The sequence below is a fragment of the Cavia porcellus genome, unplaced genomic scaffold, assembly GCF_034190915.1.
Source record: "Cavia porcellus strain 051 isolate PalLab524CR breed Dunkin Hartley unplaced genomic scaffold, mCavPor4.1 scaffold_1, whole genome shotgun sequence".
Taxonomy (NCBI): Eukaryota; Metazoa; Chordata; class Mammalia; order Rodentia; family Caviidae; genus Cavia; species Cavia porcellus.
In genome coordinates, this window is record NW_026947484.1 from 107,317,991 (window position 1) to 107,440,364 (window position 122,374).

The 122,374-nt window shown below is 41.8% G+C and overlaps 3 protein-coding genes and 1 non-coding gene across 16 annotated transcripts; 3 read left to right on the plus strand and 1 right to left on the minus strand.

Moving 5' to 3' along the window:
* The first annotated feature begins 1,634 nt into the window (after positions 1-1,634).
* On the plus strand, positions 1,635-74,559 carry Rprd2 (regulation of nuclear pre-mRNA domain containing 2). 6 transcript variants are annotated; one of them, XM_063252569.1, is made up of 12 exons: positions 1,635-2,420; positions 38,950-39,079; positions 49,807-49,907; positions 50,657-50,734; positions 51,974-52,026; positions 52,736-52,862; positions 55,060-55,235; positions 58,820-59,102; positions 62,704-62,964; positions 65,839-66,039; positions 68,127-69,308; positions 69,446-69,719. In XM_063252569.1, exons 1-12 carry the CDS (start codon positions 2,216-2,218, stop codon positions 69,532-69,534), a joined length of 2,886 nt encoding a protein of 961 aa, XP_063108639.1. In that variant the 5' UTR covers positions 1,635-2,215; the 3' UTR covers positions 69,535-69,719. The 6 variants fall into 6 exon arrangements, with proteins under 6 accessions (XP_063108639.1, XP_063108646.1, XP_063108634.1 ...); XM_063252564.1 differs by having other exon boundaries at positions 1,636-2,420; positions 68,127-69,190; positions 69,446-74,559; XM_063252576.1 differs by lacking the exon at positions 50,657-50,734.
* Positions 74,560-80,666: 6,107 nt separating this feature from the next.
* Tars2 (threonyl-tRNA synthetase 2, mitochondrial) lies at positions 80,667-95,366 on the plus strand. Of its 7 annotated transcripts, none has more exons than XM_063252637.1 (18): positions 80,682-80,908; positions 81,192-81,388; positions 81,661-81,784; positions 82,733-82,857; positions 83,542-83,659; positions 83,905-83,969; positions 84,414-84,492; positions 87,212-87,358; positions 87,535-87,633; positions 87,913-88,130; positions 88,655-88,817; positions 89,052-89,189; positions 89,362-89,439; positions 92,168-92,268; positions 92,569-92,670; positions 92,838-92,910; positions 93,862-93,976; positions 95,019-95,366. In XM_063252637.1, exons 1-18 carry the CDS (start codon positions 80,774-80,776, stop codon positions 95,165-95,167), a joined length of 2,226 nt encoding a protein of 741 aa, XP_063108707.1. In that variant the 5' UTR covers positions 80,682-80,773; the 3' UTR covers positions 95,168-95,366. The 7 variants fall into 7 exon arrangements, 6 of the variants coding, with proteins under 6 accessions (XP_063108736.1, XP_063108725.1, XP_063108715.1 ...); XM_003478919.5 differs by having other exon boundaries at positions 80,683-80,860; XM_063252645.1 differs by lacking the exon at positions 89,052-89,189 and having other exon boundaries at positions 80,678-80,908.
* A 479-nt stretch (positions 95,367-95,845) lies between these two features.
* Ecm1 (extracellular matrix protein 1) lies at positions 95,846-101,482 on the plus strand. Of its 2 annotated transcripts, XM_003478885.5 has the most exons (11): positions 95,846-96,048; positions 97,233-97,295; positions 97,701-97,808; positions 98,027-98,107; positions 98,199-98,279; positions 98,581-98,634; positions 98,945-99,267; positions 99,470-99,844; positions 100,313-100,533; positions 100,677-100,764; positions 101,167-101,482. In XM_003478885.5, exons 1-11 carry the CDS (start codon positions 95,979-95,981, stop codon positions 101,389-101,391), a joined length of 1,689 nt encoding a protein of 562 aa, XP_003478933.1. In that variant the 5' UTR covers positions 95,846-95,978; the 3' UTR covers positions 101,392-101,482. The 2 variants fall into 2 exon arrangements, with proteins under 2 accessions (XP_003478933.1, XP_012998407.1); XM_013142953.3 differs by lacking the exon at positions 99,470-99,844.
* A 9,842-nt stretch (positions 101,483-111,324) lies between these two features.
* On the minus strand, positions 111,325-111,456 carry LOC111754356 (small nucleolar RNA SNORA51). Its single transcript, XR_002789056.1, has one exon. It is a non-coding gene; the product is annotated as a small nucleolar RNA SNORA51 (small nucleolar RNA).
* Between the last annotated feature and the right edge of the window lie 10,918 nt (positions 111,457-122,374).

Here is a 122,374-nt window from a genome sequence, read left to right on the forward strand (position 1 = left end):
ACCTGCCTTGCAAGCAGGTGGTCGTGAGTTCGATCTCCGGTACCGGTAAAAATGAAAAAGACAAAGTAAATAAATAAATAAATAAAACTCTGCCTTAGCCTATCCAGTGTTAGGATTAGAGGGATGTACCACCATGCCTGGCCAAAGATCAGGTTGTAGGGCTTCATTCATACCCATGTTTATAACAGCACAATTAATAATCGTTATGTCTTGGAAGCAGTCTATATGCCCATCAACATATGAATGGACAAAGTGTGGTATTTATACACTGTGGAATATTACTGTCCCATAAAGGCTCAATTTGTAGGTAAATGGATGCACTTGGAGAACATAATGTTAAGTGAAATAAGTGAGACGTAAGTTTAAATATCACATGGCCTACCCCAAAACATAAAAAACAAAATAAAAGATAACAGAATGAGATCTTTTTTAATTGGGAAGTGGAACAAAAGATGAAAGGTGGTCTGTATGGTGGCTCATACTTGTAATCCCAGCATTTGGCAGAGCAGTCGAGGCAGGAAGATTGCCACAAATTGGAGGCCAGCCTATACTACATAACAAGTTAATGGACAGCCCAAACTACATGGCAAAAAACAAAGAAACAACACCAAATAAACTGTATGGCGAGACCTTGTGTCAAAAATGAATGTATGAATAAATAAAGGCAAACAAATGGAAGAAAAGGGGGATTAAACAGACAAATAAAAACCTGAGATAGAATTTTTGGAAATGGGAAGGGAATCGAGATGAAAGGAGCAGTGATGGAGGGAAAAGGAGAGTGGCAGAAAAAAAAATTCAAGGGTATGTACCTGTACCAACCATCCATGATATTATCACTATATACTGCAAACATGCACTAATAAAATTTTTTTTAAAATTCTATGTCTTTTAGTGGGAACACAGAAACCACCAACTTTGCCCAAAGGATTACATAAGCAGATGTGATGTAATGGCTATTCTGGGGTTATGCTAATCAACGTAATAGATATCTATGTATGGCTTTTATTAACTATGTGTTACATCTTTGTGAGATTTCATTATAACTTGCGAAAGTGAGGTCATGTTTTGCCAATTACTTTCCTCTCGCCTCGAAAATTTTACGTGAAAACTTTTTTTCCTTCTCCTATAATCCAACTGGTTGGCTAGCTGCCAAAGTGAGCGCGCAGTCGTGTGACGGGGAAACCTGTGTAGTAAACAGCTACCGGACCAGGCGCACGCGCACTTTTTGTGGCGCTGTAAAATGGCTGTCAGCCATTTTGTCGTGCGTCCGTACTCGTTACCCGTGGCAGCGGCTTTAGCCGCCGGAAACATTGGCCCATGAATGGTGGGAATTTCCACCATCTTGTTTTGTGAGTTTAACAACTCTAAGAGATGCCTCACTGCCAGCAAAACATGACGCGGGGCACAGCGCCGGAGGAACCTTGATCCCCTCCCTTCAACTCTTTCGCCTTCACAGATCCTGCCTCTCAGCCCTCCTCTCGCTAAATAGCTGCGCAGGCGCACAAAGAATCGCAAGGCCTGCTTGGCCCTCTGGGTTTGCCGGCTCCTGCGCGCGCTTCTCGGATACAGCTCTTGATTGGTCAGATTGCCCCGCCATCACTCCTCCCTTAATACTGCAAGGTTGAGAAGGAAGTGGGCAGGCGGGGCCAAACCGCGCATGCGCGATGCTGTTGCAGTTCTCTTACTGCTGTTGCGTTGCAAAAAAAAAGAAAAAAAAGCCTTGAGTAGGTCGCCTTGGACCTTTTCTGTGGTAGACTCTAAAGGACAGAGAAAGATCTCTGCAACTGAAGGGGCAGTCGGGTAGTATTAAATTTAAGATATTAACACCCGCCGTGGCTTACAGGAATGTGGGTATTGGGTTGATGGGCTTTAGCGCTGATAGCTTAAGAGTATAAAAACCATTCGTTTCGGCGGCAGGCATTTGCAGGTCCTACTTTGTGCGTAATTCTACCCTTACTACTGACTGGTTTAAACACGACCCCTGAACAGTATTGATAAACCCGCAGCCCCTCCTCGCAGCGCGTAGGAGCCGCCAGCACGCCTAGCAGCGGGTCTTCCCCGCGCCTTCGGGAGAGCCCAGCGCGTGGCGCGCCCCACCCGCGCCCTCCCGCCCGGCGCCCCGCACTCGCAGGGATTGTTTTGTCCGCGCCGCCGCCGCCGCCGCCGCCGCCGCCGCCGCCGCCGAGGAGCAGCAGCGCTTGTGCAAACCGGGAAGATGGCGGCCGGCGGCGGCGGAGGCAGCAGCAAGGCCTCCTCCTCGTCGGCCTCTTCGGCAGGGGCTCTGGAGTCCTCGCTGGATCGAAAGTTCCAGTCTGTAACCAACACGATGGAATCCATTCAAGGCCTGTCGTCCTGGTGTATAGAGAACAAGAAACACCACAGCACCATCGTGTACCACTGGATGAAGTGGCTGCGGAGATGTGAGTGTTGGGCGTCCAGGTCGGGGAAGGCTGGGGACGCGGGAGGACAGTCGGGCCCTACGCGCGGGGGCCAGCTCTCGGCGCGGGTGGTTCCCGCTGGAGCTGGGCCCGAGGCCCCCAGCCAGACTTCATTCCCAGCCCGGTGGTCCCAGATTGCTCGGTTCTTGGGGTTTTAGCCGGTGCCTGGCGCTGACCTTGGGCCGTTGGGCCCGAGTCCGTCTGGATTTCCGTGTTTCACTTCACAGCCCTCTAAGGTGTGTTCCTGATCGTACTGACCCTTCACGGCGATTGCGGCGTCCGTTGATTTCCTACAGGCCTGGACGTGTTAATGATCCTGCTTTACCTGATGGTGGACAAGCTGTGGGTAAAGCAGTGGTTAAGTCCGCCTGCCTCATTGGCAAAGGTTGGGCTGTTGTAGTTTTCACTGACCTGAAACTTGCGGTGTGGTATTAGGAGACCCAGGTCTGGAGAAATGTTTCTAAAACTTGTGATGTGTTGTGAAGCAGGATTTGCCAGGATTAGCCATATAAAGCAGCATGAACACTACATAGATCTTAGTTTCCCTTTTCTTATGCTTGCTGCAGTAAAGTGCAGACTTTTGATCCTGACCAGAAACATCATTAATACCTGAAATGTTGTACTCTGATCATCATTAATACCTTAGCACATAAAACATATCTGGCTACTTTTTAATCGACAGAGGTACGTTTTTACAGAATTAAGTTGGATTTCATAGGTAGCCAAAACAGAAAATGTGCTTTTTAAAGCTATGTAATACTTTTTTCTTTAATCCCATGCCTCCCCCCCTTTGTTGCCTTATTACAGAAGTCTACTAAAACATGGATTGTTGCAAAAGATTTGAAATCTTTTTATTACTTAGGTATTTTTGTGTTTTTTGGGGGGGAGGGGGTTAGGGTCTTGTTATATGGGCCAGGCTGGCTTTGAACTCAGTATCTATGTAGTCTGCTTTGGCCTCGAACTCCGGGCAATCCTCCTGCTTCAGCTTCCTCAGGGCTGGGATCATAGTCATGCACCATCATGCTCAGCTAAGATTTAAAATGTTACAGGAGGAAATGTGGAGAAGTCACTCCACACTTGTTCGTGGTGAAGCAGACAAAGGTTAATCCTAACACATACTGTATATCTATCTATTTGAATTTTGGTTTGCTTCTATCTACCATGTCTCCAGTGAAACTAAACGTGCAGTTATTCTTATTCCAGTTCTGTCATTGCCTCTCTCAGTGCTTAGATTTTTTTTTTTTTTGGTCTTTTTCCTTTATATCGGTACCAGGGATCGAACTCACGACTGCCTGCTTACAAGGCAGGTGCTTATGCCACTGAGCTAAAAATCCCCAACCCCTCAGTGTTTAGATTTGTGCTTACCTTTTAGGAAACATTGATGAAGTCTGCAAGATTGTAGGTCCAAAGCTTCAAACCATTTGTTTAAACTTACTATTGAAAAGATATTTTGTTCTTTTTTGAATAGTAAGGCTAAAAAGTTAGTAGAAAAGACATAAGATTAGGTAATTTATTTACTAGGGGCAAATCAGATAAATTTCTTGCCATAAAGGAAAATCAGAATTTGTGATGACTATGCCAACAGTCACTATCAAAGACTCATTATCTACTAACTGTCCACCCAATTCATTATATTTTATAATATATTGTAATCCACTGAATTTTTAAAATGTCATTGGCTTATAAACGAGGAAATTAGGTTCACAAATGCCAAAGTTTCAGCCCAGTTTGGTGGCACACATCTATAATCTCAGCATTCTGAGAGGCTGAGGCAGGAGGATCACAAGATCAGCCCAAGCCTGGGCAATACAGTAACTGAGACCCTGTATCAAAATAAAGGGCTTTGGATGTAGTTTAGTGTAAAAGTGCTGGGTTCCATCTCCAGTACTACCAAAAGAAAAGGAAAAAAATAGAAACGTCAAGTTGCTAAAGGTTACTCAGTAAAATGGTACAGTTAGGATTTGGCTTTACCATTAACTTTGTAAAGTAATGGTTAATGTATTTGGTATACCATTGGTAGCAAGGGGGTGCTAAATGAGAGCATGAGAATGTATTTTCCACCGTGTCTTAAAAGATTCTTACTAAATTATGCAGACATCTTTTTGGGGGGGTACTGGGGATTGAACTCACGACTGTATGCTTGCAAGGCAGACGCTTATGCTGCTGAGCTAAATCCCCAGCCCTGTGCAGACATTTTACATTTCCTACATTTGGGCTCTGGTGTCTTTCGCTTCCAATCCCAGTTGGGAAATTGAACCCAAGTTCTTGTACATGCTAGCAAGTGCTCCTCCACTGAGCTGTATGTTACCCCTTTTTCAGTTCACTGTACTGAGAGACAAGGTCTTGTTAAATTATCTAGGCTTGGGGCTAGAGGTTTAGCTTAGCAGCATAAGCACCTGCCTTGGAAGCAGGCAGTCGTGAGTTCGATCCCCGGTACTGATAAAAAGGAAAAAGACCAAAAAAAAAAAAAAAAGTTACCTAGGCTTGACTCAGACTGGCCATGTGCCATGGCTATTCTTGAACTCATAGTCCTCCTGCCTCCGTCTTCTGAGATTACAGGTGTGTGCCACTGTGTTTGACTTGGGCTTTCAGGCTTTAACTCTGGTTACATCATTTGCAAGAAGACATTGCTCCCCATCCATGCCTTCTGGGATTATAAATGATAATTGCCATATTTTTTTGTAGTTAGCAATAATGAATTATGCTAGAGCCAGACTTTTCTGCCTCTTGTTGTTGTTGATACAGTGCCTGAACTTATTTCCTCAGTTGATATTAAAAGAGTGAAAGGGTACTGTTCCAGGAGGGCAATGCTTCATTTGAAGTATGTTCTACATAGTTCATATAGTAAAATTTTTTTACTTTTTAAAATATGATTCTGTTTTCTATCATAAAATGGAATTTAACTTTCTAAGATGGTTAAGAATACTTTATAGTCATTTTTTGCTTTCATTTAATGAACATTATCTTGTAAGTAAAAACCTTTTGAGAGAAATACTCAGCTGAATGAAGGGTAGAATGAAAAATAGCGTATCTAAAAAAATAGCATATCTATTGAGTCTCATTTTCTTTTATTTTTATAGTGTTTTTACAGTTCCACCTATTTGTTTATTTTGGTTTTTTGAGCAGTATCTAACTATATACTGTGTAGCCTAGGCTAGCCTTGAACTTGTAGCACTGCTATGCCTCAGCCTCCCAATTGCTGGGATTACAGGCTTGTGCTACCATGTCTAGCTGTGCTTTCTCTTTGTTTTGGTATTCGGGATCGAACTCATGACTTCACATTTGCCAGGCAGGCACTTATGCCACTGAGCTAAATCCCCTGCCCCTAGCTGTGCTTTCTTTCTTTAAAATTCTTCAATGGTATCTAATACAACAGAGTTAAGTTCAGAACTTTCACTCCAGTGTACAAGAGTGTATGCTGTCTGCTTTGTTTGCCTCACAGGAAGCTTCTCTGTTTACCTGTCACATCATTGCTGTCACATCGTTCTGTTTTCCATCCATGAAATTATCTTACTTGTTATGTTTATTTTCCTTTATAGTGGCGTATGCGCCTGCCTGGCAAGCGCGAGGTTGTGAGTTCAATCCCTGGTACTAAAAAACAAACAAAAAAATAAAGGCATTATTATGAACTAGCTAAGTTATACAAAGGGAAGTATATAACATGAGCTGATAAGGCTTTTTTGTTTGCTATTGTAACCTGAAGCAATTAGAAAAATGCCTAGCATACAGTAAGCAATTAGTAAATATTTGCCAAATAATGTTGTGAAATAGTTCATCAAAAACTTGGAGAATTGTTTTTGTTTATCAGATGGAATCATTTATAATTTAGAAGAAAGTATTACAGGAATGGTTATCTTAAGTGGGTTTGATGTAAAATTTGACCAGATTTACATGTTTATTCTTAAGTTTTCTCTCCCATTATTATGTAAAATGAGAAGTAGTGTGGAAAAGTAAAAAAATACGGACTTTAGAACTAGACCTAGATTTAGATCTTAACTCCATTACTTAATTAATGTGAGTTAATTTTTCATCTGTAAGTAGATAGTCACGATCACTTAGAGGATTTAGAGCAATCTAAATTTAAAAAGGTAGTGCATTTTAGCATAGGAGCTAGCAAATAGATGATAGCAGGTACTTATATACTGAGCTAAATCCTGGCCCTCAAATTCTTTCTTTCTTTCTTTTTTTTTTTGGTGGTACAAGAATCGAACTCACAACCTTGCACTTGCTTGCCAGGCAGATGCTTATGCCGCTGAGCTAAATCCTTGGCCCTTAAATTTTTTTTCTCTTCTCTTCTCTTCTCTTCTCTTCTCTTCTCTTCTCTTCTCTTCTCTTCTCTTCTTTTCTTTTCTTCGGGGGAGTGTACCAGGGATCAAACTCATGACCTTGCGCTTGCCAGCTAGGCGCTTATGCCACTGAGCTAAATCCCTGGCCCCTCAGATTATTTCTTATGACTATGGTACAGATCCTGAGTATTCAGAACAATTACAACAAAACTTTATTTTTGACATAGGTGGAAATTACAACCATAATCAGTGTAAGATCAATTGAGCTGGCTTTGGTGGCACATACCTGTAACACTAGCACATGAGAGACTGAGGCAGGAAGGTTGCCACAAGTTTGAAGACAGTCTGGGCTACATTTTGAGTTCAGGGCCTGCCTAAACCACATAGTGAGACCTTGTCTCAAAAAGCTAAAATAAACCAAAGATCATTGAAGTCCCCTCTTTGTATTGAAATAACAATATTCTGAAGAACTGGTAGGACAGAATTTAAAATGCTGTGTTCATGATACTTCTATTTAGTTTTACTTCTTTTAATAGTCATTCCCTGTCTATTCATCATCCCACTTCAGTTAATTGTCAGCTTAATGGTCAGTTATTTTTCAGCTATTCCCATTCTCTCTATTCATTACTTTGAAGCAAATCATAAAAGAAACACATTGGGAAAAAAAATCTCTTCATACAGGATTCATATGTTTGTTTTATAAAGTGCAATTACCATTTTTGATCCATGGAAATAGTTTCTTGTTTGGATTTCAGGCTCCTCAAGTGGACAGTGGAACTAGTAATTTTTTTTAATAGAATAGATGAATATTATTTGAACATATGAGAGCAACATACAGTCAGTGAACTGGTAATGATTTTATAGCTAACTTTTATTGAGTCCTTACTATATGGCAGTCACTGTCCTAAGCATTTTACAAGTATTAATTCATTCAACCTTCAGGCATTATTATGATGCCCTTTTAATAGATGACAGAACAGGCTCTGAGGGTGTATGTAACTTGCTGGTGGTTATAGAGCTAAGAAGTAGTGAACCAGGCATTAGTGTATACTCTGAGCCATTATTCTATGTGGCTGTTCATATTCATTCTTTTTTTTTTTTTATCGGTACCGGGGATCGAACTCAACGACCGCCTGCTTACAAGGCAGGTGCTTATGCCACTGAGCTAAATCCCCAGCCCCAATGGCGTTGATATTCATATAGTATTTCCTAGACTGCAGAAAACTTTTGACAGTTTGGTTATTTAGTTAAGATTAGGCCATATTGATTAATTAGGATGTGGGAATTGTATTTATCTTAATTTTAAATAATTTAAATTGACACAAAAATTATATGTATTTATTGGCTACCATGTTATGTTTTGCTACATGTATATATTGTATAATGTTCAAATCAGGGGTAAACATGTCTGTCTCAATTAATTATTTATCATTTTTTGGGTGTGTGGTAAGTGTTGAGATTTTAAATCTTTTTGTGTTTTGTTATTTCCCACTTGGCAAAACTGATATCTAGGGCAGATTTGATGTTCTGATGATAGACATTTATTTGTTTTTGTTTAATAAAAAAGGGAAAACAGTATAGACATATTTAAGCTGTCTACTGTGTTAGAAACCTGTCTAGACTGGGGATGCTGCTCAGAGGTAGAACGCTAAGCATGCACCGTGCCCTGGATTCAATCCCAGAATCTCAAAAAGCAGAACAACAAAACCCGTCTAAATGTGAGATTCATTTAGATTAAATAATAACAAGTTTTGGTAGCAGACTATTTGGAGTGCACATTGGTTGGTAGGCAGTTTAGTCTGCTATCGTACACATTTCGTGGAGTTGGAAATGCTAAGAGATTGGGTCCAGTGCCTTGTGCATGTGCTTATCCCCGAGTTTCACACCCAGACTGCTGTCTTGTCTTTTGCTGTTTGACTATTCTGAGAGCCTGGGGCTATTTTCTGTAGGCCTTGCTTAGAAATATAGCTCTTCTTTGCACTACTTTTATAATTTTATCTTTTGTAGTGAATGCGTAGGCTAGACATGTAGAATAATCTCCCATGAACATAACGTGTATGTATGTGTGTGTGATTATTATTTTTTTTTTGAGACAGTCTTGTTTTATAGTTCAAGTTGGACTTGAACTCACTGTGAGCCCAGAGTGTGGCCTTGAACTTGTGGCAATCTCCTGCATCAGCCTTCTGAGTGCATAGAGTATATGAACGCATCATCACGCTGGATATTTGAGTTAGGGTCTTTCTGTAGAGTTGAAGGTGGCCTTAAACTTGTGATTTTCCTGCCTCAGCTTTGGAGTGCTAGGATTACATGTGTGTCATCATATCTGGCAGCATGAAACTTTAATCATGCATCATGTATACAAATGGCTAATGTATGTGGACTAGATTTAGTTTCTGACTTTGAATTCCAAGATAACATTTGATTATAAATCCCTAGTTTATATTCATTTCTTTCAACAAATAGTTTTAATTTTTTTTGGTCTTTTTCCTTTTTATTGGTACCGGGGATCGAACTCACAGCTGCCTGCTTCCAAGGCAGGCGCTTATGCCGCTGAGCTAAATCCCCAGCCCGAAATAGTTTTAATTTTTAAAATGTTTAAAAAATTTTAAGTCACAGCAGTGCCTTTACAAATGCCTGTACAGTGATCTCAGTTCATGAAGTTAATTCATTCCATGATTCTGGTTACAATAGAGTTGTAACTGTGGATGAGATAGTAAAGGAAGACCTCATTGAGAAGGTGATTTTTGGATAGGGAAGTAAGATGTGCTGTGAGTGGTGGCAAACACCAGTAATCCCAGCACTGAGTGAGGAGTGAAGCAGGTGTGTCACTCAGAGTTTAAGGCCAACCGGGACAACATAATGAGTTCAGAGCCATTCTAAACTGCATAACAAGACCCTGTCTTAAGTCTCAAAAAAACCCATTCAAGCCAAAATGGTTCTGAGATTAGTTAGCATGCCTGCTTAGTTAAAGGGACAGCAAGAAAATATTTGTAATTGGAAAGAAATACTTAAAATGCAGCTTTTAAAAAATATGCAGCTTCAATAGCAGATAAGCTCAAAGAGATTATGGTGGCAAAGGGGAAGGGTGTCTATTGTTGCGATGTAGTTCACAAATATAGATTCATTGCATTAGTTGTAGTATATTCAGAGTCGTGCAGCAGTCACCATGGGATGGTTAGTGTGTAGTGCTTTGTGGTGGCTGGAGAGCAAGTGTAGACAGGTGAGTGGAGTAAAACAGTCAGGATAGAGAAGAGATTCTTTTGGGCATTCTGGTATTTCAGATGCTTTTTCTCACTTACTTTTTTTTTTTTTCTTTTTTTAATTGAGACAAGGCCTCACTATGTAGACCAGACTGGCCTGGACTCACTGTGTAGCTCAGGCTGACCTCAAACTCATGGTGATGCTCCTGTCTTAGCCTCCCAAGTACTGGAATTACAGGTGTGCACCATCATGGCAAGCACCTTGATCTGTTGAATGTAGGTTCTTTTTGAGGTTTAAAGTAAGCTTTATCTTTCCTCTTTAAAGAGATAATAAATCTGTTTTAATATCTTACTTATTCTGACATTTGGTTTAGACTCAGTGGATTCAGTGAGTGGTAGCTCTGTTATAACTTACAATTAAAAAGTTAGTATTGCATTGTCTGTCTCCTTTGAATGCCTAGATCACCCTTCCTTCACTCTTGCCTTTTTCATGAATAATGTTGTAGATATTTTTCTATGTTTCTTGGCAGTGTTTCAGAACATGAAACTAGCTTAATTATAAGTTGTAGGATATATTAAGCTTTTTAAGAGTCTGTATATGACAGTTTCTAAGCAGTCCTTATGGTCTTCATTTAGTTGTGCTGTCTCTTACATGGGCAAGGCAACCTATGCCTGGCCATAGCTTTAAAGCATTATTTATGGTTAATATAAAACATTATTTTACTATACCAGATCCATTGTAAGCTAAGTGTTACTTCTGTAACAAGTAAATATTTTTAAATACAATTTTTAAATTTTGTTAGTAGATGTTTGTAATTCCTTCTATTTACAGTCATTTTGAGGAGTGGTCATGTACATGTGGCAGCAGCTTTTTTTTTACCTTCCTCCTTCCCTCCCCCTCTTACAACATTCTTACAACTCGGAAGTGTGAAACAGTGTACAGACTTCACATGGTATGTATTTTGAGAAGAAATTTTCATTAGCAATGGAAATATTAATACTAAAATTTGCGTAAACTACCCACTCAAAGGTTATATAAGTGTAAGTTTTTGTGATAGAGAAGAGATGAGTATACGTGTGTATAATTTCTTAGGGAATGGAGGTATACTAATTTTTTCCCAGTGATCTGGAATCCTGCCTTTTGTAAACTAATAAATATAAGCTACATCCAAAATCTTTTTCCACTTAAGCTCTTGTCAGTTAGTTATGATCTTTTACAAAGTTTTTACCCCAGTTTTGGTTGTTTTAAAATTTTATTTGAGAATTAATGGTACATATTTAGTTTGTAGAGGACCCTGAAGACCCTCATAAAAACTAAGCAAAAATTTAGTACTGTCGTGCAAACCAGCTTGACTTTTTCATTTACTTGTCAAGAAAACAAAATCCATAGTGGTGTTCTGTGGTGCTTTCATATTTCGGTGCCCCCACAGATTTTAATTATAGAACACTGAGAAATGTTCATCTTGTGCAGGGAATGCACATCTTGTGCAGGGAAAAAGCAGCAATTCTATCTGCTTTGAAATGGTAAAGTTATGGGCTGGGGATTTAGCTCAGTGGCACAGGTACCTGCCTGGCAAGTGCAGGGTCATGAGTTCAATCCCCAGTACTAGAAAGAAAAAAGAAAGAAAGAAATGGTAAAGCTTTTCTGTATAAGGCAAGATCAGTTTTTTTGTTTTGTTTTGGGTAGTACAGAAGGTTGAACTTAAAGGTCTGGCATTGAATTATAGCCCCAATCCTTTTGTTTTTTTAAATTTAAAATTTTTCATTCTTTTTTTTGTGTGTATGTGCCGGAGATCAAACTCACAGCCTTGCGTTTGCTAAGCAGGCATTTATGCTGCTGAGCTAAACCCCTGGCCCTTTTATTTTTATTTTGAGACTGAATCTTAGTAAATTGTCTAGACTGGTCTCAAACCTGTCTCAGCCTTCCAGAGTGCTTGGATTACACGCATGTACCACCACACCTAAGACAGTGTCGTCCCCCCCAGTACTGGCACTTAAGTCAAGGGCTTTTGCACTAAAGTACCCCTCAGCCCCATTTTTATTTTTTATTTGGAAAACTGGTCTTACTAAGGTAAGTTGCTCAAAGTTGCAGTCCTCCTGCCTCAGCCTGGCAGAATGCTGGAATGATAGGTGTTTGCTACGACTCCCAGCTCCAAATAAGATAGTTTTTAGAAACATTGAAGTAGAGACTCTGATGAAGAAACGAAGTGTTTAATATGCTGAATTTAAATTTTACTTAGTTTTATTGTGATCTTTATCTTTTCCTAAATTTTCTTCCTTCCATTTTAGTCTCTAGTGATTTAGTGATTAATTTCTCTTACTTTCAGTTTCTATTTCTTTGATAAAAGTTGTACTTCGGTGGCATTAGTGCCTGCCTGGCAAGCATGAGGTATTGAGTTCAATCCTTGGTACCAGGGGGAAAAAAAGTTGTACTGTGGCCAAGCATGGTGGCGTACTCCTGTAATCCCAGCACTCATGAGGCTGAGGCAGGTGTATCATTGCAAGTTTGAGAGCAGCCTGGACTAAAAAGCCCAAAAGACAAAAGAAAAAAAAAAAAGTTATGCTGTGAAATGGATAAAAAAGTTTGTTTCATTTTTTTGGTGGTAGGAATGGAACCCAGTGTTCCCTTACATGTTTTAGGTAAGCCATAACCTCTGAGCCACAGACCCTTCACCTCCTTTTAAATTTTGAGACAGAGTCTTACTAAACTGCCCAGGCTGGCCTTGAATTTGAGATTGCCTGCCTCAGTTTCCTAAGTTACTAGGATTTTAAGTGAGTGTGACCACACCTAGTAAAACCAAATGTGTTTTAATGTTAGGAATTATAATTTAACCATTTTTTAAATTTTATTTTTGTCAGTTGTAAGGAGTAAATTTGTGGCTTCATATGTGTTAGGAAAAGTCTCCCCACTGAAATGCATCCTTATCTTTTTATTTTAAAAAAGCCAAAATGGATCCTGAGATATTTGCATTCCAATACATCATCATGATAGTTGTAAATATATAGCAAGATACATTCTTCTAAGGTGATCTGTGTGTCTGGAGGTAGGCAGTATTAGAATTCTTTTATAGTATGTTACTAATCCATTGTTAACAGAATTCAGGTAATGAATTTAGAAATATTCAGTACTTGCTCTATGTAAAATTGTACTGAGTGTTCAAAGAGATGACACTATAAAGAACTTAACATTTAGTAACTAAGATAACAATTGAACAAAAACCCTTGGCTTAGGTAAATGTTTATATGCTGTAAAATATTTGAAGAGGTATGACTTTTTGATTTAAGTATAGATACTGTTTACTAAGCATACTTTACTAGATAGCTTTTTTTCCTTTTCTTTTTGATACCCAGGATTGAACTCACAACCTTGCGCCTGCCAGTCAGGTACTAGTATCACTAAGCTAAATTCTCAGCTCTTTTTCTTTTTTTCTTTATCAGACAGGGTTTCACGTTGTAGCCCAGACTGTCCTTGAACTCACAGTCCTCTTGTCTTAGTCTCTATAGTGCTGGGATTACATGAGTGTGCCATCACACCCAACTTTTACTAGATAATACAAATATCTAAAGTCCTGACATCAATTCTCTGTTATAGAAATTCTCCTCACTGTACAGAGTGAGTCTCAGGCAAGTTATTTAGAGGAAGCTGTCAGAACATTTCTAGCATAGGAAAAGAAAATTGTACCTGGTTTCAAGGTGGCTAAGCATAAATTTAATTCTGTTCTTTGTTTTATATGGGCAAACAGTGAGTATAAGTAGAAGAAAGAAAACAGTGAATTCAAAGAACAAGTTGCTTCCACATTCTTTGTTTTTAACAGTATTCTTTGTTACACTTCCATTCATTAATTTTGTTAACCACAAGTATTACCAATAATGTAGTAATAAAATAGCTAATTTTTTTTTCACTACCAGAGTCAGTATGGAAGCTAATGTTTGCGAGTTCTATTTTTTTTCATTTACTGAGTTCTTACGATCTCTCATTTAATATAACAATTTGTGAGATAGGTATTACTGAACAAGACTATTAGTGATACTTTTGTAAAGAATCACTGGTGATAGGCAAAATAATAAGTACTAATAAGTGGCAATAAATGAGATGAGGCGTGGGGAGGTAAAAGAACTTTGTGGTACTAGGTAGTAAACAGTGTAGCTAGTGTCTACAAGTTAGGGTTGTGGTAGGCAGTGCTTCATTTCTTTCAGAGTTGGTATTTTATAGTGTTTTGTAGAGAGTATGGTATATGTAGTGGAAAGCTTACCAAACAATCTTGTGCCTATTTTGATGATTTCATTATGCTGCAGAGTTTAAAATAATTTATTCTTTCATATATTGAATATAGAAATAGCTTTGAGAATATAGCTGTCTTCTTCTTCTTCTTCTTTTTTTTTTTTTTTTGGTCTTTTTCATTTTTATCGGTACCAGGGATCGAACTCACGACTGCCTGCTTGCAAGGCAGGCGCTTATGCCGCTGAGCTAAATCCCCAGCCCCTAGCTGTCTTCTATTAAGCCAGACATTAGATTTGCAAAAATATAGAACAGTGTACTCTCATTAAATTTTTTTGCTTTTCAAAACATATAAATTGGGGCGACAATGGTGTATATACATTGTGCGTTGTCATCCCCAAATCATTCACCCAAAGCACAAGACATCTGCATTCACTTGTCTGAACAATATCAGCGTTATCAGCACAAATCTTTCTTTTCAGTGAACTCAGAGAGCTCAGTAGTACACTGTCTTAGCTATTTTTATATACATATACATATGCATGCTTTTTCTTTCAGCTTCTCACACTAGTGAAACAATACGATGTTTATACATGTCTTATTTATCTTACTAATGACTGTTCTCAAGGTGCATCCATTTACCAATAAAAAGTCTCCAGTTTATCCTTCTTTACAACTGAGTAGTGCTTGTATAAAAATATCACATCTTTTTTTATCCATTCCACAGTCAGTGGGCATTTAGGTTGTTTCCAAGATCTGGCTATTATAAACTGTGCTGCTATAAACTTGAGTGCACGTATATTACTGTGGTATGATGTGTTTAATTCTTTTGGGTAGATACCCAGAAGGGGAATAGCTGGGTTGAATGAGACCTGTAGTCCTAATTTTCTGAGGAATTGCCACACTGATTTCCACACTGGTTGCACCAGTCTGCAATCCCACCAGTTGTGGAGAAGGGTTCCTTTTTCCCTTCCAGCATTTGTTGCTACTTGATTTCCTGATAGCTTTCTGGAGTGAGGTAGAATCTCAGTGTTGTTTTAATTTGCATCTCTCACCATTTTTTTTTTTTTTGGTCTTTTTCCTTTTTATCAGTACCAGGGAACGAACTCACGACTGCCTGCTTACAAGGCAGGTGCTTATGCCACTGAGCTAAATCCCCAGCCCCCAATTTGCATCTCTCAAATGACCAGTAATGTTGAACATTTTTTCACTTATTTACTTGCTGTCTGTCTGTCTCTCTCCCTCTCTTTATTTCATTGAACTCATGACCTAGCACTTGCCAGGCAGACACTTAAGCTGTTTGTATTTCTTCATCTGAGAAGTGTGTATGCATCTCAGACGCCCATTTTTGGATTGAATCTCTTAAGAGTTCTTTATATGTTCTTGATAATAATCCTTTGTCTGAGAAACAGCTGGCAAACATTTTCTCTCATGTCGTGGGTTGTCTTTTCACTCTGTTGGTGGTTTCTCTTGTTGTGCAAGAGCTTTTCAATAAGGTGAGATCCCAGTTGTTAATTCTTTGTGATAGTTCCTGTGCAATTGGGGTTTTGTTCATAAAGTCTTTGCTTACACCAGTGGATTTAATATTTCGGTTTTAGTATTAAGATCTTCAATCCATTCTGATTTTAGCTTAGTACATGGTGAAAGATATGGGTCCAGTTTTTATGTTCAGAATGTAGTTTTTCCAACACCATTTATTAAAGAGGCTATCTTTCTTCCAGTGAATGTGTTTGGCACCTTGCCTTGATGTTATGTCTTACTGTAAATGTCATACACCACCCCGTTTTTTGTGGTGCTGGGAATTGCGCCAAAAGCCTTTGCACTGACCTGTATCCCTTCCCCCGACCCCCTTTCTTTTTCATTTTCTCAGGATAAGGGTCTTGCTTAAATTGCCCAGTCCAGGCTCAAACTTGTTATCCTCCTGCCTTAGCCTCTCACAGTGCTGGGATTATGAACATGGCCAGGAGGATTGTGAATTTAAAGGCAGTCAGGGAGACCCTCATCTCAAAAAATAAAGGCGAGTTCATTTCTAGGGTCTGGAAGTATAGCTTAGTGATACAGTCCTTCCTAGCATACATGAAGCCCTGGGTTGACTCTCCTGTGTCAAAAAAAATTTCTGTCATCTTTCATAGGTTGCTATATGTAGCATACATGTGTAAATTGACAAATCTGTAAGATACAGAGACTATATATCCTATACAGTGAGTGGTAAACAAATAAGTATGAATTTGTGCTTTATACATTTGCATTGTCTAAAAAGTGGTAATTAGTTTAGGATTTCACTGTGTAGAAACTGCTGAGCTCAGGTTCAGTCCTCAGTGCTACAAAAAATGAACTTCAGAAACTTCAAATTAAACCTTCTCTCTTTTTTCCTCTCAAATGGAGGATTTTTTTTTAATTTAAAGAGATTTTTTAAAAAGGGTAGAAATAATACAGAATTTCAGAAAAATAAACAGTAAGAAATCACTAGTTGAGAAGTTCAAATGGAGCTTTGCTATATAGTCCAGGTTGTTCTTAAGCCTACCTTCTCTAGTTCAGGGTTATAGGCATTTGCCTCTGTATTTTGCTAAACTTGCTTTCATGCTATTGGACTTTAGTACCTTTAATAAAATGCTGCTTGAATTTCTAAGGGGGTATAGGATAAGAGATTCATTATTTTTCCAGATGTATTTGACCATGAAATATCTTTTCTTTTTTTAACATCTTGTGTGAATACTGTTTTATAGAACATGCTTTGGGAAATTTAGTTATATAAATGTTACTAGGAAACCTCCAAGGGCAGAGCAGAGTTCCTTCCTTGTATATAGTGAAGAAGGCTTCATGGGGGCTGGGAATTTAGCTCAGCGGTGTAAGTGCCTGCTTTGCAAGCAGGCAGTCGTGAGTACGATCCCCGGTACCGATAAAAAAGAAAAAGACAAAAAAAAAAAAAAAGAAGGCTTCATGGAGCAAACAGTTTTTGCAAAAATATGCAAAGCAGGTAACCCAGATATAAGCACAGATACAAAAGAATCAGAAACAGGGTGCCAGCCAGAAGCTGCACATATGTACATAATAGCCAAGTGAGAATGGAAAACACAGATAAAAGACATGATTTTTAGGACTTAAGGGATGGGGAAAGATTAAGAAGATATAAACATAAAAACAATAAATCTTAACTAAGATTATTTTTCTGATACTGGTATTAGTATGGATGTAATTCAAAGCTTTTAGGATTCATAAAGTTAAAATCAAATCAGGGAAGCCCACTATTTAATGTATTTCAGTTTAAAAATTAGGGTCACATCTTGGGGTATCACATGAAACACAAATTTGTAGAAACACAAATGTTAAATATAACTGAGGGTTGGGGATTTAGCTCGGGGTGTAAGCACTTGCCTGGCTAGCATGAGGTCCTGAGTTCCATCCTTGGTACCAAAAAAAGAAAGTGAGGGAAGGGAAAGTTTGTCAGAGGGAAGGAGCATGATTTTTTTGGGCTGAAAGGTAAACGAAATGTTTTGATAATCTGAAAGCCTAGACATTTCATGGCATTTTTTATACTAAAACTGCAACTATATTCTGCAAAAGTTTCAGCAAGTATAAATTTTAAATCAGTGGTTTAGTTTCAAATTGTGGAACATTGCAAATGTGGATAGTACTGAGAATGCTTACATAACCTGTATCAATTTCCCCTATTGTTAACGTCTTACCTTAGTATGGTATATTTATGAGACCAACAAACCGGCTATTAATACGTAATTATTGAGTTCATACTTGGAGAATGTCTTTTTCTGTCCCAGGATACCATTCAGAATTGCCACATTACATTAAATTGTCATTCTCTAAGGCTTTTCTAGACTTAGACAGTTTTAGGGAAACTTAGTATTTTTTTTTTTTTTAAGCCAGTCAAATTTAGCAGTGGGGGAGTGGTATACCAACTTCAGCGACACTAATGTTAATAAGTTCTGATAGCCCACTGCCAGCCCTTAGTAAGTATTTTACGCAATGTATTTTTTATTTTATTTATTTTTTGAGACGGGATCTTGCTTTGTAGCTCAGGCTCACCTGGAACTCATAGTAATCTTCCTGCCTCAGCCTCCAGAGTGCTAGGATTATAGGCATATGCTACCATGCCTGGCTCAGATTAGACCATTTGGGAAAGAAAAACTCATGAATTGAAAGATCTGAGATTATTTCTTGGAATGTAATGCTGAGAATAAATAATAAGCCTAAAATGTATAATTAAAGTCCGAGAAGGAAAGAATGGAGAACTGGCAGTGTTTAAAGGAATAGTGGATGAAAATTTGAAAACTGATGGAAGATACAAATACAGAAAATGTAATATATAAAGTATGCTATATAAAAAGAAATCTGTTCCTACCTATCCATTTTGTAGTTAATCTGGAGAAAGTAAAAAACATGCGTAAAGTTTAAAAAGTAACCAGAGAAGCTGAACATTGTGGCCCATGCCTATATGCCCAATACTCAGGAGGATCCTTGCAAATTTGAGACCTGTCTGGGCTACAAAGTGAGCTGAAAGCCAGCCTGAACTGTATTTTGAGGCCCTGTCTCAAAAAGACCAAAAAAAAAAAAAAACCATCAGGCAGCCAGGTGTGGTGGCACAGGTCTGTAATCTCAACACTGGGGAAGCTGCCTGGACTCATAACAAAATGCGGTGTCCAAAAAACAACAACAACAAAAAAAACCACTCAAGAAACAAGGCAATCAGAGCAGATATATAGCTCGAGATCATTTCCTGGAATGTAATGCTGGGAATAAATAATGTTTTTATTTGATTTTTGTTTGGTGTTTTTTTTTTTGTTTTTGTTTTTTTTTTTTTTTTTTTTTTGGTACCAGGCATGATTTCATGCTAGACAGGTAGGCACTTATGTCACTGAGCTAAATCCCAGCCCTGTTTGTTTTGTTTTTTGTCTTCAGGCTGGCCTGGTCTCAAACTCACAAGGATCCTCCTGCCTCGCCTTCCCCAGTCTAGCCTGTATAGTTTAACAAAAGCTCATCTCAAGGAGGAAAAAGATATTTAAGACCTTGTTATATATATGGGATAAGTCTTTAAATGTAGCTACTAAATGAATAGAAATAGAATAGGTAAATTCTGGCATATTCTAGAGGTAGAGTAGGTAGGGAGGTAGAGTTAAAAGACAAAATTTCCCAAAGAAGCATGAAGAGACTAGAGAGATAAAAAAACAGGGAAAACCAAAACCAAATCAAAACCAGGCCAGATAACACAACATAACATGATGATAGAAATAAGTTTAAATGTATTAATCACAATAAAATGTAGGCATAGTAACACTACCTGATTAAAAGACAGAAATGGTAGTATAAGTGTTATTTTTTAAAATCTTTTTTTTTTTGGTCTTTTTCATTTTTATCGGTACCGGGGATCGAACTCACGACTGCCTGCTTGCAAGGCAGGCGCTTATGCTACTAAGCTAAATCCCCAGCCCCTATTTTTAAAAATCTAAACATATCTAAAATGGAAATTTTAAACATAGAAGGCATGTTTAAACAAAAAAGAATTTAAAAAACACCATTATGGTAGCTGTAGGAATAATGGATAAACAAGACTTTAAAACAAAAAAGGAATTGTTATGGATAAAGAGGGTCCTTAAAATGACAAAAGTTCAAAGCACTAGGAAGATACAACAGCTCTAAATTTGTATTTACTTGAGAAGAGCATTAATATAGAAAGCAAACATTGTGTACTTTTTTTTTTGAGAAGAGTAATGCAGCATAGCTCAGGCTAGCCCAAACTCACTATATAGCCCAAACTGGCCTCAATTTGGGATCCTTCTCTCGTGGCCTTGCAAGTGCTGGGATTATGGGTACATACCTCAACCCTATTGGTGTGCACTACTTCTGCACCCACCTTCCCCCACCCCCATCAATGAAACCAGGGCCTTTGCATTGAGTTACCTAAGCCCTTTATTTTGAAATAGGGTCCTGCCTAATTGTTCCACCTGCCTTTGAATTTGCAGTCCTCCTGCCTCAGCCTCCAAAGTTGCTGGGATTACAAACATGTGCCACCATGCCCGCCTTGCTGGTATACTTAAAGGAGAATTTGTACCTCCATTATCCTACTAGAAGAGTTAAACCTAGCTCTTAATTATTGATAGTTTAAGCAGACACAAAATCTATTAAAGCTCATAAAATATGTATTATACCACGTTTGACTTCATGGACTCATGTAAAGAAGATCTTTTATTTCAAAATTAGAAAATGTACATTCATGAGTGAAGAATATTTAAAAGTTAATGATGTGTGCTGTCTACTAATGTAAGATTTATGCTGAGTATGGTGACACACACCTGTAATCTTAGCACTTGGAGACTGAGGCAGGAGGGTCTCTGTCAGTTTGAGGCCAGCCAAGGCTTTATAAGTGAGTTCAAGGCCAGCCTGCACTATGTAGTGAGACCATGTCACTGGGGGAAAAAAACAAAAAAACCTGGATTGAAATAGTTTGAAATAGGGCTGGGGATTTAGCTCAGCGGCTTAAGCACCTGCCTTGTAAGCAGGCGGTTGTGAGTTTGATCCCTGGTACCGGTAAAAATGAAAAAGACAAAAAAAAAAAGAAAGAAAGAAACAGTTTGAAATATTCTGTATCATATAGCTTCATGTTAGTTTTTTGGGGCAGCGGGGGTGGGGTGTTCTGGAGATTGAGCCCACTGTGTCTGTACAGAGATACATTCCCCCACCCTGTTTAAATTTTTTAAATTTTGAGACAAAGGCATGCTAAATTACCAAGTTTCCCAGGCGAGGCTCAAACTTGAGATTTTTCTTGCCTTAGTTTCCCTGACTGCTGGAAGATAATAGGCATGTCACCACATGCATCTCAGATCCACGTAATTTAAGTATAATACTTAGAAGTTAGAATCTAGAAGCTAATGGCAGAACCAAAGAGTTCTACTTTGGAAATTAAAATATACATTTGCAAAGGACTCATGAGTCAGAGGAGAAATTATAGTAGAAATGTGAAACTACATAGCCCTGATCAGTAATAATACTACATACCAAAACCAGTGTCATTTATTTTATTGAGTGCCCGGCATGTGCTACTTACTGTTCATCCATGAATACATTAAAATTTCAGACTGTCTGGGGCTAACATTTGATATGGAAGATAGACAATTAACAGTGAAAAAGTTGATAACCTAATAAGATAGAAGGTAATAAAGTTTTGGGGAAATAGACTTTAAAAAAATAAGATGAAGGACATTGGAATTGATGATGGAAAGTATTTCTGATTTGAAAATTCAAAATGCTTTGAAATCTGAAACCCTTCTGGTTCCCAGGATTTCAAGTAAAAGATAGGCAAACTACAATATATTAAAAGAAATAGGCTTCCCTGAGAAGAATTGAGTGCAGCCCTCAAAATACTGAGAGTTAATTAGGTAAATACTAAGAGGAAAAGGATTTTAAACAATGGGTCCAGTTAGAATTAAGACCGTAGGCAGTGGTGGCAAACCTATGCCATGTGCTAGAGCAGGCCTTGTGTCTGTATCACTGAAAATTCTGAAAGGTTTTCCATCAGTACCCTAAGGTGAGGTTTTGTCTGGTAATTTCAGTGAGTGGTGTCAAGAGCACTATGCCTGGAAGGTACTGAGTGGGACATTCAAAGAGGTCAGACAGAGAAGAGACGTGTTAGGGCAGGCACCCTTTCTGTCTCTGTCTCTGTCTCTGTCTTTTAAGATAATGTCTCACTCTGTAGTTCAGGCTGGGCTTGGCCTCATTTTTCATTTTGTAGCCCAGGCTGGTCTGGAACTCCCAGCAGTCCTGCCTCGGCCCCCCAAGTGCTGGGGTTAGAAGTATGTGCCACCAACCTGGCTTACGGTCATTTAGTTTTTACATAGAGAGGAGTGATCCTTGCAGGATTGTTTTGTTTTATTACTTGTGTGTGTGGTCATAGGGATCAAACTGGAGGCTTCCTACAGATTAAGCATACAGTCTATCACTGAACCACAGCCCTAGCGCCTATACCTATTATAAGAGTAATGTAGTAGATGAGAGATGGTGGTGGTTTAGACAGATGTGACAGAACTAAGGGTAATGAGAAGTAAAATGTTTCTGGAGATGTGTATGTACATTTATATATAAATACATAACACAAATACATATTTAAAGGAACATTTCTTTTTTTCTTTGTTATTTATTTATTTTTGGTTATGGGGATTGAATTCATGATCTTACGCTTGGCAAGCAGGTGCTATGCCGCTGAGCTATATCCCTGCCTCTATTTTTATGTATTTATTTATTTGTTTTTTGAGACAGAGTCTCTCTATGTAGTTCAGGCTGGCCTTGAGCCCACTCTGTAGCCCAGGCTGGTCTCTAACTTGCAATAATCTTCTTGCCTTGTCCTGACCTGCGGGTAAGTCAATGCCTAGTCTCCTGAGTGCTGAAATTACAGGTGTGTGCCACCACGCCTGGCTATTTATTTAAATTTTGGTACTGGGAATCAAACTCACGATCTTGGCTTGCTAGACAGGCACTATAACATTAAGATATATCCCCAGCCCTTTAAGGGAATGTTTCTTGAATTTTGTGTCACCCTTGCACAGGGACAATGAACCATGTCAATCTTTTCATTATTGTTCCAGTTTAGTATATGTGCTGCCAAAGCAAGTACAGTTTCTGGATTTTAGGTTAGCCTTGAACTCGTGGAAGTCCTCCTGCCTCCGTCTCCCGAATGCTGGAGTCACAGGCGTGCATCATCACACTAGGCTCTGGATGTATTTTGAAGATAGAACAGATGGCTGACAGATTGATGTAGAGTATGGAGGAAGAGGGGAATCAAAGATAATTCCAAGTTATGGTCTGAGTAATAAAAGAATGGACACGCCATTAACTAAACGGCAAAGACTTGAAAGGAACAAGGTTTTTAGAAAATCAAGAGTTTGGTTTTGACATGTTGAATTTTAGATGTCTTTCAGACATGTAAAAGTGGATATGTCAAGTAGATAGAGGTAGATGCATGAATCTTGAGTTAAAGATGTGTGAACTGGGTTGCAGTAAAGCATAAGGAAAGTTTATAGCTTGAAATGCAAGAATGAAAATTAAAGAGCTAAGCACATTTGTAAAAAAATTAGACAAAAACAAACAGAATAAGCCTAACGAAGATTAAAGAAAGGAGGAGATAATGCTGGGTATGGTGATGCACACTTGCAATCCCAACACTGGGGAGGCCAAGGCAGGATGATCTTTATGAGTTTGAGACCAGCCACTACTGCAAAGTGAGCTCAAGGCCAGCCTGAACTACATAGAAGAGACCCTGGCTCAAAAAGACAAAAAAAAAAAAAAAAAAAAAAAAAAAGGAAGAGATAAAAATAAATAGGAAGAATTAATAAATACAAAGGACAAATAATAATAAAGATCAGCAAAGTTGAAATATGATTCTTTAAAGCAAGATATGGTGCTGCATGTCTGTAATCCCAGCACTCAGGAGGCTGAGGCAGGAAGACTATTGAGAGTTCTAGGCCAGTCTGGGATATACAGTTGAGTTCAAGTGCAGCCTCGAATACAGAGTAAGACTCCAGCCAACAAAACAAACAATAAAAACTGAGGGTGCTGATGAGATTTATGTTGCAAATTGAGGACATTAAAATCATTACCATCCATTTCATGAGGATATTCTAATAATTAGAAAAGTGGAAAGAAGATAATAGAAGCCTTGGAAGTATTTTTCTTTAGGCTAAGTAAAATATGTCCTTATTTTTCTCATTTCTCTGAAAACAAGCAGAAATTTCATCACAATTCAAAGCCGAATTTGTTAGCTAGTACAACAGCCCATACTGTTTCTTGCAAGTTGTGTGTGTGTGTGTGTGTGTGTGTGTGTGTGTGTGTGTGTGTGTGTTGTTGTTATTAGATGGATGGAGGAAACAAAAAGGGAGGGTGGGGTTTCTTTGATAACTGGTTAGTTGACTATTATAAAAGTTTTAAAACAAGGCATGGTGGCACATACCTGTAATCACATTCAGGAGGCTGAAGCAGGAGGATCATTGTGAGTTCGAGCCCAGCCTGGGCTACAAAGTGAGCTCAAGGTCAGTCTGAACTACTTACTGCAATCCTGTCTCAAAAAGACACCCCCATCCCTGAAAAAAGGTCTGTGGAAAATTCTGGTTTTGTAAATCAATAATTTTACAGCAGTTGGTCTCAGATGTCTTCTATTATTGATGGTAATGTTGGCATTGAAATGTCAGGTAACATCTTATGAATAGTATTACTCTCTCAGAAGTTGTCTTTCCTATTCTTTTTAGTCCTTTGCTTTCTTTGTTTCTCTTCCTTACCTCAAAGTATAAGGTATAGAGAATGAGATTTCTGGGATAAAGTGGTTTTTTGAGACAGATTCTCACTATGTGGTTAAAGCTTGTTTTGAACTCACTTTGTAACTCAGGCTGGCTTTGAGTTTGAGCAATCCTCGTGCCTTAGTCTCCTGAGTATTGGGATTACAGGCATGTGCCACCAAGCCTATGATAAAGGTGTTTTGTTGTTGTTGTTGTTGTTGTTGTTTTTGTGCCAGGAATTGAATTTATGACCTTACGGTTGCCAGCCAGGTGCTTACAGTGCTGAGCTAAATCCCAGCCCACTTGTGATAAAGTTTTAAGAATAAATTACCAGGCCAGGTTTGGTGGCGCATGCCCGTAATCCCAATACTCAAGAGGCTGAGGCAGGGGAATTGTTCTGTTCTCAGCTACAAAGTGAGTTCAAGGCCAGCCTGAACTGCGAGGTGAGACCCTGTCTCAAAAGAAGAAAAAAAAAAAATTACCAGGTATTTTTAAAAAGAATTGGTATGTTCTGACTTCACAATGGAAATATTTTAGTTTAGTTTAGTTTAGTTTTGTTTTTTTCTTGGTCTTTTTGAGACAGGGTCGTGCTGTGTGATTCAGGCTGGCCTTAGACTCACTTTGTAGCTCAGGCTGGTCTCAGCACTACCTCAGCATTGGGATTACAGGAGTGTGCTTTTTTTTTTCTTTTGAGATAGTGTCTTGCTGTATAGCCCAGGTTAACCTTGAACTCATGTCAGTCTTCAGTTTTAGTCTCCTGAGTGCAGGGCAGAAATTTGTTTGTATTACCCTTCATTGATGTGAGTAATAGGGTATGCTATTGAGGATGAAAAGGAAAAATGTGTTTCTCTTCACAGACTACAGCAGGCATCAGCAAATATAGGTGTGATTTAAAATACAGTGACTGGGTCAGGGATTTAGCTCAGTGGTGTTAAGGACTGCCTGGCAAGTGTTAGGTCGCCTGGCAAGTGTTAGGTCTTGAGTTTGATCCTTGGTACCAGAAAGGAAAAAAAAAAAAAAAAAAATACAATGACTGCTGGGTGTGGTAGCGCATGCCTGTAATTCCAGCCCTCCAGAGATTGAGGCCATATTGTGAGTTAAAGATCAGTTTGGGATACAAAGTGAGCTCAAGACTAGCCTGAACTGCATAGTGAGAAACTTGTAAGTGCTTAAATGCTTAATTTTTCAAAATGTACTGCAGTGAAAGGTACATTGCAGTTATCCTTCTCAAAGCACTCTCTTTCACTTAGACACTTTTCCCATATTTCTTACAACTTTGTTTTTAACTTTGAGACAGGGTCTTACTATGTAGTGTAGTGTGGTCCTGAACTCCTGTCTCAGCTTCCTAAGTTGTAGAAGCTCTTTCACAAGTGTCTAGTTGTGCTATCATGGCTTCCTCCATTTCCTGAATCTATTCAAAATGTTTATCCTTCATGGTCGTTTTGACTTTGGGAAAGAACTAGAACAAGATTGGAATAAGGTAGATAGATAACGCAGCAGGCCATGTTTTGGATAGAAATTGCTGTATGAAAAGCAGTGTGTGATATGGAGTGTTGTCATGATGAAGGGTGAAAGTATTGGCAGATTTCTCAAGCTGTTTTCTATGCACATTATTTCTAAACCACTCAAGTAAGCCCTTATGGTATTCAGAGTTCACTGTAATCTTCCCAGGTTTTTTTTTTTTTTTTTGTCTTTTTCCTTTTTATTGGTACCAGGGATTGAACTCGTGACCGCCTGCTTGCAAGACAGGCGCTTATGCTGCTGAGCTAAATCCCCAGCTCCCTCTTCCCAGGTTTAAACTCACCTCTTACAGTTCTTTCAGGGTCAGGAAAATCCATATCACCTGGATCTTGGATCTTGATTGGTGGGTTTTTGTTATTGTTTTGTTTTTTGCACAAGGAAAAACTGGGTGATTTTCATGGAGAACTCAGCATCTTGGCCTTGGGATCATAACCATAGACCCAAATTTCATTTTTTTGTGGTGACATTTCCAAAAAAGCTGAAATCTGAAGTGGCATGATCTCAAAACAAAATTTTATGATAGGGTGTTGATTTTGGGTCATGATTTACAGCATACTTTAAAACATACCTTCTCTCAACCATGATGCACTACTGACTGTACCAAACACATTGAAACATGTCACATGCTGTTACTGAGGCTCAGCACTCAGCCTTGTGCCTTGAAGGTCCCTATGTTTCTGTTGAATAGTGCTTGGCAGCAGCATTTATCAGAGTTTTTTTGGAAACCATTTTGTTTTTTTAAGACAGGGTCTCACTGTGTAGCCCAGGCTGGCCTTTCTGCCTTCCTCCTGGCTTAGCCTTCTAAGTGCTGAGATTACAGGCATGTGCCTTCTCTCCTGGCTTCGTATTTTTTGATTACACTTTGTAGATTTTAAAAGGCTAATTTGTGTTCGGCACTATAGGAGCCAGAAAAGAAATAAAAGATAACTCTGTTTTCAAAAAGTTTACAGTCTAACCCAAGGAAAAACTAATAAAATGATGTTAACATTAAAAGAACACCAGCACTTTGGAAGGCTGAGGCAGGAGGATCACAAATTGGAGGTCCACCTGGGCAATTTGACAGGACCCTATCTCAAAATTTAAAAGTGAACAGATTGGTTGGGGATGTAGTACTATGCAGAGTCCTTGAGTTCAGTTCCTTATACTAGAAACAAGCCCAAAAACAAAAACAGAGAAAACACAGACATACACATAAAAGTAGTATGAGATTAAGAAGGTTCAAGAGCTTTAATTGAAGACCAGAGATTTGACTTGGAATTTGAAATGAGAATTCAATGAATAAAACAGTAAAAAAATTTTAGTTGGAATAATATTTCTGTAACCTAGGAGTAAAACATTTTAGCTGTATGATAAAGCAACACCTGAATCATGCATGAAGAGTTTTGGTTATAACCAACTTGTAGAACATTTTGGTGGTATGCCTATAATCCCAGCCCTGGGGAGGCTGAGTATAAGGATGACCCAAAGTTGGTGGCTACTGTAGGCTACACAGTGAGATCCTGTATCAAAAATGAAAAAAGAACTGGTAGTAGCCAGGCATGATGGTACATGCCCATAATCCTAGAAGGAGGATCACTGAATGTTTGAGGCCAGCCTGAACTGTAGGGCAGGCAAGACCCCGTCTCAACAAACAAAGAATGGGTAGTTAAATGGTTGAATTGTATGTATGTGCACAGTTATTGTTATGCATAGTCATCAAATACAAGCAATTAAATAGTTCATTTAAATCTCTACACTTAGTATTACTACAGGTAGACCTGACATTTCTGAGGTCAGCTGAAAACAGTTGCCCTGACTGGCAGCCTAGATGTTTCACAAGGGCATCCTGGCTTTGGATTTAGAATCATAATAAAGCTGCCATTTCCCCCATTTTCAGATGCCACAGTTGAGAAAAAAACCATTGTCATACATATTTTAATTTAATATTAGTTTAATAAGTAACTTTCTCTTTTTAACTTTCTCATTCTTTTTCTCTTCACTTTGGGTTTTTTTTTTTTTTTTTCTTTTTCGTTTTTATTGTTACCAGGGATCAAACTCACGACTGCCTGCTTGCAAGGCAGGCGCTTATGCCACTGAGCTAAACCTCCAGCCCCCAGTTGGTTTTCATTTGCCTAATAGAAATACTTATTGTATACCTGTTAAATATTTTATCGACGTTGAAGTAGAAAGTCACTATCTTCAGGGTCTCATGATCTGGTGGGAAAATAAAAGGTTATTTTCTTTTGGGAATTGAACTCGACCTCACACTTGCCAGGCAGGCGCTGCACCTCTGAATATATTCTTGGCTTGATAAAAGGGTATTTCCAACTACAGGTAAAAGTGTCTTTGTGCAGTGTGGTGTTTGTTTGTTTGTTTATGCAAGGTCTTGTTATGCAGTTCAGGCTGGCTTTGTAGCCCAGGCTGGCCTCAAACTTGCAAGGATCCTCCTACCTTAGCCTCCTAAATGCTGGGATTATAGGAGTGTGCTACCATGCCTGGCTTGTGCAAATCTTTTTTAACAGTATTATGGGAGGGCATAAAATATAGAGCAGCATGGTGGTATTTTCTTTTTCTTATTTAATGTATTATTTTGAGTTAGTAAATTCATACCCAAGGCAAGTTCAAAAAAGTGTGCAGCAAAAATGAGTTCTTCTGTCATCATTGTTCCTGTGTTTTTGGTTTTTGGTTTTTGGTTTTTGTTTGTTTGTCCCTATGTTTTGATACATTCCTTTCCTTCCTTAATGAATCACTGTTTCTTTTACATCTTCCAGAAATATTCCCTATGGATATAAAGTATATACATACAGTAGCATGCTAGATTCACTGTATCTTGTCTTTTTTACTTTATAGCTTGTTTTCAAATAAACCATAGAACATCCTTGATTTTAATAACTACATACTATTTCCTATATGGCAGTAACATGATTTGTATGGGCAAACAAGAGCTATTAAGAGCTTTCAGGATATTTCTAGACTTCTGTTAGAAATTATGTTGTAAGGGGCTGGGGATTTAGCTCAGCGGCATAAGCGCCTGCCTTGTAAGCAGGCAGTCGTGAGTTCGAGCCCCGGTACCGATAAAAAGGAAAAAGACAAAAAAAAAAAAGAGAAATTATGTTGTAAAGAGTATCTTTAAACCGAGTATAGTGGCACACACCTGTAATTCCAGCACTTTGGAGGCTGAGGCAGGGGGACTGCCTGCCGTAAGTTTGAGGACAGCCTGGGCTACATTGTGAGTTTAAGACTGGTTGGATTACATAGGAAGACCCTATCTCCAAAACAAAACAAAATATAGTATCTTTAAAAGCACAGATCTTTAAGAAGGAACAGAGGGGTTAAGGGGGCAGGATTGGGGAAGGTCAAGATATATCATCTATTGGTTCCAAATCCCTTGATAAATGTAATCATTATGTAGTTCTAAAATGTACCAATAAAATTTAAAAAAATAAAAACACAGGTCTTGGTGGGATAAATTCCCAGCGGTCTGAATGTTTTGAATGGTTATGAAACCATGTAGGAACAGAGATCAGTTGTTTGGAGATTTGTAATGTTGAGGAACTGAATTAAGGCTGTGGCAAGAGTAGACAGGGAAAGTATAAATTAAAAATCTCATATTCCCTGACTTCTAAAAACATAATTTACCTCATATTCTAACATGTTTGAAATTGATGACCAGCTTATAGTTGATTTCAGTAATTGCAAATATATTTATAATTTATTGGTCATTCATAAAATGATATATGATAGAAATAACATTTTAGATTCAGTGAAATAGTTTCAGATAGAAGGTAGGATTAGGAAGATTCAGATATAGGAAATAAGGGGATAGACAAGATAGACATCTTTTAGTATTTTTGTTTCTTTACTTTTTAGTATTAAAACCATTTTTTATTTTCTTCAGGCTTTTCTATTTGATAATAGTTTTATTAATTTTGTGAATAATTATCTGGCTTGTTAGTGGGTATTTAGGTTGCAGTTTTCTTTAAGTTATTATAAATAATTGGTAACGTTTAACAGCTTTCTCTTTAAATTGGGAAATTTTGAATTTAGGAGACTTTTAGTTGTGTATAATAATATTTGATGGATTCTCCTGCTGACTCTTGCCTCCTTCCTCACCCTACTCCCTTCCCCTTCTCCCCTCTGCCTCCCTTTCCTCCTCCTGCTTTCTCTCTCTCCATTTCTGTCCCTCTCCCACTTCCCTCTTACCTTTCTGCCAAGGTATTGAACTCAAGGCCTCACACCTGTTAGATGTAATTTCATAGGGCAAATCATTAAAAATTAATACAGTTGAATATTTTGATGCTTGAAACACCAACAGATATCTTCCTATGTTCTTTACATCATCCCCAGACCACCTATAATACCTAATATAAGTAAATGTTATGTACATACATTCAATTATACATACATAATTATGGTATTGTTGCTGTGCTTGACCATCAAAGGATTTGCATATTTGAAGAGGATGGTGGGGGAATCAGTCCTCGAGAATACAACTAACTATGCTTACAGATAAATTTTTGTGAGTTACTTGCTGTTATAATGTGATTGTCAATAATCTATAGCTCTTGAAATCTCAAATTTCTATATTAGGTTATTCTCTGCATCTCATTCTACAGGGTGTATTCATATAATGCTTTTGACTGTTAGAAAGGACGCTTCCAGTGCACGGTTCTCATAAGCATGGTATCATAACATGGTATCACACAACAGAAGTATGTTGTCAATCCTGACAAGAACATCTAATTAAGAAAGTAATTAAAGGGGGCTGGGGATTTAGCTCAGCGGCATAAGCACCTGCCTTGCAAGCAGGTGGTCAAGAGTTCGATCCCTGGTACCGATAAAAATGAAAAAGACAAAAAAAAAAAAAAAGAAAGTAATTAAAGTATATTTTAAATTTATTGACTAATTTATCCCCAGATAAACTTTTAAATCTGAACCCTCAAGCAAAAACAAATTAGGGCACTCTTTTTTTTTTTCCTTTGGTATGGTGCTGGTGATTAAATCCAGGATCCTCCCACATACAGCTAGCTATCCCCCTTCCAGTGAACATCTCATAAACAGAATAGTTCTTGTGATTTCTGTACTGTATATACAACACTGTTCAGTCATTTAAGTTCATCATCAGTAAAGAAAAATACAGTATTTTGAAGTTCTCAAAGGAACTTAATAAGCTATATGAGCATATTGCATTTCGTAGAAGCTTAGGTTTATGGTTTTAGTGCAGCCTAACATGTATGATGTCCCAATGTAAAATCTTTCATTCTCAAAATATCCTAGTCTGGGTGAAACATGATCATCCAGGTATTGGTGGAGCAGGGTGACACTTAGATTTTCTGTGTGTTTCCTGTTCTACTACCTTAATAATTTTCCAGATAAGCTTGTTAAGCCTCAATAAGGCAACTAAGTGATTTTGTTTGTTTGCTTGGTTTTTTAAAATTTGTTTTGTTTGTTTTTGAGACGGGTCTCACTTTGCAGTTTAGGCTGGCCTTGAACTCATTGTAGTTTTGGCTAGCCTCAAATTTGCAACAGTTCTCCTGTCTCAGCCTCCCAAGTGCTGGAATTACAGGCCTGGGCCACCACACCTGGCAAGAGAACTAAATGAGCATTTAGTTAAGCATTTGGAGGATTTACCTTTTCCATAAGTATCATAGGATACCATAGCAACTGTTACGCACATACTATTAAAACATGGATAGCTGGACATGGTGGCACACTCTTGTAATTCAGCATTCAGGACACTGAGGCAGGAGAATCACTGAGTACAAGGTCAGCCTGGGTTATGCAATGAGCTGAAGACCAACCTGAACCCTGTCGCATGAACAAACAAACAAGCATGTATATGTGAAAAATGGATGTTGTTTTCTGAGTTTTCTAACTATGTAATACCTTTATACAAAAAAATCAAAGCTAATAAAATAACCAATTTGAATTAGATTGCCTATAACATATCTTTGGGCTTTAATGTCCTCTAATTAAATAAGTATTTTTTAAGGACAGTACAAATAATGACAGTGCCACTTGAATATTTATTTTGTTTCATTTTGTTTTTGAGACAGGATATTGCTATGTTGTCAGACTGGTGGCAAATGCCTGAACTCAAGCATCACACTTGCCTCAGTCTCCTGTGTACTAGGATCATAGGCACAAATACCTACGAACAACATAACACAGATAAAAACTTACTGGACTATTCTATTGGATTTTTTTAAAAATGCATCTAGGTGTTCTGTATTAACACTTTTTTGTTCTTGTGGCTTTTTCTTGTTTTTTCTTTTAACATTCTATTGTATAAAAGAAGGCCTATTGAAGCTAATGAAAATGAATCTTTTTTCAAGGGTTACAACTCAGGTTATCAGCTGCCTTTATTTATTTATTTATTTATTTATTTATTTATTTTAGTGCTGGGGATTGAACTCACAACCTTGCGTTTGCGGAGCAGGCACGCCACCAAGCTAAACTCCCAGCCCTTGCCTTTATTTTTAGACCAAGGAATGTAGATATAAACTCTACATCAACTCAAGTTAAAAATTATCTAACCCTTCTGCTACCAGGTTAACTTTTAAGCTTAAATTTGTAACCCTCATATTCCTGTTACTGCTTGCTTGCTTGTTCACAGTGAAGAAAAAGGGTTGAGGAGTTGCAACCACTGGGAGGCACTGGTTCTGTATCTCGATGAACCACTGCAACAGCCCCTCCTGTCCAATAGGCAAGTCCAGCCCTGCCTCTTTTGTAGTCACACAGAAGCATTTATTTCACAGGATTGTTAACCAGACCAAACAGAGATCGTCTCCCTTTTTTATTTTGTTTTTCTCTTCTGTTTTTTCCTAATGTATTGTATTGTAATCCCAAATATTGTGTATAGTCATCTAAATATCGTAACCCCTTTTTTAGTTTTCCTCACAATCTCTTTTTTTTTTGTCTTTTTCCTTTTCATTGGTACCAGGGATCGAACTCATGACTGCCTGCTTGCAAGGCAGGCGCTTATGCCACTGAGCTAAATCCCCAGCCCCAGTTTTCCTCACAATCTAAAAAGTTATATTTGTAATACCATTGAGACATTATCAGAATCCCAGCAAGTTAATTTTAATCTTCCACCTCCAGTGCAACCCACATCGAGAGTAAAGACACCAAGCCATATTCCAAGTTAAGGGCAGCCAAGGGGTTCTAAATCTAATCCCTGTGAGGACATGTGGACAAAGGCCCTGATCTTATGCCTCTCCCAGAATTTATTATCTTGTGAGGAAGGGGGATGGCTCAGAGATGAGTGACAGTGAGAATGGCGGGCATCACGTGATTAACTTAAGCTGGCTTGCCAGGTAGGAAGTAAAGGATCAATTTGTATAATTTAATTAAGGTAGCAACCAAATTGTTTTAGGAGGCTGTTGCTTTGGTTTTCAATATGTAAATTTTTGTGCCCCGGGGAATCATAGCCTCTTTATCTTGAGGCTCTACCCAGTAGACATTCCTAGAGCTAAAGGCTCTAACATCTCGAAGTGTTTATATTTTTTATAGAAAGCACTATTCAAGGTAACAGGATGGCTTTAGAGATTATGTATTAATATCTTGGCTAGCCTAATTTGTAATGCTTAGAGCCAATTGAAGAGAGAAAGAAATACCCTTTACATATCAGCATAAGGAAGTAAGTCATATAATCTAAGTTGCAGCAAATGTTTTGTATTCAGGGGGAGTCACTGGGGTTGTCTCCCACATACTTGTTTGAGAAGTAATAGGATTATTTCCAAAAGATGAAAAATATTTCCAAAAGATGAGAAGTATAAAACAATAAGCGGCCTTTATTCTGAGAACACGGAGAGAGATGACCAGCACCCCCACCGCTGGCGTCCGGTGTTCTCTTCAGCGGACACGTGGCGTGGGGAGTATGTAAGTAGCCTCGGTTTGGGGTGGCCTAAGGGGGCATCAGGGATGCACAGGTAGCCCATTGGTCCTAGGTTTGGCGCCACAGGTAAATTCCTAGGGGCGGGGGGAGATAGGAGCTTCCTGGTTCCGGTTGAGGCTTTCCTGGCTACAGCGTCCTGTCTGGGCCAAAACCCTTTCAAGAAGTAGGTTCTGAAAACCTTCTGTGGATCAGGCATTGATGTGGTGCTGAGCATTCAATAGTGTAGAAACCAACAAAAGTCTTTGCCTTTGCTAGGCACATTTGGTAACACAGCTCTGTAATCCCAGCTACTCAGTAGCCTGAGGCAGCAGGATCACTGGGAGTTCAATGCTAGAATGGTTACTTACTGATATCCTGTCACAAACAAACAAATAACAAAAACAAGTTCAACCCCAGGATTTAGTCAGTGGTATAAGTGCCTGCCTGGCAGGTGCGAGCAGGTCATGAGTTCATCTCCGGTACCAAAACAAAAACAAGTTCAAGCTCAGTCTGTTTTGAGATCCTATCTCAAAAAGAAAGAAAGAAAATTAAAAAAAAAAAAAAAAAGAATTGGAGATGTGGCAGAGGGCTTGCCTAGTATGCTCAAGGCATTAGGTTCAATCCCTGGTACCACAATGGGGAAAAAAAAGTTGTATCATCTATTGGAAAATTCTATTATTTGGGGAAATAGTGCAAGGGCAGATGACAGGAATGTTGGCTTGATGTTAGTTTTTATTTGTTTTGCTAATTGCCCAGGCTATGTGTTGAATTTTTTATTTATTTATTTTTTTTATTGGTACTGGGGACCGAACTCACAACCTTATGCTTGTCACTGAGCTAAATTCCCGGCCCCATGTCTGGAATTTGTGATCCCTTCTCTTCAGCTTTCAGAGTAGCTGGGAACACAAGCATGCATGCATCTCTGTCTAGCTGTTGTTGAAATTTTAAATAAGATGTTTAGGAAGTACTCAATAAGAAAATAACATTTCCTCAGCTTTAAAGGCAGGGTGAAACAGGAGAGATGCAGGAAAGAATGTTTCTGGCAGAAGGAGCAGCATGCCTGGGACCTGAGTCAGGAGTATGCTACGTGTGTTGTGGGCCTTGGTCAGATAGGTAGCCAGTGTGACTAGGCTAAAATGAGCAGCAGTAAGGAAATCAGACCAGAAAGATAATACAGAGCCAATTCCTCAGCATTCATAGGTTATTCTAAGGACTTGATTTTTATTATTGGTAAGGAGGGGAACCATTAATGGGAAGATTTAAACATGGAATAAAATGATCAAAATGTAGTTTTATACATCTCACTCCTTTATATCTCTCACTCCTGAGATTTGGTGAGTCTGAAGAATGACAACGATAGAAGCACAAGGGGACCAGTTAGGAAGCTGCTATAATAGTATGATCAAAAGATGATACCTTAGGGGCTGGGGATTTAGCTCAGCGGCATAAGCGCCTGCCTTGCAAGCAGGCGGTCATGAATTTGATCCCTGGTACCGAAAAAAAGGAAAAAGACCAAAAAAAAAAAAAAAAAAAAAGAAAAGAAAAAAAAAAAGATGATACCTTAGCCCAGGAGGCAGTGTGGAGATGTCAGTGAAGTGTTGGAACCTACGTATTAAAAACATTTGGGGAGCAGTACCAGAAATGGAACTCATGACCTCCCATTTGTAGGTCAGTTGCTACGCTGCTGAGCTGTGTCCCTGGCCCAACATTTTTTTGAAATAAATTCAAACTTTAAAAACTGTTACAAGAATATTACAAAGTCCTCCTGGATACCTTTTATCAGATTTCCCAGCTACCATTTTACTATATTTGCTTTATGTCATTTATTGTTCTCTCTCTACATGCAAAGATTTTTCTGAACAATTTGATAGTATGCTATAGGTAAGGTGACCCTTTTAATACTTTGGAGTCCATTTCCCAAAGATGTTTTTCTTGTAAGGTTATATTAGTCAGCTTGAGTTACCATGACTTCATGGCTTCAACAGTAGAAATTTGTTCTCTTGCCATTCTGGAGTTGGAAAGTAAACCATCAAAGTCCTATTCACTTTCTGGTGAGAGCTCTAGGCTTTTTTCTTAACTTGTAGCCAACATTTTTGCTGTGTCTTCCCATACCATGATGGTGGGGTCAGAACACCAGCACTAGTGTCTGCAGACTCTAGTCTTATTAACTTCAATTGCCTCCTTCCTTCAAGCCCTGTCCCCAAATAGTCATTTGGGGAGTCAGGGCTTCAACATATGAATGTGGGGCCATGGGCACAATTCAGACATACAGCAGCATTTGTGTGGCTTCTGCAGTTACCAAAATCAGGAAATGAACACAGATACAAAGCTACCAGTGAAGCCACTGACCCTAGTGGAATTTTGCCATTTGTCCCAGTAAGGCCCAAGATGGTGGGTTGCATTTGGCTGTCCTTCTCATTTCTTCTATCAAAAGCAGTTCCGCAGTCTGTCTTGGTCTTTACTGTGGTCTGGATGTGATTTGTCAAAGGTTTATACGCTGGCTGGGCTTGGTGGCACACATCTGTAATCCCAGCACTCAGTAGGCTGAGGTAGGAGAATCACTGTTAAGTTCAAGGCCAGTCTGAACTGCATAGTGAAACCCTGTCTCAAAAAAAAAGGTCAGGAGTTTAGCTCAGCAGCGTTAAGTGCCTACTTGGCAAACACAAGGTTGTGAGTTCCATCCTCCCGCACACACACACAAAAAATAATAATAATAATAATTCCCCAAAGGTTCTGGAAGATTGATTCTCAGTGTGGCAATGTTAAGAGGTGGTCACTCGTCGCAACTTTCTGCAACAAATGTAATCATCATATGCTGCAAATGTGTTTTAATAAAATTAAAAAAAAAAAAAAAGAGGTGGTTGAATTTGAGGATTCATAGAAGTATTGAGGTCACCAAGGGTTTCACCCTGGGAAGGTACTAGTATCACGGAATGAATGAGTTTTCTCCAGAGCAAGACTGGCCTTCTTAGAGCCTGCCCTCTGAATCCCTTTGAGGCTTAAGACTTTGAGCTAAACTTTTGGTGTTTTTATTACCCACCCTCAGATATTTTGTTTTAACAATAGAAAGGGATGAAAACAATAACCAGAGCTAGGTGTAGTGGCACATACCTGTAATCCTCGCAGTTTGGGACTGAGACAGGAGGATTGAGAGTTGGAGGTCAGTTTGAGCTATATATGAAATTAAAAGCTGGCCTGGTCTGCATACTGAGAGCCTGTCTCAAAAAACTAAACAAAACAAAGAAATAAAAACAAAAACATGGACAATTTAAGGAGTAGGAACCAACAATTTATAGAATATCCATAAATTTGTGTTTGTCTGATATTTTACCATTAACAGTGTTCAGGTTACCCAGTTTTGGTCAGGAACATCAAAGAAGTGATTCTGTCTTCTTAATGCATTATATTTAGAGGAGTGTAATGTTAGTCAGGTCCATTAACAGTGATGTTCAGTTTATCACTTTATTAAGGTTCTGTTACCAAGTTTCTCTATTGTAATGCCAATGAAAATTTCATGAAGAAATAGCGTTGGTGTTGTTACTTAAGTCAGTTTTCAGCATAATAGTTGCCAAATACTAATTTGTATTGCCATTATTCATACTACATTTATAGTTGGCATTATATCTTTTTGGGGTTTTTTTTTTTTTCTTTTTTTTGGTCTTTTTTCCTTTTTATCGGTACCAGGGATTGAACTCAGAACTGCCTGCTTACAAGGCAGGCGCTTATGCCGCTGAGCTAAATCCCCAGTCCCGCCTCCCCCCCTTTTTTCTCGTCTTTTTGCATCAATGTTTATTAGGGAAATTGGCCTGTAATTTTCTTTCTGTAATTCTCTTTCTTAATTGAGTACTTATGTGGTTTTGTTATCAGGGTAACGCTTACTTCCAGGAATGAATTGCTTCCAGGAATGAATCATTCAATGAGTTTGAGAGATGCACTTAAGTAAAATTAAGAAACATTTTCTGAATTTGGATGTCTGCAATTTTTCCCCCCCTTTTGTGTGCCCATCTTTAACTGTCATCATTTTTGTTGCCACTCCTGTCTCATCAGTCTTCAGTTAATGCTTGATTTAATGCAAACTTTGTGAAGCCCAGCCTGCAAGAGGTCGTGACTTGGGTGAAGAATTCCTGGGATAGAATCATTGACAGCTGTGTGGCCACTACACTATAAACAGGCTACATGGACAAGAAGTGCTTATTTAAAGAGAGCTCTATGAATGGAAATGAGAGATTAGAGCCAGGGTTCTACAGGTAATGGAGTCCCAAGAAATTCAGGCTGGAATTTGGAGGTTTAAGAGATAAAACCATCTTCCAAAAGATGACATGACTGTAGTTTTGAACATGAATAAATGTAGACTTTTGCATATGAATAAATGTAGATTGTGGTACATGAGAAAATAAAACATCTCCTGAAAATAATCCTGTTGCATCTATAAAACCCTGTTGTGGCTTGTATGGAGATGTGCCTGCAAAGCCTCCTGTGGTCATAGGGGGGCTTTTCGGAGGTGGCTACATGTAGGGTTTGTGGTGGTAGAATCAAGGATGTGATGCTGAGATTGATTTATGGTATGATGCTAGAATTAAGGGTGCCACTCTGGGTGTGAGTGCTACCCTCACTAAGGTAGGGAACTTAGGATACCATATAAGGAGCAGAAAGAGGATCCTTGCTTGTTGCTTCTTTGTTACTTTACTTCTTTGGTGACCTCTGCTATTCTATCCTGTCTTGGAACTAGCTGACTGTGAACTAAAACCTTTACAAACCATGAGCTGCCTTTAACTTTGGTTGTTGAGTGTTTTATCTCAACAATGAGAAAAGTAACTAAGATAGATCTGGTCTTGTTTTGGGGGATATACAGTATGCAGTCAAATTTATCCTTTTAGATCTATGAAAAAACAGCACACAGTTTGACCAAACTATTGTGAGTACACTGTGATTGAGATAAGTTGAACTAAGTATAAAATGACTCGAGTACTTTTGAAGATAACCGTGTGCAATATTACCATTGTTAAATCTCTACCATCTTGTTTTGAAAGCCTATATTATTATTGCTTTGGATTTTTTGTTATGTTGTTTTATTTGCTTTTTTTCTTGTATGTTTTTTTTCTCTTTAAAATAAAATAAAATGACTCATTTGGTTTTTATTGTCTTGTTATCTCTAGCTGCATATCCCCACCGTTTAAATCTCTTCTACCTTGCCAATGATGTGATACAGAACTGTAAAAGGAAAAATGCAATCATATTTCGTGAGTCGTTTGCTGACGTCCTTCCTGAAGCAGCTGCTCTTGTGAAGTAAGTAAATGGTGATAGCTCTTTCTTTATTTCTTTTTGAGACAAGGTCTTATTGTGTGGCTCAGAGTGGCCTCAAAGTTTCTGTACTTCTTCTGCTTGGGCCTCCAACTGCTGGGTTCACAGGCGTGCAGCACTATGCCTGGCACATTTTTTTTAATTAGCTTATGTTTGTATTATGTAATAGTTACATTCATTTTGGAGGAATTGGAGCATGTCGTATCATTTCTTGATCATTTTAAAGCCCTTTACCCTTTCCTTCACCACATGCTTCAATATTTTTGCCCCTATGGTGGTACTGGGTATTGAACCAAGGGCCTTTGCACTGAGATACATATTTTTTGAGATAAGATCTCCCTAAGTAACCAGGCCGGACTCAAATCTGTGATTCTCCTTTAGCAGCCCCTCTAAATGCTGAGATTATAGGCTTATATGAGCACCCATGGGTTTGGTTTTTTTTTTTTTTGTCTTTCTTTTTTATCGGTATCAGGGATCAAACTCACGACTGCCTGCTTGCAAGGCAGGCGCTTATGCCGCTGAGCTAAATCCCCAGCCCCACCCATGGGATTTTGATTATTTTATATTGTAGTACTAAGAATTTGAAGTTTAAACCCAGAATTTCAAATGCTAGGCAAATATTCTACTCTAAGCTGCAGTATGTCTCTAGCCCCATTCATTCATTCATTTCCTGTACTGGCAGTTGAATCCAGGGCCTTCACATCCAGTTCCTTAAAGACAGTGTCTTGCTGGGTTGTTGTGGCTAGGCTCCCACTTGAGACTCTCTTGATACTGGGAGTGTAGTCATGTGCTGTTATACCTGTTTTTATGTGTTTGTTTTATTTTGTTTTTAACACTTTTTTCCCCCAGAACTGAGAATTGAACTCAGGACCTTGCACTTGCCAGGAACACTTTTCATTTCTTCTTCTAGTTTTTCTGAAATCTGGCTCCCCACTTGAAATCTGTGTTAAATGAGAATACTTATTCCCAGTTCCATATTGATTTACTCCACTTTGTAGAATTCACATCCCTCATTGCTCACAGTTAATTACTATGAAGTGGTGAGAGAAGGAAGGAAGGATTTTACTCCTGTGTTTGGGGTAGCATTCTGACCTCCTTTCCTCTTCTGAAGAAAAGAATATACATTACTGCATGAGTAAGTTTTATTTCCTCAGGGAATACTGCTAGTTTCAAAATAGCATTTACTAAATTTTCACCATGAACACTTTTGTATATTTATTAAGCACCCCCCATTTAGGGGGAATTATATATGTATATTATATATTATATGTAAATAAATATAAATATATTATATGTAAATAAAGTATATTATATGTATTCAATTTTTATCCTGTACTAATAGTGTTTTCTTTGTGTTGTATCCGTACTTACAAGTTGTTTTTTATAGATGACACACAATTACAAGATAAACATTTATGTGGAGCAATTATAATAATTGAATATTTCCTCAAATTATATACTTAGTAATATTGATTTATCTATTAATATTAACTCATTAAGAACTGAATAAGCAACTGAGTGTGGTGGCACACTGCTATAATCCCAGCACTTGGGAAGCTGAGGCAGGAGGATTGTTGTGAGTTCAAGACCAGCCTGGGCTACAAAGTGAGCTCAAGGCCAGCCTGAACTGCATAGTGAGACCCTGTCTCAAAAAGACCAAAAAAAAAAAAAAAAAAAACCTGAATAATCCTTACTCTTGCCTTTCAATTAACTTAAAATGTTCACTTGCTATTAAAAGATTAAATTATAGTACCAGTGAAATGTACTAAGTAATAAGGATTTATGCACAAATCAAGTTCATAAAATAATAACATCTATACTTTGAATGCTCATTACACACATTTTGTCATTTAATTCTGAGCCTCATATAATGAGTACAACTGCTATACTCGTTCTAAGTGAGAGAAAACTGTTACTTAGGTTTTATATATATTGCCTACATTCTCACAGCTGTTCGGGTATAACTAGCCAGAAATCCACCCCAGCCCATTCATACCCCAAAGTCCGTATTCTTTACCACTTAACTGCTAAACTAATAGTTCATGGACATATATCCCTGTAATCCTAGCTTTCCGGATGGCAGGAGACTCGCAGGCCAGCCAGGGCAACTTGATGAGATCCTGAGTCAGTAAAAAGACTTGGAAATATAGCTCAGTACTCCCTGGGTTCGGTCCCCAGTTGTGGTTGTGTCATTACAAAAAGTGCTAATCTGTGCTACTGCTTTGCATATAAACCCAGTGTAATTTTGAGTAAGAAAAGCAGTATGCTCCATGATCTCTATCCAGGGGTTTAGCTGTATCACTGTAGTTCCTTTAAACTTACACTTGTGTTTGCTTTCTTTCTTGCTTGCTTTTTCTTTTGTTTTTTCTTTTCTATCTTGGGATTTCTAGGCTTTTAGATTTCAGTGCTATAATAATACATTAATATAGCATTGGGGTGGGGGATGTAGCTCAGTGTTAACAGAACTTGCCTAGAATGTACACCTAGGTAGTGCCAGTATTTAATCTCCAGCATCAAAGACACAAAAAAATTGTATATAGTATATGAGGTTGTCACCTTTTGAATTTTTGTGTATAGATATTTTTTTTTTTTTGTCTTTTTCTTTTTTATCGGTACCAGGAATTGAACTCACGACTGCCTGCTTGCAAGGCAGGTGCTTATGCCACTGAGCTAAATCCCCAGCCCCGTATAGATATTTTTTAAAACTGCTATATTTGTGGGTATGGTCGCATGCCTATAATCTCAGCACTCAGGAAGCTGAGACAGGAGGATTACCATGAGTTTTAGGCCAACCTGGGCTAATGAATTCATGGTAATATTAACCTACATATCAAGTCCCTGTCTTAAAAAAATGAGGTAGGATCGAGTGGGACACCTCCATGATGACTATTTTGTATTAATCCAACTATTTCATAGAAAAAAAGTGGAAAGGACATAAACTCTGAATGCCAGTCTTTTAAATTAAAAGTTTAAACTCTGAAATTTTCTTTACCCAGTGAAAGATATCACCAGAAACCTGTAAAGATGTGTTATATTCAAGTACTAATTCTCCATGAAGAACATAGTCATTATGTACTACAAATATATGAAATAAATTTTTTTACAAGAAGTATCATTTAAAAAAAAAAAAAAAGGAAAGCCGGGCATGGTGGCTCATGCCTGTAATCCCAGCATTTGGGAGGCTGAGGTAGGAAGATTGTTGTGAGTTTAAGGCCAGCCTGAGCTACAAAGTGAGCTCTAGGTCAACCTAAACTGCATAGTGAAACCTCTCTTAAAAAGGAATAAAAAAGCCAGGCATGGTGGCTCACGCCTGTAATCCAGCAATCGGGAGGCTGAGGTGGGAGGGCCCTTGCGAGATCGAGACCAGCCTGGGCTATGAAGTGAGCTCAAGGCCAGCCTGAATTGCATAGCGAGACCCCATCTCAAAAAAGACCAAAAAAAAAAAAAAAAAAAAAAAAAAAGAGGAAACCCTGTAGTAAACATCAGATTTCATGTTGAAACAAAAGCATTCCAGGATTAAAGCCCTCTATTGTCATTACTATTTGTCATTGTGTTAGAGATCCTGTTCATTTGGAATTAAGGGGCCAGGGCCATAGCTCAATGACATAGGCATCTGCCTGGCAAGCACAAAGTCCTGAGTTTGATTCCCAGTACCAAAGGGAGGAAAAAAAAAAAAAAAATGAATGAATGAATGCTTTTGGAAAAGAGATACAGTTGTCATTATTTGCAGATAATGTAATTGACAATCTGACAATCCTTAGTTACAGAGAGTTAAGTATTTTAGGCTTTTTTAGTAGGGTCTGTTATAGTTACCTCCTGCTGCCTTTCTAGCATGAAAGCACCTTAGATAAATACAGAAACAAATGAGCTGGAGCTGTGTAACAAAAATAGGCAACAGGCCAGACTTGGCCAGAGATTTGTAATTTGGTAACCATTAGTCTGTATAGAAATCTCAAGAGAATCAACTAAAAAGAGAATTAACTCAAATAGCCAAATTCAAGTTGAACAAAATAAGAATCAGTAGCTTTTCTGTATATGCCAGCAGAAGGCACTTAAACATAACATTAGGGAAAAAAAGATACCTTTTGTAAAACAAAAAGTAGTCTCCCTCAAATGAAAGAAACTCACCCAAGAATAAATGTAAGTATGCAAGACTTTTATAAAGAAATTATTAAAAATTTAAAGAATGTAGTAAAGTTAGAATTTCTTACCAGTTATCCAAATTTACCTTAGAACAGCAGTAGTATCATCAGTGAGTGTGGATTGTTAGCCATATGAAAATGGAAACAGACTTGAACCAGTTCTTGAGCCTGCTTCTGGTCTCTTCAGGTTACTGTAAAGAACTGTCATTTTTCTAAGTTAACAATCTGCTGAGGGGTTTTCCTGTTTGTATAGAAATCATGAATAGGCACTGTTAACAGCCATGGCCTGTCAGCTCTTTCAGTGTTAGTGACTCTCTTTGCTGATAAGAACAACACTACCAGCAGGCCTCAGAAGCTCCTCTAAGTCACTGGAGTTGCTTGCCATTCTGTCACTTTACATTGTCTTCTGCTGCTGGCCACCTTCAGTGTTACCAGCCCAGGCTGTTGGCTGCTTTTAGTGCCACCACCCTTCGGTGCTACCAGCTCTTAGCGTTCTAGCTCAGCATTGTACTTGAGACAGAAATCATGATAGGCAAAGCTGTTCCATCTAGAAGGGGCTTTACTAGGATTTATGCTACAATATAAAGGAACCTGTACTTGTACTGAACCCACTACAGGTGTGGAAAAACTGCTTGTCAAGGAAAAACAGGCTCACATATGTGCAATGTCAGACTTTCTCCTTGGTTGTTGGTAGGGCAAGAGCTTTTCCCAGACATACTTTGTTCATTTGGTTTGTTGGTTTTTTTGAGACAGGATCTCACAGTGTAGTCCAGGCTGGGCTCCAACTCACAGTGATCCTTCTGCCTCAGTTTTCCAAGTGCTAGGATTACAGGTGTGCGCCACCATACCCCATCTATCAGACCTAGTTGAGATTTATGGGGGCATAGAATCATTCAGAGGCGCTGTAGGGCTAAATTTTCTAGGATAATTCTGTGTCCAAAGCCTGTTTATCATAACTGAAGTACACATCTCCCAGAATTGCCATGGGACACATGATGTAGCCAGGATGACTGTGACTGCAAGGCATTTGGGGCAGCCATGGAAAAAAAATGAAAAGTACCTTTTCAAGAAGAATTGGGTTTTTCTCTTCAGTCTTAGAAGTGTAGGTATAAAAGACCAAACTAATGAAAATTTTTTTTCTTTTTTTGAGATGGGGGCTTGCTATGTAGCCCACACTGGCCTTCAGACTTGCTATAGTTCCCCTGCCTCAGCCTCCTGAGTACTGGGGTTACAGGTGTGTGCTACCACACCCAGCTAAAACAATATATTCTTGCTTGTAAAGAAACTAATTATAAATGAATGAGGAGCTACTAAGATATGTAATTGAATATTCCATGATCCCTAGGAATACCAAAAATAAGTTGGTATGGAGTGGATTTATGACCACATGTTGAGATATGATCAAAGATGGAAACAAAGAACTATCAGATTATTTGGGAAACTTTTTTTTTTTTTTTTTTTTTTTTTTTGTCTTTTTCCTTTTTATCGGTACCAGGGATTAAACTCACGACTGCCTGCTTGCAAGGCAGGCGCTTATGCCTCTGAGCTAAATCCCCAGCCCCGCTTTATTGTATTTCTATATATGTCAGTAAGCTACTTGGGAGGCAAGGCAAGAGAACCATTCCTTGGGCATTTTAGCAAGACCTCAACTCAAAACTTAGAAGTTAATAAATAGACTGGGAATGTCACTCAGTGGTAGAATGCCCTGGGCTCAATCCCCTGTGTAACAGCATTAGGGACAAAGACCAGTGGAAACTACCAGGCTTGTGTAAAGGCAACATGGTGTGAATGTCTAAAAGACAAGACCAAAAAAAAAAAAAAAAAAAAAAGAAGAAGAATTCTGAATTTCACGTCCCAGATCTTCTACTGAACTGTCATTTTATTGTTGGTACTTTATAAACTGCTATGTTCTTCCAGAGCTTTTGTGCCGACCTATATTCCAATCTCTTTTATTTTGTACTTTGAGACAATGTTTTGCTTATTCACTAAACTGCCTAGGATGAGCTTGAATTTGTGAGCCTCCCAGAGGGCTGGGATTTTAGACATAGACCATCATGGCTAGCATGAGCTTTTCTCATTTTATAAAAAGCAATGATAAACATCTAATTTTTTAGCCACAAAATTGGTTACTGCGAGTTTCAAATAACGTGTACCAACTAACTTCTCCCATTGTTACTATGTAGTTCAGGTTGGTCTTGAAGTCAGTATACATCCATGTTAATCTTGAACTCAAGGCCATGAACTTCTGCCTCAGCCTACCAAGAGCTTTGACAGACTGAAGGATGAACATTGGTCATGCTTGTTGCTCATGTTCAACTTGAGCAATAGAGCAAGATACTGTTTCAAAAAAATGAAAAGGGCTAGCCAGGAATAATAGTGCACAGGAGGCTGAGGCAGTAGGATCACTGCGTCCAAAGCCAACCTGAACTGCACACTGAAACCCTGTCGCAAAAAAGACCAATACAAAAAAGAAAGGAAAAAGAAAAAAGAAAAATGACATACCATAAATAAAACAAACTACAACTAAACTGACAGCAGACCCAAACCTACAAAGATAGCTTTAGAAAAACAACTAAGATAATTTACCATTAATGAGCTCCTGAATCAGTTTTACTCTTAAGTTAACAATAAAAAGGATGATGAATCATGCTAGCAGTGAAATACTTAATAATAGCCTTAAAAGGAATATGTGAAAATTTTATAAGTAAAATTATTTCTAGAGACTGGACACAGTAGCAAATGCCTGTATAGTGATATCTTGGTTTCACAAACTTAATTTGTTTCACAATTCTGTTTGCAACTGAAGTCCCGGAATTGTGGAATGAGTTCTGAGACCAGGATTGTGAAAAGAATTAACTTCATAAACTGAGGTACCACTGCTATTCCAAATACTTAAGATCCAAGGAAGGAAAATCACAAGCTTGAGAGTAGTTTGGGCAATTTAGCAAGACTTTGTCTCAATATAAAGTAAAAAAGACTTGGGATGTAGTTCACTGGTAAAGGCCTCAGGGTCCAGTCCCCAGTATGTTTGTGTGTGTGTATAAATAAACACAACTTTGAGAATATTGTCTGTAAAGTGATAAAATATTAATGGACCACTACTGTATATGGTCATTACATTTCTGGAGGTTTAACACAATTTTGTTTCCTATGTGTGCCATTTTTAGCCCCAAAAAATGCCTTTCATTAACATATGATGTAGATTCAACTCTCATGTTTGAAACATGCTATAATGTTGACATAGCTGGGTATGGTCATTCATGCCTGTAATTCCAGCACTCTGCAGGGGCTGAGATAGGAAAATAATGTTTGAGCCCAACCTGGGCAATCAAGACCTTGTCTCAAAATAAAAAATAAGGGACCAGGGATTTAGTTCAGTGGCTTATGTACCTACTTGGCAAGTGTGAGGTCATGAGTTCAATCCCTGGTAACCCTCCGCCCCCAAAAAAAGAAAGAAAAGAAAAAAGAAAAATAAGCTGGATGACACCTGTAATCCCAGCATTTGGGAGACTGAGACAAGGGGGTTGCTGTGAATTCGAGGCCATCCTGGGCTCCATAATGGGTTCAAGGCCTGCCTGAACTGCATAGGAAGACCTGGTTTCAAAAAAAGAAAAAGTCGCTTGAAATGTAACTCAATGTAAAGGCCTTTTGTTCACTCTCCATTACTGCAATTACATACATACATACGTACATACATACATACATACGTTAGTGGTTTGTTGTTGTTGTTTGTAGTACCAGTGAGCTAACTCACGACCATGTGCTCACCAGACAGGCACTTATGCCACTGAGCTAAATCCCTGGCCCCACTGTTGTTGTTTTTTGTACTGAGGATCAAACTCAGAACCTTGCATGTGCCAGGAAGGCACTTATGCTGCTGAGTTATATCCTTGGTTTTTTTAAAAAAAATCTTAATATAGTATTCAACTACCTGTGGTTCAGTGAATTTACTTTAGAAACTTAAGCTCTTACTTTGTGCCTTTTTCTTTCTGATTTTTTGTTTTCTGTAACATGTCCTTGCCATGTAATCCAGTCCGAGTGGTTTTTGAGTTTTTGTTGTTGTTTTTGGTGCTGGGAATTGAACTCATGACCTTGCATTTGCCAGGCAGGCACTTATGCCAGTGAGCTAAATCCCCAACCCTCCAGTCTGGTCTTGAACTCATTATGTAGCCCAAGCTGGCCTTACCATCCTACTTCAGAATGCTGGGATTATAGGTGTATATCACCCAGCCCTACCGTGTTATCTTTTGACAGATTTGTTGGGGTTAGAATGTTGTCTTCTGTTATTTGATAGATCTGTTAGAAATTTCCCTATAATTTTTTTTTTTTTGTCTTTTTTCTTTTTATCGGTACCAGGGATCGAACTCATGACTGCTTGCTTGCAAGGCAGGCGCTTATGCCGCTGAGCTAAATCCCCAGCCCCAAATTTCCCTATAATTTTGATCTTTTGGGGATGGGTATTTGAGACAGGGTTTCATTATGTAGTTCAGGATGGCCTTGAACAGCCAGCCAGGCTGGCCTCAAATTCACAGCAGTCCTCCTGTCTCAGGCCTCCTAAGAGCTAGGATTGTGCCCCCTTCATGCCTGGCTATACTCTTTTGTCCTTACTTTGCTTCTTGGGTGGGGCTGGGAATTTAGCTCAGCAAGGCATTAAGTGCCTGCCTTGCAAGTGCATGGTTGTGAGTTCGATCCTGATACCGATTAAAAAAAAGAAAAGAGTACAAATCATGGGATTGCCTCAGGGCATTTCTCAGGTGCTCTTTTCCACTTGGGCACTGCTGTAGGACATATGTGCAATGAATCTACAGGTGTGAAAGATCATTAGCTCATTGTTAGTCTGCTCAATCAGACTGGGCAAATAGACACCAGATGCACAGACAAAATAACAAACATACTACTTTGCTTCTTGGGCTCATACTAGTGTGATTCTTCTTCACAACTCTGCTGTATTTTTTCAATAGTTTCACTTCACATAATTTAAATCTTCATTTCCTGGTAATTATTTCTCAGCCACTTTTACCTTAATACAGTAGTCTCTCCTTTCCTAACTCTCCCCTTCTCTTTCCTTCCTTTCTCCCTCTTTCCCTCCCTGTTTCTGGCATGCGTCGTCCACCCTACAATTATTTTGCGGTATTTTTCCTTCAAAGTTTATTTGAAAGAGTAAGAGTAAAGAATAGGGGAGAAACTAGCTCTTTTTCCTTGGGCCAAGGAAAAATTAAGATAAAAATATATCCTGGTGCAAGCAGGGTGGGCTCTGGTGAGGAAAACCACTACAGCAACAGTTTTTTGGGTTTTGTTTTTAATACCAGGATCAAACTCAGAACCTCACGCTTACCAGGCAAGCATCTGAGCCACTGAGCTAAATATCCGGCCCCTACAGCAACACTTTTGCTGCACAAGTCAGCTAGCCCCTGCACAAACTCGGAAGCCTATTGTGAACCAAACAGAATAAAGTAATACTCTCAGTTCCCTCATTCTGGAATGTATTTTTATAATATTCTGTAATGTAACGTGTGTGATAACTGTTCAGAAGACATGTTACAGTACAGGATTGATTATTTTTAATCAAACCTTTTCTTTTTAAAGGGAGGAAAACAGCATTGATAAGTCTTCTTATTCTGTGCTTATTCTTATCCTGTGATTATTTGGGGTTTTGCTATTTTCAGGCTAGGTCCTTCTTGATTAAATTTCATCTGGTGAGATTTAGCCTGTCTTGGGTTGCCAGTTGTGTCTATATATTGACTAGCCCTCTCCACTGCTTTTCCATCACAGAGCTTAATATGCCATCTGTAGCCTCATATTTGTTATTGATAAAAATGTTAAATAAGTGTTCGAGATTTCTTTTGCCCTGGATATTGTAAGAAAAACATGTTTTTAGCCAGGTGTGGTGGCACATCCCTGTAATTTCACAACTCAGGAGGCTGAGACAGGAAAATGGATATGAGTTTGAAACAAACCTGGGCTACAGAGTTAGCTCAAGGCCAGCCTGAACCATACAGTGAAACTGAAAGATCATAAAAAGAAAAAGAAAACCATGTTTTTGTTTTTTTAAGTGAAATATATTTAAAAATAAACATCAAAGCTGGACATGTGGTACACATCTGTAATACTTTTACTCTGAAAGAATGAGGCAGAGGATCACAAATTCAAGCGACTCTGGGCAATTTAGCAACTTAGCGAGACTGTATCAAAATAAAAATTTTTTTAAAAGACTAGGTATGTAATTTATCATGAAAGCCTTGGGTTCAGTCAATTTTTTCGATCAAAAAATAAAAATTTTAAAGATCACAAGAAGCTGGGCATGATAGTGCATACTTGTAATCCCAGCATTTGGGAGGCTGAGGCAGGAGGATTGTTTCGAGTTTGAGACCAGCCTGAGCTACAAAGTGAGTTCAAGGCCAGCCTGAATGCATAGTGGAACTCTGTCTCAAGATAAAAATGAAAATAAAAATCAGAAGAAATTTAGGAAATAGTAATTTTGTTGATAACTTTATTTTTAAAATTCTAGTTTAGGATATGTCACTGTTTTTATAATCAGTGTTTTTTGGTTTGGTTTGGTTTTTCCTTCAGGGACCCATCTGTGTCTAAGTCTATAGAACGCATCTTTAAAATCTGGGAAGACAGAAATGTATACCCCGAAGAAATGATCATGGCATTGAGAGAAGCTTTGAGTAAGTGTCTTTTCTCTGCTAAAATAAACATTTAAGCCAGTTTTATTAAAAAACAAAAATTAAAAAAAAATATGTAATATATAGAGAGACAGATATAGTCCTCTGTATAATAATGAAAAATAAAATTTTGGATCTGCTTGTGTTTGTTTTAAATATTGAATATTAAATGATTATTTTTCTGCATTTGCTTTCAGATTGTTCATTGATTATATTTAACAAATAATGTCCTTACCCTTGGAGAATTTTTAGTTCTCATTTAGCTCTTTGGTTCTAAGTATATTGGTGGTCTTTAGACTCTCTTTTGATTCAGATTTGTAGTGAGTTATGTGCCTGTTTTATTTTTATGTAATTTAGTTTTTTGTGTATGATGCATGTAATTATAAAGCCATTGAGTGGATTTGATGATAATCTGCCACAATTACTGTCATTTGACTAGAAACTTGCTTTTAAAATAACATTATCTAAGAAGCTGTTAAATTCATTAGAATTTGTTAATTGGTATTTTTAAGCTTCTTTGCTCCATCTTTTTAGAGTTGGTTATTTCATTGATTATAGAAATTACTTTTATTTGACAGCTTCTTAGATCTGGTAGGTTTTTTAAAAAATATATAAAAATGAAAGAAAAGGAAAGAAAGAAAAAAACAACACAGTCTTGGATTGCCTTTTTTTCATGCTACAACTTTGGCACTGAAGTGGACAGACAACAGCATCCCATAATGCCAGATTGCAAAAACTGAAATGTTTTCCAGGTACCACTTTCAAAACTCAGAAGCAGCTGAAAGAAAATCTGAACAAACAACCGAATAAGCAGTGGAAGAAATCACAAAGTAAGGAACAAAATCTCAACTAATATAAAATTACCTCCTCTTTTTGGAGCAGAAGAAAATTTAGACTTTTGACATCGTACCTGGCAATAAACCATGGGCAAGCCTGTGTTTTCCAGGCCTAGGAGGCTCTCAGTGACTTATACTAAACAAAGCATCATGAAGTTGTTTCTTAAAAAGCCACTCTAAACAAAGGAAATATAGCAAAAGGGTTAAATTGAGTGAAGATTCAAGAGTAGTTGGGGATTGAAAGAAGAAAATAAAATCCTTGATAGTATCCAGGCTAATTCTCAGGTTCAAAGATATATGAAGTTAGAGGCAGCTGGCATTAAACAACAGATCTGAAGAGGAGACTAGATATTAAGAAGCATTTCTGTGAGAGCCATGAAATCCTTCAGATTTGGGGATCCACTCTACCAAATTAAGACATGGGCCTCAAACCTTGGCAAGAAGCTCATTCTCTTAACTGGAGCTCCTGTGGTGTTCATTACATTTACCAGCATGAGACCAAGGGAGTGGAATACGCATGTGATAGGCTTCTATGGGCAAACAGAAATATTGATAGAGCTTGAAGTGTGGAGGGAACAGAATTTTTAAAAAAGTGAGAATTGGGAGGTGAACCAAGACACATGGGATGGTTTTGCTCCATCAAGCATATGCTACTCATCATGGTTAAGGGAGTCTGCTGACATCCTTTTGGTCATAAATTGCATGCTTAGGAACAAGAGTCATCATTTCAGCCAAAGTTCAACCACAGTGATAATTTATTTAGAACTCTTCTTGCCTATTTTTGCTATGATTTGAGCCAGCACAAAGAAATACAAGGCTAAATACATGGGAAGAGAGTTGATATTTGTTAATAATTTTCTTCAGCCAGTGTTAGGGTTAATTGGATGCCCTGTTCCTGAACATTCTTACTTTGAGGTATTGAGACCCCTCTCAAAGAAGGTATTTCATGTATCTCAGTATCTCCAAACCAGTAATTGTAGGACTTTATGACTTCAAGGGTATGTTGGAGGTAAGTGGGTTAGGCCTATCTAAATAGTTTATTTTTATATTGACTATACTTAGAAATGTTTAAATTTCATAGTACATTCTTTATTCTAAGAAGTATATTATGATTTAAATGTGCATGTCATATGTTCCAACAGTATGCCCTTAACTATATAGCAAAAATTTTTCCTGAATTTAGTCAGCTCTTTATGTTTGTATTCTTAATGACATTTTGTTTAATTCCAACAGCATCTACGAATCCAAAAGCTGCTCTCAAGTCTAAAATAGTTGCTGAATTTCGAGTAAGTTACAGAATACATTAAATATAAATTAATATATATGGCTCTTTTAAGTTCAGTTTTCTATATATTTCAGTAAGATTTATTTTTATTCATTTATATATCAGTTGTGTTCTAAGCTACTTGAACCAGTTTAAAGGAATCCAGATTAGGTTAGATTACTTAGAGTTTTATCTGTTCCCATGATGGGAGAAATAACATTCAGAATCTGTTACCTAGCTGAGTTCTGTGTTAACTTAGCCAATGAGAAGACTCATCTTTCTTTGAAGTTCTGCTAAATTTTAATTTTCTTACAGCAGACATAATATAAATAGACACAGGGTAATATAATTTGATTAGATAAAGATAGAGTGATATATGTTTATCTAATTTAAAAAAAATTTTTTTTGTTAAAAACTCAGGACCTAACACTTAGCAAACAGGTGCTGTGCTGCTGAGCTACATCCCTGGCCCCAAGATTTTCTTTTTTTTTTTAATTTAGGGAGCGTATACGTGTACTCGTAAATTAACTTTGAATAATTATGCAAGTATATAACTTAAAAAACAATTTTGACAAGACACCTGACTGTTGATGATATTCCTGACTGAGAAAAAGTGAAGGGTTTTTTCCCTCTCTGAGTTTTATTAGGCTTTAGTCTTTTTTCATTAATAGGGAGAGGTAAAAGAAAAACGGAATAACCTTGTAAATGAAACATGACTGATCTGTGTTCAGTCTCAGGCCCTCATTGAAGAACTGTTGCTCTACAAGCGCTCAGAAGATCAGATAGAATTGAAGGAGAAACAGTTGTCAACTATGAGGGTGGATGTGTGCAGCACAGAAACTCTGAAATGCTTAAAAGGTAATACTTAACATCCTTTGAACAAAACCAAGTTTTTCTTTAGATCCATAATTGTCAGGTAATTAAACTAGTTTACCCCATAAAGACAACTTTAGGTTCTAGAAGGTACTTCTGGTTCCCTAGATAGCAATTTCATTCATATAAATTCCACAAATAAATTCTTAGCTTTCTCTTCACTATCTTGGTAATATGGATTATATTTAAACAGTTGTGTTTCATACCTGAGGTCTGGATGGTTTAGGCATGCTCTTTATAAAGTCATAGAAATATGCTATAAAATCTATTCTCTTCCTTACATTGTAAATTGTGTGTAATCATACTAACAATTTATTAGAATGTAAACCTCACGAAGTCAGAAATTACCTGTATTTATTCATTGGTGTATCCCAGAATTTAGAGTATCCTTAACACATAATATGCGTTTGGTTCATTTTGGCATCAGTTTTTTTCTTACAACATACTTTAAATTGAACAGGTTTTATCTCATTTAATCCTTATGACAACCCAGAAGCATACTAAAATCTCAGTCTTTTTTGGTTTTGTTTTTGTTTTTGAGACAGGGTCTTACTGTGTAGCCAGGGTTGGCTTGGAACTCATAGCAATCCTCCTGCCTTATTCTCCTGAATGCTGGGATTACAGGCATGTGCCGCCACACCCAGCTAGAATCTCTACACAAGAAATTTAAGACTTCATAAGGAGATAAGTCGTTGGCTCAAGTTACACATCTGATAAGAAAAGCTAAAATTTATTAATGTATCTAAAGTCATATTGTAGCAGTCACTAGCAAAGAAATATGTATTCAGTTACTAAAGATACATTTCATCCAACACTTCCAGGAAGATATCAGTAAGTTCGAGGTCACCCTGGGATACAGCCTGTCTCAAAACAAAACAAAAACCCCAAAAACAAATTTAAAAAATCAAAATAAATAAAATGTAAGTAATAATTATAGCTGTCTTTTAGTGAATATTCACTATGTATCTGACTTTACATATATCGTCTAGCTGGGCATGGTGATACATGCCTGTAATCTGCTTAGAGAGCTGAGGCAGGATGATCACCACAAGTTTGAGGATGGCCTGGGCTACATAGTAAGTTCAATGCCAGCCTGAACTACATAGTGAGACCCTGTCTCAAAAAACCTAAATAAATAAATAAATAAATAAATGTATGTTTCAAGTAGAAAATTGCATTTAATATAATACACGCAGAGATCAGTTTTACTTACTTTTCTGAACTTTTCTCATCTGAAAGATACATGTTATCTTCTGTAAGGCAGAAGATATAGTATAAATGAACAGAACTGAGCCTTATCCTATTATTCCTAAGTAGCAGTGTGGCACAACTTTGTAAAGAAAAGAAGTAGTTGATCAAAAAAAAAATCTGTTTTCCCCTCTGGTACTAGAAATTCAAGTCAGAGCCCCATGTATGCTAGGCTAGCCCTAACTTTGTTTAGTTGAACACATAGGTGTATTTGTGTGTGTATGTTACTGAGGATTGAACTTAGGTCTTTCACAATGAACTGCATCCCTATCCTTTTTTACTTTTTTTTAATTTTTTTGGTACCAAGGATCGAACTCAAAAACCTCACACTTGGCAGGCAGGCACTTATGCCACTGTGCTAAATCCCAACCCTACTTTTTTTATTCTGAGACAGTTGTTTAATTGTTAAGACTGGGGTCAAACTTGTAATTCTCCTATCTCAGCCTCCCAGAATGCTAGAAATGCTCCACCACCCATAAGTTGAACTTGTAAGTACATTCACTTGTATTTCTCTGTAGCAGATTCACAAGAATCTGTTTTATGAAAAAGTTCTGGGGGCTAGGGATTTAGCTCAGTGGCATAAGCGCCTGCCTTGCAAGCAGGCAGTCATGTGTTCGATCCCTGGTACCGATAAAAACGAAAAAGACCAAAAAAAAAAAGAAAAAGTTCTGTATTTTGTGATTTGGAAAAGCTTTAAGGAAAAAATCTGAAGCTAAGGGACTGAGATACAGCTCAGCAGCACAAGCGCCTATCTGAAAAGTGTGAGGTCATGAGTTCAATCCCCAGTACCCAAAAAAAAAAAAAAAAAAAAAATCAAGCTAAAAATATTGTTAAGGCAGCAAGAAAAAGAATGAGATCACAAAATGGAATTTTCCTCAAAAGTAAAATCTTTGCTTGTTCTTTTTTATCTTAAATACTTTCTCTGTAATTTTAGATAAAACAGGGGGAAAGAAGTTTTCCAAAGAATTTGAAGAGGCAAGCTCTAAACTGGAAGAATTTGTGAACGGATTAGATAAGCAGGTGAAAAATGGACCCTCACTAACAGAAGCCCTGGAGAATGCTGGAATTTTCTATGAAGCACAGTACAAAGAAGTAAAAGTGGTGGCTAATGTAAGTAATAATTACACCTCTCTCTTAGTGAATGTTTACCATGTGTCTCACTTTACATATAGTATGGAGGCCAGCCTGGCTACTTAGTGAGTTCACGACCAGCCTGAATTACATATATTAGTGAGATCCTGTCTCAAAAACAAGTAACTTAAACTGGGTGTGGTGGTATATGCCTGTAATCCCTGCACTGCGAGGCTGAGATGGGGGGATTGTTGCAAATTCAAGGCCAGTCTGGGCTACATAGTGAGTTCAAGGCTAATCTGAACTGCATGGTAAGACCCTGTCTAAAAAAAATAAAAACAAAAAACCAACAAAACACCCAAACAAATACTATTTAACTGTGGAAAGATAAATAGCATTGTTTCCATTTTACAGATGAAGAAAATACTTTATAGGCATGGTGGTATACACTTGTAATCCCAGCATTCAGGAGGCTGAGGCAGAATAGTCGTCATGAGTTCAAAGCCAACCTGAACTACACAGTGAGACCCTGTCTGTAAAAAATGTTTATGAAACCATAAGTCCTGCCAGATCGGTTTCCTAGATACAATCTCTTTTTAACTCACTTAGCTTTTTGTTTGTTTTTTTGTACTTTGTTTTTTTGTGTTTTTGAGATAGGGTCTCACAATACAGTTCAGGTGGTCCTTGAGTTCACTTTGTAGCCCAGGTGGGTCTTGAACTTGCAGTGATCCTCCTGCCTCAGTTTCCTGAGTACTGGAATTACAGGTGTGCACAGCCATGCCCAGCTGTCATTTACCTTTCTTAAAAAAATAATTTGCCCATATTATTGTTCTTAAATTATCATACAGTATTTTAAAAATACCTGTTAATGTCTTGTTTTGACAAGTGTAGCTTATACTTTCCTGCCCTATCCCCTCTTTCAGAATCAGTATATGACTTAAATCTCTGTGTACCCTTCTAAACTGAAGTATGGTATTTGCCAGTTATGTGAATATTCATTCTAGACATGTGGCTTTGTGGAATTTGGGCACTGACAGTTCTGCCTTCCCATTAGGTTGGGGGTTTTTTTGTTGTTGTTTTTTTTTTTTTTGTCTTTTTGAGACAGGGTCTCGCTGTGCAATTTAGCCTGGCCTTGAGCTCACTTTGTAGCCCAGGCTGGTCTCGAACTCGCAAGGATCCTCCTGCCTCAGCCTCCTGAGTGCTGGGATTACAGGCATGAGCCACCATGCCCGGCTTCCCATTAGTTCTTAATCTCTTCCCTTTATTTTCCCAGCTATGCGCTGTGTGTGTGTGTGTGTGTGTATGTGTGTGTGTGTGTGTGTACCCAGGGTTTTGCAATGCTCAGCTTTTGCTCTGCCAGTGAACAGCTTCTACCTGTAGCCCCAATTTTCTTTTCCCTTTTCTCTCCCTCTCCCCCACTCCTCTTTTCTTTCTCTCGGTTTGTTTCTTGTTTCTTTTTTCTTTCTTTTGATATGGAGTCTCGCCATGTTGTCCAAACTGTCTTGAAAGTCCTGGCTCAAAGGATCCTCTTGTCTCAGCTTCCTTGAGTAGCTGGGATTTAAGGTGTACACCACTGTGCTGACTGTATTTTACTTTTACAGTATGAAAACTGATAACATTTATGTTGCATTCTGTAATCATAATTATTTATTTCCTTTCTCTAAAAGTGGAAAATTAACTTGAAAAAACCCAATATCGGGCTAGGTATGATGGCACACTCCTGTAATCCCAACACTTGGGAGGCTGAGACAAGAGATCCTTGCAAGTTCAAAACCAGCCTGGGCTACAAAGTGAACCCAAAGCCAGCCTAAACCACATAGTGAAACCCTGCCTCAGAAAGACAAAAAAAAAAAAAAAATCATCAGCCAAACATATGTGTTTATTATGTCCTTTGCAGCACACAGTTGGCCTGTTGAATTATCATGGTGTTCCAGAAGATGACATGACTGTATTTGAATAAATGTAGATCTTTGTACATGAATAAATGAGTACGTGTAGATTGCTATACATGAATAAATGTAATTTGTATAAGACCTAGTACTAGGCCAGGGGTTTAGCTCAGCAGAGTACCTCCCTGTGGGCTTCCTGCGTATCCTTCTTAGGCTCCAGCAGCCCTTGCAGTGCTTCCTGCCCGTGAACTTTCTTCTCAGCTGTATTGGGGTTTGCATTGCATTACTAAAAGAAGGGATTTTTTAAAATATTCATGAATATTAATCGTAGCCATTTTGTTTTTGTTAAGTAATTCTGATGCTGGCTTTACTCTTTTGTTTATTTGTCTCCCTATGCAGTTCAGACTGGCCTTACCTGGTCTCAAGTATGTTCATTTTCTCACTTAGATCCTGGAGTCATTTCTAGGTCCTCTTCTCCATGGCATAGTTTAGGTGGTAGATATTGTTTTGTTGGCACTAGACTGCCTTCATCTCCAAGGCTTTTCATTCCAGACATCTTGAGAATGTAGCACATATCATCAAGGAAAAATTACTATAAAAAATAAAAATTTTTTTTTGTCTTTTTCCTTTTTATCGGTACCAGGGATCGAACTCACGACTGCCTGCTTGCAAGGCAGGCGCTTATGCCGCTGAGCTAAATCCCCAACCCCCAAAATAAATTTTTTAAAAAAGGAAAATTCCTGAATCAGTTGTAGCCTACCTTTGTTTTGCTTTTTGTAGTACTAAAGATGAACCCAGAGCCTCAATACATACTAGACAAATACCCTACCACTGAACTGTATACCCAGCTTTTTAATTTTTATTTATGCATGCAGCTGAATCCTTCGCCTTCACACTGAGCTACAATGCAAACTTGTTAATTTTTATTTTTTTTATTTTTTTGAGACAAGGTCTTAGCATGTAGTTCGGGCAATTTTTGAACTCACTTTATAGCCTAGGCTGTCCTTAAACTTCGTACAATCCTCTTGTCTCAGCTTCCCAAATGCTGGGATTATAGCCTTAAATTTTTTTGTTTTGAGATAGTATCTTACTAAATTTCCCAAGCTGGGTTTGAATTTGTGAGTTTCTTCTCTCAGCTTCCCAGAGTGCTCAAATTCTTAAGAGTACACTGCCGTTCTCAGGGGAGTTTTTGTTTTTTTGTTTTCCTCCCAAATGTGAATTTTGGATCTGATTTCTCACTCATTACCATCTCTTCAATTCTGGCCTGCTCAAAGACTAAAACTATGTGATGATTTGGGTTTTAATCCCTAGTACCACAAAATAAATAATGCTTGGTTGAGTGGATAGGTAGAATTGAGGGGGGATGAAGTGCAGATAACCTTTAGATTTATAACTCGGGCAGCTTTTGGATGGCAATATTCACTTAGGAGTACTAAGTAGAGAGACTAGAAATGCTTAGGCTTCACATGCTCGTGCCCATCTGTAATCCCAACACACTGATTCAGGAGGATCATGAGTTTAAATCCACCCTTGGCAATTTGTTGATTTGCAGACACCCTGTCATAAAATGAAAAATAAAAAGGATTTTTGGGTTGTGGCATAATACAAAGTCCTTGAGTTCAGTCTCTCTTACCACAGAAAAAAGTATTCCATGTGATACACATGATGGTATTTTTTACTTTGTGCAAGTGATAATGTTAATGAGAAATGAATATACTCTTTTATCTTTTTCAGGCATACAAAACCTTTGCTAACCGTGTAAACAATTTAAAGAAGAAATTGGATCAGTTAAAGTCAACCCTTCCTGATCCTGAAGAATCCCCAGTCCCTTCACCAAGCATGGACGCTCCTTCCCCAACTGGTTCTGAGTCTCCGTTTCAAGGAATGGGATGTGAGGAGTCCCAGTCACCAACTGTGAGGAGTGAGAAATCTGTCACACCCGAACCTGTGACAGACAATCGTGATGTGGAAGACATGGAGCTGTCAGATGTGGAAGATGATGGGTCCAAAATCATTGGTATGTCCTTACATGCTTTGTAGACAGATTATTCCTTGTCAATTTGGCCTTCCCATCCATTAATCATTCATAGGCAGATATTAGAAAGATAGTTCATTCCTTACACTTAAAGCATCAGAATAGCATTATTGTCCCTAGAACAGTGAGTAGTTCAGGATTTGGTAAGCCCTGTAGGTTAAAAATCATTACACATAGCTAGATATAGTGACTGTAATTCCTGTATTTGGGAAGCTGACACAAAAGGATTGCCTTGAGTTCAAGATCAATTTATACATAGTAGGCTTAAGGCCAGCCTGAACTACACAGCGAGACCCTGTCTCAAAATAATTGCTCAGCCAGCTAAGACTGTGCACACTTTCGATACTAGCACTCAGGAGGCTGAGGAGGGAGGATCATGAATTAAAGGTCAGTGTATGTTACAGAGTGAGTTCAGGGCTAACCTAGACAACACAGTGAGTGCCTATCTAGAAAAAGAAAGATCAATCATTCAAGGTTTGGGATATAGCTCAGTGTGCTTGCCTAGAACACACCAACCAATCCCTGGATTCAGTCCCCAGAACTGCACCAGAAAGAATAAGGGGATGGGGCTGGGGATTTAGCTCAGTGGCATAAACACCTGCTTTGCAAGCAGGCGGTCATGAGTTCAATCTCTGATACCGATAAAAATGAAAAAGACAAAAAAGAAAAAAAAAAAGAAAGAATAAGGGGAAGATAAGAATGGGGGGGGAGAAGGAGGAAAGAAAAGTAAGAATTATTACACAAGATCTAGACTGTTAGCAGATGCAATGGTGCATACTTATAATGCCAGTTACTCAGGAGGCTGAGACATGAGGATTTTGAATTCAAAGCCAAAGTCAATTTAATGAGACCCCCCTTCTCAACAAAGTTAACTGGGCATGGAGGTACACACTTGTCATGCTAGCATTCTGAGAGCCTGAATCAGGAGGATCCTAAGTGTAAGCCCTGCTTTGGCAGTTTAGTGTTTTAGGGAGACCCTGTCTCAAAATAAGCCTAGATAACTCAAGGAGAAGGCCTGAGATTCAAACCCCACTACCAGAAAAGTCAGTTCTTTAAGCAGCCACTGGCTATATGTATCTACTAAGCATTTGAAATGCAGTTTCCCCAGCTTCAGATGTGCTATATGTAAGTATAGCACGCTCCCTGAGCTCCAGAAAGTTTGTTACCATCCAATTAAAAAATAGACCTTGTTAATTGTTTGATTTATTTATTTATTTATTTATTTATATTTGATGCTGGAGATCAAACTTAGGACCTAGCCACTGAGCTAAATTCCCAGCCCCTATTATTTGTATAACTTACTAAAAAATATTTGGGATGTATGGAAATAAGTATATTATTAAAATTTGTATTTCTTTAATGTAGCTGCTACAAAATTTAAATATACATATATGGAATAAATTACAGTTTTATTGGTCAACACTGGTAAGGGTGGGGCCTGTACTAAAATTCCCTATTCTCTGGGACTATTCTCACTATGTAGTAGGCTGGCATTCAACCTATTATGTAGCCCATATTGGTTGAATGCATAGCAGTCCTCCACTCAGTGTCCTGAGTACTGGATTATAAGCATGTGGTACCATACTTGGCTTTTTTGGCACTCCTGACTGCCAAGAATTCAACAGCTAGCTGGGCAGACCATTCTACATCTCTGGGCAACTGAGGCAGGAAGTATTGCAGGTTCATGCCAAGTCTGGGCAACTTAATGAGACTTAAAAAAGGAATGGGACATGGTAGTACATGCCCATAATTCTAATACTCTGAGGCAGAGGATTGCAAGTTTGAGCCCAGCCTGAGCACTGTAGTGACTTAGCAAGACTCTGTCTCCCATTATTTTAAAACAAAAAATGTGGAGAGGGAGTAACCTGGGGATACAGCTTCATATGAAAGCCATGGGTTCAGCCCTCAGAATAAAAAAAATTTTTTTAAAGTTTTTTGGGGCTGAGGATTTAGCTCAGTGGTGCAAGCACTTGCCTGGCAAGCGTGAGATCATGAGTTCAATCCCTAGTACCAAAAAACTTTTTTAAGAGCTGGGGATTTAGCCCAGTGGCATAAGCACCTGCCTGGCAAGCTCAAGGTTGTGAGTTCAATCCCTGGTACCAAAAACAAACAAAAAAGTTTTTTAAAGGCCTGGAGATATATAGCTCACCAATCCCCTTAATTCAGTCCCCAGTACTGGATAAAAATATGCACATGTGCAAACCACAATCCAAAGCTATAGTTTATTAAATGAACTTGTAGAATTATTCCACTGGTGAATCATTTCTCTGAAATTGCCAGCTTTTCTTTTTATTTTACTTCTCAAATTCATGCATTTACCATGCACCCTTTAAAGCATTAAAGTTATCAGAAGTGAAAACAGTGGAGCTTCAGGTTAGTCAGACCCTAATTGGACCTCAGTAGAGCAATTTCAGGGAGACAGAAGAAAATACAATAAATTATGCACAGTTTTTGTTAGAAAGTTTTCAAGTCAGTGGAAAAGTGAACAATTTATAACAAATGTCATTCCCAAAATATAACACAAATATGTACCATGTTATAATGATAAGTTTCTGAGAATGCACTTTGAAATTTTATCTCATGGGGCTGGGGATATAGTTCAGTGATGTAAGCATCTGCCTGGAAAGCATGAGGTCATGAGTTTGATCCCTGGTACAAAAAATATATACATATATTTGGTACTGTTGCTGCAGCAGCATTCTTTTATTTTTTATTATTTGTCTTGTCATTTTCCTCCCTTTACCCCAGCATCTTTGTCTTCTGGTCCCTCTCCCTCCTGTGACAGAAATGTACATATCTAATTCATGAATACTAAGAAGATGCAAATGAAGCATTACAAAGTAAAATACAGGGGGCTGGAGATTTGGCTCAGCGGCATAAGCGCCTGCCTTATAAGCAGGCAGTCGTGAGTTCGATCCTCGGTACCGATAAAAAGGAAAAAGCCAAAAAAAAAAAAAAAAAAGTAAAATACAAACCAGCAATGTAGCTCAAGTTTGTAATCCCAGCACTTGAGGGCTGAGGCAGGAGGATCATTTAGAGTTCGAGACCAGCCTAGGCTATAAAGTGAGCCCAAGGCCAGCCTGAACTGCACAGAGAGACCCTGTCTCAAAAAGACCAAAAAAAAAAAGTAAAATACAGGATGATTGAGAAATTCATTTTAAGTAGATACTAAGCATGGAATGATGGTAAATTATGAAGACTATGATTTCAGGAACAAAACAAAACATAAAACTTCAGCTAGGTAGGAGGTGGTAGAGAGACTGCCTATAATCCCCACACTATGGGAAGGTGAAACAAGAGGATTGCAAGTTTGATGCCATCCTGGGCAGCTTAATAATTTAGCAAGACCATGTCTCAAAGTAAAAAGACTAGGATGTAGCTCAGTGTGAAGGCCCCTAGTTCAACCCCCAGTGCTACTAAATAGACAAGCAAACAAATAGGGTATAAAATGAGTGATTGTTTCTCTTCAATATAGTGCTTCTTACCCTTAAATCAAGAAATATTAGGACACACTGTTTTGTATTGGAAGCAAAGTCTGGAAGGCAGTAGGGTGTCATGTCATGTCTTTTCTTGTTTGAAACAGTGGAAGACAGGAAGGATAAACCTGTAGAGAAGACAGCGATCTCCACTTCTGTACCTACAAAGCCAACGGAAAGTATCTCAAAGGCCTCTTCGTGTGCTCCTGTGCCTGTGACCATGACAGCAACCTCACCTCTTCCAAAGCCTGTGAATACGTCTCTTCTGTCCCCTTCCCCAGCTTTGGCATTGCCAAACCTGGCTAATGTGGATCTAGCAAAGATCAGTTCCATTCTTAGCAGCCTGACTTCAGTCATGAAAAATACTGGTAAGTCCAGTGAAGAGGGGTAAAAGACTGATTTTCATCATTTTTAAGTTAAATCATCAGGGTTTTTTTTTTTTCATATTCAGCTTTTAGAACTCTTACTTTAAAATGTAACAGGCTAGGATGGTGGTAAATGGTTTGTGATCCTAGTACTCTGAGAGGCTGAAGCAAGAGAATCTCAAGCTTGAACCCAGATTGAGCAATTTAGTGACTTAGTAAGACCCTGTCACAGAAGGAGCTAGACATGGTGGTGCATGCCCGCAATTCAGCACTTGGGAGCCTGAGGCAGGAGGACTGCCAGTTCAGGGCCATCCTGGGCTATGTAATGAGTTCAAGGCCAGCCTAAACTACACAGCAAGACCTTTTCTCAAAAAAACAAAGAGAGAAGAAAGAACAAGGGAATATAGCTCAGTACTAATATCTTCGGTTCATTACACACATAGACACATAATGGACAAGATTAAATCAATATATGGTCATTACAGAAAAATTAGAAAATCAGCAAAGAAAATAAAATGTCTGTAATCATTCTGAACCAAAGGATACCACTTATGTTTATCTTTACCAAGGATATGTGTATATGAGTTTGGAGGATTATTCATAATTTTTCTTTTAATAGTCAAAACATTGTATAATACTGTTTATTGCTAGCTATATAACGTGAAGTAATATATCATTAAATATTCATCTACATCATCTTGAATAGTTGTATAGCATTCAATAATTCACTTAATTCTTTATGAGGCATTTATTATGCTTTTAGCTTTTTACTATTATAGAGAATATGTAATGCACAACCCAGCACTAAAATTTTATTAACAACACTTGCTAAAAGACTTGATACGTATATAGGGAGTTTTTAAATTTGTTTTGGGGTGGGGGGTTTTTTGGTTGTTTGGTTTGGTTTAGTTTTTGTTTTGGATTTTGGTGGTGTTGGTGATATTGTTAAGGTTCTAGCCTAGGGCCTCATACATGCTAAACATGTGCTCTACTATGGAGCTACATCTGCAGGCCTAGATTTTAAAATTTTTTCTTTTTTGATATCAGAAATCAAACGCAGGTCCTTGAGCTTGTCATGCAGATGCTATACACTGAGCTACATCCCTGGCCCCTAGAGTTTTTTAATGGAAAAATTCTGATTTTAAAAAACATGGCTAACTGATGCTGGGCCTGCTGGTGCATGTTTATAATCCTAGCACTCAGCAGTCTGAGGCAGGAGGGTCACTATGAATTGAAGCCAGCCTGAACTATATAGTGAGAAGTAGAGCACCCCCATGTGTTTATCACTCAGCTGCTGCAGGATAGCTATGACAGATCTCATTTTCTGTATTCCTTGCTCACCCTGGATTATTCTAAAGAAAATTCCAGGTATTTCATCTTAAATACTTAAAAGTATGTATTTCTGGGCTGGGCGTGGTGGCTCACGCCTGTAATCCCAGCACTCAGGAGGCTGAGGCAGGAGGATTGTTGTGAGTTCAAGACCAGCCTGGGCTACAAAGTGAGCTCAAGGCCAGCCTGAACTGCATAGAGAGAGCCTGTCTCAAAAGACCAAAAAAAAAAGTATTTCTAAACCATAGAGACTCAAAATCAGCATGTAGATTTTTAATATCTTTCCATATGTTATAACTAAGTTGATATAAGAAGGTACTATTTTGTGTACCTGTCTATATAAATGTTCCCATTGTTTTTTACCCTCTCCACTATTTGCTTTGTTTAATCTACAGTAACTTTTAAAATGTTTATAACCAGGCTCTGTGGTGTACATCTCTAATCCCAAACCTCTGGGCAGCCAAGACAGGAGAATGACAAGTTAGAGCCCTGCCTGAACAACTTAAGTGACCTTACTTCAAAATATAAAAAAGGCCTGGGACTGTAGCCTAATATGTATTACAACACTGCCCCAAAATATAAAGGTTGTTTGTTTTGATATGTATTCTTAAATTAATTAAAGGTGGTAGAATTTTTTCATTTGCTTATCATTTACATATTTATAGTTTTTATCATTTCCTTTAAAAAGTAGTATTTTTAATAAGGGGAAACAATTTGTTTTTCTCCTATACAGTTTGTTGCTAAATCAAAAATCAACCCAGTGTTTAAAAAAAAATATGGAGGGGCTGGAGATTCAGCTCAGCGGCATAAGCGCCTGCCTTGCAAGCAGGCAGTCGTGAGTTCAATCCCTGGTACCAATAAAAAAGAAAAAAAAAAAAATGGAGAGGGGCTGGGGATTTAGCTCAGGGGCATAAGTGCCTGCCTTGAAAGCAGGCAGTCGTGAGTTCGATCCCCGGTACTGATAAAAAGGAAAAAGACCAAAAAAAATATGGAGGCCAGGGATATATAGTTCAGCCACATAGGCACCTGCCTGGCAAATGCAAGGTCCTGAGTTTGATTTCTGGTAACAAAAAAAAAAAAGGAAAAATATAAAGGAAGTTATGTCTGTAATTTCATTTTAAAAAGCAAATCACTTAGCCTGTTCAAAAGCAAATCACCTAGCAATCACACAGAAATGTGTCATGACAGTCCTGCAGTTGCAGTGTTTCTGGAACACTGCTGGGCTCTGAAGTGTAGGTATCATTTGGCAGGGGAAAAAAAAAGTAGATGGGCTGTTCTCTTCTTACAGAGGTTTTCAAAAATAATGAATATATATGAAAATAACTCAAGGCAGTTTTAATCTAATTTTTAGATTTTTGTTCATACCATGATATGGATCATTTGTGGATCAGTCACAGAAGAAAGTAAATGGAGATCTGAGGATATACCTCAGAGGTAGAGCACTTACCTAGCATGTGTGACGCCTTGAATTCAGTCCCCAGTACAGCGAAAGTGAATGAAAAGTCGTTTTGAAATTACATTATTTTGAGTTCATCTTTCTGCCACTAGGGGTCAGTCCTGCATCAAGACCCTCTCCGGGAACTCCCACCAGCCCCAGCAACCTCACCAGTGGCCTGAAAACACCTGCACCTGCCACAGCCACACCTCACAACCCTCTGGCAAACATCCTCTCAAAGGTGGAAATCACCCCTGAGAGCATTCTGTCTGCTCTTTCCAAAACTCAGACACAGTCAGCCCCTGCACTGCAAGGTAAACAGAAATATACCAGAGGGACTTGAATGGTGAATGTTTATCTCTGATTTGATCCTGGATTCCATTTCTGAGGAAGGCAAAACCATGAAATGTATAATGTAGTTAATTCAGCATTATCCGTATATTTATCATCTATAACCTGGAATTTATTTTTTCATTAAGTTTATTGGTACAATTTAGATATAACTAATGATCACATAGGGCATTTGTGCCTATATGTGATACATCTTTTTTTTTCTTTTCTAATCAGGTTTTATTGGTACATTTTAGATATATGTAATGACCAGCCTTATCATAAAGAATTTGTACATTTACATAACTTTTTTCCCCCATTCCCCTACCATCCCTTCTGTTCTTCTTCCCGTCTTATTTATAAACTTTGTTCCCATTTTATTATTATTGTATAACCTGGCATTTAGAGAATTATAAACATCAAACAGAAGGAACTCAGGTACTGCAATTTACACCTATAGCCCCAGCTGAGGCAAGAGTATCACAAGTTCAAGGCCAGCCCAGTCAGGCAATTTAGTAAAATTCTCTGTCAATATTAAAAAATAAGAATGCTAGGATATAGCTCCCTTGGAGGCTTACAAGTTTGAGGCATCCTGGCAACATAGCAAGACCCTGCCTCCAAAAAAAAAAAAAAAAAAAAAAAGACATTTTATCACATTCTTGTGCTTGAGAACTAGGTTTGGTGAGAATAAAGACTACTAAGAATTAAACAGGATGGGAAATTGCATAACTGGAAAACTTTGGAATGAACTATGCTTTTTTTTTAAAAAAAGAAAGATAACTGAAGTTCATATTCAAATTTTGGACATTATTAAACATCATATTAGGTGATTGGATAACAGTTAAACTCAGACAGCCTCACACTGGGTGTGATGGCTCACCTGTGTAATCGCAGCACTCCAGAGGCTGAGGCAGGGTTATTGCTGCAAGTTCTAGGCCAGCCCTGCTACATAGTGATTTCAAGGCAGCCTACAGTACATAGCATGACCCTGTCTCAAAAACAAAACAAATACCAGGGAGCCTTACTTAAAAGTAAATGGTTTAAAAACATTACAAGGGTGATGTAATCTTAAAATTCTTCACATCTGAGCCAGGTGTGATGATACACACCTGTAATCCCAGCTCCTTGGGAGGCCAAACCAAGAGAATTGCAAAGTACCACCACACCCAGTTGAACAGTACAAACAAATTTGTACTGTTCATAAGTGACCAAAAATTGGATAAATTTTGCAAAATAGATAAGATCTTCTGTTACTTCTGTCAAATGTTTTTTAAAACATTTTTGAGACACTTTGCCTTGGTGAATTTCAGCCTTTGCCCCAAAGAATTTTTTTCTGTCCTTATGAGGTTTTGTCCATCAGTGAATATGGTTGAATCTCATTTGTGTTAGCTTTAACCTATGAACAATTCTTAGATCTTCAAGCTATAAGATGGAAATTATGTGTTGTGAAAGGATCAGTGCCACTATTGGTCTGCTGTTGTCTTTGTGGTGGTGTATGTTTATTATTGCTGCATTTCACAAATAAAATAGATGATTGCAAGCATTGTTTCCCTAATGATAACACCAGTGTAGTGAAAAATTTTGATGTTTTTCTCCTTGATGAGAATAACAGTGGGCATTTACTTAGAGTCAGTTGTAGAAGCTGGACAGGAAAGATAGGGCAGGGTATCCATTTGCATGTGAAAAAGCATTTCCGGAGATCAAACATTAAGAAATACTGGCTTACATTGTTGTTTTAAAATTAACTTTGTTCCTTTTCTTTTCCTGCTTTGCCTTAAACTGATTCTGACATTAAAATCTCTCCCTTCCTGTTGCTTTTTATTGTGTAGTGCTGGACATGTTTCTAGCTTGAAATGGAAACATTTCAGTGATTTGTTCTCTGATTGATAAATAAGTCCAATGTTTTCAGTGACATTTAGCCATAGCTTGTTTGGTCTGGATTCCCTTTGGCTTTGTATTTTAAAGACTATCTGGTTCCCACCAGAATGAATTCGAATAACTAATAAGCCCACATTGTTTTTATCATACGGTAGAGAGTTCTTTTTAACCCCTCTAATCTTTGTTTCTATAGGCCTGTCATCTTTACTACAGAGTGTTACTGGGAACCCAGCTCCAGCCAGTGAAGCTACATCCCAGAATACTTCAGCCTCCCCTGCCAACACCACAGTCTCTACTCTAAAAGCAAGAAATGTGCCCTCCAGTACCCAATCTTTTATTCCCAAAAGTTTCAACTATTCTCCCAATTCATCAGCTTCTGAAGTCTCTTCAACGTCAGCCATCAAGGCATCAATGGGGCAAAGCCCAGGGCTTCCAAGCACTACTTTTAAACTACCATCCAGCTCACTAGGGTTTTCTGGCACCCACAATACTAGCTCTGCAGCCCCACCTACTGAAGTTGCCATGTGCCAATCTTCAGAGAGCTCCAAGCCAAAGCTGGAGTCAGAGTCCACCTCCCCAAGTCTGGAAATGAAGATCCACAACTTCTTAAAAGGTAATCCTGGTTTCAGTGGCTTAAATTTAAACATCCCAATCCTGAGCAGTTTGGGATCCAGTGCCCCGTCAGAGAGCCACCCCTCAGACTTCCAGCGTGGCCCTACTAGCACCTCAATCGACAACACTGATGGAACCCCTGTACGGGATGAACGGAGTGGGACTCCCACCCAGGATGAGATGATGGACAAGCCCACATCCAGCAGTGTAGATACTATGTCCCTGCTTTCTAAGATCATTAGCCCTGGTTCCTCAACACCCAGCAGTACAAGATCTCCACCCCCTGGGAGAGATGAAAGCTACCCTCAGGAGCTCTCCAATTCTGTATCTACATATCGACCCTTTGGCCTGGGCAGTGAATCTCCCTATAAGCAGCCTTCTGATGGAGTGGAGAGACCATCTTCTCTGATGGACTCTTCACAGGAAAAGTTCTATCCAGATACTTCTTTCCAAGAAGATGAGGACTATCGAGATTTTGAGTATTCAGGGCCTCCACCCTCTGCTATGATGAACCTAGAGAAGAAACCAGCCAAATCTATCCTGAAGTCAAGCAAGCTTTCTGATGCCACCGAGTACCAGCCAATCCTGTCCAATTATAGCCACAGGGCCCAAGAGTTTGGAGTAAAGTCTGCTTTCCCTCCATCGGTAAGGGCCCTCCTGGACTCTAATGAGAACTGTGACCGTCTCTCATCTTCCCCTGGGCTATTTGGTACCTTCAGCATAAGAGGGAATGAAGCTGGGTCTGACCGGTCACCATCACCGAGTAAGAATGATTCATTTTTTGCCCCTGACTCCAACCACAATAGCTTATCTCAGTCTGCCACTGGGCATCTCAGTTTGCCACAGCAGTACCCAGACTCTCCTCACCCAGTCCCACATCGTTCCCTTTTCTCTCCGCAGAATACCCTTGCTGCTCCCACGGGCCACCCACCCACATCAGGCGTGGAAAAAGTCCTGTCCTCCACCATTTCCACCACATCGACGATTGAGTTTAAGAATATGCTTAAAAACGCCTCTCGAAAGCCCTCAGATGATAAGCATTTTGGCCAAACCCCAAACAAGGGCACTTCAAGTGATGGTGTCAGTCTGTCAAATCTCGCCCAGCCCAGCCTTCCCACCTCTGATCAGCAGCAGCAAGAAGAGCACTACCGCATAGAAACCCGCGTCTCCTCTTCCTGCTTAGACTTGCCCGATAGCACCGAAGAAAAGGGGGCCCCCATAGAAACTTTGGGTTATCATAACGCAGCCAATAGGAGGATGTCAGGGGAGCCAATACAGACCGTAGAGTCCATCCGAGTTCCTGGGAAGGGAAATAGAGGACATGGGCGTGAGGCTTCAAGGGTGGGTTGGTTTGATCTGAGCACATCAGGCAGCTCTTTCGACAATGGTCCCTCAAGTGCCTCTGAGTTGGCAACCCTTGGGGGTGGGGGCACCGGAGGACTCACTGGCTTTAAAACACCCTACAAGGAACGGGCATCCCAGTTTCAGGAGAGTGTCAGCAGCTTTCGTTCCAACAGCTTCAACTCAACATTTGAGCACCATCTCCCCCCAGCCCCCTTGGAACATGGGACACCCTTCCAGAGAGAGCCAGTGGGGCCATCGTCTGCCCCACCTGCCCCTCCTAAGGATCACGGTGGTATCTTCTCTCGAGATGCACCTGCTCATCTGCCCTCTGTGGATCTTTCGAACCCTTTCACAAAAGAGGCAGCCTTGGCCCATGCTGCCCCACCGCCTCCTCCTGGAGAGCACAGTGGAGTTCCTTTCCCTGCCCCACCCCCTCCTCCACCCCCTGGGGAACATAGCAGTGGTGGGAGTGGTGTCCCCTTTGCTACTCCACCACCTCCTCCACCCCCTGTTGACCACTCTGGGGTCGTACCCTTCCCAACCCCACCACTGGCAGAGCATGGGGCTGTGGCAGTATTTCCCAAGGACCATAGTTCCCTTCTTCAAGGGACCTTGGCTGAGCATTTTGGCGTACTCGCAGGACCCAGGGATCACGGGGCACCCCCTCAACGGGACCTCAACAGCCCTGGCCTTAGCCGTGTGCGGGAAAGCTTGAGCCTACCCTCCCATCCTCTGGAGCACCTGGGCCCAGCCCTTGGTGGAGGAGGTGGGGGGGGCAGCAGCAGCAGTGGCCCCCCCTTGGGTCCCTCACACAGAGACACGATCAACCGGAGTGGTATGATTTTACGGAGTCCCTGGCCAGACTTTCGCCCCAGGGAACCTTTTCTCAGCAGAGACCCATTCCACAGTTTAAAGAGACCCAGGCCACCTTTTGCTAGGGGCCCTCCGTTCTTTGCACCAAAACGCCCATTCTTCCCTCCCAGGTACTGATGGAAACCAAGGGAAAAGCATTTGGAGCAGTCTAGAGAGCCTGGGAAGTAGGAGTTTGGTTTGTTGTTGTTGTTGTTGTTGTTGTTTTCCCTCCCTTGCTTTATTTTTTATTATGGTAAGGGCCTGCCTTCCAAATTGAGGTTATACATGCCTCCATTTCACTATTCCATCAAATCCTTCCTCCCACCTCACTTACTGCCTTCCCCAGGTTGATTGTATTTGAGGGGAAGAAAAAAAACCCCAACTAGAGTCACTTCATTTGGCTGGGGGGTTGGGGAATGGAGAAGAAAAACAATATTTTATCCCCATCTATTGAAGACTTTACTACATTTGAAATAAAACTTCCATCAGTACAGATGATACCATGTGCAATGTTGGGGTGTTATTTTGGGCTTCCCTAACCAGTAGTCAATGGAAGGTTTCTGTGTCCTGCCCTCTCAAGCTTGGTGATCGCTGTAACCAGGGTGGCTCCCTCCCCTGTGCTCTGCACTGCTGACAGCCAAGAGGTGGGAAGCATGGGAGACCTTGGGTCTGTCAGGCCTGCTTGTTTTGGCTTTTTTTTAAAGGCATATTGAAGTTCCTTACCCTTCACCTAACATCTTAATGTTTTTTAAGTCAGCCTCTTCCTCCATAGACTATCTGGCAATAACTTTGAGGCATTTTCAGTAGAAATTTTCTTTGTCCTTGGAGTGAAAGAGAGGAGGCTATATATAAATTCAAGGTGAAAATAAGGATCAAGTGTAATTATAAAAAAACTAGGATAAAAACTGTTGATATTGTGGTGTAACCTGACTATCCTTTGTAAACAAGAAAACAGGACATGTTTTGAAATAATTTTCCACAAATCTTGTGTCATGCTCTTGCCTCCTGCTTTTTTTTCCTAGATTTTCTTTTTCTCCTCAGTTTTTACTTTTCTTTTGGTTAGAAAGTCACTATAGTTGACCATTGATAGAAAGGTTCAACTGAGATCCCTATATCTTTTAGTAAAAGAAATAGACATTAATGTTACTATGGTGCCTCCCTAATGTAACATTTATTAGTGATTTTCAGTAAGGATTAACACTAGAGGAAGGAAAACATTTGTCTTCATCATTCTTTTCCCCTTTCCTCAGTCCTGATTACACTCCTATTTTTGGTATTTCAGAGGAGACTTAGTATTTTTATAGTGTACCTCTTTAGATGTGTCTTAGAAACGGGTGGGCATTGCTATTCATGTATTTACAGAGAAACAAGGAAACATTTAAATCCAGATTGACCGCACTCCACAGATAACAAGCAGCCTGTCATATTTCAAGGGAGTAATTTAGCCCTACCCCCAACAGGAAGTAAAGAATGTTTCTGCCCTTCGTCATTTTACATGAGAGAGAAGTGCTTTCCTTCTCCTTGGACTTTAAAAGGTTTGTTTATATTTCTACATCTAGTACTTGGGAAAAGACAAACACTAAACTTTGTTTATATTTTTGAGTCTAGGGACACTGAAAAGCAAATAACTACTTACTGCATTTTTAAAAATTCAGTGTTTTCATCCCACAAATTATAAATCTCCAGCTAGATGAGTAAAACATCCTAACAAGTTCATGTACTTTCCCCATCTTAGTGTAGAATTAACTAGGGAAATGTGGAAATGGAATTTTAAAGATGGGAGAGGCTGGATAATGTTACAAGACCTCTTTGTCTTAGAATAAACTTGGTTTTCAGAGAAAGCAGCTTAAGCCAGGTATACATTCTGGTTTGGAAGTTTTCTGTAGCATATTTGGTATATTTATTTGGGCTCACCCTGTGTTCTGTGATCATTATGAGTCAGGCCATTCATCTTCCTAATGCTTATCTGGCCTTAAACAGCTGTTCTTTGTTTCTTTGACCCTCTCAAGCTTTTGTCCTGTAGCTGTCCCCACAAAAATGCATGATATTATGACCTTCCGTGTGGAATGGGACATATAGTATAGCAAAGCAAAGGAAATATACATTGGGTCCTGAGACAGTGAAAAGGAGAGAAAGAAAGAATGGGGGGATTATACTTGACTTTCAGAATTGATTTTTTTTTCAAAAAATGAAGTGGGATTTTTTCATTCTCAAATACAGGAATGTGAATTCTTTCTGCTGTTCTTGTTTAAGCTAAATCTAGTGTTTACTTGAAAAGGCTCTCTGACCTTTTGATTTTATCAGAAATGTTGAGATGTCAGCAAAGTGGCTTCCTGAATAAAGGGGCAGGGTGACTGTCCCCAAAAACATGATGCCTGACACATGAAAGACGTTGTACAGTTCAAACGTGAACTTGTTTTTGTGGAATATTTTTGTTTTGTTTTTGCCACAAAATACGCAGTGCATTTGTTTCAGGATGGAAGGATTTGTATGAGACTGTCAGTTACTAATTTTATGAAAATCTATCTACAAGCAGCAAATTAAAATGACAGTGTATATATGTGATATAATGAAAAGACAATTCTGGTATTCATAAACATGAAACGAGGAGGTTTTATTCTTTCTGTGTCTGTGATTTAAAACTCTGTGACCCTGCTCTGACTTGTATTTCACCTGAGTTCAAAAAAAAATAAACAACATATTTTTTAAAGAAAGCATAACATAGTGTGTCTTAGCAAGGGCATGGATTCATATGGAAGCAGAATATAAGTTGTTGCTAAGGTCTTTGGTGCTCATTGTAAAATCACAGACAAAGAATTTTAGTGAACACACTAGTATCATTTAAAGTTTAGTTATACAGTATCAGGAATAGGGCCCTTAAGTATTTTATAAGAGTTCATTGTTCAGCCAGTTTAAATGAAAGCCCTACCTACTCCTCTGCCTTCCCAAGAGTTGAGGTGAACAGAATATGGTTTAATTGGAGGGAGGTGAGCAGAGAGTAGGACTTTTACTCTTTCCAGTATCAGGAACACACTTTGTAATAACACATGGTACAACAAACCTATCTAGATAATGTGAATTAGCTAAACTTTCTAATTGCAGAGTATTCACAATCTTGAAGTTACCTGTTCATGCAGTAAAGCTTTAGCTGTTACTCTTAAGCCGCTGTAAATTACTGCTTTCCTCCTTCTCCCTCCCTCTTTTTTAACTGATGCGGGTGCCTGTTAAGAGTAAAATTAGATACATTGGGTTGATATTTTCATGTGTTCGGTGTGGAAAACAAGACAAGTACATGCTTTAGAGGCAACAACAATGAAAGCCTTTTGAATTGTGTGTTAATATCATTTAATAAAAATAAGTAGTTCTAAAGGTTTGACATTTTTCTTTGAGATTGGGGCTTGGACCAAGGGCCCTTGGCCTCACTGGTGAATGCAAACAGGAGGGAACTTCTCCAGAAGCTGAAACTGCTGCTTTGTAATGAGACCTTGGTTGGAAAACCTAACTTTTCTCCAGCAAACATCCAACATGACTGTCCAGAGCTGAAGGCGAAACCAGCTAAAGAATGCAAAGAGAAAAGCCTGGATCTGTCTCTGAAGATGCAGTTGTACTGCCTATTGGTTTAAATGTATATGGGGAAGTAGGTGAGAGTGGCACACACATAGATGCCACCAACCACCTATCTTGTCCCTTCCTCGGGACCACTTGCACTTTACTCTTTTCCAGCCATTTCTTTTTTTTTTTTTTTTAACTTTGTCCCTAATATTTTGTTTTCCAGTTTAATAAAATATGGTTTTCTTTGTTGTGTGGTTGACTCTTAACCCTCTCACGTTGATCTTGTACAGCTGGCCACTTTTGACTTTTGCAATTAATATCATAAAGCTGTCTGAGCCTGTAGGATCTTCATGGCCTTGTGTGTTTTCCTATTTGATCCTTTGTATAATTGTGTAATGGGTGGGGTAAGACCAAGATGTTCAGAGAGTGGTAGGTGAAGAAATGGAGCATACTGTATAGATAATTATTTGTATCTTAAAAGGTGTACAATTGTGGGGCTGGGGATTTAGCTCAGCGGCATAAGCGCCTGCCTTGTAAACTGGCAGTCGTGAGTTTGATCCCTGGTACCGATAAAAAAAGGTGTACAATTGTGAGCCAAGAAGCATTTTTTAAAGCAAGCACAGAATTAGGGGAAGGTGTGGTAGGCCGATTCTTTCCCCACGTCTACCCTTCTTGCATCTAGGCAGTGTGCTGTGAGGAAGCCATATGTAACCCTTCTCTCCTACTTCATCTCATGTGCTTTCATAATTAATGAAGCTCAATACATGGAATGTTGGCTTTAAGGGAAAGAGAGACAGTCACTGCATCTGGGCCAGGCCTGGGTCACTGGCAGGGTAGAAGGCACTAAATAGCCTTGATTACATAAAGGTACATGTATATGTGTCATAAAACGCTTCGGTAGTAGCAGCCTAGGGCCACACCCAGCAGGTAGGGTGTACCAGTATATTGGCTGCTTCTGGAATCTAGCTTGTGCTGTCTTCCTTACCTCTTGGGACCTCAACTTATCTATCCAGCTGATTCGAGCTCTGCCACTAAGCAACAGCGTCTAGACCCTCACTGGCCTTTCTGGGCATGTTATTGAATACGCATAGTTTCCTCCCCCTAAATTGTTTGAACAGAAATGAGTTACCTCTTGTGTATAGATCTAACAAGGCTGGTGGATCTTGAAATATTGGGGTACTCTTAAAGTTGAGAAGTGGACCTTAGTTACATATTTACTTCTATAGTCAGGCTGGCTCTTGGAGTGTTAGGGTGCTCTTCATACTTGTTGATGAGTAAACAGACAAGTCTGATCAGCTGCTGTTCGTTACTGTTGAGTAATAACTCATTGAGTCTGTGTAGACAAGGCCACTGTTAAAGAGAGATCCACTTAGGTAAACATCCTGTTCTTTCCCAGTGTAGAAGAGAAACTTTTTTTTTTGGTATGAGGAATCAAACTGGGGACCTTGTGCTTAGCAGGCAGGGGCTGTACCACTGAGCTATACCCGTGGCCCCAACATTCTTTAAGGAAAGAAGCTTGTATGGTATAAAAATACTTAAGTTACTTCAGTGCTGAGTGATGAGAGAAGATGTTTAATTAGGAGCTTGAGGGGAAACATAAGGTCATTGAGGTCTATTTAGAGATTCATCATTACAGTTACTTTACGGTGACTGTTGTGTGTTGCTGGGGCTTAAGCCTTGGTACATGCTAAGCACTTTACCACTGAGCTGTGTCTCCAGCACTTCCATTTTTTATATGTGTTTTTTTATACGTGTTAGTCTCCCTGTGTTCTCAGGCAAAGTCAGGGTTGAGGTTACAGTTACAAGATGGAGGGGCTGGTGAGTTTTGCAGTGCCAGCTTGGAGCAGACAGCATTTTGGGGTGTGTATTTGACTCATAATGGCGTTGGCCAAAGCAATCTGCCCTGGACCTGTTCAGGACCATAGTACATTTTCCAGCAAATTTACTTCCTTATCCCTATTGTAGCCCCTTATTTTTGAAAAATACTCCAGCCCTTTGCCAAGTAATTTGTGTCTTTTTTTAAGACTAGTCAAGTGCAGTAGTGAGAAGGGGGGAAAGTACAACAAGGAGTTCAGAGGGTGTCTTTTTCTCTGCTAAGGACTCAAGAGATTTCTTGGGGAAAGGAAATGTTAATGGAGATTTCAGGAGGGCCCAAGGCTTTGTCTTTAAAACCAAAGTTCAGTTTATCCCCATGTCTCTGGCAGGAAGTTCATCCCTCTGTATTAACAGATTTGGCCAGGCTTTCTGGTATTGAGGCATCGTAAAGCAGAATTTAAAGCTTGGCTGCATCCCAGACCTTCCAGTTATATTACTAAGGAATTTGTTTTTTTCTTTTTTTTGTATTGGGGATTGAACTCATGACCTCACGCTTGCCAGGCAGGTGCTTATGCTGCTGAGCTAAATCCCCAGCCCCCAGGAATTTTTCATAAACCTAATATTGGTATACCTCCTGTCCCTTTGGCTACATGGCTAATTCTTTAGGCTTCAAAAGAATTTGGTGGAAACAGTATAGCTCAATAGCAGAGCACATCCCTGCCAGGTATGAGGCCCTGGGCTCCCACTGCAGCACCAGGGGAAAAGCATTTGGTAGCAATGACATAAATGTATTTTATCTCATTTCTCTTTCTCTCCCTCCAGTCTTCCTTTTTCATGTAGGTAAGGGACAGTTGTGCCAAAGAATTAAGATAGATTTGGAGGTATGTGTTCATCCCAGTAAATGGAAAATGTAATTTTCCTTCAGTGGAGACTGTTTTTTTCTTCTGAACAATTTTTTTTTCTTTTTGTACCAGGGATCAAACTCACGACTTAGCACTTGCCATACAGGCAATCATGCTGCTGAACTAAATCCCCAGCTGCAAATCTTTTTTTTTTTTTTTTTTTTTTGATTTGCTATGGTCTTAACAGAACCAGCACTATTAGAAAGGTTTTTTGTTTGTTTGTTTGGTTGGTTTTTTGTTTTTTGTTTTTTGTACCGGGGATCAAACTCATGACTTTGCATTTGCCAGGTAGGCACTTACGCCACTGAGCTAAACACTCGGCCTGGAGAGTATTCTTTGTACTTTTTTTTTTTTTCTTTTTTTGTCTTTTTCCTTTTTATCGGTACCAGGGATCGAACTCACGACTGCCTGCTTGCAAGGCAGGCACTTATGCCGCTGAGCCAAGTCCCCAGCCCCCTGGAGAGTATTCTTACATGTAACTTAAAGCTATAAAAAATGTTTCATGAGCTGGGCATGGTGGTAAACACCTGTAATCCCAGTACTCAGGGAGGCTGAGGCAGGAGGATTGTTGTGATTTTGACATTAGCCTAGGCTACATAAGTGAGTTTAAGGCCTGCTTGTACTACAGAGAGAGACCCTATTTTTAAAAAAATCATCAAGGCTTTAGCTTGAGATATGAATTCTAAAAGTGCATTGGGTTGGGGATTTAGCTCAGCGACATAAGTGCCTGCCTTGCAAGTGCTCAGTTGTTGAGTTTGATCCCTGGTACATAAAATAAAAGTGCAGTAAAGCCGAGACTATCCTAAACTTTGCCTGAATGTCTAGGGTATCCTTAAGGTTCCCCTTTCCCTATACTTTTGTAGAAATCTTTCAGTGTTATTTCCTTCATACTTTTCCTTTTAGTCTGGTAGAGAAAAGTTAGGAGATATTTTCTTGGTTTTTATTGGATTCACCACCGTATTCAAAAGCCTTTCCAAGCACAAGTATCAGAGTCAAGGAGAAGGAAGTCATGGTACCATAATGGCAGGTACATTGTGACTAATCTGGCCAGTGAGTCATAGCATAAATAACTGAGGTTTTAGATCCGGATAGATGAGACTTAACTTCTCGTTAAGTTGTTGTGGTTTTTTTGTTCTGTTTTGTTTTTGTTTTGTCTTTTTACCGGTACCGGGGATCAAACTCACGACCCCCTGCTTGCAAGGCAGGTGCTTATGCCGCTGAGCTAAATCCCCAGCCCCGAGACTTAACTTCTCTAAGAATCATTTTCCTTGAAGGGGAGGGTAAGCATACCATTTGATAGAGCTGAGTTCTAAGAATTGATGAAAGCATAACATGTCACACAGTAGGTGTTCAGTCATTTTCTGGCAGGCAAAGGTGGCACATGGTGGGGTAGGCAATGAAAGTTTCAGAGATGTTTGCCAGGCAGAGATTACTGAATTAAAATTTTTGAGGCTGAGCCAGGTTTGGTGGCCCACATTGTGCCTGGACGGCACAGTGAGTTCAAAACCAGCCTGAACTACAGCATGAGACCATGTCTCAAAAAAAAAAAAAAAAAATCTGAGGCTGAGACATGGTTGAAATTGTAGCAGAACCAATTCTAAATTGGCCTTAGCTAGCTTGTGCTTCTTGCTTGCTATAAGGATGGAATAACTTGACATTCCTTGCTTCCACTGCAACACAAGTTACGTAGGTAGTAAAGTGGCTGATGAGTCGGTATTATGTTAGCACCCAGCTCAGTGCGTTGCATTCAGTAAATGTCTAAAGGGTGTGTGTCGGGAGCTTCCATTTCAGGTTGGCCTACTTACTCCACCATCTATGATCCTAACAAAAGGTTAAGATAGAATGATTAAATAAATTGTGCCTGAGTCCTTTGGGATGTCAGTACAGTCACTACATAATTCAATAATTTATTGAGCATCTACCAGTCTGTTGCCTACAATATAGCTTTCCCCTACCCCTTTTGTGCAGGGCCACAAGCAAAGCCCTGCCTGCCACTGTCACCGTTTCTCAAATCATTTACAAATTCTGACTATTTTCTCCGGACCACATACATAAACACAAGTAATATTCTCCACAGTCTTTCTCTTTGTATTTCAGGATGTCTAACATACCAGGAGATGGAGCCAAGATCCTATGACTCAGATCAACTACCCTCCTCAGAAACAACTTCTGGCCTCTCTGGAAAACCTAAATTAAACAGCTTTCTCTGACAGCTGTTCTTCCACAACCCTGATTCCATCACCACTGAAACTTGAGAACCAACTCTAAGGATTCCTACCCCGAGGTGAGGGCACTAACTGGGAATTACTGAGAGCCTCAGTAGCCCTCAGTTCATTTCCCTTCATACTTTACTACAAATCTAGTGGTGGTTGTATTTTTGCTATAAAATCAATTATTATCCTTGTATGTAACAGGGAGAAAAAGAAAAAACTGAAAGCTGGAATAGAAATGAAAGGTAAAATACTTTTTGTGGGGAGCACAGAGCTAGTGTGAGGCACCCTTTTTTCTGGTGGGGAATTTATACTGGAAATTATAGTACTAGAAAAGGTAGGATGGATAATGCAAGTCCTGGATTTAGAAGCCAGCATCAGCATGCACTGTTTTTTTGGTCTTTCTTGTTTTTATCGGTACCGGGGATGGAACTCACAACTGCCTGCTTGTAAGGCAGGCGCTTATGCCACTGAGCTAAATCTCCAACCCCAACATGCACTCTTTTTGTTCTCTGTTTTGTTTGAGACAGAGGCTCACTATGTAGCCCAGGCTGGCCTCAAACTCAAGATTCTCCTGCCTCAGTCTTCAGAGTGTTAGGATTACAGGCCTGTGCAACACCCCTGGCAACACTCTTTAACATTAAATTACTTAACATTCCTGACCTTAATTTCCATATCTGTAAGACTAATCTCTAAAGTCCTCTAAGAACTTTAATATGAATGAACTCCGAAAACTGACCTCTGCAGACTCCGCAGTTCAACTTTTATTTTCTTAAGACAGGGTCTTGTAATGCAGTGCAAGCCAGCCTTGAACTTACTGTATAGCCCAGGCTGGCCTCGAACTCACAGTGATCCTTCTGCCTCAGCTTCCCAAGTGCTGAGACTACAGACGTGGGCCACCATGCCCCATGGTGGCTTCCACTTTAAGACTGTAGCCCAATTATAATGGCCTGTTGCTATTGTCATTACCAAGCATTATGCTAGATGATTTACATAAAGTTTACCTCAACTAATGGGAAAGCTACTTCTATTCTCTTTTATAGTGAAAAGTTAGAGAAATTTAAAATTTTACAAAAAGTACTAGTTTACGGTAGACCCAGGATTTACACTAGGTCTGCCTGGTTCCAAAGTCTATGTTCTTAACAGGTTCCTACATGCTTTAAAGATGAGGTAAAAGAAAGTTTTTGGTTAAAGGGAAATGACTGACTACCATTTTCGGTCTGTTTTTCTCCCACTGTTGTCCTGAGGTTCGCGCCTCTGATTTCATGGCCGCCAGACACCTTGTGTTACTTCCGGGCTTTCAATTGAGATGAGGTGAGTTTCCGGATCGCAGACGTGTGTCACAGTTCCCATCTTCCGGCCGCCGGAACCACTCCAGCCACTATTCTTGTTGTGGTGGGGTGTGCCTCTTCGTAGTTCCTGGAGGTGGTGCCAGAACAGAGTGGCAGCTACGATAATCAATAGACACGTATGTTACTGGGGTAGAAGCCAATGAGGAATATTAGTGAAGAGGCGGCGGTAATCGGAGGGTGTAGGCGCTGGTTCATAGAAATATGCGGCTGTTTCAGAGGTGGCGATCTCTCCGGCTCCGGTCCCTGCTCCCGGGGTTGCAAGCCTACAAGCTACATACTTTGCGTGAGGTACCCAAAAGTTCCGAACCATGGGACCCAGCCCAAGCAAAGCCCGAGGTGCAGTCGTAGTCCAACCACTCGCCGTTACTCCCCTCCCCTACACTCTGAAGTCCTCAGACAGGGGTACCCTAGTGCTCAGTTGGCCATCTGTCTGGAAAGAGAACTTTAGGGAAGTAGTATCCATTAGGATACTACTCTTCCAAAACCTGTATTACCCACCCTTTGTTAAGAACCAGAGATTAGGGCTGAGGGCTCTTGAGTATCCTCGACTCCTACCATCTTCAGCCCCTAAAAGAAATTATGAAACCTGTGTTAACGCCTAACATATTTTTCCCCTCAGACGTCCGTGGCGACCCCTCCTCAATGGTTGGTGGAGCGGCTTGGCCTTTTTGAGGAGCTGTGGGCTGCTCAGGCAACGAGGCTAGCAAGCACTGCACAGAATGAAGCCCGGACTATTAAAGTGACTCTTCCTGGAGGCCAGAAAGTAAATGGTGTGGCATGGAGCACAACCCCTTACCAACTAGCCCGGCAGATGAGGTATCCAACCCTACCCTTAGTTCTCTGCAGTATTTGGTCAGCTTGTTTTCTTTCACCCCCAGCAAGATCGCTTTCCTGCAGAATTTGTTTTATCTTCATTGGTTTCAGAGTCTGTCTTTAAATCTTGTGTTATCTATTGGACAAAGAAATAGACTTTACTGTTCTGGAAGCTCATCTGCCCTTTACAAATTTAGGGTTACCAAGAGATTAGCTTGTCTTCTCCCATGGGTTGTAATCCTGCCATTTTCTTCATCCCTACACCACTGCTGAAGTTTAACCCTGGCAGATACTGCCCTGGCTGCTGAAGTGAATGGAGAACCTTTTGACCTGGAGCGACCCTTGGAGACAGATTCTGACCTCAGATTTCTGACATTCGATTCCCCAGAAGGAAAAGCAGTAAGTTCCTTCCATAAAGAGTACCATGACTAGTAAACTAACAGGTATTTAAGCAAGAAATTCTAGTATAGTATTTCTTTTCCCTCAGTTTCTCCATTTGCAGTTGGGAGCAAGACCTACCATTTATTTCTGGCTGAGACAGAAATTTATGATGTTTTTATTTAGCTGTAATCTTAAAAGCATAGATCATTTGTGCTAGTGAAAGAGAGTGATAATAAGTTGAAAAACAGATATATAATGTACCAGTTCAACTTCCTCAGCTCTTGAGCACCTACATTGTAAGTCATTTATGGTGTATATTCAGCTGAAATGTGGCTGCTGCAACTGAACACACAGCCTGGTCACTTCCCTACTTGTCCTTTTCATGTCAGCTCAGGTAACACGGACTTTGACTACTAGGATCCAGTAAAATGGATCTGAGTATGGATAAAGACCAAATCCTAGAAGAGTAGTTGCATCACACTAGATAGCTGAGCTAGATAATAGTAGAACTAAAAGACCAGACAGAGGGTTGGGGACAATACTCAGGGAAAAAGTGCCTTCTAGAATGTGCAAGGTCCTAGGTTCATTCCCTGGGACCACCAAAAGAACAAAAGTAAAACAGAAAAGATAGTCTACCTTGAAACCCTAATTTACAGGAGCAGCAAAAGAAGACTATTTGGCCTGCTTCTGTGCTCCAGGATTGGGAAGCACCAAAGACTGAAGAGAGTAGCTGTAGCTTCTGTTCAGTGAAACAGAAAAAATACTGGCCTCTGCATCTTTTTCTGTTGTCTACAATTTTTTTTTCTTAACTATTTAGTGAGCTTTCTCAAAGACTAGTTTCTCCATTTTATAGTAATTATTCTTAGAAAAATTACAATGGTTTGCCTACTAGTGTCTGAAGAAAAGATCAGAGATTTAGGAGTTAAAGGCAGAGTTTATACATTGATACTTTTCTTGTGAATTCAGGTGTTCTGGAACTCTAGTGCTCATATCCTGGGAGCAGCAGCTGAACAATTCTTGGGTGCTGTTCTCTGCCGAGGTTTAAGTATAGAACATGGCTTTTACCATGATTTCTTCCTGGGAAAGGAGCGGTAAGTAGTACAGCAGTAATAAGGCGATTTCATGCTGGGGTGGTTTCTGAGACTTCTGAGGCTTCAGCTAGGTTTAATTTAAAGAGAAAGCTATTTAGTCCTCATTTGTGATACTGGTACAACTTCTCCATCAGGTCATGTCCCTCTTCCAACTCTGCTTGCAATTTATCTTTACTCTTCATAAATTTTCGAATCTTACTTCGTTATCCTTATTCTGATTTGTCCATCTAGATTGCTTGCACTCAGCTTTTAATTTCATACATATCCCAGATTTGGTAGTGGAAACTATAATTGCAGCACTTGGGAAATTGAGGCAGGAGAATTGCTATGAATTTGAGGCCAGCCTGGGCTACATAGTGTGTTCAAGGCCAGTCTGAAGCCCTGGCTCAACAAAAAAACCTTCTTGCATAGTTTTCCTCCAGCTATAAAATCTATACCTCAGGCTAGAGATATGGCTCAGTGCTAAAATACTTGTCTAGCCTTGCAGAGCCAAAGGGTTGATCTGCAGCAGTACACACACACACAAATCTCTTCCTCATTTCCTAATCGTGTTTTCCTGATCAGTCTTTGCCAATACTTGTAGGTTATTTTTCTTGGAATCTAAAGAGTCTCCTCTTAACCAACTGATGTATCACGTAGTAATGCTTCTTAGAAAAAGTAAATCAACAACTCTGCTTTTTCCAGGACAGTTCAGGGCTCAGAGATACCTATTTTGGAGCAAATTTGCCAGAGAATTGCAGCTGATGCACAGCCCTTCCGCAGGCTGGTGGCTTCCCAGGATCAGCTGCGCCAGCTCTTTAAGGTGGGTTATAGTGCAGTTTTAGGAAAAAGACTGAGCTTTGAAGGAGGGGCAGCTCTTTTTTTTTTTTTTTTTTTTGTCTTTTTCCTTTTTATTGGTAACAGGGATCAAACTCACGACTGCCTGCTTGCAAGGCAGGTGCTTATGCTGCTGAACTAAATCCCCAGCCCCGAGGGCCAGCTCTTTACCAGGACATTTTTATAAGAATAAAGACTTAGTTCCCCTCTTGCTATCCACTTTTCTTCCAGGATAATCCCTTTAAACTTCGTCTGATTGAGGAGAAAGTGACAAACCCAACAGCAACAGTGTATGGGTAAGCTGTCATACTGAAGAAAAGAGGGCAGAGCAGGGAAGCAGCAGAGAGGTCTGCCATAAGGGAAGCCATAAGGGAAGAGAAGTGGATAGTAATCTCTGTTGCTCCAGAAAAAAGAAATGAAAATTGATTTTTATGTGGCATTGTTCTCTTTCTTAGAATAGTTCCTTCCCCTTTGCCTCCTTCCTTTGTTAGCTAAACACCATGAAAGAAAAGGAGGCCAGGTATGGTGGCACATGCCTGTAATCTCAGCATTTGGAAGCTGAGGTATGAAGATCACCACAAGTTCAAGGCTATCCTGAGCTCCATAAGCAAGTTCAAGCCAGCCTGCACTATATAGCCAGAGTTTGTCTCAAAAAAAAAAAAAAAAAAAAGAGAGAGAGAGAGAGAAACATTCAGAACAGTTTTTTCTAGAGACCACTGACTGGCCTCTGCTCTCCCCAGGTGTAGCACGTCAATTGACCTTTGCCAGGGGCCTCACCTTCGGCATGCTGGACAGATTGGCGTACTGAAGCTGCTCACGGTCAGTTGAGAGACTGTCACTAGGGTGAGGCTTCTATTTTCACAGGAGCAAGCAAGAGGATGGGAAAGCAGTCCTGTCCCCTAGAATTTGATCTGCTGTCGTGGCTAAGGAAATCCAGAAAAGAAAGTACTTGGTCCCCATACTCTAGAATCTCCCAGTGTGATGACAGATACTAGGTACCCTGCTAGGGCCCAGAAACCAATTTATTTATTTATTTACTTACTTATTTGTGGTGCTAGGGATTGAACCCAGCTCCTTGTGCATGCAAGGATAGATTTCTACCACTAATTCATATGCTCAGCCCCTAGAATCCAATTTAAATTCCCCAATCTGACATCAGTATTAAGAGAGATACAGCCATAAACAGGGCTGACGGTTTAGCTCAGTGGCACAGTACCTGGCAAGCATGAAGTCCTGTGTTTGATTCTTGATATAAAAAAAAAAAAAAAAAAGGAAAGGAAAGAAATGAAAAATAGAAGCAGCCAGGAACAGTGGCACATACCTGTAATCCCAGTAGTGAAAGTCTGAGGCAGAAAGATCACAAGTTGAAGCCCATCCTGTGTAATTTAGTGACATAGCAAGACCCTGTCTCAAAAAAGAAAAACAAAAATAAAAGTTCAGTGCAAGGGCCCTGAGTTCAATCCTCTTGTCACTCCCACACAACCTCCCATACCACCCCACCAAAAAAAAAAAAAAGAGGGAAAGAAACATGGAGTCAGGGTATGAGCAGTCTAGGCAGGGCTGTCTAGGGAAGGGCTGTTTAGATAGATGAATGAGCAATTTGGCAGGCACAGGGAGAATATTAAGTACATGTCCTTTAGAAAAATACTGTTCTCTCCCTGATAAATATATTCTGCTCGTAAAAAGAGAAACAAACACTGCTCTTGACAAAGAGAGCTACACAGGATGGGAGCAGGAAACAAAGGAATAGGTAGATATGTAAAACAAAAAGACTTAGACTGAAAACTTAGCTCTGAATTAACCCTTAGTATGTACTCATACCATGTGGGTTTGGCTTATAGAGAGACCTTTCCTGTCCTTGTCGCAGTCCAGGAAGTTTACATTTGTAATCCCATGGAAAACTTACTGGAATTCTAGCGAGTTAATTCCAATCTACCACTTCCAATGTAGCCCACAGTAAGAATAAAGACACTAAAGCATAGTTAAAACTATGGGGATCCAAGGGATCCTAAACCTGGTCAAGACAGAGGTTCAGGCTGGTCCGAAGGTAGTGAGTTATCTCAATTGATTGTTCACAGTCAGTACAGATTGAACTCCTTGTTCTACTCTTAACCCCCTTCTCACTACTGCACTTGACTAGTCTTAAAAAAAAAAGAGGTTCATCAGAAAAAAGGCAGGTTTTATTCTCCATGAGGAGATTGACTTGGGGATGATGTGATAATAGCAGGAAATATGTGAGCGCTATGAGCTGGGCGAGGGAGGAGGCCTGAGGTCACCTCTGTGATATGCGGAAGGAAAAAAATGTAGAGTAATCTGTAACACAACTGAGGTACCTAATATTTTGAGGTTCATGCTTCAGCTCTGATATACAATCTTTTTTACCCTGGGAAGTCATAGCCTCTTATCTCAAGGCTCAGCCCCAGCCAACAGCATGGAACATAAGCTCTCCTTCCCACCTGGCTCAGCCATGTTTTACTGGGAGTCATGGGGCAGGGAAACACCGACTGTCACATCAGCATCTCTGCCAGCCCAATTTACCTTGCTTAAAGTCATGGTTTAAAGTCATGGTTTACCTTGCTTAAAGAAATGGTTTAGCCAGCTGTGTACATCAATACAAAATGGAGATAATTGTTGTTCTTTTAAGGAGAGTCTTCTAAGTGGTTCCCCACATTGGCTAACCTTAACTCTTTTTTTTTTTTTTTTTTGGTGGTACTGGGGATTGAACTCATAACCTCGCACTTGCCAGGCAGGTGCTTATGCTGCAGGCTAAATCCCCAGCACCTTACCTATTTTCTCCAGCTGTAGCCCAGTTCCTATATTATTAGTGAGTGCACATCATAGAGACAATGAGAACTAATAGAGAAGGAAGTGCTATAAAATGCAGCTTCTTGGAGGGTGTGGTAGCACGCGCCTGGAATGGCAGTATCTGGGAGGCTGAGGTAGGAGGATTTAAAGTTCAAGGCCAACCTGGGCTACAAAATGAATTTAATACCACCCCCTAAAAGACATGCCCTGTCTCAAAGAAACAGAAACAACCAAAAAACAGGTTCTTCTTAGTACTATTTATTGTTAAAGAACAGTAAATTTTAAAATTTCATGTGACCAGAAATAGGATTCATGGAAGGAAGTCTGACTTTTCTAGGAGTTGTGTGGAGTATTCATAAGGGGATGGATAAACTGGCTTTTACCTGAAGTTCAGTTACTTCTCTGAACAGTCAACTCATTAGAAAGGGAAGGAGCTAAGTATAGGAATACTACTAGGGCAGTGAGAATGGGGAGACATAAGTGGCAGGTAAGACTGGGCTTGACCAAGACTAATGTAGGAACCCAGCGCAGCAAACCCTAAATTGTAAGTATGGCCAGAGGGGTCCAGAGCAAGGATTCCCATCTTTCCAGTCGGAGGCAATGACAAGCAAGGTGGGGTGGGACCAGCTTGAAGGGGGTGAACCTGTGCCGCTTACACTGACTATCTCTTGAGGCTTGAAAAGAGTCAAACACCTTTGTCCTCGTTCCTTTGATTCCCTCTGTCGTCCTGCAGAGCTCCTCGGCCCTGTGGAGATCTTCATCGAGTCTAGAGGCACTGCAGAGAGTGTCTGGGATTTCCTTCCCCACGGAGGAGTTGCTGAGGGCGTGGGAAGCACAGAGGGAGGAAGCAGGGTCTCGGGACCACAGGCGCATTGGAAAGGTACAGATCTCGGGAATAGGGTAAAGTGGTGATATGGGGTGGAGAGAAATGGAAGAACCTAACTGCAAGGTTGCAAGAAGGTTCAGTAAACAGGTTCTGCAGCTCTGTCAGTTGTTTCTTTGATTTCTGAGGTCCCCTGCCCCACCTTGAAATGACAGTTGCCATTCTGTCCCTAGGATCAGGAACTCTTCTTTTTCCATGAATTTAGCCCTGGAAGCTGCTTCTTCCTGCCACGTGGAACCAGGGTATATAATGCCCTGGTGGCGTTCATCAGGGTAAGGAGACCAAGTCCAGGGGAAAAAGGGAAAGGAAGGACTAGGGCCTAGAAGCCATGGGGTTTAAGAGAGGAAAATAGGAAGCATACACTGTAAAGTGCTGGTGATCTGCAGTAAGGTCCTGCAGTTGTGGGCATCTGTAGGAGAGCAGGAAGAGGGCACATAACAACTTGTGGCTGAAGTCAGCACAGTTTGAGTGCCCAAGAGAATCAGCCAGCAGTCTTCCTGCTGTTTCTCCTTTCAGTGATACTAACCTTCCATGTCTTGCTCTCTCTCCAGGCTCAGTATGCCCGCCACGGTTTTTCAGAGGTGAAAACCCCCACACTGTTCTCTGCGAAACTGTGGGAACAGTCAGGACACTGGGAGCACTACAGGGAAGACATATTTACCCTGCAGCCCAAGGGCTCCAGCAGGCCCATCAGCTCCCAGAGTGACCACTTTGCCAGGCCTCCCACAGAGACACTTGCTCTCAAGCCCATGAACTGCCCTGCACACTGGTGAGCTGGGAGCGAGGACAACTGGGTCCTCCTGGGGCTGGCAAACAGCTGGGAAAGAGTAGTAGAACATCTGATTTGACTCTAGAATCTGCCCTCTAGCCAACCCAATGGATTTGAGGAAATCATTCTACCTGTTGAGTCTCAGTCTCCTTACAAGGAATATCAGGCCGGGCGTGGTGACACACAGAGACTGACACAGGAGCACCACCATGAGTTTAAAGGCCAGCCTGAACTGCATAGTGAGAGGATGCTGTGTCAAAAAAATAAAAAGTAAACAAAATTTTGAAAACAAGTAGCATCAAAGCTCAGTGTCCATCACTGAGAATGGGAGAATGGTAAATGATGTTGTTACTGTATGTGACTGACAAGTTGGCTTTTGACCCCGGTTGGCTCAAACTGTGATGGGCACTTGGCAGAGAGAATGCTAGCTGGAGGTGCAGGGAATACACAGGCAGTTGGGGAGGAGCAGTTGTCAGGTGCTGGTTTTCCCTATGGCCCTGACCCTTTCCCCTCCTCAATCTCAGCCTGATGTTCGCCCACCGGCCCAGATCCTGGCGGGAGCTGCCTGTGCGACTAGCTGACTTCGGAGCCCTGCATCGAGCTGAGGCCTCTGGCAGCCTGGGGGGACTGACTCGACTTTGGCGCTTCCAGCAAGATGACGCTCACATCTTCTGTGCACCTAATCAGGTGGCTCTTCCTGGCCCCACCAGAGTATCTCCTGACCCACCTTTAATTATGTTAATGAACTTCCAAGCATCTTTAATCCTCAGTTGCCCTCTGTATATAATACAGTCCTGCTACCACTGCCTGTAGCTGCCTTCCACTTCCCCTCTGTATTTTCATTGTCTTTTCCCCCAAACTACCATTATCCCAGATCTCTAGCTGATATACCCCTCACCCTCTCTTATTTCCTGCCCCTAGCTACAAGGAGAGATTCGAGGCTGTCTTGATTTCCTCCACTCTGTCTATGCTGTTCTTGGCTTCTCCTTCCATCTGTCACTGTCCACCCGGCCAAGTGGCTTCCTGGGGGAATCTCACCTTTGGGACCATGCTGAACAGGTAAGCAGGCTTGGAGGAAAGCAGAAATAAACCACTCTGCGGTGGGGGTGGGGGTGAAGGTGGTAACCACTATCCTACCATGGAGTCATGCTAGGAGTCACTGGGCAATGATGAGTGGTGGTGTTTGTGAAGCCCCAGGTAACATGTTCCTCTTGACTCATTCCTTCCAAAGGTCCTTCAGCAGGCCTTAGAGGAATCTGGAAAACCCTGGGACCTTAAGCCTGGAGATGGTGCCTTCTATGGACCTAAGGTAAACTGGGGACCATTCGTATAGTATTTATTCATATTTTGGGGGGAGGGTTGGGTTTTTTGAGAGGATCTTGCTATGTAATACAGGCTGTCCTTGAACTCACTTATGTAGCCCAGTCTGAGTGCCCAGGAGAATCAGCACAGCAAAGTCACAGCAATCCTCCTACCTCAGCCTCCCAAGTACTGGGATTACAGGTGTATACTACCATGCCCAGATTATATTTTGTTTTGTTTCATTAAATATTTAGTATATGCAAAGCAATAACTTAAAATTTGTGTAGGATATAAAGAAGAATGTTTTATTCCCTGCCAACTTGGAACTTACAGTCTAATGAAAGCTGCAAAAGGTACATAGGCCATATCAGTGCTTTGGGTCAGTGCTACATTAAGTACTAAGAGAGCAAAAGGAGTTAGATTGCTCAGGACACAGGACGGGCTTTGTACAAGAGCCACTGTCCAGGTGGGCATGGTAGCACATATCTGTAATCCTAGCCCTGGGAGGCTGAGGTAGGAGGATCACCATGAGTTCATGCTTCACCTGGACTGCATAGTGAGTTCAGGGCCAGCTTGAAATATACCAAGACCCTGTCTCAAAAACAACAAAAAACAATCATTCTCCAATCCCAAGATGTCATTGTTGCCTGAGTAAAGAGCTGTTTCAGGAAGGAACAATGTAGGTGGAGCCTATAGGTAGGGGTGAAGACTGACAAGGTAATTCAGAAGAAATGAGAGAAATTGATGATGAGTGGTGAGCCAGATGTGGTAGCACATACCTATAATTCCAGAAGACAGAAGCTGGAGGATCAAGTTCAAACCTAGTCTAGCAATTTAGCTACTCAGTAGATACAGAAAGGGAAAGGACTGACAAGTATCTGCTGGATTCAATTAAAAGGCTATTAGGAGCCCAGTGAGGTGACTCACACTTGTAATCTCAGCTACTCCAGAGGCTGAGGCAGGAGGATCACTTGAATCCAAGGGTTTAAAGCTAGCCTTGTTACCAGAAACAATACAAAACAAAAAGACAATAGAGCTGCAGAATTAGCTTAGTCACAGAGTACTTGCCTAACATAGAAAAGGCTCTAGCTGGGTCTGGTGGCACATACCTGTGATCCCAGCACTCTGGGAGGCTGACTCAGGAGGAAAAGGACTAGAGAAGTAACTCAGTGTGATGATCCTGGGTTCAATCCCTAGTACAAAAAATTGGTGTTACTAAGAAGAAGAAAATTTCAAAAAGATTTAATAGTGCACTTAAGGTTATAGAGATAACCGTCAGTGATAAACTATGTATTATGCAGTGGAGTACTACTTTACCACAAAGAAAGATAATCTTGAGCCATTTCTAGCTAAATGGACACACTTTGAGACTATACTCTTAAGTGAAATAAATTGGACACTCATGTTTAAATACCACATTGTGCCACGTGTGATGGTGTATGCCTGTAATCCAAGAGCTCAGGAGGCAGAGGCAGGAGGATCATTGTGAGTTCTAGGCCAGTCCAAACTACATAGTGAGACCTTGTCTCAAAAAAACAAAACAAAACACCATAAATACCACATTGTTTCTCTGGTATGTGAAACCGAAAGTGCACATAAGAACCAAAATGTATAACAGGTATTGGGAAATTGGAAGAAAATATTAAAAAAGGGGAACAACCAAGAGAGGAGGGGAAAAGGAAACAAGGACAAAAAAAAGAGAATATGAGGAAAATGGAAACAAGTAGAGGAAGAAGGGTTGAAGAGAGAGAAAAGGAGGATGAGGGGGGAAAAAACCCAGATATATCATGTACAGATGCAAATTCCCCATGACGAATGTCATCATTATGTGTCTCTACAATGTACCAATAATTTTTTAAAGTACCAAAAAAAGTATATATTACAATAAATCAGCCTAATAAATTTTTTACCAACATACTGTTATAAAAACAAAGAGAAAAAGACTTGAAAGTCCCTGAGGAGGGGCTGAGGATTTAGAGTAGTGGCACAAGTGCCTGCCTGGCAAGTGCGAGGTCATAAGCTTGATTCCTAGGACAAAAAAAAAAAAAAAAAAATCCTGGAGGAGAACATGGGTAAAGACTGGTTAGGGCAGCCAGAGGATTGCAGGACTGCCGGGACCGTCCTGGCCTGCAAGCAGCACCTTGCATAGTGCTGTCAGTCTGTTTTGGCATCCATGTGCTAGGTAACAAGGTGGGCAGCACTGAGCATTTCCATCTGGGCCAAGGAGGTAGGAGGCTGAGGTGCCTTCAGGGTGGGGTTTGGCCACAAGTTGTGAAGAAAGAGCTATTAATGGTACAAGGGAATTTGGACACAGTTACAGCTGTTCGGGCAGTGAAACAGAGGGAGGGGCTGCTGGATGGGAATAGAAGAGAGGAGTAAATTTGAAGAGCTAGGAGTAGGAATAATTGTCACCTTGAATAAGAAAGCCAAATGAGAGTCGGTGTTTGATGGGCTGTTTAGGCAGCAGAGCCTTGGGGAGAGGTGACAGGATGAAGGTGCAGTCCTGCACACGGTGGGGTGAGGGATGCAAGGACTTGAGGGGCTGTCATACACAGATCCCCTGGTTATTTCATGTTGCTGTTAAGAGCAGGGGGCCACTGCCAGGGTAGGTGACACAGAGTGACTTGGAGAGGTAGAGCACCCTGGGTGATGTGACTGCCGTGTGTTCAGGGACATGTGTGGTAGGAAGCAGCGTGGCTCACTCTATTCTCATACCTTCCATCTTCCTCCTCCAGATTGATGCATACCTCCAGGATGCTCTGGGGCGGCCCCATCAGTGTGGGACAATCCAGTTGGACTTCCAGCTGCCCCTGAGATTCAACCTCCAATACAAGGGGTATAGAACCTGCCCCTTATCCCTCAGCAGCCCATGGGGTGGGGGAGCAACTGCCCCTGCACTCAACAAAGTCCTCTGTTCCCTCCCTTTCCAGGGCTGAGCATTTCTCAAAAACTGGAAGGCAGGGCTGGGGATTTAGCTCAGCGGCATAAGCGCCTGCCTTGCAAGCAGGCAGTCGTGAGTTCGATCCCTGGTACTGATGAAAAGGAAAAAGACAAAAAAAACTGGAAGGCAGATGATGCTGGGTGCAGTTTGTGGCACTGTCACCATGCCACCCACTTATTCTCTTCTCCTTCCCAGGCAGGCGGGAGCCCTAGAGCGCCCAGTCCTTATCCACCGGGCAGTGCTGGGCTCTGTGGAGAGGCTATTGGGAGTGCTGGCTGAAAGCTGTGGGGGGAAATGGTGAGATCCTGATGCTCCGCTTCTCCTCTGACCCACAAATGAATAGTTCCTACTCCAAGTCCTGTCCCTTTAGATCCCACTGTTTCCTTCTTACATCCGCACCCTGAAGCTACCCTTCTGCCCACTGCCAGAATGAGTAATGTGTTGCCCTGTTCCCTCCTAACCAGGCCCCTGTGGCTGTCCCCGTTCCAAGTGGTGGTCATCCCTGTGGGGACTGAGCAGGAGGAATATGCCAGGGAGGTGAGAAGCTGGGGTGGGAGCAGCCATAGTGTGGTGCCCAGCACTGGGCAGGATGAGGCCATGCAGGGTCAGGGGATGGGCATAGTCCTAGGGGACACAAATTAGGCGTGAGTAGCAGCTGTCCTGTATGCTCCAAACTCTATCTGAAAAATGAGCCAAGCTGGCATAATGGCACACAGCTAGGATCCTGGCACTTTGGGAAGCTAAGGCATTAGAGTTGCAAATTTGAGTCTCACCTAGGCAACTTGTGAGATCCTATCTCAAAATTTAAAAAGGGGGCTGAGGTTGTAACCCAGTGCAGTAGCCCTGTGTTTAATCCCCCAAAAAACTAATTACTGTCTTGTAGACATGCCAAAAAATTATATTAACAAATGTTAAACACTGACATGGCACAAAAATGGGTTTGGGTAAATGTTGGTTTTATTTGGCATTATTTTTCTTGGCGGGTGGAAGGTACCAGAAATAGAACTCAAAACTCACTCTTTATAGGCAGGTGCTGCTGAGCTATATCTTTGACCCAATGTTGGTTTTATATTTTCTTCTTTGTGTGTGTGTGGGGGTGGGTGGGTGATGAGACAGGGTCTCACACAGATCATGCTGGCCTCCAGCCCTTGGCAATTTTCCTGCCTCAGTCTCCTGAGTGCGGAAATTACAGGCATGGGTCACCACACGCAGCTGTCTTTCCTTTCTAAAGAGAATTGAGAAGTGAGATGGTTCCTTATTCGAGCAGCTGCCTGGGTGGAACAGTGGCCAGCAGCAGGTGAAGTCCAGGGAATAGTTGAGGGCTCCTCTTCAGTAGGAGTTAGACAAGAGTTGTAGGTTGGAGAGGAAACATCAGAGTGGAGATGAGAGGAGGCCTCTGGTGATAAGGGAAGAGAGCTGAGGTGGAGGTGAGGATGAGTGTGGTCAGAAGTCTGCTTCCTCAGCCTCCCATTTGCTTCTTGTCAACAGATACACCAGAGCCTGCAGGCCTCAGGACTGGCCAGTGACCTGGACACTGACTGGGGACTGACTCTCAGCCGGAAAGTCCGCCGTGCCCAGCTTGCTCACTACAATTTCCAGTTTGGTAAGAGAGAGGGTCCACCTGGCACCTCAGATCTGGCCGAAATTCTCTTACCTGCCTGCTGTGTCCCCTTTCTTCCCTCTGCTAAGCTCTCCTATGTGCACAGCAGGTTCACTGGGGCTTATTACCGAGCTGAGGGAGCCTGCTGAATTTGTCCTGTATGTCCATGTCCACACTGTCACTTTGCCCTACAATCACCTCTGCCCCTTGGCATAGTTTCCCTGCTGTTAATTAATTTGTTTAATTAATTAGCCAAGGGAGCATCAGAGAGAAAGGGATAGAAAGGTTAAGTCTTTGATTAGCCTTGTTTACATGTGCCTGGATGAGTCAGCCCTGAGGGATGAGGGAATTTTTTTATGCTGGGGATTAAATCCTGGGCCTTGCACGGGCTGCGCAAGTGCTCTACCACTGAGCTGCATCCCCAGCTCCCACCTTCTCTCTCAGTTATATCCCCCGCCTTTATTTTAAGATAGATTCTGACTAGGTTTTCTGGGATGGCCTTGAATTTGGCAGTCCTCCTGCCTTTAGCCTCTTGAGTAGCAGGGATTGTTGGAGTGTACCACCATACCCGACTGAGTTAAGAGCTCTTGAAGGCAGGAAGCACAGTCTCCTCAGCCAGGCAGGGTCTAGTTTTACACCACTTGCTCTGCATAACATAAGCTGTCCCAGAGTCCCATGGGTTTGCATGTATGTGCCATTCCTGTGGCGTTCCCCTTCCCCCAAGAGCCACTCCCCAAATACACTTTTTTTTTTTTTGTATCATTCTTGATCTGTCATTCACTGACCCAACTCATCTCTGACCCTTGGGCTCCTGACCGGAAGTGATAAGGTATGGAAAGCCTGGAACATTTCCTTATCTGCTCAGGATAAGCAGTTAGCTGGAGAGCAGGCACAGCTAAATATATTCTCCTTTTAACTGTATTCAGACTCTTCTGTTGCTCTTCCTAAAGATTTGAGTCTTGTAAGTTTCCACAAAAGGAAAGGAAATAGCCCATGTCAGTGAATTTGCCCTGAGATTCCTAAACCTCCCTTCCTCTTCCTGCAGTGATTGGCCAGAAGGAGCAGAATAAGAGAACAGTGAACATACGGACTCGAGATAATCGCCAACTTGGGGAGCGGGACTTGACAGCAGCGGTGCAGCGGTTACTGGAGCTGCAGAATGCCAGGGTCTCCAATGCTGAAGAAGTTTTCTGAGCCTTTACTTGTGGATGAGGCAAAGAGATCTGTTAGAACCATCAGTGTCTCCTAATCCAACCCAAGTGACAGTCCAAGAGCCTCAGAACTGCATATATGTACTCCCCTGAAGAGACTTTGTTTCGGGCCTACCAAGGGAAGGAAACTGTGTTTGGATATAAAGAGTAAAATGAAAAAATAAATTGGAAGCTGTGGGGTACATGTCTTCTTCTCTGACTCCTGAAAGGCGAGTAAAAAGAAGACAGTGTCTCACTGCATTCCTCACTCAGCTCATGCCACTCCTCCTGCCTCAGCCTCCCAAGTGCTGGAGTTATAGCATATGCCTGGCCCAGTCCCTTCTTTGACCTACACTTAGGCCTGCTGCTGAGACAATGGTCCTGTTAGCTACTCTTAACTCCTTAGTACCCTGTTCCCCAAACCAGTTCAGTAAGTTGTCAAATCCTTTTTCCACAGAAGGCAACTGGCAAAGCGAGGTGCAAATTTAGTAGCTCAAAGGTCTCTTGCCCCATGATTCTGAGTCAGTTTCTCCTAGAAACATCCAGATGCTCCCTTCCTCTTGCCTCCTTTCTTCTCAATACTCGGAGGAGGCCTCCTTGTGAGTTGGGGAGGAGTGGCTGCTAGAGGAGGAGCAGCTAGCACTGAGTCACCGCAGGAAGCTGAAGAGGGTGGATAACACCAGTCTGCATATAAAAGGGAGCTGGCCCAGGAGCTCACAGCAGCAATAGCAAGCAACCAGAGGAGCTGGCTTCCAGGAGCCCAGTGCCTCAAACCCAGGTCTGCCCAGACAAGCCAGCTTTTGGGTGGCCCCAGAATGAGGGTCCTGTCCAGAGCAGCTGTGATCTTGGCCTGTGTGGCAGTGATTTCTGCAGCTTCTGAGAAAGGTGAGTAGGGGTGGGGTCAGCACTTGGAAGGAGCCTGGCTCCTCACTGGCATGTTGATCTGGCTTCCCCTTTTCTGAGTTGGCCCAAGAGGGGCTGGGGCACTGAGGAGGAAGATGGGATGGGAGGAGGAAGAGAAGTTCCTAGAGATTGCTGCCAAGAAACTCAGAACTGGACTCAAATAGACGGCTGAGCAGGAGGTGAACACAAAATAAAGGACCTTTGCCTAAGGAAGATGTAGGTGAGAGGGCTGTGGGGCGGGTGAGGGAGGGTTAGGGTTAGGTGAGGGAGGGAAGTGTTTCCCCTTCCCTGCTCAAAACCGGTTTCCTGAGTAGTACATGAAAATAGGCCAGCAGTCAAGGCTGAGGCAGGAGACTTGCCACAAGTTTGAGACCAGCCTGGACTATAATAGTTCAAAGACAAAATGAACCATATAGTAACACCTTGTCTCAAAAATCTAAAAAAAATCAGCTTGCTGAGCCAGGGATGCTTGATTACTGAGTCATTGGTTACACTTCATCCTCTATGGTTCAGGTACATACTCTGTATGCCTTGTTGCCTGAACAAAAACTAGAAAGAGATTTGAGAGAGTATCACATCTTGGTAAAGCCCTACTTTATCACCTCTCCTAATTCCTAGTCTTTTGTGCTTGCAGATCAGCTCCCAGTGATTCCTTTTGTCTGTGCTTGGCCAAGTGTCGTCCCCCCCCCCCCCCAGTTCCTGAATTGAGAACTAGGCTTAGGAGGAGCTAAAACCAGTTTAAGGGACACACTTAAATTTTTGGTTGGAAATCTTATCAAAAGACTGAAAGATACTAAAGGGCCTGGGGTAGGGCAAGGGGTGGAGGACATGGGCAGGTGAGGCCCTGGACAGCTAGGTCAGCCTTTTCAGAAAGCTAAAAAGCATCACAGAGTAGCTGATGAGAGGATACCACAGACCTACAGAGAGCTGCTGGTGGGAAATTAGCTTCTGTCCTTCACCGCATGTCATTTCTCTTTAGGTCTGGGCCCTGGACCAGGATTTCTCAGAACCCAGTCACAACTAGGGGACACAGGGCAGGCACAGTCTAGGAATGGTTCCCTTGTCCTGGTTGGTTTCCTATACTCAGCCCCCACAGCTCACCATCTTTGCTCAGGGCCAGGAGAGGCTCCCGCAAAACTATGCCTGACTTGTCCTTTTTCTCCCAGGCTTTACGCCTGTAAGACAGAGAGAACCGCGACCATTGCATCCCATTCAGCGCTTTGAAGAAGGTAAGAGCCAGGCACTGTGGGACATTTCTGTAATCTTGGCTACTCTGGAGGCTGAGGCAGTCCAATCAGAATTTTGAGGCCAGGAGGCTGGGGATTTAGCTCAGTGGCCTAAGAGCCTACCTGGCAAGTGCAAGGTCAGGAGTTCAATCCCCGGTACCAAAAAAAAAAAAAAACCAGCTCATTAAAATTTTGAGGCCAGCCTGAGCATCTAGCTAGACCTTGTCTCGAAATAAAAAGGTGAAGAATCTGGGGATGTAGCTCAATGGTAGAGCATTTGCCCAACATGTGAGGACCTGAGTTCCATCCTCAGTAACACCTAAAAGAGAGGGAAGATGAGAGTTTGGAGGAGCAAAATGGGACTGGGAGTCCAGGAAGAGCTGCAGGTTGTCTCTCCTCTGTCTCTAGTCGGCTATGCAGAACCCCCATCCCCGCCTGTAAGCCGGAGCCGAGGCCTCCCCGCAGGTCCTCATGACTCTTCTCAACGTGACCCTTCCTTTGAGGGACAGATGGAAGGTAAGGCCTCAGCTACTTCTCCAGCTGTTTGGCAAAGTCAAGCAGCCCCGCCTGGCCAGCGGCCAGAAAGGCTATAGCTCCTGCGCGGTGGCAGTTTCCTCCCTTCACAAGCTGTTGAAAAGAAAGGTGAACACATGCTCATTCCCTACTTCTTCCTTCACCAGCTCTCTGAGCCTGGTGGGATCCGCAGCCTTTGTGTTCTCACTCCTGTCTTGCAGTGAACTTTCCCTATGTCTCTCAGGAAGAGATCCCTCTCCAGAAGGAGGTACCCCCTCTCCAGCACCCCAATGCAAAGAGAGGTGAGCCAGCACTTATTCTCAGCCTCTAGCCCTGTGAGCTGGCTGGTGCAGTCTCATCTGCACCCCTTGTGTCCTCACCCCTGTCTTCCAGTGGACACTCCTGGCCCTCAGGAAGAGATTCCTCTCCAACAAGAGGTGACCCCTCTCCGGCACCCTACTGGACAGAAACAAAGTAAGCAACTCCCACTCTGCTCTAGACCACTTCACCCCAGGTCTTACTCCATAGGCAGGCAAGCCAGTGGTCCTGTTGCATACCAGCCCTCACCTCAGAGGAGTTACTCATGTCTCCAAGCCTTAATTTCTTCATCTGTAAAACTGAAAACATAGTATCTATTTAACAGTTATGTGATTAAATGATGTGACAATAGTTATTTTCACTTGCTTCTCTACTGAGTTCTTCTTTATGAAGGCGACTAGCCCAGTGCCTGTTGCCCACACCAGTATAATTTTCACTTATGCTTCTCCTACTTCAGTGGGCTCCCCTGTCACACACCAGAAGGAGATATTCCCATCCGGACAGACAGAGGGTGAGTGACAGCATGGGTCTCCCCAACCCCTGCCAGAATGCCTGGGCCCTGGGGAGAGGAGCTGGGCAGGGTCCTGGAAGCAGCAGGGTCTTGGAAGGAAGGGGCAGCTCCAAGTGACCCTTTTTATGCTTTTATTCTCTTTCCCTTTCTAGTCAGTTATCCCAAAAGTAAGAACCCAGATTAACCCCCTGCTCGTTCTCCCAGTGTCATCCCAGCCTTCCTTCCTCATCCCACTTCTTTCACTGCTCCCCGCCTGTCCAGCCTATGTTGAACCCTCCACATCCACACCTCACTGTTTTCCCCCTTGCAGAAAAGTCTGGTCCCCTCACTGGTCAGGGTCCTTCGGATCCTCAGTCCTGGAACCCAGCCCAGCACTGCCAACGAGGCCGATTCCGAGGGGGTTGGGGCCACCGCCTGGAAGGCTTCCCCCCCGGGCGGCCTTCTGCAGACAATCTGAACCAAATCTGCCTCCCGGACCGGCAACCCGTGTTGTACGGCCCGTGGAACCTGCCCCAGACTGGCTACTCCCACCTCAGCCGCCAGGGCGAGACCCTCAACTTGTTGGAGACTGGCTATTCCCGCTGCTGCCGCTGCCAGAGCACCACACACCGCCTGGAGTGTGCAAAACTTGTGGTAAGGGCTGGGATTCTGCTGCTTGGGGTGGAGGACCCTCAGAGCCCATGTGCTGGCCCATGTGATTCCAGTGTGTCAGGAGGGCAGAGGACAACTGCTGCTACTCTTCTTACCCAGCTGCTGGGGATTCCTTCTTGGACCTTGGAGGAAGGCAGGGATGTGGGCAGGGGGCTTCTGGGCTGATCCACCCCTGTCGCTCTAGTGGGAGAACTCAATGACCCAGTTCTGTGAGGCTGAGTTCTCGGTCAAGACACGACCATACTCGTGCTGCAAGCAGCAGGGAGAGGCCCGGTTCACTTGCTTCCAGGAGGGAGCTCTTCGACCACACTACCAGCTCCAGGCCTACCCCAGTCACCAGCCTGGTATTTCTGTGGGCCTGGAGGTACCTTTTCCTCCTGGGCTGCCCACCCTGGACAATGTCAACAACATCTGCCACCTGAAACGCTTGCGTTACATGCCACGCAACCTCCCAGCTACTGACACCATCGAAAGGCAGCTGCAGGTTCTGATGCAGCTGGAGGTTGAGTTTCAGCGCTGCTGCCGCCAGGGGAATGACCACACCTGTGCGCGGAAGGCTGTAAGTGGGCATTCCAGCCTGCCCGTCTCTGACCTCTGAGTCCGCTGACCCATCCATCCATGTGCCTCCCTGCAGTGAGCACGTCCACATTCGTCTGCTTGTGACTGTTCACCCATATGTCTGTCCGTCCGTGTGTCTGTCATGAGCCTGTTCATCTGAGCCTTCGTGCACAGTCCTGGCTTCATCCACCCATGAGTCCAGGACCACCATACACCAGGCTGCAACCTGTCCACCCAGTTCTGCCTCACCTGTCCCTCTCCACCAGCTGTTCTAGCATGTATCCATGGTTACCTCAAAAGGCAGTCTGTCTGTGCTTCCCAAGCTGGCACATCCACAGCTGCCTCGTTCTTCACTTTCCCTCTGGCCTGAGGCTGGAGTGCCTTGTCTCAGAGCTGGGCTGCTGAGGGAAGTAGATGGTGAGAGAAAGGGCCAAGTGCATAGGCTTCTGACTTCCCTCTCTTGCCACAGTGGGAGGATGCCCTGGACCGATACTGTGACCAGGAGCAGGCAGTAAAAACCCACCACCACATGTGTTGCCACTACCCACCCAGTCCCATCCGTGATGAATGCTTTGCCCAGCGGGCTCCCTATCCCAACTATGATCGGGACATCTTGACCCTTGACCTCAGCCGAGTCACCCCCAACCTCATGGGCCATCTCTGTGGAAATGGAAGAATTATCACCAAGTAGTAAGTCTTGCCTGGTTCTTCCCTAATATTTTTCCCTTCCACTCCTTTTGGGATGTCCTTAGAGAGCAAACTATGGTCCCCAAGCATTTGATACCAGGAGATATTCAAAGACCCTCACCCCTTCCTTTTTTATAACAACATAGTCAACACATTCCCGGACTGATCCGGAACATGACTGCCCGCTGCTGTGAGCTGCCATTTCCAGAGCAGGCCTGCTGTGCTGAGGAGGAGGTGAGCTGTGTGGAAGGGAGCCCAGTCCACAGAGGAATGCAGGGGAACGAGGGAAAGGGCTAGGGTTGCAGGCTGTTCTTATCTGTCATACCTCCAGGCAGCGCTGGCCAGAAGGATCTATTTCCTTGGTTCCTGGCCTGGCCTGCTCCCCACCCCTAAGTTCCAAATATGCCTTCTCTGGGTGTCAAGCTTCTGGCATTTCTTGTGACTGACAGATGTGCAGCCACATCTGTCAGTCACAAGGAATCCAGCTATGAAGGCAGCCCTGTATACACTCTCAAGGTCCCAGGAAAGGATCCAATGGGAGAACAGGAGCAGCTGATGCGAGGAGGACAGTAAGCCAGGTATCAATGCCTGACTTCTGGATGCCCCCAACATGTCTATTTTACTCTTCTCCATCAGAAATTAGCTTTCATTGAGGATCTCTGTGGTCCTCGACGGAACTTCTGGAGAGATTCTGCCTCGTGCTGTGACCGGAAGCCTGAGGATGAACAGACCAAGTGCTTCAACCTCAATTATCTGAGGAGCGTGGCTCTAGTGACTGGAGACACTGGGGATGCCAGGGGGGAGCAGGTTCCAACTAGGGGAACAAATGTCAGCCCTGCCCCTGAGTCCAAGGAAGAATGAGTCACTGCAGAGCCTTGGAGGATCAGACCGGGGAGCCCCACCCCACCCTCTTTGAGTACTGATTATAGTAAACACCTCCTGGGACCTGCCATTCTCATTGTCTGTCACACACAAACACACCCTTCTAAGATGTGTGAATTTCCCTCAGCCCAGCCATTCCCCTAACTAAACGGTCATTTTGCTACTGGCCATCAGGACCCTGTTTACATACATAAAAAGGAGTGCCACCTCGTTATCTGTCAGGATTCATAGTGAAGACAGGTATCATTTGTATCCTTGATGAGCCCTAAAAATGCTATAGCTCAGTATGGTATTTTATTTCCTTTGCAGTCAGGATCATATCTAGGGCCAAATGAATGCTAGGCACACACACTATCACTGAGCTAAATCCCTGGCCCAGCTTCCATTTTATTTTATGTTTCTGAGACAGGTTCTCACATGGTAGTTTAGGTAGGCCTCCAGCTCAAGCTGATCCTCCTGGCTCAGCCTCTAAAGCACTGGGTTATAAGCCAGTAAAAGCCCTCCTTTCACAATCTGCTTTCATCCTTGAAGTTCATGCATTGAACCATGAAGCATCCATTTCTTGACCCCCTCTCTGTGCCTCTGTGCATACTGTGCAAGACTTAGGGTTCCATGTCTTAAACACACATGGCCCTCCCTGAAGTTAGTCATGGTCTGAGCTGTGACAAGTGTTGTGATTGTGCGGTGGCACAGGGTGGCCCAGATGCTGGTATCCCTGATCAAGACAGCCCCCACCCCCGCAGGGATGCACTAAGTGAGGCTTGCTGGCAGCAAGGCCAGAGCAGCTCAGAGAGCTGGAGAAGGAGAGCGATGGCCGCAGTCCTTTCCTCAAGTGGGGCTGGGGCTAAAGGGACATGGTGGTTTCAAGCCGAGGATACGCCTCGGTTTGCTACTCAGAGCGTCTCTTGGCAGTCAGCCCTCACCCGTGGGCACCTCCCTCACCATGACCAGAGACGGAATGAAGCCAGAGGGCAGGTAGGGACACGGACGCTTAAACCCTGCGAATGAAGCCGCCCCGGAGACCTGGAGCCCCAAAAGGCTCGGAGTAAAGATGGCCGAGAGGGCGGGCCCCCTGGCTCTCCTGTTAGAACGGACTTCCCGGCCCCAGTTCGAGGGAAGAGGGTGAACCCAGCCAAGCCGCAGCACTTCCCAGACGCACACCGCCGCTACCTCCCCATCTGCCGCAGCCTCCTATTATTTTCTGGCCCAAATGCCTGTTGCCAAGTAGCTCATTAGCTTAGCCTCGCCGTGTGTCCTCCCCGCCTGTCCGTCAACGCGAGGACCAATGAGCAGGCAAGAGCAGCGCCAGGCTCCGCCCCTGAGCCGTGAGCTGCTGGCCTTGCGAGGGGCTGCCGCGAACGCCCCAGCTGATTTCTCCGATGCTCATGGCTGGACCAGGCGGCTTCACCCTGGCTTGCAGGTTCCAGGCTGGGTTCGAGCCACACGGGGAGCTGGGGATGGAGCCCACGGTTGGGACCGCATCCTGGGCCGGAGCTCCCGCTGACTGGAGCGTCTGCTTTTGAAGGGCGCTGATTGTGGCCCGGCGCTGGGAGATGCTTGAGGGCCCCTCGGCCGCCAAGACTGAGAGGGAGGGAGAGTCAAGCCAATGCCCCGCTCTTCCCACTGGGCTGGTTACGTCTGTCGAGGCAAGGTGGAGCCTAGCAGCGGTGGTGAGCTTTATAGAGTACAGGGCGAGCTGGGCGTGGCGGCACACCTGTGATCCCAGCACGCTGGAGGCTGAGGCAGGACGATGGCTGAAGTCAGGGAGGCAAGCCCGAGCTGCTTTAGCGAGACTCTGTGTGAGAAAACCAAAACAGATAAAAAGTAAAAGAGCTGGTCGCGTGGTTCGGGGTGAACGACTTGGGTCTAGGTTTAATCCCTAGTTCTAAATAAATAAATGACAGCACCTATCTGCTAGCGGAAATGTCTAGGGTGACTCACGAGTTTTGAAACTTGGGTAACAGTTATGTCTCCCCAGATTCTTACGGTGACATCCAAACCCCATTGTGTTATTAGGAGTGCTATTTATAAAAGTGACCCCAAAAATGTGCATGGTAGGGCATTCCTGCAATCCCAGTTGGTTGGCTGAGGCAGGAGGATCACAAATTCCAGGCCAGCCTGGGCAAGACAGTGAGAACATAGATATGAAATACAAATGTAAGAAAGAGCAGGATGTGTAGCTCAAGGGTAGAGAGCATCAGCTTATCAGATCAGAGGCCCTGGGTTCAATCCCTAGCAAACACCCAAGACTGTTCTACCCTTAAAATGAATTGATGAAATGATTACTTCAGCTTAGAGCTAATTCAAGTTTGATCATTTCTTCTTTAAGTATTTGATAGAAGTGAGAGAGGAGACTGCTTCAGAGTGAAATTGAACAGATATGGGTTAACTGAAGCCAAGCTCCTGGGGAAACTGCAGCTAAGCTTCCTTAAGAGACTGCCAGCTATGACCCTGGCCAAGTATGGGCATGTTTGTGAGATGAATGTCAGTGGACCACAGCAGAGGTGGAAAGCCCTGTCTAAACTCTCTGCCCTTTGTCCCTAAAACTCCATGTCTTGCTGGTTCTGTCAAGGATCCCATAGTCTCCTGCTTCAGAAGTTGCTCATGAAATTGTACAGGCCTGGAATGTGCTTTAATATATTTAACTAGAATACTGTGTTGGGTTGTTTTGTTTGAGATAGGATCTCACCATGAAATTCAGGGTGACCTTAAACTGATTGTGGAGCTCAGGCTGACCTGGAACTTGCAGACACCCTCCTGCCTCAGCCTCCTCTGGGGCTACAGACATGTATGACCACATGGTCCTCTTGGTTTCTTTTTAGGATCTGTAGTGGCATATCTTTTATTCCCAGTAGAATTCTCCTTGTCATCTCACAAAAGGTTTTTAAGTTTCATTTCTTCTCAGAGTACTCTTTTTTTCATTTTTATTTTACTGTTTTTAATATTATTGTCTTTATTCTAATTCCATCTTTCCATCCTGTTTAATTTGTCATTTTTTTTTTCTTGTTTTGTTTTTACAATGCTGAAGATTCAGCCAGGGCATTAAATATGCTAGGCAGGTGCTCTGCCACTGTTATATTGTCTCCCCCCCCCCCTACATTTTGCTTCTCTTTCTTTTTGTTTTTTGTTTTTTGCTTTGTTAGTTTGCTTGGGTTTGGGGGTGTTTTTGGTTTCGATTTTTGGTAGTATGGACATCGAACCCAGGGTCTTTGGACATTGAACCCAGGATCTTTACAATGAGCTGCATCTCTAGCCCTTTTGCTATTTTTTTATTTTGAGACAGAGTCTTCCCAAAGTGCTAAATTGTCCAGGCCAGTCTTTTTTTTTTTTTTTTTTTAAGACTAGTCAAGTGCAGTAGTGAGAAGGGGGGAAAGAGTAGAACAAGGAGTTCAATCTGTACTGACTGTGAACAATCAATTGACTTAACTCACTACCTTCGGACCAGCCGTCCAGGCCAGTCTTGAATTTACTATTTTTTTGCCTCAGCCTGCCAGAATGCTGTTGTTACAAAACTTGTGCTACCACCCCTAGTTGTGTGTGTGTGTGTGTGTGTGTGTGTGTGTGTGTGTGTATTGAGATAGGGCTTTGAGTATAGCCAAGACCTTGCAAGTGCTGAGATTACAGGTGCGAATCACTCAACCACATGCTCAGCCACTTTTGTGTTTGTGTGTGCTGGGGATCCAATCCATGACCTCATGCTTTGCCAGGCAGGTGCTTATGCCACTGAGCTAAATCCCCAGAAATCTCAACCACTTTCTTTTAAAAAAGAATAATAAACTGAAAGAGTAGTAAGGATCTAAAATGTATAATAAATATTCTAATACTGAGAGGCAAACAAAAATGCTCGAAAGGAAAGAACAACCTGTAGGTATGCACATATAACTGAATATATGTTTTGTTTTGTTTTTTTAACTGAATATATGTTTAAGTGTGCAAGATAGATAACCATACTACTAAGTTTTTGATAGTTCATCAAACAGAATAGGTTGTGCTATCATTGTTCAGTTGTCTGTTCATTTTTATGCTTTGATTTTGTAACTTAAATAACTACTTGTGAGATAACAATATGTAATAGATCAACTAGTGATGATTTCTTAATATTATTTTTTCTTAATTTTTTAAAAATTCTGGGGCTGGAGATTTAGCTCAGCGGCATAAGAGCCTGCCTTGCAAGCAGGCAGTCGTGAGTTCAATTCCTGATGTCGATAAAAAAAAAAAAAAAAAAAGATCAAAAATTCTCTATCATTTTTACTCTTTTTTTCTGTTTTGCTTTTTTAAATAAAAAGATAGTTTCTTTGAGAATTCATTTAACATGCAATGCCCAGTTAGAGCACATGATTACATTGTTTTTAGCATATTCACGAGAATTGTGCGATCTGTATTTAACCATGTTCATCACTCCAAAGAGACTCTGGTTCCTTCATGGAGGGACATCTTTCTTCCATTCACCACCCCTCCCCAGACCTTGGTAGTCACTAAGCCACTTCCTGTCTACAGATCTGTCTAGTCTGGACCTTTTATAGAAATGAAATCATTCCATATGCAGGCTTTGGTGTCTGCTTTCTTTCATCAGTTCTTATTTTCAAGGTTCTTGTTCCTTTTTTTTGTTTGTTTGTTTATTTATTGAGTACCAGGGCTCAAACTCACAGCCTTGTGCTTGCTACCCTGTTCCTTTTTAGGATGCATAATAACCACTTTGTTGATCCATTCATCAGCTTGTGAGCGTTTGGGTTGCTTCCACTTTTTGATTAGTTTTTATTAGTTTTTGGTTTTGGTGGTGGTTGTGTTGGTTTAACTGGGAATTGAACCTAGGTTCTTTGCACTGAGCTACATCCTCAGCCCTATTTTAATTTTTTTTTTTTTTTTTTTTTGAGATGGTCTCACTAAGTTGTTAAATTGCCCGGGTTGAATTCAAACTTGTAAATTTTACCTCAGTCTCTTAGAGTGTAGGAATTATAGACACTTGCCACCCTGCCTCACTTCTACTAGTAATACCACTGCTCTGGATTTCATGCACGAGTTTCTGTGTGGCACATGTTTGTATTCCTCCTGAGCCTGACACTAGGAACATATCACAGGCCCAGTGGGAGGCCTGCCCATCGCCACCTTTCGAGGAATGACCCAGTTCTTTTATTTTCTTTTTGTTTTTTTTATTTTGAAGGTAGTAAAATACAACAGGAAACAGAACAAGACAGAACAAAGCCAATCGAGACAATGCAGTGACATTGATACAGAACTTCAGAGCAGGATACCTGGATAACAGTAATATATAACAGTATATCTTTTTATCTTCACAATAGATGTCCAGTCAATTAGGTATAGCAAAATCAAAACCAAAAATAGAACATTATAAAACCTATCAAAACAAAATATTGAATAGGGTAAAACAGTTAATCAGAACAGAGGAAAACAGTGAAAACACCCTGTGCCTTCAAACAGAAGATAGAAGGAAACCCCCATATTTGCTGTATTGCATATGGCCATCCTCCCAAGGGATGCTCAGACCTCTGTCCCCAGTTGCTGAGGGGGAGGTGGGGGTGGCGTGGGGAAGGGGAATGGGACGTTTGATTTGCTGATAGGCTCACTGACTACACTGACTTGTCCTCTTCCTGGCTCACCTGCCGCTTGCTGCCACCACTGCCACTTACCAGGAAGGAGGACGTGTTGCTTTGTTACTTAGCCCCATAAGTTCCAATATGGCTGACCCAGTTATTTTCAAGGATGACTGCAGTGCCCATGTTTGCAGTAGCAGACATGAGGGTTCTGATTTATCTCCATCCTTGTCACAGTTCTTTTCGTCTCCTGGCCATCCTAGTCAAAAGTCAAAAGGCCATCCTTTTGACTTGCATTTCTCCACTGGCTAAGGATCAGTACTCCTCTACATGCTTATTAGTCAGTGTCTTTTTTTGTTTTGTTTTTTGTAGCACTGAGGGGTGAACTGAAGGCCCTGTGCATGCTACACCCACAAACAACCACTGAGCTGTAGCTCCACCCCTATGTTGCAATTTGTAATTTTGGTTATTAAAACTTTCAGTTCCAAAAAAAAAAAAAAACTTTCAGTTCCAGAATTTACTTCTTTTATTCTTTTATTTCATTTTTATTGTGTTTTTTGGTGCTAGAGCTTGAACCCAGGGCCTTGTGCATGCTGGGCAAGGCCGTCCACAGTCCCATAATTTACATGGCCTTCTGCTTAAATTCACTATATTATTTTTGTTATTTACACATTGTTATGGACTAAGAACCAGTGGTCAACTTAATGCCAGCTGCATTACATCAGCATGGCACTGAGCATAGATGCTCCACCTGAGGAAAGTTGCCAGCATAAAAAGAGAGGTGAAGAAGGCGTTGATGCGTTCTTGCGTTGAGGTGTTGAGGCATTGTGGGTTCTCCTACAAGTTGCTGTTTGAGCCGTTGGTTCTCCTAGAGAAGCTCTGGTCCTCACATCAAGCATTGCTTCTTGACTCCAGAGGGGAAGGTGTGTGCCGCTTAGTCTCATCACCCTGGCTTCCTGGCATGTACCCGACTGTGCTTGTTGTTGGAGGAGCTCGGGGCCTCCGTGTTGTTGAGGACGGCTGTGATGCCTTTTAGGACAGCCCTGGTCTTCGTTGTGAGTGTGAACCCTCAGCTCCAGTGTAGAACCTTCATCCCACCAACACACCTCCTTCACCCCACTGGCATGGACTTTCTGGCTTCCATTGTTGACCTTTGGGCCTTCCCGGCACGGATCCGTAAAAGAGACTGGCATGAGTCCTTCTTCTGGGCTCTGGACCTCTAGTTGAACTTGTGGGAGGCATTGTCATGAGCTCTGGGTTTTCATCTGGACTCATGTGGGACATTGCTGTGGGATTTAGGCCCTTGACTAAATATTGTGTCTTTGGTGTTGCAGATAGATTTCCTGCATTTTCTTGCGTTAACTCTCAGTGACCATTATAAAAATAATATAAATTCCATGTCTTGATTCTAATTGTCTGCAAAACCCCTGACTACAACACACATTCAGTTATCTCAGGTGCTGGGAACTGAATCCAGGGACTTGCACGTGCTAAGCATGAGCCCACCCACACACCCTCAACCCCTTGATGATTTTAAAAAAATTTCTTGGGGACCTATGATACAGCTCAGCAGCACAGCACCTTCCTGGCAAGCACAGGGTCCTAAGTTCAATTCCCAGTACCAAAAAAAAAGATAAAAAATTTTAAAAATTGAAAAATTTAAAGAATTTCTTGTTTCTAGCTAATTTTCTGATCTTAGCTTTTAGTCATTGGTTATAATAGGTGTCTTGTTCCATGGTCTGTGCTGGTCGTTTCAGTATCTGGACACCCAGTGAATCCATTTCTCTGATCCGTTGTCCCTGCTATCCTTACACTGTCTTATATTCCTAAGTGACTTTTTGTGTGCTGGGTGCTGAGTTTTGTTTGTGTGTTTTTGTGGTACTGGTAAAACTCGGACCCTTACAAACACTAGGCAAGGACCACAGAGTTACATCCCTGGGCCTAGACAGGGTTTCTAAAAAATTATTTATAGGAATCCTTTGAGGCCCAGACAATGCTGTCTTCCTCTACAGAAAACTTTTCAATATATTTTTTTTTTCTTTTTCGTTTTTTATCGGTACCAGGGATCGAACTCACGACTGCCTGCTTGTAAGGCAGGAGCTTATGCCGCTGAGCTAAATCCCCAGCCCCTCAATATTTTTTGAAACAACTGAAGACAGCAGTCAGGAGTTGTCTTAGGTCAGGCTCAGGGCCGGGGTCCCCTTGGTCACTCTGTAACTGGCAGGCAGTCGCTGCACATCCATGGTGGAGCGGTGCTCTCCGGGTCCCGAGCCCTCCCATACCTTTTGCCCACTGGGCCCCAGTTGCAGCTCAGCATGTTCCAGACCAACAAATCCAGGCCTGTGCAGTCTTCGGGAAAGGCATCGCTCCTCCACTTCTCTTTGCCATCCTTTTTCACGCTTGGTGTGCAAATTTAATAATATGTGCCAGCCATTGTGGTGCATAAGCTGTAATTTCAGCACTCAGGCTGAGGCAGAAGGGTCACCATGAGGTGGAGGCCAACCCTAACTACATAGTAATACCCTGTCTCAAAAAAGACAATAAAAAAAAAGAAAAAAATTGAGGAGATCTCAAGACTGCAGTCCTCCAAACCTGGGTGTCATGAGTAGCCAGATTCATACTGGGTATGATACTGTGTCATCATACGCAGCTATCATCTTTTCACTTGAGGGAGATGTTAGAAAAGGGAGTCACACTTGAATCTGTAGCAGTCCTGTGTGTGTGTGTGTGTGTGTGAGTGTGTGTGTGTGTGTGTGTGTGTGAGTGTGTGTGTGTGTGTGGTTTCTAGTGGAGGCTGGCCTTGAACTCACTTATGTGTAGCCCAGGCTGACCTGGAACTCCTGGTGATTCTCCTGCCTCAGCCTCCCAAGTACTGGGATTACAGCTCTGCTCTTGATGTCTTTGAGCCACTTAATGACCTTCAGATCCTTTGTTTATAGGCCTCATGAGGAAAAACCACCCATGTGGGGTTTTTTTTTTTTTTTAGTTTTCCTTTTTTTTTGGTACCAAAGATTGAACTCATGACTTGGCACCTGCTGGGCAGGTGCTTATGCCGCTAAGCTAAGTTCCCAACCCACCCATGTAGTTTTACTATTAAGTTTTCTGTTGTTTGTGTGGCTAAAGCATCCCTCACTAAGATGTCATCCCTTAAGACTCAACTCTAAATGTCCTTTTCTTAGGGAGACATAGCTGAAATTCCCAGGTTGAAATATTCTAGACTGCTCTCTGCTGTCCTTATTAAGCATCCCTCTTCAGAACCCTACTTACTGTTGAATGGCAACACTCTAGAGGTCAGCCCAGGACCATTCTCGGCAGCCTCTGTATAAATCAGTATGAACAAAGGGGGCAAGAGCCTGACAGAGGCAGGCATGGGGGTTGCGTAATCCTGTACACTGTGGGAGGCTGAAGGGCAATTTAATGACTTACTAAGACCCTTTTTTGTTTGTTTGTTTTTGTTTTTGTTTTTGCGGTACCGGGGATTGAACTCACGACCTTGCACTTGCCAGGCAGGTACTTATGCCACTAAACCCCCAGCCCCTAAGACCCTATCTCAAAATGTAAAATAAAAGAAGGATGAGGATGTAGCTCAGTGGGAAGGTCCTGTGTTCAGTCCCCAGTACCACAACTCTGTTAGCCATGGGGGTAGTGCAGTTTAAAATGTGTGCCACTGTTTTTCTCCTGCCACACGGGATCATTGAAAGCTTCACCAGGCATGAAGTAAGGTTTGGAGCATTCATTGTGGGTGTAGGGTGTGATCAAACCCCTGGGGGAATAGGAGCTGCAGGAAGAGGGAGATGCAGAGTGGGAATAGAGACCAACTGCAGTGGCTTCTGGGTGGGATCTGAGCTGTGTGGTGGTGGGAGAAGCTGGCTGTGGCCTTGCTCCGAGGATGGAACCTGATGGTTTGCTGTATTTTTCTCAGACGGCATGAACATGGAACTTTGTTTCCACTGTCTCAGTAAATGGAACTGCTGGAACCCAAAGGTTCTCCCTTGGTTCCAATTAGATGTCCTACAAGGCCTGGCCCCAGGAGTCTTCCACGCTAGTGCCTGCCTGGTAACCTGTGGGCTTCCCGTGCATACACAGCGATGTACCTGTGTGTGCAAAGTTTTCCAGAGAGAGTGTCTCTAGCTTCCATCAGTTTTTCAAGGAAATCTTGATCCAGAAAAGCAAGAACAGCTCGTGGGATTGTTCCTAGCCATGGACCACAAAGCACATCCACTGCTGTGAACCCAGGTTAGTCACTTCCCTGCCTAGTGACAAGGAGCATTGCAGACAGTCAGGTACAGAAGCCCTTAGCGTGTTACTTAGCTTTTCTTCTTCATTTTGCTCTGGTTTGGAGTTCTTCTCTTTTCTTTTCCCATCTTTCTCTATTCACAGTACAGACAGGGCACAAGACCTGGACTAAGGTGTAGATGGAGTGGGTTTATTCTTCCTCTTCCTTTTTCTCTCTACAGTCAGTGTAAGACACTGTGGTAAGCACCAGGAGGCCTGGCTTGGTTTTTTGAGCTAGGATTTACTGTACAGTTCATGCTGGCCTTAAACTCACTGTGTAGCCAAGGTTGGCCTCAAACTCGTGGTGATACTCCTGCCTGTTTCCCAAGTGCTGGGATCATAGATGTGTACTACCATGCCAGGCTTATTTTTATTTTTAAATATTTTAAATCTCATATACATATTTTTCCTTTATTTTTAATTTTTAAATTTCCTTTATTTTAATTTTGAGACAGGGTCTCATGTAGTCACTATCTTAGTTATTTTTACTGGTCACTGAGACAAAATATCTGATGCCCAAAGCTGGGAAAGGGAAGATTTATTTCTTACAGTTTTTGGAGGTTTTATTCTATACCTAGTTGGCTCGAAGGCAAGGTGGCATGGCGAGACCGAAGTTTCACAGCAGCTGCAAACAGCAAGGTGAAAATGGGCAAAAGAGAGACACACACCTTCTTCCTGCCATTACATTAGATGCTGGCTCCACCCCTAGGTGGGGGTAGCACTGACACCATCAATCCAAGCTCTGGACAATGAACCAATCACAAATGCACAATGCAAACGCATGAGGCCTGGGGGCCACTGACATAAACCATGACAGTCACTCTCTCTCTCTCTCTCTCTCTCTCTCTCTCATATATATATATATATATATATATATATATATGTATAAAATACTAATATATATATTTGCTTCCTTTATTTTTAAATTTTAAATTTCCTTTATTTTTAATTTTGAGACAGGGTCTTGTTCAGTCACTGTCTCAAGAAAAAAATTTTTCCTTTATTTTTAGTTTTTTTATTTCCTTTATTTTGAATTTTGAAAAAAAATTTTTTGAGACAGGGTTTCATTTAGTCAGTAAGTTTCCTAGGCTAGGCTCCAATTAATAATCCTGAAGTGCTGGGACTAGAGGCATGCACCATCAAGTAATAGCTGGTTTTTATTATGACTAATAGTTATGTATCAAGACATAGACTTTTTTAAAAAAGGTTTCTCTATCTTGTTCCAACTGGTTTGAAACTCTTGGGCTCAAGCAGTCCCCTAGCTTCAGCCTCCCATGTAGCCGCCACCACACTCTGGTAAAGGCTGAGTCTTTAACAGTGCTTGGGACAGAACCTAATGCCTTTCAGTGCTAGGCAGGTGCCCTACCACAGGGCTGTATCCCAGTGCAGGGCTAAAGTCCTGGGGTCAGGGGCACACTGACTGTTCTAATCGTGCTTACAGCACAGTCTAACTACTGTCTCCTCTCTGGCACCTTGTGATCCAGAGCCAGGTCCTTAATCCCTCTGTGCCTCAGTTTCTTCATCTGTCAAATGGAGACAGCAACATTAGCTCCTGCACAGGACCATTGTTGGGTCAGACAGATTTCAGGGGATGACTCAGGCTCACTCAGTGCTGTGGGCATCACTGCCAAGAGCCAGGCCCTCTCCCTCAGGTGCTTGTGGTCCCCTTCACAAAAAAAAAAGAAAGAAAAACGCAGCTTCAGGACAAAAGGAAGTTGCTCAAGCCTTTGTCCCTTTGAGGAAACTCAAAAAAAAAACTTGTAGACCTCTGGAAAACACGGTGAGCCTGGAAACACAGACTCAGGCCCTGTCACTGTCAGTGCAAATTCCACTTCCTCCGCCCCTAAACACAATTCAGCACAAGTGCCAACACTCTGTTTAGGATCTTTCTCTCACCTCTGGACCTCCTCAGTCTGGAGACAACTTGAACCCAGAAGTTGGAGACCTCTTCGTGCAACTTAATGATATTTTGTCTAAAGAAAAGAACTCAGTGGCAGAGCATGTGCCTGGGTTTGATGCCCAGAATCCAAAATAACAACAAAGACACAATCCTGGTCCACAACCTGCAGCGCCCTGCCAGGAATGTTTATTGTCTTTAGTAAACAGGAAGTTAAGCTCAAGGGAGGTCAGACTACTGTCCCCTCGGACAGTCCAGGAAGCTGTGTAGTAACCTCTGTGACAATCACCCCAAATGGCCAGAACTGGATTAATAAGATGGTGTCCCCATTTACCATTGGTCACACAGGGCTGTGGCCTCCCAGTTGGCTGAGTGGCCACCTGGAGCAACTCCGAGTTGGGGAAGGGAAGTGTCCCTCTGTCCTCTCAGGTGTCTGCCAAGTGCTTTGTGTGAGCCAGGCCCCAGCCAGGGCAGGGATTCTGCTGGCGAGGTTCCTGATGTGAAGAGAGCTGTGAAGACTGAAACAGCAGAGTGACCTCAGCAGTGGCAAGTCGCCCCCTGGGTAGGGGGATAAAGTAAACTGGGACTGTGCAGGGGAGAAAGAGGCTACTGGGATAGGGGTGTTGGGGACCGGTGTCAGCAGTGACATTTGCACTGACACCTGAGTGGCCAGAGGAAGGCAGCCAGCTGACTGTCACAGAAACCAGCTTTCCAGTCAGGGAAGCATGCAGCCAAGGACCTGAGGTTGGCCTGGGTTTTTGACAGTCCACAAGTAGCAGAATGGGGCAGTGTGGCTAGTGCCAGGTGAAAGGACAGTGACGGTGATGGGAGGAGGCACAGGCCAGACCATGCTCGAGGGGCTGCTAGGTCAAGGTATTAGTTACTTCTGGAGCTGTGCACATGTCTATAGTCCTAGCTGCTTGGGAGGCTTAGACAGGAAAATGGGATCATTTGAGACCAGAGTTTTAAGGCCAGCCTGGGCAACAGAGCAAACCTGTCTTTAAAAAAAAAACCAAAACCCCAGAGTGCACACCTGTTACCCAGCACTCAGTAGGCTGAAGCAAGAGGGTCACCATAGTGGGGCGCAGTGGTGCACACCTGTAATCCCAGCACTTGAAAAGTTGAGGCAAGAGGATCACCATGAGTTCAAGGCCCGCATGAGATACATAAACAAGTTTAAGGCCACCCTGGAGTACATAGCAAGACACTGCCTTAAGAAGAAGAAGAAAGAGCAAGGAGAAAGAGACAGAGACAGAGAGAAAAAAAGACAGAAAAAATGATGCTAAAGCATTTGACTAGCATGCAAGAAGCCCCGAATTGACCTCCTATACCACAAAGAATTTAGGTTTTTTTTACTCTTGTTATTATTTGTACTGGAAATGGAACAGGCCTTTGCTCTGAACTACATCCCCAACCCTTTTTAAAATGTTCTTTTTTGGGGGGGGGGCTGGGGATTTAGCTCAGCGGCATAAGCGCCTGCCTTGCAAGCAGGCAGTCGTGAGTTCGATCCCCGGTACCGATAAAACAAGGAAAAAGACAAAAAAAAAAAAAAAAAAAAAAAAATGTGGGATTGAACTCACAACTTGCACTTGCCAGGCGCTTATGCTGCTGAGCTAAATCCCTGGCCCTCAGCTGCTTTTATGAAGGTCTGCCCCCAAGGTCTTTGTTAGTCACTTTGCTGTCAATAAAGGCTCACTGCGCTCTTTCTGCCTGGTGTCAGTGCCCAGCCCTCCCAGTAGATGGAAGCTGGGTTGGGAACATTCTCCTAATCGCTCCAGAATTCTGCCTGGGACCTGCTCAGACTGCAAGCCACACCTATTCCCAACCATCAGCCCGGCAGGCAGTGACCTGCCATCTCCTTGTTTAGATCCCGGTAATCTGGGCTGTGAGCTGGGGTGGGACTGGATCAGTGGGTGATGACAGGTTCCTGGCCTCACAGAGTGGCAGAGCCATTGAGGGCCTCCCGGCCCAGACAGGGAGTGGAGGGGGATGGCTGGAGGTCAGTTAAGCCCAGGGCCATTCTCTGGCTGTTGACCATTCTCTGGTTCCCTCCTCAGCCTGTGAGCAGACAGCCGCTCATCCCTGTGGCACTTTAGCATCAAATCTCTTGACTCTTGAAGGACAACATCGCTCAGTGTTTGTGGGGACTTAGGGCAGGAAGGCTCCCTTCAGGAGGCAGTTTTATGAGCCCTGTGTTGATTAAGTGCCATGAGCCTCCAGTGCAGGGTCCTGATCCCCTGCACATAGAAGGCCAGGCCAGGCAGTCTGCTGCCTATGTTCAGTGCTCAGTGTAGTTGCTCCTAAATAAAGAACAAAGGAACACTGCATGGGTCCAGTTTGCACCCAGCAATAGGGAAATAAGGTCTGCATGTGGCAGTTTGTCCTCCCAGATTTTTCTATGCTTACAGCACTGGAAAACCCTGATGGGGGCCTGGGAGTCCTCTGTCACAGTCCTGAAGCCTGGGGCATCCCAAGACCTCCTGGGCCATCTTGTGTGATGAGGGCATGGCCTGTGCTCCTTCACAGGCCTTCCTACCCCGGGAAGCCTGGTGGTCACTCCAACAGCAAATGTCACTTGCCAGCTGGAATGCTGGTTACAGGTTAAAACCACAACAGAAGCTGGATGTGGTGGCTCATGCCTGTGATTCCAGCACTCACGAGGCTGAGACAGGAGGATCACTGAGAGTTCGAGGCCAGCCTGGAGGTACATAATAAATTCAAAGCCAGCCTGAACTACATAGTGAGACCTTGTTTCAAAAAGACAAAACAAGGGCTGGGGATTTAGCTCAGCGGCATAAGCACCTGCCTTGCAAGTGTGCAGTCGTGAGTTTGATCCCTGGTACCGATAAAAATGAAAAAGACAAAACAAAAGACAAAACAAAACAAACAAATGCAACAACAACCAAAAATATATACTCTTTTCAATCCTTGATTTTCATCTGGACACAACCAATCAAAAGTCACTGTTCACAGTCCTTCATTTACATCTGACAGGAAACCAAGTAAGTTTTTTTGTTTGTTTGTTTTGTTTTTTTCATTTTCATTTTTATCAGTACTGGGGATTGAATCACGACCACCTGCTTGCAAGGCAGGTGCTTATGCCACTGAGCTAAATTCCCAGCCCCAAGTTTTTCCATTGGACAGTTGATACCTGATATGGTGCCAAATAAATCTTTTTCAAGTTCATTTTATTTCAAAGCAAGCAAAAAAAAAGAAAGAGAAAGAAAGAAAGAAAGAAAGAAAGAAAGAAAGAAAGAAAGAAAAGAAAAGAAAAGAAAAGAAAAAATTCCAAAATATCAATCAGGGCCAAATGAGTTTTTGAAAAGACAAACGCCACAATGCCTTATTTGCATGAGGCGGGAAGCCAACCTGGGAATTTTGGATCTGAGTGACAGCTTTCCCTTATCCTGGGGCCGTTGTGAGCCTTTTCACAGGCCTGCCCTTGCCTTGACGGGGAGCCTCTTTTGGCCTTCAGTAAATGCACACCTTCACCTTCGCTGCCTTTTCCATTTGCTCAGGACACCTGTGGGAAGAAGCCCCACAGGACCTTCCATCCAGTAACAAAACTAAGATACCAGCCAGGCTCAGTGGCACACACCTGTAATCCCAGCATTTTGGGAGGCTGAAGCAGGAGATTGCAAATTCAAGCCCACACTGATCAGTTTTAATAATTTAGTGAGGCTCTGTCTTAAAAACAATAAAAGGCTGGGATTGTAGTTCAGTGTGAAAATTCTGAGTACCTCTACACTGGGTCCAAAATGTATTTTTGTACAAAGAAAAAAATAAACAAAAAGCCAAACACCTGTGTGATCGTGTGCTTGGTAGTTCTGACCATAGTATTTCTCGGACTCTGCAATGGAGGTTTTCCAGGACAAGACCTGAAGCAAGAGGGCAATAGGTGTCACTGGGCATAAATGCTTGCAAAACACAAGGGACACTGACATCTCTCCACCAGGGCACCTGTCTGTGGTTCCAGGCCCGGCGAGGGACAGCAAGTGAGGCCTGAAGCAGCAGTCGGCAGGACAGATCCCTGGGCGCAGAGGAACTGTTCAACCACCTGGGCTACTGCAGTCACACAGGTGTGAAGAGAGAGAATTGAGCCAATTAGGTGCCCAGAGTCAGCCAGGTAAACTTGGAATGGGGCAGACAGCTTGGCCTGAGCAGGAGGCCACCAGAGCCGAGAAGTCTGTTCAGCTCCAGGGAACAGGAGTTTCCGGGGGCCTGTGCCTGGGGTGAGGCCAGCAAGGTCTCCTGTCTCAGCCTCCCCTCCCACACGTCTGGTTTCTGACTTCGTCTTTTCTGGCTTCTTTCCTCTTCCTCTGGAACGAGGTCCTGGGCTGATGCTCCAGCTCGTCCTCCTACCTTTTGTTTTAGTACCAGGTATCAAACTCATGAGCTACCTTGCCAGGCAGGTGCGTATGCCACTGAGCTAAATCCCCAGCCCTCTTTCTGCTACCTTTGGGAACCTCCTCAGCCCTTAATTGGACATTGCTGTGGAGTCTGTGTCCCAGGCTCTCTCTGACAGTGGCCCATAGGACATTGCTAGACATCACCTAGCTTCTGCTGCACAGCCCGTGGCTACAATTTTACCAAACACTCTGGCTGGCCAGCCCTGCCAGGAACCATAATGTGAGAGGCCACTGCTCTGAGGGATTCATACTCCAGAGATTGAAAGCTGAGAACCTTCAGATGCAGCCTGGGACAGTGACACCAAGATGACTGCATGCTGAATGCAGTTGCAAGGGACAGACAGGTGGTGCCAGGGGCCATGCAGGCGTCTGAAAAGAGAAGTTTGTGGCCCTTGAGGAACGAAGAGGAGATGAGGGGTGGGAAGAAGATGGATATCAATGGATGTCCTGGGCACATGTCACACCTCTGCGCTGGTCACTGTCACTGTATTCCATGGAGGAAGGAGAACTTAGCTGGGGTGGGGAAGAGAGGCACAAGATTGTGTGCAGAGGCCATTTGTGGGCTGAGAGGCCAGGGCTCCCTGCCTGTGACAGGCTGAGGTCCAATGCTCTCTCCTCCAAACCCAAGAAACCCAAGGTAAATCCCAATCATTCCCTGAACTGTAACTTTCTTTCTTTTTCGTTTTGTAGCTGTAATTTCTTTACATGTAAAATGAGGGGGTGGGTAAAATGATGTCTAAAGTCCTTTACTATTCTAGAAGAAGGCTAAAAAACAATGAAGATGACTTTAGGATTTCAAAGAAAATCCCAATAACATGGGGTGAGAAGCCAGAAGAGGCGGCAGTTTAGGGAAGGAGACTTCGGTGCCATAAATTGAAAGGATCCCCTTATGACCCTTCTTTCCCCTGGGTGCTGTTCAATATTACCACAGGCTGACCTATTATTATTGTGATCGTTGTTAATGTTAATGTTATCATCATCATTGTTATGTATTTATTTTGCAGTACTAGTGATGGAGTCTAGGTACTGAGCTACACTCCCTCGCTTTTTTTAAAATTTTGAGACAAGAGCTTCTTAAATTGGCCTAAGCTAGGCTTGCACTTGCAATCCTCCTGCCTCAGCCTCCCAGAGCATGACACCACACCCAGCTAGAGTACCTGTTCTTAGTCTAGCACAGGGCACTTGCTGCTTCTCTCTTCCCTGATTGCTACCTCAAGGCCAAATTTGGAAGAGGCCTTTGCCCAAGAGAGTCCCTCCACCCCTGCCTCCGTCCTGAGAAGACTCCTTCACCCTCAGCCTTACCTTCCTTCTCCTTCACCTGTCTTCACCTTTGCTATGGCCCACACAAGGAGGTGGGAGTCCCCTTTGTCACAGTGACCTTCCTATCACCCCGAGAGGGATGGGTGGTGGAAAAGGAGATTACTGAGAAATAAACTGAACTGGACCTGTTCTATGACCTTCTTTCAATTCTTTTTTTTTTTTTTTTGGTAGGTCTTGCTGTGTAGCCCAGGCTTTCCTGGAACTCTCAAATCATCTTGCCTCAGCATCTGGGGTGCTAGTATTACAGGCCTGCACCCCAATGCCAGGCTTGTGTGTTTGATACTGGTTCACACTAAACTTCTCAAGGAGTGGTTCAGAGCCAGGGGGCTGCACCCTTGAGTGTGCACAAGGTCCACCATGGGGCTGGCCTGTGAACAGGACCAGGCTATAAGTGATTGCCAGGCGCCGCCGAGTGAGACTCCTGGATGCATCAGTGAGGTTGCCCTGGGGTTGATCCGAGAGCCAAGGTGGGCTGGGGCTGCCCCAGGAGACAGAGCTGTGTCTCCAGAGAGAGGCTTAGGCTGGCTGGTGCTCGGCTGTGTAGTAAGGAGGCAAGCCTAGGCCAGGCATGGAGCCAGGGAAACTGCGAGCAGGGAAGAGGAACCGGCAGCTCCCCGTCTTGCTCCAGCCCTTCTCCATCACCTCAGCTTCCTTCACAGCAGGCCGGGCTCTGGCTCTGACCTCAGGGCCCTGGTCTGTGTGAAACTCGCCTCTCTGGCTGCAGTACTGACTTCTGGACCTTTGCTCCTGCCGTTTATGGCTGCCTCTCTTGATCCTTAACACAATGTGTCATCATCGACTTGACACCAATCTGGCTTTCTCTGGCAATGCAGGGAAACCTCTTGTGACCAGAGTGAGATAGCATGGGAGCAGTAGCCACAGCCATCTCCCAGGACGCAGCGCAGAGCAGAAGAGAGTGGGGGACAGCCTGCTCGGGTCTTTCCTACCTCTTCTTCTCTGCTCCCTGACTCTGGATGAGCCCCCAGCCTGGGACAGGGCCCTGTCACCTCTGCATGCCCTGCTCTGTGTGGGGGAAATTCTCCATTTCCTCTAGAAGGGATGGGTTGGAAGCTGGGCCCACCTGTCACATGGAGCATTGACTCTGATAGGACCCTTATGGGGAGGGGACATGGTTCTGTCACCTGCCTGCCATGAGACAAAATGTGTCATTTCTCATCCTTCATTCAGCATCTGGGAACTGATCACGGACTGGATGGGCAGTGCGGTAAGTATGTTCCAGACACAGCAAAACAGGCTGCTCTGGCCGGGGAGTTACTTTTTTTTTTTTTGGTCTTTTTCATTTTTTATCGGTACCAGGGATCGAACTCATGACTGCCTGCTTGCTAAAGCTCAGCGGCATAAGCGCCTGCCTGGCAAGTGTGAGGTCATGAGTTTGATCCCCGATACCGCAAAAAAAAAAAAAAAAAAAAAAAAGGCTGCTCTGGCTTCTCCAAGGACAAAGAATACCACAATTCACTGGGTGCAACTTTTTTTCTTTCTATGGATGGTACAGGACATTGAACCCAAGTCCTACCTACTGAGATGCATCCTCAGCTTTTTTATTTAATTTTTTCCTGTTTTTATTTTTTGAAACAGGATGTCAATATGTATCCCAGATTATCCTTTAACTCACGATGTAGCCTGAGCTGGCCTCAGACTCATGGAGATCCCCCTGATTCAGCCTTCTAAATGCTGGAGTTATGGGCATCTGCTACTATTATTGGGTAGTTTCTTTAGGAATGGCTCACCAGTCAAAAGTATTCTAAGTTCTTTTTGCATCAAAAACAGAATTAGCTGAGACAAGCCAAAAGTCGTGTTAAAAGTCTATTTGAAAAGTGAGGGGTAAATACCCAAGTTTTCTCAGCAGAATGAACTTGGACAGAACAGAAGAAAAATAAAAACAAAAATAAAACATGATTTTTTAAAAAAAGGAACACACACACACACACACACACACACACACACACACACACACAATAAAAGTACACATTGAGTCTGAGAAAGGTAGCACCTGGCCATCGTGGGAACTCACCGTGCCGTGCCAAGGCGTCAGATATTGTCTATGCTGTCCACCTCTCCTGGAGAAGCCTTTGAGAAGTTCCCGATGCTGCGTCCTGAGAATTACTTGGCTATGCTGGGATCTTGTAGTTGACAGGTCCTGCTCGTTTCCCAGCCAGCTTTGCCATATGCTATGTCCTATATCATTACCAGGCCCATCTCTTCAGCCCTTTTTATTTTTTCACTTTAAGACTGTGTCTTGCTAACTTGCCCAGTTTGTGCATGAATTTCAATCCTCCTGCCTCAGCCTCCCAGACTGTTGGTATTGCAGGCATGTTCCACCATGGCTAGCTTTAAGTAAAGTTTTGTTTGTTTGTTTAACAGCAACACCATCATTAACAACACTACTTTCGTTCCTTGTTTTTATGTATGACTATAGTTTTCATATACATATTATCTGTTTTTACTTTTTCTTAATACAAGAGACTGAACTTTGGCCTCTTCAGCCCCTTTTATTTACTTAGTGTGTGTGTGTGTGTGTGTGTGTGTGTGTGTGTGTGTCTGTGGTACTGGGGATTGACTATAAGACTTTCACATTAGACTATACCCCCAGATATTTTACATTTTTATTTTGAGGCAATGCTCCCTAAACTGCCCAGGCTGGGCTCCAGTTTGAGATGTTCCTGCCTCAGCCTCAGAGTGCTGGCTGGGATTACACACCTCCACCACTGCACCTAGCTCCCAAGATATCCTTTTCATTTTGATTTTTATGATAGCTTACTGTATGGCTTTTTTTTTTTTTTTTTTTTTTTGGTCTTTTTTGAGACGGGGTCTCGCTATGCAGTTCAGGCTGGCCTTGAGCTTACTTTGTAGCCCAGGCTGGTCTTGAACTCCCAAGGATCCTCCTACCTCAGCCTCCCCAGTGCTGAGATTACAGGCCTGAGCCACCACGCCTGGCTTACTGTATGGCTTTGATCTAGATGTGCCCTCAAAGCCTCATGTCTCAGGGGTGGGCTTTTCGGAAGTGGTTAGATCTCGGGTGTGTGAATATGCATAAAGGGTGTGATAACTAAGTTATCAGTGCACTGATTCTTTTAACATTGTTCTGGGTGTAGGTAAAGGGAAGAGCCATGCTAGGTGTACGTGGCACCAACCCATAGCTTTGTAACCAGGATAGAGTAAAAGGGGAAAGGAGGCTTTCTGCTGCTGCTTGCTGCTTCCTGGCCTGCCCTGAGCTGTTTCTTTTCTGCAAGGCCCCCTATCATGCTTTCTTGCCTTGGAGCCAATACAAAGTGAAAATTCTACAAACTGTGAGCTAAAATAAACCTCTCCTGCTTTAACTTGTGGGTGTTGTGTATTGTGTCTCAGCAACAAGAAAAGTAACTAAATGCCTGTGATGCTGGCTTTATGAATGAAAAATCTGAAGCTTACCTTGCCCAAGGTCACGCAGCTTCTAGATGGTGAAGCTGAGAACCATGTAGTCTTATTTTCTTATACTTTATCTCTCTTCT

Excerpts from the sequence above, each read along its gene's own strand:
- Rprd2 (XM_003478884.5), top strand. The coding sequence starts at position 2,216 with ATGGCGGCCGGCGGCGGCGGAGGCAGCAGCAAGGCCTCCTCCTCGTCG. Across the intron at positions 52,027-52,735 it reads AAATAGTTGCTGAATTTCGA|TCTCAGGCCCTCATTGAAGA; the intron begins GTAAGTTACAGA and ends ATCTGTGTTCAG. Across the intron at positions 62,965-65,838 it reads TTCAGTCATGAAAAATACTG|GGGTCAGTCCTGCATCAAGA; the intron begins GTAAGTCCAGTG and ends TTCTGCCACTAG.
- Tars2 (XM_063252637.1), top strand. The coding sequence starts at position 80,774 with ATGCGGCTGTTTCAGAGGTGGCGATCTCTCCGGCTCCGGTCCCTGCTC. Across the intron at positions 88,818-89,051 it reads TCTTCTGTGCACCTAATCAG|CTACAAGGAGAGATTCGAGG; the intron begins GTGGCTCTTCCT and ends TCCTGCCCCTAG. Across the intron at positions 89,190-89,361 it reads TTTGGGACCATGCTGAACAG|GTCCTTCAGCAGGCCTTAGA; the intron begins GTAAGCAGGCTT and ends TTCCTTCCAAAG.
- Ecm1 (XM_003478885.5), top strand. The coding sequence starts at position 95,979 with ATGAGGGTCCTGTCCAGAGCAGCTGTGATCTTGGCCTGTGTGGCAGTG. Across the intron at positions 98,108-98,198 it reads GCACCCCAATGCAAAGAGAG|TGGACACTCCTGGCCCTCAG; the intron begins GTGAGCCAGCAC and ends CCTGTCTTCCAG. Across the intron at positions 100,534-100,676 it reads GGAAGAATTATCACCAAGTA|TCAACACATTCCCGGACTGA; the intron begins GTAAGTCTTGCC and ends ATAACAACATAG.